A 116,326-nucleotide genomic window follows, 5' to 3' on the forward strand; every position below is an offset into this window, starting at 1 on the left:
ATAAATCCAGTCAGAGATGCCAGAACTGCTACAATAAATTTATGAAAGGAGATCCCAAATCCCTCTCATAAATTCATGACAATAGATCCCCAAGCCCCTCTAATGAATCCATGAAAGGTGATCCCCAAACCCCTGTTATAAATCCATGGTTGGAGATCCCAAAATCCCTTAATAAATTCATGGTAGGAGATCCCAAAGCCACCTAATATAGCCATGAAAATAGAACCCCAAACCCTTCTAACAAATCCCGAAAGAGATCACCAAACCCCTCTAACAAACGCATGAAAAGAGAGCCCCAAACCTCTCTAATAAATCCATGGCAGGAGATCCCAAAGCCTTTCTAATAAAAGCACGGCAGGATATCCCATATCTCTGTAATAAATGCACAACAGAAAACAACAGTTTGAAAGAGGCGGGTGGTCTTTGTAGAATGCCAGGGTGGTTTGTTTTGGAAGGGACCTTAAAACTCATCCTGTTCTACCCCGTGCCATGAGCAGGGACACCTTCCACTATCCCAGGTCGCTCCAAGCCCTCACCGAGTGTGTCCTGGAACACTTCCATGGATGGATGTCCCACAGATTGCCGTGACTCCCCCCTGCCCTCACGCGGGCGAAACTACAACTCCCGGCATGCCCCGCGCCGCCCCCGCCCTCCCCGCGGGCCGCCGGTCCCGGCGTGCTTTGCGCTGCGCCACACAACAAATATGGCGGCGGCCGCGGGCCCGTGGCCGTAGGGCCGGGCCGGGCCCGGTGAGTGGGGGGCTCTGAGGGGTCGGGGGGCGCCGGCCCGGGGAGACTGCCGGGCTCGGGGGGCTCCTGGCAGGGGTTCATTAGAGGGGTTCGGAGTCTCCTGGCGTGGGTTTATTAGGGGTATTTGGGGTCTTCCCTCGCAGATGTATTAGAGGGTTTGGCATCCCCTGCCATGGGTTTATAAGGGAGGTTTGGGGGTCTCTCCTTGGGTTTATTAGAGAGTTTTGGGAACTCCTGGCATGGTTTACTGAAAGGGTTTGGGAACTTTTGCAAAGGGTTTCTTGAAAGGGTTTGGGGTTTCCTGTCACAGATTTATTGGAGGGCTTGGGAACTCCTGTCATGGGTTTGTTAGAGGGATTTGGAATCTCCTGGCGTGGTTTATTAGGGGTAATTGGGGTCTCCCCTCACAGATGTATTAGAGGGTTTGGCATCCACTGCCATGGGTTTATTAGGGAGGTTTGGGGGTCTCTTGCCTTGGGTTTATTAGAGAGTTTTGGGAACTCCTGGCATGGTTTATTGAGAGGGTCTGGGAACTCTTGCCGTGGGTGTTTAAGGGGGATTTGGAATCTCCTGGCGTGGTTTATTAGGGGGATTCAGGGTCTCCTCTCACAGATGTGTTAGAGGGTTTGGCATCCCCTGCCATGGGTTTATTAGAGAGGTTTGGGGGTCTCTTGCCTTGGAGAGTTTTGGGTACTCCCAGCCTGGGTTTATTGAGAGGGTTTGGGAACTCTTGCTATGGGTTTATAAGGGGAATTTGGGATCTCCTGTCATATTTATTAGAGGGGTTTGGTATCTCTTGCTATGGGTGTATTAGAGGGGTTTGGAATCTCCTGCCCTGGGTTTATTAGAGAGTTTTAGGATGTGGCATAGGTTTATTGGAGAGGTTTGGGAACTCCTGTCATGCATGTATTAGGGTGATTTGGGATCTCCTGTCACAGATTTTTAGAAGGGCTTGGGATCTCTTGCCATGGGTTTATTGAAAGGGTTTGGGGTCTCCTGTCACAGAATTATTAGAGGGTTTGACAACCCCTGCCATGGGTTTATTAGGGAGGTTTGGCATCTCTTGCCTGGGTTTATTAGAGAGTTTTGGGAACTCCTGGCATGGATTTATTAGAAGGTTTTGGGAACTCCTGCTGTGGGTTTATAAGGGGATTTGGGATCTCCTCTCAGATTTATAAGAGAGGTTGGGATCTCTTGCCATGGGTTTATTGAAAGAGTTTGGCGTCTGCTGTCACAGATTTATTAGAGGGGTTTGGGATCTCCTGCCTTGGGTTTATTAGAAAGTTTTGGGAGCTCCTGCTGTGGGTTTATTAGAGGACTTTGGGAATCTTAGGGCTTTATTGGAAGGTTTTGGGAACTCCTGCTGTGGGTTTGTTTACAGGGGTTTGGAATCTCCTGCCATGGGTTTTTTGGAGGGGTTTGGGCTCTGCTCTCATAGATTTATTAGAGGGGTTTGGGAGCTCCTGCTGTGGATCCCAAACAGGGGTTTGGGATGGTTTGTCATGGATGTCTTAAAGGGGTTGGGGGATTTCCTGTCTCAGATTTATTAGAGGGTTTTGTGATCTCCTGCTATGGATTTATTGGAGGGGTTTGGGAATCTCATGGGTTTATTAGAGGGATTTGGGGGCTTCCTGTCATGGAAGTATTAGAGAATTTTGGGATCTCCTGTCATGCACTTATTTGAGAGCTTTGGGATCTCTTGCCATGGATTTATTCCAGGATTTTGGTTTCTCTTGGCCATGGTTTCATTGCAGCCTGAGGCCCTGTGTTCTGAGCTGTCCCTGGGCCATCCAGAATCCCTTCCAGCTGCTATTCCTGTGGGGCTTTTAAGGGAAGGAGGATCCAGAAATAAGGAGTGAGGGAGGATTTGGCACTCGAGTGCCTCTCCAGAGTGGTGGGTGGGTGGTGTCTCCTGGATATGGCCCTTTTTTGGGACAAACCATCCACTCAGGAGCTGCTGGGAGGAGAAGAATCTAAAGTGCAGCAGGCCTGACTGGAAACAGGAATGAGGGCTGGGAGACAGCTTGGATTGAGTGCCAAGCCCAGGAATTCCATCCAGCAGCTTGGGAGGAGGGGCCTTGACAGAGATTTTAAGGCAGTCAGGAGCTGCATTCAGAGGAGGAGAAGCTGATGCAAAGTGGTTTGGTTCCTATTTATGTTCATTAGGAAAGTGAAACTTTATCTTTCAGCTTTAATGTCTCAGATGAAGAAGTGCCAGGAGGTGGTGGATAAGGATAATCCAAGGTAAGGGATAGTTCACTTGCAGGAATAAATAACAGCTTTGTGCAAAATGGAATTGTAGTGAGTTTGATCATGGTGAAAGGACTGCTCAGACTTGTGGTAACAGAAATGCTTTTAATTCACCCTTTTTTGTTATATTAATGTACACTTTTACATGGGTTTATTTTTAAAATGATCAGATTAGGGTGGAAAAAAATATAAACAAATTCTTCAGTCAGGGCTTCCGGGTTTATCTTGGAGGATTTGAGGTGGCTGGGTTCAACTGCATAGTAAATACTTTATCTTTTTAAAGGACTCTTCTGCCTTCACAATGTTTGGGGACTTATTTGAAGAGGATTTTTCCTTTATTTCCAACAATCATTATGGGAAAGGGAAGAAATCAAAGCCCAGAGAGTCTGAGCCTCCAGCTCCCAGGGATTTCACCAACCTCAGTGGAATCAAAAATCAGGGTGGGACCTGCTACCTCAATTCCCTTCTGCAGACTCTGCTTTTCACACCTGAATTTCGAGGTGAGGTGCTCAAAACCTTCTTAAAATAATGTTGGGACTGATCTTTTAGTGGAGATTGTTGTTGGGATTGATCTTTGCACTTCTGGTTATTTATTTAAGAAACACAGTGATTTTGGGCACAGTTCACTTTAAATAAGTTATTGCAGAATAAAATCATAGTGTTTGACATTAAAATCCATTACATTTTTAAGTAGGGGATGTTGTCTTTTTAAATAATAATTTTTTACCAATTGCAGAGGCTTTGTTCTCCCTGGGACCTGAAGAACTTGGCACTCTGGATGACAGCAGGAAACCAGATGCAAAGGTGCTGGGAATTTTCCTTTTCATCGCTGTTGATTTGGAGGAATATGGCTGCAGTTCATGTGAAACCTTTGAAAATGAGTGAAAACCTAAATTTGACACTGAGAGGTGGTTTAGTCTGGCTGATACTGGATCTTTCACAGCATTCTAAGCTTTCCTTGCCATCAGGTTTTCCTTCAGAAATCAGACGTGGAGTCTGTTTCTGCTGAGGTGTTCTCCCTCCCACCTCATTCCACCCCACCACCAAGCCCTTCAGGAGAGCTGGAGGGGGACTGGGGACAAGGGGTGGAGGGACAGGACACAGGGAATGGCTCCCACTGCCAGAGGGCAGGGATGGATGGGATATTGGGAATTAGGAATTGTTCCCTGGGCGGGGCTGGGGTGGAATTCCCAGAACAGCTGTGGCTGCCTCTGGATCCTTGGCAGTGTCCAAGGCCAGGCTGGACATTGGGGCTTGGAGCAGCCTGGGACAGTGGGAGGTGTCCCTGCCCATGGCAGGGGGTGGAATGGGATGGACTTGAAGGTCCTTCCCACCCCAAACCATTCCCCTTGGCTGTGTAAGGTGAGGCACTGTAGATCTTTGTGAGCCGAATCTGACTGCTTGGTGTGAAGTGAGTTGTGTGTGTTTCGAAAGACCCAGGGGTGGTTTATCACCCAGGGGTGGTTTATCACCCAGGGGTGGTTTATCACCCGTGGAGAATTTATCAGCAGCTTCATGGTAAGCTGCCCCTGTTCTTGCTGGGGTGGCTGCTGTGAGGCTGTGTCTGACTCTGTTCCCTGCTGCCACGCCAGGTTCGGATCATCCCGCTGCAGCTGCAGCGCCTGTTTGCCCAGCTGCTGCTCCTGGACCAGCAGGCTGCATCCACCTCTGACCTCACCGAGAGCTTCGGCTGGAGCAGCCACGAGGTGCCCATCTGCATCCCCACACGCCTCTCCCTGCACACACAGAGCTTCTGGAAGTCTGGCATTTAGGAAACACCTTAAAATGCTTCTGGCTGCGGAGATGACATTGGGTTGGGTCAGCTCTTGGTGAATCCTGTTGGATCTCCACATGGAGCCCATGGCAGTTGTTTGCAGGGAGGAACAGAAGTTGGTGGTTCTATTAGATACAATTCCAGTTGCTTTTCATTTGTTCTTACAGCAGGCTCAGATACTTAGATTCTTACCCAAGTTGAAATGTGTCAGAGATTAATCTAAATCTAGGGAATGGCTTCAGATTGACAGAGAGCAGGTGTAAATGGAATATTGGGGAGGAATTGTTCTGGGAGGGTGCTGAGGCCCTGGCACAAGGTGCCCAGAGAAGCTGTGGCTGCCCCTGGATCCCTGGAAGGGATCCAAGGCCAGGTTGGATGCCGGGGCTTGGAGCACCCTGGGATAGTGGGAGGTGTTCCTGCCTGTCACTATAGGACACGAAAGACCACAAGCGCACACCGCTGTTCTCAAGGTGAAGAGAAAAAGGGAAGTTTATTTTCTGACTCCAACATTTATAGATTTCCAAAAGTGGAAGTGGATTGGAGGGCGACACTGCCACCTCTCCAATGACACAGTCCATCAAATTTCTCCTCCTCCATAAAAGAATGCAAAACAATGAGTTAATTATAGAAGGTGTGTGAGAAAGTTTGCTACAAAAATGTCAACATCAGAGCACTTAGAAAATCTAAAAAAATCAGGGTGACACCTGCCCATGGCAGGGGGTGGAACAAAATGATCTTTAAGGTCCTTCCAGCCCAAACCACTCTGGAATTCTATGATTCTACCCAAGTGAAAGTGTCTCAGATGGGTTGTTGCATAACCAAATTAACAATAATAGATGTAGTACTTTACTACTCAAGGAGTAAATGAATGAGTAGTCATAGAGACTCTGGGACACTCGATATGTTATTTTTAAGCCGCAGGCCAAGCGCAGCAGTGTTTCATTCCTTCCTGTTTGGGTTTCCCTCCTGCAGGAGATGAGGCAGCATGACGTGCAGGAATTGAACAGGATCCTCTTCAGTGCTTTGGAGACTTCCCTGGTGGGAACGTCGGGCCACGACCTCATCAACCGCCTGTACCACGGCATTGTCGTCAACCAGATTGTCTGTAAGGAGTGCAAGAATGTCAGTGAGAGACAGGTAAAGCTAGGGGTCTGCCACTGGGGGGTCCTCTTCAGGCTGCTGGCTTTAAATGTTCTTGTTTCTCAAGTCCAAAAGTAATGTCATCTTTATTGAGTGCCTTGTTGAATCCAGGTAGTGAGTGTTGGAATTTAGGTCTTTGGCTGCATTTTCTAAATGAGAGGTAAAACCCCAAATGTTTTGCATCTTCTGAGTTTAAAAGCCCTGCCTTTAGTAGATGTAGTTAGCACAGAGTGCAGTGAGGTAACAGCAAAACATACCTTGGCAGTCTTTTATGCTCTTTTTTGTAACGTAAAAAAATCAGTTTTTAAAAACTAATTTCTGTGCCTGTGTGAGGTGTTTTTGCCCATCGCTGTGATGAATAGGATGGGTATCTTTCTAATCACAAACTTACACCCCTCAGAACCTCGTTTCTTGTTGTCCTTTCTGCGCAGGAGGATTTCTTAGACCTCACAGTGGCAGTGAAAGGTGTGGCTGGCTTGGAGGAGGCCCTGTGGAACATGTATGTGGAGGAAGAATACTTTGAGAATGACAACTTGTATCGATGTGGAGCTTGTGATAAACTGGTTGAAGCTTCAAAGGTAACACCTGGGGGTGGGATGATGCAGGGTTAGTTAGTATTTTAGGAGAAAATTCTTCCCTGTGAGGGTGGGGAGGCCCTGGCACAGGGTGCCCTAAGAAGCTGTGCCTGCCCCTGGATCCCTGGAAGTGTCCAAGGCTGGGTTTGGAGCAGCCTGGGATAGTGGAAGGTGTCCCTGCCCATGGCAGGGGGTGGCACTGGATAGGCTTTAAGGTCCCTTCCAACCCAAACCATCCTGGGATTCTATGAAGCCTCAGCAGGGATGTGAAGAAAAGCTCCTGTGGCTCATTTCCCAAATGTTGCAGTTTTTTGTCCCTAACATGGAGTGTGGTATGACTTGGAAACTGTTGACTCCCTTCAACACCTCTGCTGCACCTTGCTCTGGGCACTCATTGGATTGGCTAAAAGATAAGTTAGAGCATAAAATAAAAATGTGCAATGAGAGAAATCATGGAAACTCACTTCTGGAGAACCCAAATGAGAGAGAAGAACAATGGGTGGCTGTTGTTCTGTTTTTGTGGAGGGAAGCAGACTCAGGCTGTTTGTGCCCTCTGCCCTTGTCACAGCAGCAGAGCCCCTTGGCCTCCTGCAGGATGGGTGAAATCCAAGCTCTGCAGCTCTCTGGATATGGAAGGAGTAGTTCAAAGGGAAGCTGTGGTCAGGCCAGGTTAATCAGTGACTTAGGAGTTCAGGAACTCTCAGCAGTGCCTCGTGTGTCTTATTGCAGTGGCTGGCTGGGGTTTAACTGGGCTGGGTTCAAGGCAGTACAGGGGAAGTTGTTTGCCTCTCACAAGTGCTCATCCCTGCAGGAGAGTGGGAACTCTGGATTTTGGTAGGAAATCACAGAGCTGGGAGTTGCCAGGCTATGGATGCAAATGGAATTCCTAATTCAAGTGATTTCTTAAACACTCTGTGTTCCTGTTATGGCTCTGGCAGTGGAGAGGAGGATGGAGACATTGGAAAGGCTCAGAAATGTGGCCATGGAGCCCACACCTGGTGGTACAAGGTGGTTGGTTTTACTTCTCGTGAAGGTTCTTGATGGGCTCACCCATCAAGTGGTCAGATCTAGATTAATCTGGAATTATTAAAACGGATTATCCTGGAGGGTGCTCCCCTGCAGAAAAGAGGGAGACTTTAGCTCCTGTGAGTGTCTGCATAGAGCCCATGGGCTATGGAAATGTCCTTTATTTACTGTGGCAGGATCAGGTGTGGGACTGATGATCACCAGTCAAGGAGGATGTGGGGCTCAAGAGGGGGAGAAGATCTGGGTCACTTCTAGGTTGTGTAGTTGGAATGGAAATTGAGAATTGGTGAAGACATTTAAAAAAGGAGGGCACTGATCTTGTCTCTGGTGGTTAAAAAAGCTTTAGGTAGAAAAGGATTTGACCACAGCAAGGTGGAAGCACAGTTTTTTTCTGGGTCTGTGCTTAAAGTGTTTTTTAAATCCCTTCCCAGTCTGCTAAACTACGCAAGCTGCCTCCCTTCCTCACCATCTCCCTCCTGAGGTTCAACTTTGACTTTGAGAAGTGTGAGAGGTACAAGGAAACAAGCTGCTACACATTCCCCATCCAGATCAACCTGAAGCCTTTCTGTGAGCAGGTGGGCACTGTTAGCATTTGATAAAATTTCCTGTATGCTCAGCAGAGAACCTACAGCTCAAGGTTATCTTTTATTTTGCATTTTGTCAGTATTTGAGTGACTTTGTGGTGTCTTCCTCCACTTTTGAACTGAATTACCGTGTAGCTATGAGGGGGAAGGGTAAAATAATTACCCAAAAGTTATCTACCCTTTCCTTGACAGGAAGATAATTATCTGGAAATGGAAATTGAAAATTATTTTTGTGTGGTTATTCTCTGATAGCATCATGCATAAATTGAACTATATGTGCTTTAGGAACCTCTGTTTGCATTCATAAATATGTTTCTGGTTATAAATGGAGCTATGTCATGGCTTGATGACAAATTTTGATTCTTAAACAACACAACAGAGGCACTCTTATGAAACAGACATGTTTCTTTTTCAAGTGTTTTGATGCAAGCTTGGAGATTTCTCAGTGTTGGAATCTGAGGAAGCTTTTTTCCCCCTCCCCAGTTTTAGGGTTTCTAAGTGTTGGTTCTTTTCTCTCTCCTCTTTTAAACAAAATAAGCTTGGTTGTGAACAAACACAGAAATTGAGAATACTTTGAGTTTCCATTATGGTTCAGAATCCTGCTTGTTTAGTAACACAGGGTGCCCAGGGAAGCTGCCCCATCCCTAGAAGTGTCCGAGGCCAGTTTGGACAGGACTCGGAGCCACCTTGGGCTAGTGGAAGTTGTCCCTTCCCCTGGCAGGAACCCAGATGAATTTTAAGGTCCTTCCAACCCAAACCATTCTGGGATTTTATTATTTATCAGCCTGTGCCTTGCTCCATGGCTTTGGCCAGTCCTTCCCTGTGTCCCCAGCCCTCAAAAGCCATTTCAGTCTCTGTATGTGCAAACACACACTGAGAAATCTCCGAAGTGATGCTAAAGGTATAAAGCTGTCCTTGTGTGAGAGACTGACCTCAGTTGTTGTTACAATTATTGTTTTTCTTTTTAAAGACTGAAATGGATGATTCAGAGTACATGTATGAGCTCTTCTCTGTTATTATACACAAAGGTGGCTGCTATGGAGGACACTATCATGTTTATATCAGAGATGTGGATGAATTAGGAAACTGGCAACTCCAAGTAAGTCTTAAAGACTTTTCTTCCTTGCTTTAGAAGTTGTACTTTGCAGAAAAGTATTAAGAGCTGGTGGATGAATGTGCATCCAAACTTAGTGAATATTTTAATGAGGTTTTATGTGTCTTGCCTCATGGAGAAGGGCAGTTTCACAGAATGTCCTTCACACTCCTAGATTGTGCATGATAATGTCAGCACAGAAGACACCAGTCCTCTACTTGTGTGTGAAACCACAATATTTGTGTCTTTCTCACCCAGGAAGAAGAGGATGGGCTGATTGAAGAGAAGGTTTTAAGAGACACTGAGAATGCCAAAGAAACAGAAAATCCACTGGCAGTCTTAAAAGGGATTTTATCAGAGGTATGGTATGTAAGGAGTTCATTGCTTTGGTTTGGGAGCTAGGGAGACCTGCAGGGTGTTGGTGTTTGTGAGAGTAGGCAGGCTGAAGTGTCCAGAGCTCTTGTGAGCTTGGCATGAAGCATTTAAAACCTGGCTTTAATATTAACAGTGGCTCTTGGTACAGACAAAAGTCCTTCTGGAATATTTCTAAAGCTGCTCACCAAAGCTGTTGCAAAAGGTATCAGAATATCCAGAACTGGAAGGGGACCCAAGGAGCATTGATCCAGCTCCTGGCCCTGCACAGACACCCCACCAATCCCAGTTTGTTAATCTCTGAGAGCATTCTCCTGGAGCTCCTGGAGCTCTGGCAGCCTTGGGAATGTGTCCATTCCCTGAGGAGCCTGGGCAGTGCCCAGCACCCTCTGGGGGAAGAACCTTTCTCTGACATCCAACCTAACCCCCCCTGACACAGCTCCATGTAATGTTACAGTAGCTTATTAAAAACCAGGAATGTTTAAAACACTTCCAAATTGGCTTCTTTGTGTTGACCCCTTGACTTTTGTAGCCTTTGTTACCTTGGTTCTTCGTTTCTCTGCAGGAAGAAGCTAAACAAATTCCCGTGGATCAATTAGGGCAGAAATTACTGGAGAAGAAAGGGGTGTCCTGGAATAAGAAATATAGAAAACAATATGGAGCATTACGAAAGGTAATCACAGGTTTGCTAGTTTTAGTTTTAAATAGCTTTTATAATCATTTATATTCTTATTGAATGGTCAGGAGGATGATAATTGAGAATATGGACCCTTGGATTTGCATGTGCAAGGAGAGGTTTGTAATGTGAATTAGCAGGCTGGGGAACATAAAATTCCCAAGGAATTGTCTACCTGAGATTTTATATAATTTTTTTTCTAGTGCAATTTTCCAATTGGTTGCTGTATTTTATGATGTCTTAAGGAAAATACTTCAGCATTTGTGTTGTAGATAGGAAAACTGCTATTTGCTTGTTTTTTGAAGGGAGCTACTAGAAGTTTCCACAAGAAATATTTAAATGTAGGTGTGAAGTGTAGATGTGAGGCTTTTACAGACGTGAACTGAAAATACATGAGGAAGCAGCATAAAATGAGGGTTGAGTTAATGGGGTTTGTGTTTCACAGTGAGGTGGAGCAGCTTAATGCAGGCCTGCTGCATTTAACACTTGACATCTTCTTCATCCTGTCCTTGCTTCCCTTTCAGTATTTGCAGAATCATCCTCAGATATTCCAGCTGAGTCCTGATGGAAATAAGGTCAACCTGAAGGAAACACACAAGCTTCTGTTCAAGCTGGATTCTCATGGACAGAATCTCCAGAGCCCTTCCCAGAAGAATGATGTCCAGTGGAACTGTGAGAAGAACCCCCCAAGGCCAAGGGCTGCTTCTGCTGGGTGCCACTGGTTTGATCTGAACGATTCCAAAGTCCAGCCCATCAAGGAGAAGGATATTGAGAAGCAATTCCAGGGTAAAGAGAGTGCCTACATGCTGTTCTACAGAAAAGCTCAGCTGAAGAGGCCCCCTGAAGGTACACAAAGCTCATCTGGAGATTCTGGGGGGGCTTCCTGCTTTGACATTTTCTCTGGAGCACTTTTTTGTCCTTTCCAAGCTTTATTTTCCCCAGTTTTCTTTATAGTGGTCATTTGAAAAAAATACTTGAATGAAGGTACAAGGAGGTGGTCATGTGTTGATTGGCTGTAGCTGATTAATTTTTTTTTAGCATGCTCCACAAATAATAGCAGAGCTGAAACAAATACAGGTTGTTGCTAATGGCATTTATGTGTTAATTTCCCTTAAAGAAAGGTTGATTGGAAGGAGTAAAAGCATTTGTTTGTTCTTTATGTCATCCTGCAGTTGAGTTTTCAGTGATTATTGTACTGTAATGTCTCCTCTTGATAACTTTTTTTGTTTTCCAAACTACATTTTAAACCTTTATTTTTTTGTTGCAGCGCATGGAAATCCAAGGTACCAAATTCCTGAGCACCTGCTGAATGAAATGAATGCTGCTAATACAGAGCTGCAAAAAAAGAGGTATATTGGTGTCACTGTACTCAGAACAGCTCTTATCTGCAGGACTCCCAAGGGATTCAAAAGGAAGGAAATTCCTTGAGCAGAGTCAGAAATGGTTCAATGTCAGAGTTTAATTGAAGAATATAATTTTTGTGTCCATATTCTGCTGTTTCCCTGCTTCCCTGTTAGCAGGCAGCCTGCAGAATTTCAAGGGAAAGATACAGTTTCAAATTGTACCATTTTCTGGTGAAAATCTCTGCAATTCTGGAAAGAGAGTGGAATGTGGTGTCTTTAAATGTGTTTATAGAGGGAGTTCTTCACTGGGAGAAGGGGGAAGGACTTGGTTTATGGGGAATTTACAGATAAGTGATATTCTCTGCCAGAAAAGTCAAGAGCTTGTGGTATTCAGGTTGGACAAAACTTTCCCTTGTGTTGAGGGACACAGGTGCTGCTACACCTGAATCACAGTTAAGATATGAAAATACAGACACAAGAGTTACAGTTTATAGGATATTTCACACAGGACTGTGGCTGCCCCATCCCTGGAGGTGTCCAAGGCCACTTGGATGGGGCTTGGAGCAGCCTGGGGTAGGGGCAGGTGTCCCTGCCCATGGCAGGGGTGGGACTGGATGAGCTCTAAGTCTCTCCCCACCCAAATCATCCTGGGATTCTGTTTCTGAGTGAATTCCACTCCTTTATTTTTTTTAAGTTTTTCTGCTACAGCTAGGAACAGGTGTAAAGGATGAGGGGATGTGACAGGGATTTTAGCCATGGGGGAATCAGTTCCAGGAGAGCTGACAGAAACATCTGTTTGGTGTTAAATTCACCACTTTGTTGTGTTGTTCTCCCAAAGAGCTGAATGTGACTCAGCAAACAATGGCATTGATTTACATCTCCACCTGAGCTCCTGCTATAAATTCCACAATGGGGCTTTGCATCCTTCACTTTCTTGGAAAGAGAGCGTGGTGGATTTGACAATTGACAGAAGGAAGACCCTGGGAGACCTCCGGCAGGCAGTGTTCCAGGTACCTGCTCTATCAAACTCAACTTCCTTTTCACTTGAGCCACTGCAGCCTTTACAAATGGATTTATGCTGCAGTTTTTGTGTCAAGGAGAAATTTTCAACAGTAAATGGAGCTTAGGAGGCTAAAAACTTAATATGAGTTTACATGGGAGGAAGGAGTGGTGTGGGCTCTGTTCTTGAAGCCATGAAATTGCTGCAATTTTAGCTGTGGAGACTTCAAAGTTCACATGAGCTCATTTATTATATTTGGGCAGCATGTGCATGGCCACGGATTGACACTGCAGAACTCCAGGCTTATTCTTAATATTTTCTTTTGTGGCAGAGTTGTCTTTGTCTTTTCAAGGAGTCACCAATTAAGTGCCACCAAGTGAGCTTGGGAGCCAGGCTGTGGCAGCTTTCAGCAGATTGTAATTATTGTGAGTGCTGGGAGTTACTGCTCACCGTTATTTGACATAATTTTTCTGGTTGTTTTTCCCAACTAGATGTTGGAGTCTTGGGAAGGGGACATGGTTCTCAGCATGGCCAAGCCTTTACCAGCAGGATTACACCTGTACCAGGTGCTTGATGGTAAGAGCACTGCCAGGCCTCCGTGCTATTGCTGTATTTTAATTCCTGCAGCCATCAAAGATTTCATCTGTGCACCATCCTGAGATGTGCATTACTGAACACTCTTCCAGCTCAAACTCATGTTTAAATATTTAAATTACTTATTTCGCTCTTATTAGTGGAATGAATGATTTTGAGACTTTGCTGTGAAATCTTTGTTGTGAAATGCAGATCTCAAGCAAGCTAACTACGTTTACTGACAAGAATGTATCAGTGTCTTGCCCTTGATTTGCTTGTGGATGTTTGCTTTCATAGGATTGGCCTAATAGGTGGAGGAGAGGATAGAAAAGAGGAGCCAGGGTGACATCAAAGGAAAATGTAGGTTAGACTTCAGCTGAAGTAGGAATTTTGTAGAGGGAAATGCTCACATTAAGAGTTCATTAATTTATTAAGGGTACATCATTTTTTCAGACTGTCATTTTTGTCTCCAGCTCTGCTTTGTTAGGCAATTCTAAGTGTCAGTCTTTAACAACTTGATTCAGTAACTTTCAAATGTTATGTTTTCTGTGGTCAGCTGCAGAAAATCACTGTTGAACCAGATCATAACCCAGCTCTCCATGGTGTTGACATCAAAATAGAGAAACACTCAGAGCTGCTCTGAGTATTCCTCCCCATGCTTGTACAGTTCTTTAAGTGCAGTGATTTTTAAAAACTTGCTGACCCTGTTTGTCAGTGTTTTGTGAGGAGCAAGAACTTGATGATTTTCTCCTATTTTTAGGAGATGAGCTGACCCTGGATGGCATCGGGCTGGCTGATGGAGCAGACATCTTTGTCTGGAATGGGAAAGAGGTAAAGGAACAAAGCACTTCTTCCTTGTCAGCTCTGAAGAGAGAAGACTGTGCAAGGTCTCCTAGAAATGCTGTGCTGCTTTTGTAGTTTTCCATCTTCCTTTTAATATTAAGGCTTCTGCTTAACCTGGAAGTGGTTGTGAAGCACAGCATTTTATTCTCTCTCTCTAGAGGAATAAAATGCTACTTTTAAGTTAGGTTAATTGTAAAAGTATCCATTTGATACTGACTTTCTCAAAAAAAAAAAAAAAAGACCCCAAACTAAACAAAACCACTCAAATATGTAGAAACGGAGTCAGTTTTGTCTTGGTTTTATTTTTGGTATAGTTTTTTCTATTCCAGCTTTTGTGTCTTTAAATATTCTTCAGCAAGGAGCTTAGGTTGAATTCAGGTTGAATATCAGAAAGATCAAGCTTTTAAAATGTAAAGTCACAATGTTCAGTCACATTTGGGTAATTCTTTAATGCCCTGAGGGGCTAAATTCCTGTGTCCTAGATTTTGCCAAGTGTCCACTGGCTTCCCAGCTGCTTACTGTGGAATGGTTTGGGAAGGGATTTAAGGATCTCATTACGCCCCCTGCCATGGACAGGGACACCTTCCATCCACTATCCCAGGCTGCTTCAAGCCCTGCCCAGCCTGGCCTTGGACACTTGCAGGGATCCAGGGGCAGCCACAGCTGCTCTGGATAACATTTTTCTTTCTCTTCCCAACACCCGAGGGTTGCTCTGGTTGTTTGTTCAGTACGAATTTGCTCCGAGGAGGTTTGTTTGAATGGGGAGAGTGCCACCTTTGGTCTCAGTTTTCTCCTGCCCAGTGTCTCCTGTATTTTCTGGATCAGCCCCCCCAAAGCTGTCGTTCCTTGCTGCTTTCCCTCAGGTTGGAGGCACCAAGGTGCTGACGGGCCCTGAGCACGAGCCCGTGGTGCTCAATGTGCTTCGCCTGGCTGAGCACAACGAGGGCGGCAAGGGGCAGCACTTCAGCGAGGCCCAGCACGTCTTCTCCTGCAGCACCAGCCTGGGGCAGCTGCACTCTGCCTTGGCTCCAGCCGGGGGCATCATCCTCAAAAACGGCTCAGGAGCAGACCCAGAAGCCAAGAACTGGGAAGTGTTCCACGAGGAAGACATGAAGGAAACAGTCCGAAGTGTCGGGCTCAGGGACGGGTGCTCTGTGCTGATCTTAGACAGCCATGACCAGAGGTAACGTTTTTGATTATGATTGTAATGAAACAAAAAAGCAATTTTGGTAAAACCTTTTAGTTCAAGTTATGCTAACAGCATGTATTCTTGCAACTAATTATCACTTTGAGCTTACAAATATAATTATTTTCATCTTAAGTTTTGGAGACCTGTTATTTATCAGCTGTTAGATTTTTCTTGCCCTCAAAATGTAGCACCAGTCACAACCTTTGATTTACCATTGTAAAGGGGGAAAAACCTGGTGGGAACAACTCATGCTCAGTGAATCCAAAGCTGCCAGGGGCAAATTTATGCTCTCATGACACTCTATGCTCCCTGAGGCTTCTGCTGTGTGAGATGCCATCACTTTGAACAACTTTTGCACCATTGGTTTATCTGGGAGCTGTGCTGGTGAATGATGTAGCCCTGCTAATGTTTAGTGTTCCTGTCTCTGACTGTCTTTGCACTGCTGATTCCCACAGCTTTGTCAACGTGGCAAGTGGGAATTTGACTGCCTTCACCTATGACATCAGCTGGCTCCAAGTGAAAAACTTCTGTGGGGGGGAAGAGGAGCAGAAACATGTTAAAATCACTGCCACTATTGAAACAGTAAGGACTCTGCTTTCCTGAACAACTTGGCCACTGCACTTGGCTCAGCTCATTCGATGTAGCCTCAGGGATGAAGCTTTTCCCTGCTGGAATTGGTGTTGAGCTCAGAGTTACAATCCCTGGGGTATTTGCAGGTAGCTTAAACCAGTGCAGTGTTTTGGTGTCAAACACCTTTCTCTTTGGGCCACCCTGTGAATGGAAGTTTGAGATGGTGTCAGTAACCAGAGCTGAAGGAGAGGGGAAGGATTATCTTTGTGCACTGGCACTTGAACAAGCAGGGGGGTTGGTGGCATTCCAGGCTGGAGGTGTTCATATCCTTTTTAATGTTCCTGTCTTTTAGGTGATGTCAGATATCAAAATGAAAGCCATCCGGGAGCTTCTGCTGCAGGAGGAGCTGGGTGAGTGTTCAGCTGCTTTATCAGTCTGCTAATGTTACAGTTTACTGGCTTTTGAGTGGGTTTAGTGGTAGAATTTTCCTTTCAGTGAAAGAATAAAAGCTGAGACTGTTGCTGGAGTCTCGAGGAGTCTCTGTCCACTTATTTTTGATATCACAGAGAGAGACCTCCAAGATAAACCTGTTGTAATTAATCTTAAAGCTGTTACTTGTCTGAAATTTTGAGCCAAATTCCCATTTTATTCCCATTTGAATTACTTACTACTTCTCTCTTTCCTGCCCTTTGTGCTGCAGCAAACGAGAGCTGTCTTAGACCTGTTAGTGGCAATGGGAAACTCCTGTCTCCAGGTAAATTGATTTATTGAATCACTGTTCTGTAGGAGACTCACTGGGGAGATTTTGAGCCTCTGTGTGTCCTTTCCTGGGAGAAGTTACTCACACATAACTCCACTGATTCCCAGGCTTAGCTGAACTATTTATGTGGGGTTTTTTGAAGTTAATTAACAGTACCAATACAAAGGTAGGGGTTAAGCTGAAATGTTCAGCTTGGTTTTATTGCTCACATCCTTAATCCACCTGTGCTCCTGATGGATTCTGGGAGATCTCCGTGCCTTTGTTCTCCTCATAGGACACTCACAGATCTGCTCTCAGGGCTGAGCAAGATCTCCAGAGAGCACTAAAGGGTTATAGCTGCTCTGAGGATGATAAAATTGATGTTTTTATTTATCTTCCCTGAAGTGCCTGAGGATTACACAGTCAAGGAAGCAGAACTGAAGATGGGAAGCTTGCTCGGGCTGTGCCGTGGGAAAGCTCCAACTTCCACCCAGGTACAGTGTGGGATGGGAGGAGCCTGGTGCAGGGACTTTCCTAAAGAGAAGAAAGAAAAAAAAGGGGGAATACTGCTCTTGGAACATGCAAGTTGTAAATATCACAAGATCCCAGAATGGTTTGGGCTGGAAGGGACCTTAAAACTCATCCAATGCCAGGGGCAGGGACACCTTCCACTGTCCCAGGATGCTCCAAGCCCTCTCCAACCCCACCTTGATGTGCAGGGGAAGGAGTGGTTGTGCATTTCTAGAGACCAGGGGTGGCTAATGAGGATCTGCTGGTGGCCATAACTCAATTATCTTTGCTTTTTCTGCCATTTTAGTGCTTTTTGATGGCATTCTTGCCACAGGAATTGTTCTTACAATTCCATATTTATTCTGATGGTTTGCTTTTGGATTTTCAGCTCTTCCTGTACTTCATGGTTGGGAGTGACCAAAGCTGCAGCCCTGAGATGGAGATTGTTGTGGAGGAGACTGCCTCTGTCAGAGAGGTAAGGCTGGCTGCTCCCAAGCTCCTGGACAACATTCCTTGCACAGACCTGGAGGCAAAGGAGTTGGGAAGAGCCATGCACAGAGTGAAGGGAGCTCTGGTGCTACCAGTCCAGTGTTGAATTTGCAGCTTTGATTTTTTTTTTTTTTTTGAAGGTGCATCTCCAAACTCTGAGGCAGAATTTTTTCAAGTAAAGGCACAAACTGACAGCACATGTTTAATTTTTTACCAGCTTGGGAAAGCTGGCTCAGCTGATGTGGTGAATTTTTTACCTAAAAACCATCTCATCATGAAGGGTTTAATATATAACCCAAATGCATCTTGTCTATCTAATTATATTGTTTTAATAATTGACCAGCAATCAATCATTCTTTATGTCAGAAAATTCTAACATGGGTTTACTGAAAAATTTATTTCCCAGCCTCAGCATTGACACAACTCTTACTCTGTGTTTCTTCTTTCAGTGTCTCAATTTAATGCTGGAGAAATCAGGATTATCAGGTTAGTTCTGTTATTTACATATTTTTTAAAAGGAATTTTTAATATTTTTAAGACAGGTTTTTCTACTCTAAATCTTGTAAGTTTTTTCAATGATCTGTGTCATTGTAATGGGAGGAGGGGAAGGAATTCTAAACGTGAATTCTTTTTAATATAGTTTTTATTTTAAAGAGCTTACCATAGATTCAAATGATAATTTGACACATGGGAATTCCTTCTCTCCTCTGAAACCAGGGAAAATAATTAGATAGGTGAGGAAGGGAGATCTGTGCAAATAAAAGATTATTTTCATACAGCAAAAGGTCTGGGGAAGATGAACGTGATAATTCATTTAGCCAGAGTTGTGTTTAGAAAGCAAATAAAAATAAAGAACAAAAGAAAAAGGACCCTTGACACTTGTTAAGAGTTGTGTGATATTTTCCCACACTGGTGTTATTGACTGATTAGTTTTCTGTGTGTATCTGTTTTGGTAGGTGACAGCTGGCATTTGAGAAGGCTTGACTGGTGCTACGAAGCAGGGGAAGCACTAAGTCAGGAAGTAAGAGGAGCCTGTTTTAATCCCTTGGCTCTTTGCTCCCTGGGGAGAAAGGCAGCTGTGGGCTGATGGGGATCCTGTGCTTTTTCTTCTGCAGAATGCCACCCTGAAGGAGCTCAACGTTTGCAGAGGAGACACTTTGGTTATAACTGAAGGAAAGCTTCCAGAAAAGGTAAAAGGAGGGTGGGCAGTGTCTGGAGACTTGGAATCCCACAGTGGTTTGGATTGGGAGGGTCCTTAAAGCCATGGCAGGGACACCTCCCACTATCCCAGTTTGCTCCAAGCCCTGTCCAGCCTGGCTCTGAACAGGCTGTCCCTCAAAATTGTAGCATGATTAATTTTGCACCACCACCATGTTCCCCACTAAATCACATCCACACGTTCTTGGGACACTTCCAGGAGTGCTGACTCCACCCTGGGCAGCCCATTCCAAAAGCTTAAGTTTTAAACAAATCTTTTCTCTCTTCCTGTGCTTAAGGTGAAATTTCACCTTGTCTGCACACAACTGGTGAGGAGCCACCTGGTATTTTCTGTTCCAGGGTTTCCTGAAAATCCCCATCTGGTGGCTGAAGCCTTCAAGCCATAAGAAACGTGGAGAGAATGCACAAGACCAGGTGAATGGGATCACCTGGAAGATGGAGGCTCTGCAGGTGTCTGCTGCAGCAGGTGAGCTTGGCCAGGCTTTGAAAGGAATCATCTGTGGTTTCTCTTTAAGTCAAACCCAAGTTTTAATCCAAAGCCTTAAAACCCTTCTGAAACCTAGGAAGGGCTGCATGAGTTGCATCAAGGTTATGGTGAAAGGACCACTCAGGAGACAGATGCAGTTTAGGGCATAAATGCTGGATAATCCTGCTGTGGGGATGTTCCTCAGATGGATTGGCTCAAAACACCACTAAATTTTGTAGCAGGGGCTCTTTGTCAGTCTCAGAAAATTCCAACGTAGATTCAGTCTCAGAAAATTCCAACGTAGATTCAGTCTCAGAAAATTCCAACATAGATTAGAATGTTAGGCAGTGGCAGCAGTGTAAAGCATCTCCTTCATGAGCCCAGACGTGATTGGTTTCAAATGCCAGACTCCTGAAGGCACAATGAATTCCCTTCAGGCTATGTTGCTTTATGGGAAGCTGTGAAAGGAAGGCTGGGTAAAGCTTGAATAGTATCAAAGACTTTAAATGCAGTGCTTTAACTTTGTTTGCTCTCATGAAGGTCAGATCCCAAACCAGCCATGGCAGCAAAATCAAGTGAGGGCTGAGAAGGGAGGAGAAAATTAAGTGGAAATTCAAAAATGGGGAACAAATTGATTTTTCATTATTTATTACAAGTAATATTCCTCTGGTGCTGAATTGTGCTGCAGTACAGGACCCCTCCCCTTGAAGAAGTTTTCTTGCCATTTTTCTCCTGCCTCAAACCTTTCCTGAGTTTCCCTTTCTCTCCTGTTGATCCCAGTAGTGGAGCTAAGAGCAACTTAGCTTTGCTTGCAGTAGGTTTGCCCAATAACTAACACTATTTATCAGTGGCAATAACTGCTCCTAGCTCTGAAATTTGCAGTATAGGAACTGTTTGGAAATTATTGGGATGTATTTTGTGTGCTGGATATGGCCATGGCAGGGGGTTGGAATGAGGTCACCTTTAAGGTCCCTTCCAACTCAAACCAGTCTGGGTTTCCTGGATATTCTAAGTGGACTCCAGGCTCCTTCTCTGAGTGAAATGTGACCATGAAGTGGCTGCTGTCTCTCAGGACTATACAAATCACATTGACTCTTCTTGTTATTTGTTTCTTCCTCCTCCCTCTCCCCTCTTCAAAGCTCCACCAGAAGCCATGCACCCAGGCCTGGATCTCTGTTATGCTGGCAGGATAGAGATAGCAGGAGAGGCCTCTCTGGAAGATCTGAAGATGCAGGTTAGATGTTCTCCTGTGTTGGACTGTGCAGCAGCGCTGTGGTGCCTCGAGCTCTATTAACAGCTCTTTTCTATTTCCTTTTCCCCTGTCTCCAGTCTGTTGTGCCATGGTGTTTATGCCATGGTCACTGGTAAGTACCAAGAGGCAGCTGGAGCACGTAGCTCAGACACTTCCTTAGTGTCCCTGCTGTCCCCATCCTCCCTGTCACCTGTCCTGGCCTGCAGGAGCCTCGTTGCACATCAGCTGAAGCTCTGCCTGGCAGCTTTTGTCTTTATTTCAGTGTAAAATCTCTCCATGGGAAGCTCACACATAACAAGCACCTCCCAAAAAGCCACTTTGCCATTTCCACATTGTTCCTCTATTAGTTTTCTGCTTTTTTTTTTTTTAATTTCTGTATGTGGAATCTGATGAATGAAGAATTGCTTTGGAGTGCACAGGTTTGTCAGCCGGGAAGGTCTGGCTCATTTTGTTTGGCCAGAAACTAAAATACCTTTGTATGGTTTAAATACACTAAAAATCAAACCAAGCAAAACACCCCAAAAGAAAAAAATAAACCCAAAACCCACAAAAATGTATAACCCAGTCCTACCAAAAGGCTCTGTGTGGTTTAAGCAAGGATTGTTCTACTTGAACTGCATGGGGAAGGATCTCTCACCTGATTCTGCTCCATTTTTTGGGTGTGACTTCATTTTTGGGCTCTGCCAGGCTACTGCTTTGGAGAACTGTTTGCAGCTTGATCAAGGAGAACTGGCTGAGCATGGGAAGTGTTGTGTCCTTGGGAAGGCCTTAGAGGAGCTCAGCACTTGGCTGGAGACTGGGGCAACGACTGCAACAGCCTCATTTCCTCCCAGTTGTTCAAATTCTGGTTAAAAAAAGAAATTGGGTACATTGGAAATGGAAGTTGAGTTGAGAATTGTTGAGAGGGAGGGAAATCCAACTCCCTTTGAGATTGAAAAGTGAGTGTTTTGCTGATAGCCACAAGCAACAGCTGGTGTGGAATAAATCTCAATACCTTGCCCTCTTGTTTGGGAGCTAATCCAGTGGTTTTCTGTTTTTCCAGGGAGACTGGCTGCTAAAATGATTCACCAAGTGTTTCTGTTTTTCAGGCTCTGACCTTGCCCTGCTGCCAGGAGCAGGTTGTGCCCCTGCCCTCGTTCCTCAGAGCTTGGACAGTGGACAGCAAAGGCCCCGGGAAGCTCCTACGGGACAACAAGAGGAGACTCAGGTGGGTTCCCTGGGGAATGTGCAACAGGCTGGATCTGGGGTGGACTGGGGGGAGATTCATCAGCTCAGTCTGGGTTGGAAAGGATCTTAAAGATCACCAGTGCCATGGGCAGGGACACTTTGCACAGTTCCAGGTTGCTCCAAGCTCCATCCAGCCTGGCCTTGGACATTTGCAGGGATCCAGGGGCAGCCACAGCTGCTCTGGGCACCCTGTGCCAGGGCCTCACTGCCTTCACAGGGAGGAATTTTCCCCAGTATCCCATCCATCCCTGCCCTCTGGCAGTGGGAACCATTCCCTGTGTCCTGTCCCTCCATCCCTTGTCCCAAGTCCCTCTGCAGCTCTCCTGGAGCCCCTTCAGGCCCTGGAAGGGGCTCTGAGCTCTCCTTTCAGGTGAGCACCCCCAGCTCTCCCAGCCCAGCTCCAGAGCCATGTAGACAATCTCTGCTCTGTTTTCAGTGACTACAGGCTGGGTGCCAGAGTGGAAATCTGCATAGAACCCCTGCAAGAAGAAGAGAATTTGGGGTAAGAGCTCAAGGTCTTTATTATTCTCGTTTCTTACAGCTCTGCATTTGAGGGAAACCTTCACGGAGCAGCTTTTGACTTCAGGGCCCTCAGGATGTGGGAAAACCTTGGAAGTTGTTTATTGTTTTCCACAAACAAAATGAGGGAGGGCAGGAGTGGGGGAGGGAAGCTGGGAATTCTCAAAGCATGGCTCACAAGAATTTCCATTCTCTCATCCTGCTGCCAGCCCCCACGAGCTGCTGCTGCGAGTCCAGATGGGAATACCAGGAGAGAGGGACTACTCCAACTCCCGGGATTTGGTGTGGGATATCTCCAAGGAATGCACAACCTGGGCTCTGAGGCAGAGAGTGGCTTCTCACTATTGTCTCCCTGTAGATAAAATTGAAATAGCCAAATACTTCCCTGAGAGATTTGAGTGGCTGCCAATATCTAGCTGGGTAAGATCTGGAATGACAGAATCCAACAGTTGTTGGAGAGGGCACACGTTGGTTTGGGCTGCAGTTCCTTAGGGATTGAATTTAAAGAGAATTCCAAACTCTTCTGCTTTGCTTTTGTTCAGACACAGCAAATCTCCAAGAGGAAAAGGAGGAAAAAGCAGGCGAGTTTGCAGTCAGCACCTTACCACCTGAAGGATGGAGACATCATTGGGGTGAAGGTAAATTTCCCTGGATTGAATTGTTGCATGAGGATCAGGTGCAGGCAATGTCTCCTTTGTAGTGTCTCCATTTCTTCCTGGTTTTCTCTCATCCAGCTGCATTTCTGGGAGTCCTGGGATGTGGGTTTGGACACTGCATTGTGTTAATAGGAAATTTTTTGCTGCTGCTTTTCCTTTTTTTCCTGGATCTTTTTTCTTGCCCTCATTTTTTGACTTGTTTTTTTTTTTTTTTCCCCAAATTCTCAGTAAAATCCAAGGAAGTGCCCTTTCAAAATCCCATTATAGACACAAACTGTTACATATTATGGATTACTGAACTATGACAGTTCTATTTCATGGTGTGAAAAGGAATTACCCAGCGTTGAGCTCTCAGCTAGCAATCAGTCTTAGTTAGAAGGAAAGAGCATTCTGGCTGGGTTTGAGAGCAGTAGGAGAAAAATGTGATGTCCTGTCCTGCTGTTTTAGCCTATTGGAAGAGATCTATCCCTGGAACTGTTCCTGGCCAGGTTGGATGGGGCTTGGAGCAACCTGGGACAGTGAAAGGTGTCCCTGCCCATGGCAGGGGTGGGATTGGATCATCCTTAAATCCCTTCCAACTCAAAACCATTGCAATTCTAATGAACTTGAAATTAATCAGTGTAAAACTAGTCAAAACAAACAATCTGGGCATTTATTGTGTCAGTTGGGAAATAGTTTTACCTTCTGACTTTGATCTCTCCAATCCTTTTTTATAACAGAACCTTCTCCTTGATGACACCAAGGACTTCAGCACTGTCAGGGATGACATTGGGAAAGAGAAACAAAGGCAGCTGGCTCTGGAAAAGAGGAAAAGGTAGTGAGCATTTAGTTTCATTTTTCTTTAGAAGTATGCAAAGGGTTTGCTGCTTTTCAGAGGAGCTGTGGCTGCCCTATCCTTGGAAGTGTCCACAGCCAGGTTGGATGGGGTTTGGAGCAACTGAGATAGTGGAAGGTGTCCCTGCCATGGCAGGGGGTGGCACTGGGTGCTCCTTAAGGTCCCTTGAAATCCAGACCATTCCATGGTTCAGGCTAATTGGATAATTATGGAGGCCAGTGGTAGCTGGGTGCTGTCAGAGCACACAGTTCCAGTAATCCTGCTGGGAGCACTTGGGTAATTCAAACTCCTGGCTGGTTTTCCCTCCTGGAACACACTGAGGAGATGAAAATGACCCCTTGGCTGGCCTGGCCTGGCCCAGGCTGTTTTCACAGCTCCCTGGAGCTCGGAGTTCAGGCCAGGCTCACCCTGGCCAGGCCCAGCACTGAGCACTGACCAGGTCATTTGTGTTTTGCAGCCGCCAGGAGCGTGCCCAGGATGCCCTGCTCCTCGAGGAGAAGCTCCCCAGCAAGCCCCGCAAACCTGAAGTGGCTCTTTCCATCAACGTGGGGGTTTTCAGATAGCACCAGGAGCTGCTCTGCCCACACCACCCTGTGCTAACCTGGCCTGCAGGGCCTCAGCTCCAGCAGCAAGAGGGGCTTCCCCAAAGTGGCTTCAAGGATCCCTGAGGCACAGACTGGCCGTAGGATTCAGGATAGCTCTTGATTTTCTTCTGCTCTCGCTTGGGGAAGTGCTTTAAGGTCCCTTTCTCAGTGTGGTACTTACTCTCAGGCTGAGTAAATGCACTTTATGGAGGAGGAAAAGGATTAATATATTGTATAACCCCTCAGTGACTATTTTTTAACCACCCAAAATGCTTTGTTGGGCCAGATCTGACCTCCTGTGCCATCACTACTGAGATCTAATGCAGTCGTAATCATCTCTTTTTAGAATTATTTCCCATCTCTGATCACTGAAGTTGCTGCTGTTACCAGAATTTGCTTTTCTCTCTTTATCTCTAAACCTAAGTCTGTAGGAGCTGGAGTCAGCCCTAAGAATGAAGGCAATGTGGCAATCTCTGAGCAAAAAGAGCAAGTCCAGGATATGTCAAGATGTAAAACCTGGAGATATCTTGTGATATGGAACAACAGGGACGTAATCTTAGATTTTTGAAGTTTCTAGGGTTTGTTTTGTTGCCCATAAACTTCATTTTGCAATTTCTAGGGCATTTTTGTTGTCCCTAAACTTCATTAACAGGCAGAACGGTTGGAAAAAATGGACAGGTCCAATGTTTGATCTTCAGTGGGTTTTACTGTACTCAGGAAAAAGGCTTGCAATTTATTTTCAGTGCTCCTCTTCAGAGGAATTTCCCTCACTGCCCATCCTCCCAGCTGTTCTGATACTCTGTTCCATTGGAGAACCTGTTTCTCTTGGTGTCCTGAGCTGACTTTGAGCAGCTCACTGAGCTCCAGGTCAAAGGCTCTGAAGTATCAACTCCAAAGTGAGCCTGATTATCCTGAATGAAATCTGTGATAATGACAGGACAAAACACAAGTTTGCTTTTGGGGGCTGCAGTAAATATTTGATCTATTTGCTCTTTGCAAGAGGAGCTGCCAGTGAGAAGATTTCTCAAATTTTGGGTAACGTGAGATTTTTCATGTACCTTTTATAGGTTAACACTGCTTCGGTATTTCAGAGAGCATAAAGATAAAAACTGACACTCTGCTAGCAGCAAAAGAAGTGAAAAGCACCATGAAACACACAATTATTATTTATTTCCGGGCATATCTTTAGAATTCAGCAGGTGCTCCTGTGCTTTTTGGGGCTGCTGCTCTGCAGAAGGGGCTGTTTAATGTCCTCACTGACTTGGATCCTGAAATCCCAGTTTCATGGATACATTTGCTGCTCGAGGGGAGGGCAGTGGATGTTTTCCCATCTTCATTTGTGTCGCCTTCTTTCCATATCAGGTGTTCTTGGGAGCCTGGCTTTACAGCAGGGATCAGAGGTGCTGATTCCAAAGGTTTGTATTCCCACATGGCTCCAGCTCATGTGATTTATTTGCTGTCCCTTCAGTTCCTCTGGTTCCTGCTGGATAGCTGGACTGAGCTCAGCCTTCCCCTCTTTGAATAACTCTGGCCTCTCCCTGAGAACACCAAGTTTGGAGAAATTGAAATGCAAATTCCAAGTGGGAATTTTGTGCCTTTGTTCAAGTGTAATGTAGCAGCACCTGCACTGAACCAATCTTGGATTATTTCTGATGTTGGCTCAAAAATGCATTTTTTTTTTCTTCCTTGAAACTCTTGTGGGCCATTCCACAGTGAGAGAGTTCATGGAAAACCGGGGCTGGGGAGAGGAAACACCTTTTGAAATCGGAGTCTTGGTGACTCTGTGGGTTCTGATGGTTATTTGCAAAGCCTGGAAGAGCTTTCATCTTTATTTTTCAAGTGTTCTTCACAAAATAAAATGTCATTTTTATCTGCCTAGTTGAGTTGTCTGTGGATGTCTCACTGCTTGGGAATGGCAGAAATGGGTTTCTGTTGTGAATATTAATTAGCTCTAATTTTCCAATATTCCTGAACCAACATTCCCATCTCTGGGGAAGGTTTCCCCATTCCTTGGGGCTGTTGTCTTTTCCTGAGGCTCCTGGCTCAGGGCTCTGAGTGCAGGAGCAGCTTTGCTTTGTCCCATGTTTCCAGTCCCTGGAGAAAGCACCAAGGATGGCAGGGAAGGTTCCTCCATTAGGACACAAATTAAAGCCACTCTGATGCCCTAGACTTAAACCTTGGAATTTTTTTTTATCCCAATTTTAATGTGTTGTTTGGACTGGTTATTTTGAGCAACGGGTTTTAACTGAAATTAGCAATTGGCTTCTAGAGACTACTAAGCCATTTTCTGGGAAATTAATTATTTTTAGGTTGGTTTGGGTTTTTTTTATCCCCTTTTTGGTCATCTGGCTCATCCCAGCTTGCTCAGACCTTTCTGGGATTCTGGACCTGATGACTGGGGGTTTCCAGGTACAGGGAAATCTCCCAGACTTGATTCCTACACTTTTCTCAGCATCCTTCCTGACAAGTGTGCTGTGGAGTTCATGCATTTCCAAGAGGTTTAGCAGGGTTAAGTGGGATATTGGGAAGAAATCCTTCCCTGTGAGGGTGATGAAGGCCTGGCCCTGGCTTTTGGTTCTTCAGTTAAATGGAGCTGTGCTTCCTTGGGGTGCCTCCGCAGGAAAATGAGCTAATGAGGCCAAATTTAAATTCCCCCCTGAGATTCCTCCTCAGGCATCTCAGATGCTTCCTAGAGAGTCAGTGGAAAAACCCAGATAAAGCACACAAACCCAAAATAAACATCCCTCTTCCCCAGAGCAGCTTCTTCCCAGTGTTCTTGCTTCCTCTGAGACTTGTTGCGATGCCCTGGGATGTGGAAGCTGTCAACACCTCCTGTTCTTCCCAGGATCACCAGGTGCTGGAGTCAGAGCCTCTCTGGGAGCCTCAGGGGGCTGGGGAGGAAGGTAAAATTCACTTCCCTTGAGCACCTGCCGGCAGGAGCCCAGGTGTAATCACCCACTTGGCATGGAAGTGTCTGTCTCCTTTTTGCTGGAAAAATTTCCTTGCCTGCCCTAAGCCCACATCCATTTGCTTTGTAATGTCTCTTGTCATTCCCAAATCTGATTCTTCCTTTTCAGAAGGGTGTGGGTTGGCATGGAGTGTGGGTGATCCAGTGCCACCCCCTGCCATGGGCAGGGACACCTTCCACTGTCCCAGGCTGCTCCAAGCCCCATCCAGCCTGGCCCTGGACACTCCCAAGGATCCAGGGGCAGCCACAGCTGCTCTAAAAACTCTGCCAGCACCTCCCAGGGAACATTTCCCAATTCCCAATATCCCATCCATCCCTGCCCTCTGGCAGTGGGAGCCATTCCCTGTGTCCTGTCCCTCCATCCCTTGTCCCCAGTCCCTCTCCAGCTCTCCTGGAGCCCCTTCAGGCCCTGCAAGGTGTAACAAATGAGAAGCTTGACTAGGCCAATATTCAAGCAGCAATCAATTTATTAATGAATATGGTAAAGTATGAGCAAAACAGCGCTGGGTACAGTGGGGGAAGTTTTCCCTCCGACTGCACACCGATGGTTGGGGCTTACAGGTATTTATAGGGGTACTCATAAGCCTTCTCAGCAGTTTCTGTTCCCAATTTTTACTCATCAGCAGTTTCTATTCCCAATTTTTACATCACAATTCTATACACTATTGTGATTTAGTTTTTCTCAGGATGTACATCCCCAAAGGAGTATCCCAGGTGGTGGTGCTTCGGTTTCCAAAAGAAGGAAGGAGTATTCCAGCTGGTGAAGTCCAGTTTCCAGGCGTGGGTCCACCTTTTGATTGCAGTAAATCTCATAACAGTGATGTCCAGCTTCCCTTGGTGCAAACTATTAGTCCTTGGGTTGATGTCCATCTTCCTTTCTCAAGCTGCATGTTTCCTTTTTATATATTCTAAAGCTACAGTTTCAAAAGATCCTTACTACAAGCAATATTCTAAAATCATACTTCAAAAGGTTATTATTGCAAAACTCTTTAAGGCTTAACTACAGGTAGAAAGTTCCTGTCAAAAAGCAGCTTTAATTCAAATGTTCCCACATTTATAACTTAAGAGTTATAAAGGTTAATTGCAAACACAGGCTAGGTTCAAAGTCCTTCTTCCATGCTTTACTTTTCTCAGTTATTATTAGAATTCACCTTTATAATGTCCCATGGTGGGTCTCCACACATATAATCACAAATACACACCTTGCCTGGATGTCCCTGACACGAAAAAACACAGCTTGGTATTTCACACAAGGGGCTCTGAGCTCTCCCTGGAGCCTTCTCCTCTCCAGGTGAGCACCCTCAGCTCTCCCAGCCTGGCTCCAGCCTTAGAGGATTTCCCTGCTCTCTGGATTTGCTCCATGCATTCCCTTTTTTTCTTGTGTTGGGTCCCACAGAGTCACTGTTTAGTGATGAAACAAAAAACCCCAACTTTTCCTGCTCTGATTCCCCTCCTGTTTCCAGGGGTTTGGAGACTGTTCCCAGGGGGTTCAAGGCTGCTTCTCAGGTTTTGGGGACTCTTTTTAGGGGTTTTGGAGCTGTTGCTGTGATTTTGGGGCTGTTTGCAGGTGTTTGAGGGCTGTTGCTGGGGTTTTGGAAGCTGTTTCCAGGGATTTGAGGGCTTTTTCTGGGGGTTTTGGGGCTGTTCTCAGGGGGCTTTGGGCTGTTTCTGGGGTTTTGGGGCTGTTTCCAGGGATTTGAGGACTGTTTCTGGGGTTTGGGGGCTGTTTTCAGGAAATTGAGGGCTTTTTCTGGGGTTTTTGGGGCCATTTCCAGGGATTTGAGGGCTTTTTCTGGGGGTTTTTCTGGGGTTTTGGGGCTGTTTCTGGGGTTTTGGGGCTGTTTCCAGGGATTTGAGGACTGTTTCTGGGGTTTGGGGGCTGTTTTCAGGAAATTGAGGGCTTTTTCTGGGGTTTTTGGGGCCATTTCCAGGGATTTGAGGGCTTTTTCTGGGGGTTTTTCTGGGGTTTTGGGGCTGTTTCTGGGGTTTTGGGGGCTCTTTATCCAGGGAGTTTGGGGGTTTTTGGGCTGTTTATGGGGGATTTTGGTGTTGTTTGTGAGATTTTTGGGGCTGATTATGGGGGATTTGGGGCTGTTTCCAGGGCTTTTGGCTATTTACAGTGGTTTTGGGGCTGTTTCCAGGGATTCTGGGGCCGTATCCAGGAATTTGTGGGCTGTTTCCAATGTTTTTGGGACTGTTTCCGTAGGCTTGGGGCTTTTTACAGTGTTTTTAGGGCTGTTTTTAGGGGGTGGTTGGGGCTGTTTCTGGGGGTTTTGGGGCTCTTTCTTGGGGCTGTTAGGGCTCTTTCTCGGGGTTTGGGTGCTCTTTTTAGGGGGTTTGGGGCTGTTTCCAGGGATTTTAGGACTGTTTCCAGGGGTTTTGGGGCTGTTTGTGGGTTTTGGGGGGCTCTTTTGGGGAGTTTTGGGGCCGTTTCTAGGGGTTTGGGGCTGTGTCTGGGGTTTTGGGGCTGTTTCCAGGGGGCTTTGGGCTGTTTCTGCGGGTTTTGGGACTGTTTTGGGGGGCTTTGGGGTTGTTTCTGGGTTTTTGGGGCTGTTTCCAGGGATTTGAGAGCTGTTCCCGGGTTTTGGGGGTAGTTTCCAGAGGTTTGGGGCTGTTTCCAGGGGGTTTGAGGCTGTTTCTGGGTTTTTTGGGGCTCTTTTTGGGAGTTTTGGTGCCGTTTCTAGGGGTTTGAGGACTATTTCTGGGGGCTTTGGGGCTGCTTCTGGGGTTTGGGGGCTGTTTCCAGGGGGCTTTGGGCTGTTTCCAGGGATTTTAGGACTGTTTCCAGGGGTTTTGGGGCTGTTTGTGGGTTTGGGGGCTCTTTTGGGGAGTTTTGGGGCTGTTTCTAGGGGTTTAGGGACTGTTTCTGGGGGCTTTGGGCTGTTTCTGGGGGTTTGGGGCTGTTTTGGGGGGCTTTGGGGTTGTTTCTGGGGTTTTGGGGTTGTTTCCAGGGATTTGAGAGCTGTTCCCGGGTTTTGGGGGTAGTTTCCAGAGGTTTGGGGCTGTTTCTAGGGATTTTAGGACTGTTTCCAGGGGGTTTGAGGCTGTTTCTGGGGTTTTTGGGGCTCTTTTGGGGAGTTTTGGGCCTGTTCCTAGGTGTTTGGGGACTGTTTCTGGGGGTTTGGGGGGTTTTTGAGAGCTGTTCCCGGGTTTAGGAGGCAGCTTCCGGAGATCCGGGACCGCGTACAGTGTTTTTAGGGCTGTTTCTGGGGGTTTTGGGGCTGCTTACAGCGTTTTTGGGGCGGTTCCCGGCGTTTTCCTCCCCTGAGGGCGGCGCGGGGCGGGCCCGTTGCTATGGCCGCGCTGCCCCTTAGCAACGGGCGGCGCGCGCGCCGCGCGGGGCACGCCGGGAGCGCCGCGGGGCCGGGGGCGGGCGGGTCCCGCCGCGATCCCGGTTCGAGCCCAGCCCAGCCCGGCCCGGCCCGGCCCGGCCCGGCCGCGATGAACGAGGCGGTGTCGCGGCAAACGCGGGAGACCCTGGGGCAGGTGATCCGCAAGCCGCCGCTCACCGACGCGCTGCTGAGCAAGCCGCCCTTCCGCTACCTGCACGACCTGATCAGTGAGGTGGGTGTGTGGGGCTGAGGCGGCCGGGGCGCCGCGGGCCTCCCCCGGTGTGTGGGGCGTGCCCGGAGCGCCGCGTAAATCACGGGGGTTTGGGGTGGGAAAGGCACCTGAAGCGGTAGGAAAAGGGTTAGGTGGGGTTTTGGGAAGGAATTGTTGCCTGTGAGGGTGGGGAGACCCTGGTACAGGGTGCCCGGAGAAGCTGTGGGTGCCCCTGGAAGTGTCCCAGGTTGGACACTGGGGCTTGGAGCAGCTTGGAATAGGGAAATATCACAGAATCCCGGAATGGCTGAGGTTGGGAAAGCCCCCGTGGTGTCTGAGTCCAGGCTGTGCCCGATGCCCACCGTGAGCACTGAGGGCCACGGCCAGGCCTTCCCTGGGCACCTCACTGAGCACCCGAGAAGAACACATCCTGCTGCCACACAAGGCTTACTGAGCTTTAAATGTGCTTCCCTTACCCCGTTTCTTCTGTTTTTTAGGTGATCAGAGTGACTGGTTTTCTGAGAGGACTTTACACAGATTTCGAGCTGAAGTCAGACAATGTCAAGGTGGGTGCGAGACTTCCTTATTTATTTCGTTTTCAGTGTTTTTTTGCAACTTGCCACAAGGTCCTTTTGGTCTTTTCTGTGTTTAGCGCTAAGGAGCTGTTGTTATTTTTGTGAAGAAGTTGTTAAAGTTTCTGCCTGTGGGTTATATTATGCTTTCCATGGGGTGAACACCCATAGATTTGTGTGCAGATTTTTGGTTTTAAAGAGTCTTGTGGTCTCTCAAGAGAATCCATGGCCCTAAACTTATTACTCTACATATTTGTGTGTATGTACAAACAGATACATATATGGTACATAGATATATACATTAAATATCTATATAATCAGATATTAAATATCTGTGTTTAATATCCCAGGACTTACCTGTCTAGGATATGCATTCCACAGGAGCTTTATTGCAGTATAAAACTGGCTGATTACTGAAAGAGGAGGTTAATACTATAACTGAAAACTCCTTTTCTTAAGTCCAAGGGTGACTTTATTCTCTGTTTGCTGCTTTCCCCTGGTTTTTGGCTGAGCTGATGCCGAGTTCCCCAACTCCCAGCCTGATCTGGGAGCTTTGGTTGCTGATTCCTGGCAAACAAAGCAGTTTTTGTGTGTTGCCATTTAGGCAGCTGATCCCATGGTGTTTGTTTAACATAGCAACTGAAGTGTGAGCTCTGACTTCTCATCCCTCCAGCCAGTTCTTGCACGTTTTAGTCACTGATTACTGCGTGTGTTTATTGCTGTGACTGCTCCTACTGCTGTCAGGATAACTAAAATTAAGTAATTTATAACTGACTTGTTGGTTTTTCTGATAGTGTCCTCGTTGGCCCAAAAAGCAGATTTCCCAGCAGCTCCTGAGCAGGTCTTTGCTGCATCTACCTGTGCTGCTACCTCTCTGAGAATTTCTTTCACAAATTTCTTTCACAGCCCATGAGTCCATGGGGTTTTCCAGAGCTCAGGCAGAGGAGAGCAAAATCCTGGAGTGTGGGGGAAAATGTCTCAACCTTGAGTTCCTCTTCCCAAAACTGGTCAGGAGGAAGACTTGGCTGCTTCCTTGCTGTGATCTCTTTTGGAGTTGTAGAAGATCAGGAGAATAATTTATGTCTGAGTAATCAATAGGAGCGAGCTGTAAGGACTGAAATCATGAAGATTCCTTAATTGTGAGAACTTCTGTGAAATTTCACTTGGCTTTGCTTTATTTGGTCTCTTATTTTTTATTTCTGAGTTTATGTAATCACTGGAAGACATCATCTTTATTGAAGGGCAGTTGGGGCAGGTTGTTTGTGAAGTATAATTGTGAAACTAAAACAAACATGACAATACTTGTGGAGATAAAAGTTTCTCTTAATTGTTCTTTTACCAGGATAAGGATTCCAAAATCAACTTCCTTCAGAAGGCCATCGATGCTGTTGTGATGGTGACAGGAGAGCCACTGTCAGTGAAACCAGCACGAGTTGTGGCTGGACACGAGCCTGAGAAAACCAATGAATTCCTGCAGGCAATTGGGAAGTGCTGCTTGAACAAGGTAGGACAAAATTATACAGATTTCATGCACACAGGGAACAGGGACAGGAGGAGAGGCTGGGCCAGGGCAGGCTCAGGGTGGACACCAGCAGGAATTTCTGCATGGAAAGGGTGCTCAGGGATTGAAGGGGCTGCCCAGGGCAGTCAGGAGTCCCCATCACTGGAGGTGTCCAAGGAACACCTGGATGTGGCACTCAGTGCTCTGGGCTGGGGACAAGGTGGGCATCAGGCACAGCTTGGACTCGATGACCTTGGAGGTCTTGTCCAACCCAAATGATTCTGTGCCTTAATTACCCCTCTGCTGGCATTAATTGCACAGCAGAAACATTTTGTCACCCCTGGGTAACAGCAGGTAGAGAGTTCATGATCTTTAGCAAGAGTTTGAGCCAGCTTCCCACACAAATGCATTCTGAATATTAAGGATTTTATCATTCACTGTTGTTCACTTTATTTGTTTGTCTTGTAATAGCATTTATTAGATTGGAAGCACAAAATGAAACTCCAGAACCTTTAAAATTTTGGGATACAGATGCATTACTTATACAACCAGTTGCTCACCTTTGGCTTTATCTCCTTTCAGTCAGATCTCTTAATTGTGCAATGAAAGTAATTTTCCACTGTGCTTTTTTTGGTTATGGAAATACAATAGTGGAGAAATTTGATAATTGGTTAAAAACAACTGCAGGGGCTACTCTTACACAGAAACATTGCATTCTTTCATGGAATTGTTATGTTTTTACACTGAATTGTTACATTCTTAAAATAATAGTTACTACATGAATTATTGAATGAAACAATTTACTCATTTCAGTGGTGTTTTTCTGTTCCTTGCAGCTGTCCAGTGATGCTGCTGTAAAAAGGGTCTTGGCTGGGGAAAAAGCTGATGCTAAAGGGAAACCTCCCCTCTCTAAACCTCGACATAAAGAAAGCAGAGAGCCCAAAGCAGAAGAACAAAAAAGCCATAAGGATAAAGAGGTAGCAATTGCATTTTTTGGGGGGTGCTGGGGTACCATGATATATTTGTTTGGGGTATTTTTAGCTTTTTTGTGTTTGTAGAGTCAGTGTGTGATTGAGTTGCCACGTGTTGGAGTTAATTTTTAGTGTTTGCTTTCGTTTTAGAGCAGGAGAGACACTGAAATTAAAGACAGAAGCCCCAGCAGAGACAGAAAACCTAAAGGAGATTTGAAAGAGAGCAGAGAAAGAGAAAAGGAGAGGGATAAACAGAAGAATAATGAAGAGAGGCCCAAAGAACCTGAAAGAGATACCTCAAAGGAAGGAGAAAAACAAGAGAAAGAAGGAGGCAAAAGCAGAATCACCAAGCAAGGAAGAGAAACAGAAAAATCCAGAGGAAAAGGAGACCCAGAGCGAGGAGAGGACCTCAGGCATGATAAAGGCCAGGAAAGAGAGAAAAGACATGAAGGAGGAAGAGAAAAGGACAGGCTGAAAGGAAGAGACAAAGACAAGGCCAGGGATAGAGAAGTAGAGAAAGACAGAGAGAGAAGAAGAGATCGGGACAGAGAAAAAGATGGGGAGCATCTCAAGGAACACGGGAAGGAGAAAGCAGAGAAAAAGGTAATTGAAATGTTATTTTGGGGAAGAACTTTCCCCATGGTGTGGTTGGGACTGTGTTTGTTCCAGTGGCCTTCCATGTTTGTATTCCTGCTCATCCAGCAGGAAGGGACCCTGTTCCAAACACCTCCCAGGCTGCTCCAAGCCTGATGTCCAGCCTGGCCTTGGGCACTTCCAGAGATCCCAGGGGCAGCCACAGCTGCTCTGGGCATCCTGTGCCAGGGCCTGCCCACCCTCCCAGGGCAGAATTTATTCCCAATATCCCATCCATCCCTGCCCTCTGGCAGTGGGAAGCCATTCCTCGTGTCCTGTCACTCCAGGCCCTTATCCAAGCCCCTCTCCACCTTTCTTGTTGGCTCCCTTCAGGTGCTGGAGTGCATTCTCAGAGTTGGGATTGAATGGTTTTTAAGGTCCCTTCCAGCCCAAATCAGTTTAGGATTCCTGGATATTCTAAGGATTATATAGGCCCTAAACTGCCCTGAGAGCCGCCTCTTCATTGCCTTTCTTTTTGTTACTCTTCTATTTCCTCATCCTCTAAATACTTTCTGTTCTGCCTTTCTGTTCTGTTGGTAGAAATTCAGGATCAATGGGCACCAATAATGCTTCTCCTGAATCTAAACCTGTTCATTTCTTTCCAGCCCTCAGATTCTGAAGAATCCCTGCACAGAAAACCACAGAGGCCAACTAAAGACAGCAAGTGCCAGCCAGACACTGAGGTTAGTAGTGGAGGAGATAGGAATAACCAAAGTGTTGCATTTTGATTTGGGAATCTGCTCAAAAACAATGTAGGGTTGAAAGGTGGGTAAATGGCAAGTTTTAGGGCTGGGAAATACATGAAATAGATGTTTCCCTGGGATTTTTTGTTGTTTATTTATTAAAAATTTCTCTGAGCCTGGACAAAAAAAAAAAAGTCTACTCAATTTATTTTATTTTGCAGATTTTTTTCTGTGTATTCATATTTTGAACACTTCTTAGGATCACAGACTGCTTTGGGTTGGGAGGAACCTCAGAGCTCATCCCTTCCAGCCCCCTGCCATGAGTTTTCTTTATTCCTCAGAATCTTTCCTGGAAAGCTGATAGGTTTTTTGTATTTGTTTTTGAGTTTTAGCAGAAGTGACTGTTGTGGAAGGAAAAGGAGTCCAGTGTTGTTTCAGGGTCCATGGTTTGCAGCTGGAAGAGCAGCTCAGTGCCTCTGCACAGGAGCTGCTGCTTGTGTCACCACTGTGCCTCCATCTGCTGCTTCCTGATGACCTGAGGCAATTTGGGGAATTATGGAGCCACGTGGCCAAATGTTTAAAGAGTTTAGAGAGACTTCAGTAAATGAACCTAAAGCAGCACAGGCTGAGGAAAAACCAGGCAGGATCCCAACTCTAGCAGGAGTCTCTGGGCCCACTGTCATTATTGTGTCTTCCCCCATGAGATGACAAATTTATGGCTCTTCCTTGACTCCAGTCCAACCAAACTCTTTAAGTTATTGGCACTGGGAGGGAGAGCTTATAAAAGAGGAGGTTTTTTGGTTTTTTTTTTTTTTTTAGCCTCCAGCAAATATTCATGGCCAAGCCAAACTTCCTGCAAATTTGGTCTCTAATGGAAATTCTGAGCCTCATCCCAAGCTCTCATCATGCTCTTGGGCACCACAATAATGCAGCGGGGCAGTAAAGTTTCATTTCCCCTCCTAAGTGCTTTTGGGAGGGATTCCAAGGCTTTGGAATGATTACCTGAAATCCAGAGGACATTCCTGCCTCTGCCTGCCTGCGTAACAGGGGAGGCTGCTCGTTTCTGGGATGATGAAAACACAAACCTGAGAGCAGAGCATGGCAAATGTCATCATTTTAAAGCTGGGGAAGGGAGAGGTGACATGAAAATCATGCCCAGTGAATTTTGGGAGCTGAGATAGCTGCACAAAGTGATTTAGAGGAAATTCCAGCAGGAAATCATTGGAAATTGCATCTCCTGGACTGGGGCTGATCTTCTGGTCCTCCCAGGAGTTTCCCAGCCTTTATTTTCAGGGATTTACCCCAATTTAACCACTGTGGCTCCACCTGAGTCATGTGGCAGGGAAACACATGGATTCAGAAGAAGGCAAACAACTTTCTGTGCACATGAAGGATTATGAATCCTATTTTGTGGTCTCTGCTGCAGAATTAACAAATCCTCAGCATCTCTCTTTAGCTTTTTATATATATTTTTTCTGTAGATAGTTACAGAATATACCTGTTCACTATAATGGAAGTGAAACAGTTTGAGGCAGTACCCAGCAAGTCAGCCACTGTTTTTCCCCCTCAGGATTAATCTCTTTACCTTTTTACTGCATTTACTTTAGAGAACAGATAATTTAGATTTTTTTTTTTTTTTTTTAGTATTCTACATGTACAGCAAAGCTGTCACTTAAAGTTTAGTCCCTGACTTTGCTTGCAAATCTCAGTTTTTCTTGCTGCTGATTATTGATGCCAGCTTTCAAATCTACTTAAGGCTGACTTTTTTTTGTAATTTAAATGTAATTTTTCTGTTGCTAAAGGAACTCTTTGTGTTACCCAGTGTGCAGTGGTCATCACATGGGTATCCATAATTTTCTGGAGCTAGAAGAAAGCAGGGATAAGTAGGAATTTAGAGACATTTGGCTACCACATGGCAATCAGAAGCTGCCTCAAGGCTGGCTCTTGCATCCTGCAGTTTGGGATCAGGGTTGAGTCATGTTCTGTTCACTCTCAGTCCATCTCAGGGAAAAATCAGATTTAAAATGGCCTTTTGGACCTTCTAAATAATGAAGATCATTTTTGTTTAGACTTGACAAGAGGTGGGGGAGGTCACAGAGCATCTGGTGCTGGAAGTGGCTGCAGAACAGGTAAATCATTTCCCCCTGAGGCCAAACACCTTGGAGAAGTCTCTTCCATGTTTCCCATGGCAGCTGGAGCTCTTGGCTAAAGCTTTCTGCAATATCCTGTCATTTCTGGCCACTTGCAGAATGGGTTTGAATTTGCCCTGAAAACCCTATTGCTCTGGAAGTAAGTGGTCACTTAAGCAGCCTCTAAGTCCTGCCTAATGAACTTCTGTTCCTCTTGGAACTTCGACAGGTTATGTAATGAACTGTGGAATTAAAAAAAGGACAGCAGAGAGAATCACTTCATGGAAATCTGCAGGACATGGCTAAAGCATTTCTGTTCTGGAGCTGGGAATGTCCCTCTCTCTTTGGTGCCACTGCATCAGAAACCATCCTTTAAACTGCTTTAAAACCAGAGATTTTCCTCATCTCTTTGTGTTTGAGCAGTTCTAATTTGCAGGATCTAATACCAACAGAACATCATCTTGTGAGATTTTAGGTGAGGACAAGAGAATTGATTGATATTTTCCTAATAAATCTTATCAGCACAGCGCTCAAACTGGCCTCAGCAAGTGGGAATCTTCCCTTGAACATGGTTTTACTTACATAAAATTACACCTGCACACTTTCTGTTGTAGAGATGGAAAGATACCTCCTGGCACTGTGGATTTAATTAGAAGAAAAGTACTGTGGAGGGTTGGTGGAATGAAATTGCTGTTCACAGACTTAATTCTTATTTATTATTAGAGAGCCATCAGTAGAGCTGATGAATTAGAGGGGGGAATCACGGTGGCTTATTTTGTAATGAGCTCTGAAACACCAGCAAACATTTTCTTCTGTCTTGAAGTGAAATTCAGCCTCTTTAAAGGTTAATAATGAGGACAAAGCAGCAGCCTGGATGGTTTGCAGAAGGCTCTGGATCCTCTCCACGTGGAAACATAATTACTCAGGACTGGGAAGCGTGCGTGCATCCATCAAGGATTCTGCTGTAATGTGTTTTTCCAGCATGGTGTGAGATGAAGTGCAAGATTTCCCTTTAATGGCTCTGGTGGCTGCTTTTCAAAGTCTTGAAGGGGAATAACCTCTTTTATCTCCCTTTGGAAAGCCCCCCCAATCATAAATATTGTGGGCTTTCTGTTTTGGTGTGCTGCCATAGTGAGTAAATGTCAGCTTTCACCCTGCACCTGCTGCCAGGCTGCACATGTGGCTCCACAAAAATTGTGTTTGTAGCCACATAAATAAATGACCAAATCCCCTCTTGCAGCAGCCTCAGCACCTATTGGCAGCCCCCTCCCCACCTGTGCTAATAATGACCTCACCCAGAGAGCTGCTGGGGCTGCAGTGTGCCAGATGTGCTCCTGATGGGGTAGGAGCTTTCTTTTCCCTCCTTCTGTAGTGTTGGGTTTGTGGAGGTTATTAGGGAGAATTAAAATTAAGATGAACCACTTCAAGATTGGAATTCTGTCTGGTTTTCCTTAGAACGCGCCAGAATTTGTAAAGGGGAAAACACTTCTGGTGGAAGGATTCCCTGCCCAGGCCAGGGGGTGGAAGGGGATGAGCTTTAAGGTCCCCTCTACTCAAACTGTTCTTTGATAACAAAAAAATGGCAGAATTTGTGATTTTCAGGTTATCACTGGAGGTGTTTTTCCAACCTTAATGATGATCAACAGGGCTGACAGAAAATCTTGTGTGAAAACTGGGGGAAAAAAAAGGCACAAAAGGAAGGAGATCTCAGGAGGTGTTAAATGTATTTCAGGATTTGGGATGTTAGGCAGGATTTTTATCCAGGGAAGTTGCCATTTAAGTAATGGACTGGGCAAACCTGGGAGCACAATTTTTTAAATCCTTGCTTCTCTTTTCTCTTTTTGTCTCTTTTGTCTTCTCTTACATCTAAAAGATTTTGCAGCAGGTTGAAGAGGAGCTGTGTGTCTGATGCAGCTGAAACACAGAGGTGATTGTAGGAATCATCCTCCTTTTTATAACTTTTTTATTCCACAAGGATATGGATACTCTTAGTTCCCATTTGGAAGTTGTTTTTCCATCAGATAAGTTCATGTGAAAGAAAACAGCTGGCATTTATCCAGGAAAAAATACCCACAGGCTGTGAGGGAAATAAACTCAATGTAAACGTGGGGATCAATTCTTGGGTCAATATTTGCTCTGTATAATACTTAGAAAAGCAACACAAGGAAGTAGATTTTAGATATAATGATATAATATTTAGATCTACTGTTATATAAATTTCTGGCCTTTTATTGTTTTGTTTTGTTTTTTTCCAGAATGAAACTCCTGCAAGGATATCAAAGCAGCCTTCAGTAAAAGCATCAAGGCATCCCTCCAAGCCTGGAGGAGAAGGTAACCACAGGGAGGATATTGTTATTTCTATCAGATATGCTGCAGGGTTATTGAGTAGGAATAGCAGAAATACTGAAATATCCCTGTTTATGATTGCCAGGGTTTGGTTTGTACTCCCAGCTTGCATTTGTGAATCCAAGAGGCAATTTTCCTGCCTGGATTTGGGATATAGGAAGTGAGATTCAGTTCAGTTTGCTCTCCTTCCCATGCACAGTTGCAGACAGAAATTCAGCCTGCCTTTGGTAATTTCTGTGTAATTACTCTCTAAACGAGCTTTTGGACTTGTCTGCAACTATTTCTGACAAGTAACATTTGTTAAATGTTTACAGCAGAGCACAGTGAAGGTTGAAATGGTTTTAATTTGGTTTAATAGACAGTTGGTCCAGGCTTTCCAAATAAATTATTTCTCTGTGGAGGTGCTTCCCTGCAATTATGATGTTGCACTTAATGTTAATTTCATTAAGCTGTTGTTAAATGGCTAATTCTGCTAACTCCCCACGTTTTCCTCAAGCTGGTTTTTCCCTAAGTTGTACCTTCCCTTAAAGCTGTCCCTTAAGCTTTTCCCCTCCCTTTGTTTTAGGCCCTTCCCTGCCTATCAAGGCAACTCTGCCTCTCTTTCCCTGCCTGTCAAAGTGATCCTGCCCTTGTTCCTTGCCTGTCAAGGCAACACTGCCCTTTTTCCTGAATGTTCCCTGCCAGGTGTTTCACCCCTGATTGAAACAGCCACGTGGAACTCCCCTAGTCCATGAGGCCCCATTGGCCCAGGTGTCTTTTCCCCTCTCCTGCCCCTATCCTGATTGATCCCATAGTGCTCCACCCTTTGAACCCCACTATTGGTTGGTTTTCTGCATCCACTCCCTGATTTCTAGCTGCATCTAACCCCTTGCAGTGAGCTATTTGGGGCTTTTCTGCCTTACCCCCTTCACCTGGAGCAAACTTTCCCCGTGGAACCTCGAGTCAAAGAGCCTCCTCCTTCCTCCTTTGCCTGCTCCCTGCTGTGGCTGTAGCAGCCTGCATTGCAGAGCTTGCAACTCTTCAGGTTCAGCTGGGGACCAACCCCAGTCCCCAGCTGTGGGCACACCCCAATCCCCAGCTGTTCCCCACTCCTGTCGTGTTCAGAGCTAGCCCAGGTTCTGGTGGCTCCAGCATTATGTCACCAACTTCTGTAGTTCAGCCTTTAAATCTTGTGTTTACATACTGACTGGAAAGTGGATTGTCTTCAGAATATCCCAAATATTGCACATCAGGATGAAGGAATCCTAGCTTAGCACTGCCATCCCTTTGTGTAGGAAAACAAGAGGAAGAACCTGGAGAAACCACTGGAAAAGGAACAAAAGTGGCTTGTACCAGAGCTCAGACAGCAGCAGTGGAACTGCCATTTCTGTTTGTATTTCAGTGCCTTTTCCCCCTCCTCTTATTTTGTGATTGATGCTTATTTCCTTTCAGTGCTTTGTGCCCCTGGTATTTTAATCCTAAGGAAGAAGAATAAAAGAATAAATCACTTTATGTTTCCATTCAGAAGATTCAGTGACACCTGTGAATTGATGCCTATTAAAAACAGCCAGTTTTGGTTAAAAATTGGTGCATGAAAATCTTCATGCACTTAATTTTCCAATCTCATTATTAATAATTTATATAAAGAGATCATGTGTTGCTGGATGTCTTCCCAAGTTCCCACTTTTTTTTTTTGGATTTCTGTTTTAGGTTTCCATGTGTCTGAGGCAAAATACTGGAGTTATATCAGTCCTGCTTTCAGGATAATGAGTAGCCTTGTTTGGGCACTTTAAATACGTTGGAAACCCCTGTGTGTCTGTTAATTTAGGAGCCTCATTCAAGTTGGTGCTAGAAAATTGAAATTTTTATGTCACATCTCCTGTGCTGTGAACTCTGAGTAATTTGGCAGCTGAAAAACCCCTGTCTGGATTCCATTAAAACTGCAGCCTTATTTTACTACTTAGTGATCCTTAGCTGATCCTATAACTTCTTTTATTTCTCAAAATTTCAGTATTTGTTTTATATGGCACTAAACTGTAAGGACCAGACACACTATATTTATGGGATTGTCCCTTTAACACCAGAATCCAGCTTTCCTGATAAGTTTAATACAGGGAATGACTTTAGGGTGAGTATTTTAAAATACTCCTTTTTCCCTGATGCTGCACTCAAACTGTAGTTTATTAGAGCCAGGAATATTTAGGGGCATTACTCCTCTTTCTTTTCTGACACAGTGGGCTTGCCACAGGACAATAATCCAGAGCGTTGGAAAACTTTCTGGAGCTGTGCTGATGCATGTTGTACACTGGGTGATGATGATCAGAGCTTTCTATTTTATCTTATATTAATTGGAAATAAATCAATGTACAACAGGAGGGAATGTCTCTTCTCTGTGGGCAGATAAATTATAGAGGTTTATACTGAATATTTCAGCTTCCAGTTCAGTCAGCATTCATTTAAAAACTCTTTGTGCAGCTTGAATGTGATTTATTGACACTGAAGAGGGTTTATTAAACTAGGGTAGCCCTTAAAGAAGTCCTAGCAGGTATTTAGCATGGCTTTTTATTTTGAATTTTTATTGGCTCTTTGGTTTCATTTGACTATAAACTGTTCTGTTACAGGAGCTGTGGACACGAGGAGCATGGCAGATGGGATTTCAGAGGATGGTGCTGCTGAGCTGCAGGAAAAAAATGAACCAGACCTTGCAGAAAAACAGAAGGGTAGGGAAAGTTAAAGTGTGGCTGCCATGGAAAGCCCAGCTGGAGTGTTTGGGTCAAATCCATGCAACTAAATGATGTGAGGAGGGTGATTTACACTTAATCCAAATGCTGCTGTGTGCTTTAATCACATCTCATTCATGAAAAATGTCCATCCCCTGATAAAGCAATTACTTTTATTTTCCTTTTCCTATTCTTCTGTTTTCCAAGAGGCAAATGCTGCACCTGAATCCCTTGGTGACTTGTTCTCTGTAAGAAGGGAATCTTTGCACGCTGCCTTTTTGTGCAACTATTTGGGAGTCTCAGTGTTTGCATTTTACAGGATTCCAGAGGAAAATTCCATTCCTGCATTTTTTCTTACTCCTCCATTCCCCACCCCCCCCCCCCCCCAGCTGGATATAGCTCCCGAGACATGGATGTGGATCCAGCTACAACACACACAGAGCCATGGAAGCAAAGTGCAGGAGGAGGAGCTGAAATTGCAGCAACAAGCTGCATTTTTGTTCTCTCCAGCTGCAGATGCTTGAGCTGGTTGGGAGGATGGATCCCATGGATGTGGGAGGTGTTCCCAGCCCACCTTTGGCCTCCAGGGCCTCATGGCTGTGGCAGCCTAATGAAATATGGATAGGTGGCCAAGACATTTGTGTGACCTTCCCCAGCTGGGAGAACTTCCATGCGAATTCCCTTTCATCTCTTGGAGCTGTCTTGTCCTTTGGAATGCATCTGGGGTGGAAAACAAATTTATGCTATAATTGGGATGGATGTAAGAGGAGTACCCCCAGGTTCATTATGGATTTGGGCCGGATCCCCTGGTGGTTTAAGAACCAAATATTCCAGATCAGAAGAATTATGAAGGTTGGAAAAGATCTCCAAAATCATCAAGTCCAACCTTTACCATCAAGCTCAACCTTTATTTTATTGGCTGATCTTGTTTTTCAGCTCGATTCACCAAGGCATTGTAAACCCCTCATTTTTTAGGTTCAGGACCTTTAAGATCCAAATCCAAGCCGTTCTGTGAGCCCAGGATTATAAAACATCATTTATTAGCTGAAGTGAACTGATTTTCCTGGATCTTTTAGAGCATTATTTCTGTCTGTTTCAGTTATATTTTGTTGCAGAGCAATGAGGCTCTGTATCCCAATTTTCCTGGCTCTGGGAGTAGTTCCCAGGTTTTGAATGTAATTCCTGTTGTGTAGCTCATACCTAACTTGATCAGATTGCAGAATAAATAGAACTTTTCTAAAAAATCAGCTTATGTGTTATTTACAGATTAATTTGCAAGAGACTCAATAACATTCCAGTGATGAAATACCAGCAGCAAACATAGTTGAAAATTTTTAACAGAAAAAAAAGTGGTTTTTTAATAAATCAGCCCTTCTCTAGTGCTTTTTGGGCATTTTATGATGTATTATGGAATTTTTGCACATAATTGGGCTGAGTTCAGATGCTTTGAGAAGACTTTACTCAAGGAGTGGCCACCACCTCAACCAAGAATCCCAGCAGGGGAAGATACGAGGTTAAGGGAAACAAAAGCATTGAGTGAGATGATGTAATTTTCACAGAGGGGGGAATTTCACAATATTAAGAAACTTATAAAAATGAACAAATTTTAGTGGTTTTTTTTCAGTGCAGTGCTAAGATTCCAAATACTGTCATAAAAAACTGAGGTTTTCCTGGCCCAGCTAAGCCCCAGTTTTATGGTGTTTTGTTTAATAGAAAGAGAAGTGGAGAACACAGCTCCTGACAAGACTGAAAATGAGGAAGCACCTCGTGATGTCCCACCTCGGCCTGCCCAAAGGTGTGTTTCCATCCTTTCTTCCCTTCTCAATCCAGAAACTGCTCCATGGAGGAAAATTTTTTAGCAAAATTTTTGAGGAGAACATTGCATTTCCTCTGTGCATTCCGTAAGGATGGCGTTATGGAGGAGGTGAACTTGCTTTTCAGTTTGAATGTTTGAGGTTCTTTTTTTCTTTGCTCAGCAAAGGCTTGTGTTGCTGTGTTATTGTATTTGCAGGCACCCCTGTGGCAGGGAGGAACGATGGATCTGACTCCATGTTCTAATTTATTACTTTATGATACTATATTATATTGAAGAATGCTATACTATACTAAAGAATGCAGAAAGGACACTTACTGGATGCTAAAAGATAACAATGAAAACTGGTGACTCTCTCCAGAGTCTCAACCCTGACTGCCAAAGAGCCAAAACAGCTCACAGCTGAATGCACTGAAACAATCACCTGTGGGTGAACAATCTCCAAACACATTCCACATGAGCACAGCACAGGAGAAGCAAATGAGAGAAGAATTGTTTTCCTTTTCTCTGAGGCTCCTCAGCTTCCCAGGAGAACAATCCTGGGTGAAGGGATTTTCAGGGCCTCTGAATGCCACACTGTGTCCCTTGTGAAGGTGATTTTTTCCCTGTTCCTGCTGTTCTTGCAGACGGATTCCCCGTCCTGGCAGCGCGAGGCCGGCGCCCCCGCGAGTGAAACATCAGGAGAGCACTGAGCTCTTAACCCCAGAAAGGTGAGGGATGAGGGAGATGCAGAGGGGGGTGTTCCTTGGAGCACACCCTTCCCAGCTCCTCTGGCATCACCAGTTTGGGATGGTCCCCTCATGGTGGAGTTTCCATCCCTGGAGTGTCCAAGGAAGGCCTGGGGTGGCGCTCAGTGCTCTGGGTGGGGATTGCTCACAGGTTGGATTTGAAGAGCTTTTCCAGCCTCAGTGATTCTGGGATTCTGTGATGTGTGATGGCTTTTAGCTGAGTTTAGTTTGTTCTGGTAGATCTCAGTCCTTCCATTCATTCCCCTGTTCCCTGTGTCCCTGACAGGAGCGGCAGCGCTAAAGCGGCCCCGAGCGTGCTCAGGGATCAGCAGGTTTCTGATGAGGAGGACGAGCAGTTCGTGGTGGAGACAGCAGGGCCCCTGCCAGAGATGCCAAAGGTCTGCTCCTGTTGCAGCTGACTTTTTCCATATTTTGTTTGGAATGTCCAGCCTAGAGAGGAGAAGGCTCCAGGGACACCTCAGAGCCCCTGGCAGGGCCTGAAGGGGCTCCAGGAGAGCTGGAGAGGGACTGGGGACAAGGGATGGAGGGACAGGGCACAGGGAATGGCTCCCACTGCCAGAGGGCAGGGATGGATGGGAGATTGGGAAGGGATTGGTCCCTATGAGGCTGGGCAGGCCCTGGCACAGGGTGCCCAGAGCAGCTGGGGCTGCCCCTGGATCCCTGGCAGTGCCCAAGGGCAGGTTGGATGGAGCACCCTGGGACAGTGGAAGTTGTCTCTGCCCACTGCAGGGGATGGAATGGGATGAGCATTAAGGTCCCTTCCCACCCAAACCATTCCATGATTCCCTGACTTGTTGAAATATCCTCCAGCTGAATATTTCTGAATAGTTCCATATTACAGCAATGTCAACTTTTTGCAACTAAAGCTCTCTTCCTGCATGTGTAGGAGCCAGAAGTGGAGCTGGTTGAGGATCAAAAGCATGGTACGTTTGCTTTTATGTGTATTTGTACAGATCTAGAATCAAGGCTTGGGTTAAACCAAGTGCTGAACACTCAAAGTGCTGAACAGAGCACTAAAAACCCTCCTGAGGGAAGGAGTTTGCAACGTTTGCAGGAAAACCAACTTATTTACCCAGGCTTGTTTTCCTGTGCAGCTGGATTTAAAACTGTGTTAAGGACACGTTTTCTATGCATCCTCAATGTCAGCAGGATTTAAAATTCTGCATAAAGCTCATAAATTAACATTTCTTCAAGTGTCAGGTACAGCTTGTCAGCTCTGAGATATGAGGTTGGATTTAAAGACAAATTCTAGAAAAGCTTGGGTATTTGACACACAAATGCCTTGTGTGTGTTTAAAATACAAAATGAAATGCTGTTTATGTTGCTCTAAAAATTGTCTGCATTAAAAAAACAAAACAGTTGGGTTTTATTTTATTGTCTGAATGTTTGAAACTGTTAAGTATCCATCAATGCTTAGAAAAATCCTGGTTTTTCAACAGGTGGGCTGGTGAAAAGAATCCTAGAAACAAAGAAAGATTATGAGGCGTCACAGAAATCATCACAGACCACAGACAGGGTGAGGTGGCAATGGCCTTCAAAGAACTGGGAGATGACATGTTGTAATTGCTTTTCCTTTGCTTTAAATGTGTTTTATTCCATCTGTGATCAAGCTTTTCTCTGTCATATCTTGCCTTGCTTATGTGATTTTTTTCCACAGTTGAGAAGGGGAAAGTAGGTTTTGTTTTTGCTGAGTTTTGTAGGGTTTTTTGTTGTTCTGCTCACTTAGAAAGTGTGTGGCAAGGATCTAGCAGTGATCACAAACCAGAAGCAAAAGTCTGATCCCCCATATTTGAGTGTCTTCCTGTTGAAACAGAGAGCTCTGGCTTTGTCTGCCTTGCAGAGCTCCTGGTATGAGAGGCAGCAAAGGCAGAACACTGAGATGGACTCTCTAATCCCATAGAAAGTTTCTAAATCCATTTTGATGTGCTGGGGAGAGGCACTGAGGCACTGCAGTGATAAAAGTCTCATAAAACTAGACAAGTGCATGATGTTTTGGGGAGGTGAATGCATTCCATGGGCTCTTACATCTTCCAATCACATTTATTTTAATCCTAATTCAGTATCTTAGGGTTTTCCTACATGTATGCTTTGCAAGAATGGTTTGTAGTGTTTGAGAGCAGCTGTTCACAGAGCTCTGGGAAATCGTGGTGACTCCTGAAGACTCTGGAAGCAGACTCCTGTCTGCCTCTTCTGGCTTTCCTTTCTTTTCCAGCACATTGAGGAAGTTGGGATGGCAGATCTGACTCTTGGGGGAGTGTCCTCCTTTCTGGAGTTTGGGATTGCCTGAGATCCGGGCCTGGAAGAAAATTCCTTTCATGTATTGCAAGGGCTGTGGTTGAGGAGCCCAGGTAGGGTTAGGTGGGATATTGGGAATTGGGAATTGTTCCCTGGCAGGGTGGGCAGGCCCTGGCACAGGGTGCCCAGAGCAGCTGTGGCTGCCCCTGGATCCCTGGCAGTGCCCAAGGCCAGGCTGGAGCAGCCTGGGACAGTGGGAGGTGTCCCTGCCATGGCAGGGGTGGCACTGGATGGGCTTTAAGGTTCCTTCCAGCCTGAACTTCTCTGGGATAATTCTAGAACTGAAGTAACTGAATCCTTCTAAAAAGAGGAAAACACCTTTAGATTGGTGCCCACAATCTGTTAGGAGTGGTTTTAGCTTTACCCAGCTTGCTGAATTCCATCCATTTGTTAGAAATGTGCTTCTTGTGGTGGCTGTGGTCTCTGAAACACCTCTGGCTGCTTGGCATGAGATTATCCAATGGGAAGATTTGCCTGCTTGGTGAAATTCTGCCTTTAGAGAATTGTTTGGAGACAAAGAAGGGTTCCAGGTTGATTCTGGAGTTTCTGCAGCAGCTCCAAAGCTCATTCCTGAGCTGGCACTTGAGCCCAAGCCATGTAGCTGTCCCTGTTCCCAGGTTTATAACTAGATGGTGCTGTTGGATCATCAGTTCCCAGCTCAGTTTGGGAAGAGCATTAGGAGTTCATTAGTGCTGGCTCTCAGCACTCCCTCACCCTGGGCTGCCCTCTTTGGTGGTGTGTCCTGTCCAGCACTGGGCATGGAACAGGATAATGGGGGAGGATTTACACAATCACATGGATTTCAAGCTCAGGAAGCTTCCTCTGGTGTCTGTGCTACATTTTCTGGTTGGGTTTTTTCCATGACTGAGAGTAACAAGCTGAAGCAGTCCCTTTTTAACCCCTTAAATATTCTTAAATGGCCAATTGTGACCCTCCACAATCACCATTGAGTCCCTTTGCTGGTTTTCAGCCCCTGAAACATTCATTCAGCACTTGTTTGGCTTTTGTTGCACTTTTGAAGCCCTGCTCTGCGTTAGCAGCGCCGAGAATAGAGCAACTAATTCTGGAAAAAAACCTGCTGACTTCCTAGTCCATCACATGGAAACCTGCCCCAGCTCCTGGAATACCATGGGACTGCCTGGCCAAGCAGCTGCTTGCTACTGCAGGAGGTTCCTCTGTGCTCCTGCTCTTCAGAGTGTGGTGTGGGAGTGCTTGGGATTCAGGCAGGAGTGAGGTTCTGCTGAAATTGTGATCCAGACAGGAGTGTGGTGGTTCTGAAATTGTGATCCAGAGAGAAATCTGGTTCTGAAATTGTGATCCAGACAGGAGTGTGGTGGTTCTGAAATTGTGATCCAGAGAGGAGTGTGGTTCTGAAACTGTGATCCAGACAGGAGTGTGGTTCTCCTGAAATTGGGATCCAGACAGGAGTGTGGTTCTCCTGAAATTGGGATCCAGACAGGAGTGTGGTTCTGAAATTGTGATCCAGAGGGGAATCTAGTTCTGAAATTGTGATCCACAGAGAAGTGTGGTTTTCCTGGAATTGGGATCCAGACAGGAGTGTGGTGGTTCTGAAATTGTGATCCAGAGAGGAGTGTGGTGGTTCTGAAATTGTGATCCAGAGAGGAGTGTGGTGGTTCTGAAATTGTGATCCAGAGAGGAGTGTGGTTCTCCTGAAATTGGGATCCAGACAGGAGTGTGGTTCTCCTGAAACTGTGATCCAGACAGGAGTGTGGTTCCCCTGAAATTGTGATCCAGAGAGGAATCTAGTTCTGAATATGTGATCCACAGAGAAGTGTGGTTTTCCTAAAATTGTGATCCAGAGGAGTCCAGTTCTGAAATTGTGATCCAGAGGGAAGTGTGATTTTCCTGAAATCCTGATCCAGACAGGACTCTAGTTCTGAAATTGTGTTCCAGAGGGAAGTGTGGTTCCCCTGAAATTGGGATCCAGACAGGAGTCTAGTTCTGAAATTGTGATCTAGAGGGAAGTGTGATGTTCTTGAAATCCTGATCCACAGAGAAGTGTGGTTCTCCTGAAATTGCGATCCACAGGTAAATGTGGTTTTCCTGAAATTGTGATCCAGAGGGAAGTGTGATTTTCCTGAAATCCTGATCCAGAAAAGTGTCATTTTCCTGAAATTGTGATCCAGAGAAGAGTCTAGTTCTGAAATTGTGATCCAGAGAGGGGTGGTGTTCTCCTCAGATAAGGGTGTGATCCACAGATAAGGGTGGTTTTCCTGAAATTGTGATCCAGAGAGAAGTGTAGCTTTCCTGACAGCAGAGTTGAACGGAAAAGATGATTAAAAATGCTTGGAGTGTGTGACAGGCACTTGACAGTTGAGCAACAAGAGCTGGAGACACAGCTGAATCCTGGGAGATGATTTTAGGGAATGGAGTTGCTGTGAAAGTAAAAGTTAAAAAAAAAAAAAAACAAACAAATTTTCAACATGGCCTTGCCTCTGGGAATGGTTCTCTGTCTATTTAATTTGTTTTCCATCAAACTCTCCAGAAATATCTTCTGCATCAGGATGCAACTGTATTCCAAACTCTGTTGTGCATCACAGAGGAAAATTAAGTGTACTGTTATATATTTGGAGTAAGGTATCCAAAAATCCAGGGAATACTTGAAAGAAAACTTGCTTTGGGAAATTCCATCTTCCCTCTATCTGTCACTAGAATGTTCATCTTCCCTCATTTTATTCAACTATTCAATACATCCAAAAGAAATGAAATATTTTCCCACTTCTATTCATTAAAGCCTTGATCTTCTGCCAGTTGGGAAAATGAAGAGGGAAAAAACAGCAGGCTGAGTGCTGGAACTTTTGGTTAATACATTATTAACTCCAGTATTCAGCAAAAAAAATGATCAATGGATCCACCTGATTTATTGGGGATTAATCAGCCAGAAATGAGGTGAAGTTGGTGGATTAATGCTTAATCCAAATGTAATGCTGGTGCCCTCTCAGGGATGTTTCACACCTTCCAGCTGCTGATGCCTGAGGAACATTTATTTACGTTAAAAACATTCCTCCAAAACCCTTTCTGTGCTGTGTTTCCCAAACATGCATTTGCTTTTTAAGGAGTTTTAATAAAGGAGAACAGGGGAGAAGGAAAGAAAACTGGGACTTTCATCATCTAGGTTTTGCATGTGCAGAAACTTAAAATAATATACACAATTTTGAGGTCAAACAAAGGGGTCATTCTGAAAATACACAAGATTTTTGCTGCCTTGATTAGCTGTGTTCAGCCTAACAAATTCCTAAAAAAACTTCCTAAATGTATTTGTTTAGAGTCTAAGCCTCTAATGTCAACCAGAGAAAGAAACAGATGTTCCATTTTGTATTCCACTTCATTTATTTGACGTGTGGAAAAACGTAGGCAGGTTATTAAATAGCTGAAGCAAGTGGGATAACAGAATTCCCATCTTTGCACTAGCAAAAGGGCTTCAGAAAAGCAGCAGCTTGGAGGCTTCTGGGAGGAACAAGTGCTATTGAATGGCTCAGCACCTGGGCAATATTAACTTGAATTACCAGTGTGGCACATGATGCACTTCAGAGCTCAGGCCAGATCTAATCAGTGCTGATTCTGGTTTTTTGAAGAGCTGCAGGTCACTGCTTTTTACATGAATCCATCAGCTGCACATCTGGGTGTGCCCTCCAGGCCCTGCAGGGAATGTGCTGTGTTCAGCAGCTGCAGTCAGAAATGCCAGCACTTAGGGATTTGGGGAGGCTCATCCTTCCCACCGCAGCATCCTGCCAGCTTGGTGTGTCCTCAGGAATGCAGACAGGGAAATGGAGGAGGAGTTAGCCATGGAAAGGTTTTCACCTCTGTCACATCTCTGTGCATGGTGATGTGATGCTAACTCAGTGGGACATCTCTGGTGCAAGCACACAGTTCCTCCAAAATCGGGTTTTTAAGCCAGCAGCTGAGCGGCACAGGATGGAGGGAGTGTGTGCTCCAGGGTCCTTACACTGCTCCCAGCTCTAGGGAACAAAAAATGTGCCCCAAAAATGTGCCCCCCGAGCAGTTGTGCTGCGAGCTGTGAACACAGGAACAGGGCTCTGGCCACTCTGGGGATAATCCGGGTGTCAGGGCTCCTTTGTGCCCCACACCATGGAATTCCTGTCCTGTGGGTGCACTGTGAATCCAAGTGAGACAGCAGAGGGATCTGTGGGCACAAAGGATGTGTAAAAGTGGTGAGGCAGCTGTGGCTGCCCCCAGGAGAGGTGCAGTGTGGAAAGGACCCAGCACAGGGCCTGTCACGTCTTTCAAGGTGCTGGGGCAGAGCCTGGGGGGAGGGAAGTTGTTTAATACAAGGAGCAGGTTTATTCCAGGTCCTTTTTCACCAGGAAAGGTGCTCTTTGAGCAGGAAGAGGTTCTGGACAGGGAGGGTGAGGAGGGAGGGAAGGCTGGGCAGAACTGGCACCAGTGTGGCATCGTGGGTGAATGAATGTGCTCTGCTGTCACTGATTTCAGCTGGAATCATCTCCTGCCTTGTCTTTGGCTCAGGATTCACAGGGCTGGAGCCCCTCTGCTCTGGGAGAGCTGGGGGGGCTCACCTGGAGAGGAGAAGGCTTCAGGCAGAGCTCAGAGCCCCTGGCAGGGCCTGAAGGGGCTCCAGGAGAGCTGGAGAGGGACTGGGGACAAGGATGGAGGGACAGGACACAGGGAATGGCTCCCACTGCCAGAGGGCAGGGATGGATGGGATATTGGGAATTGGGAATTGTTCCCTGGCAGGGTGGGCAGGCCCTGGCACAGGGTGCCCAGAGCAGCTGGGGCTGCCCCTGGATCCCTGGCAGTGCCCAAGGCCAGGTTGGACACTGGGGCTGGAGCAGCCTGGGACAGTGGGAGGTGTCCCTGCCAGGGCAGAGGTGGCCCTGGATGGGCTTTGAGGTCCCTTCCAAGCCAGACCATTCCATGAATCTATTATTTTGCTTTGTGTGCTGATTGCTGCCCCAAATACAGGAGATTTTGGGAACTGACTTGTCCCCAGGCAAGAGGAGTGGGTGTGTGGGCTGGAGTGGGTGTTGATCAACAGGTGAAAAGTCCAGCTCATTTTGGAAAGGTTGTGTATGAACTTCAGTTAATGTGGAAAGCCACCACCTTCAAAAAAAAAAAAAAAAAAAAAAAGAGGTTGAAAAAGCTCTCTTGAAAGAGCCATTCTTTTATTTTCTTGTGGAGCCTTCCAGCTCAGGAGCAGGTCAGGCTGACTCTGGGAAGTGCAGTGATAAAGAACATTGTGTCTCCAGCTCCTTGGCCTGTGCCTGAACCCCATACCTGGCATCAGCAGAAAAAGCATCCTGTTCATTTGAAATGCTTTAACATTTACTGTTTCCCCCCTGGTTCTGTGAAAGAGGTTCTTATGGGGATCCCTGGTGGATAGTTACAATATACTTAAAACACAGACTCTGTAAAAACCAGGAAAAGAAAACACCCTTTATGATCAAAAAATAGCTTTATACAATAAAAAAAGCACCCCACCTTGTTGGTTTTGCACTGGATATATCCCAGTTACTTGTCCAAAATGAAGTTTCTGCCCTGTCCTTGTAGAAAGAGGTGGGGGGAAGTGGTGGAGCTCAATAAAACTGTGATTACTTGGGTCTGTTTTCCTAGTGGGACATAATAGTGGTGTTAAAAGGGGCTGTAGAAACTATTGAAATGCTTGATGGATGCCTGTACTAATTTGATTGATATTTAAAAGCCTGTTGATTAAAAAAAAGAAACAAAGGGGAAGGTGTATAAAAGTAAGCAAATGCTGTTTCTTGAAATTCTGGTGGCTGCTGGAGCCTGGTTGATAATTTCCACCTTCTTGATTAAAAAAGAAAATTCCTGCTTTCAGATTTCTCAGGTGGCTGCCCCAGAGAACGTGAGTCCACGTTGTGCTCTGCTCCCATTGAGGTAATGGGAAAAGCAGCCTTTTTCCAGGAATCCAAAGCAAACATTTCTCTTGGTGGCTCATGAAAAACACGGAGGAAAGGAAACGTGTTGGGCCTACAGAAGTGATCCAGCCTTTTCCACGGGGATAATTTATTGATTCTGGGGCTGTTGGGAAAGGAGAGTTGCTTGGGGTGTAGGGCCTGATGAAAAAGCCTGGAAGAATTTGGGTTCTGGCTGAAAATCTCGCGTTCCACGTTTGTGCAGAGTGAGCAGAGGTGGCACTCGGGGCTCGTACCGCCCACGTCGCCGGCTGGGGGAAACCTCCTGCCATCCTTGCAGAGATTTTAACCCATAGCTGCAACTGTGGAGCTGGGAACAGCCTCTCATGCATTTCTCTCCCCCTAATTATTTACAGTCAGCGTGAGTTGGCAAAGCCTGAGAGTGTCACAGTGATAATTCTGAGCCTTGAGCTGCAGGACGTGGAATTGTGGCTGTCCCGTCCCTGGAATGTCCCAGGACAGCTTGGATGGGCCTGGAGCAACCTGCGATCGTGGAAGGTGTCCCTGCCCATGAATTGCCTTGGAACTGGATGGGCTTTGAGGTTCCTTCCCACCCAAACCACTCTGGGATTCTGGGATCATTAGCACAGGTGTTACTGAGCCAAAGAAAGAATGGATGGTGATTTTCACAGGTTGAGCTGCTGTGCCTTCTGGTTGGGAAATCTTCCTTGGGAGGAATTTTTTCTTGAAACTTGGGTGTTCTTACACCACTTCAGCATCATACGTGTTTCAAAGACACTAATTTTAATTTTTTTTTTTTTTAAGCAAGCCTATTGATGAACCTGTATGAATAGTATTTACTAAAATTTTCTTTCAAATCGTATTTTTTAGTGGTGTTACATTTCAGTTCCTGCAGTGCCAGTTGGCCTTGATGATCCTAAAGGTCTTCTCCAACCGTGATAATCCTGTAATTCCATGACTGACTTTGGATGGGATATTTTCTCCTTGGAATCTTACTATTGAAGTATTCAACTGCACAGAGGACATGCTGGAGTTACAGGGACACTGGAATTAATTTTCAGTGTTTACTAATGCCCCTTAAGGAACTGATTAATGAAAAATATTCCAATTTTTTTTTGGTTTTACTTGAGCTTTTCAAGCAGCTGTGCATTTTAGCCTGGAATATTTCAAATTGTGAGCTGGACCTGTGCAGATCTGTATATAGATATATTCTGTATCTAAAGCATACAATTCTGGCTTGCTTCTTTACTGAGTTGTGGGATTTTAATTTTGATTTCATTTTTTATTTTGATCCTACACTTCCCTGGGGAGGCAAGTGTGGCTGCTTGGTCTGCCTAGGTATCAGAGAGGTCATGCCAGCATTACAAGGATGAGAAAGAGAATCACAGAATCATTTGGCTTGGAAAGGGTCTCCAAGACCTTTGAATCCAGCCTGTTCCTGCTGCCCACCTTGTCACCAGCCCAGGGCACCGAGTGCCATGTCCAAGTTTTCCTTGGACACCTCCTGGGATGGGGATTCCACACCACCCTGGGCAGCTCATTCCAATCCCTGAGCACCCTTTCCATGCAGAAATTCCTCATGTCCAACCTGATCCTCCCCTGGCCCAGCCTGAGGCCGTTCCCTCTCCTCCTGTCCCTGTTCCCTGGAGCAGAGCCTGACCCCCCAGCTGTCCCCTCCTGGCAGGAGCTGTGCAGAGCCACAAGGGCCCCCTGAGCCTCCTTTGCTCCAGGCTGAGCCCCTTCCCAGCTCCCTCAGCCCCTTCCCTGGACACTCTCCAGCCCCTCAGTGTCCCTCTGGCTGTGAGTGCCCAGAACTGGCCCCAGCCCTGCAGGGGCCTCAGCAGTGCCAGCCCTGGGGACAGTCCCTGCCCTGGGGGTGTCACAGCCCTGTCACCAACACTGCCAGGGCCTTTTCCAGCTTCCCAGCTGCCCTTCCCTGAGCCTGCAGTGTCCCATGGGGTCGCAAGGAGCTGGCCCTTGGCCTCTCTGCCCATGGATCCCTCTGCAGCAGATCCACATCCCACCAGCTCTGTGTCTGCAGCTCCCTGAGGCTGCCCTCCATCCCCTCAGCCAGATCCCTGATAAAGATAAAATACCAAACAGAGCTGGGCCCAGTACTGAGCCCTGGGGAGCCCCACTGGTGACCAGTCCCAGCTGGACATGGCCACATTCCCCAGCCCTGTCTGGGCCAGGCCATCAGCCAGGTTTATCCCTTGAAGAGTGCACTTACCCAAAGCATGGACTGCCAGCTTTTCCTGCAGAATGCCTTGGGAAACATTCCAAAACTTGGCATTTGTTTGGAAAATAGAAATGAAGCAGGTTTTCACGCACCAACCCTCAGATAATGGACTGGCTGAGTCTTCTCCCTTCTGAGAGAGCTGGATGTGAAATAAATTCCTTATTTTTTGGCTGAGCCTTTGGATAATGGATGGCAGGGAGGAGAGTGGTGAGGGTTTGGAGGAGTGGTGAGGGTTAGGAAAAACAAGGGAATGGGATGTCTTCCTGGGAAGCTGCTGGAGCTGGTACAACTCTGCTGATGGACTGGAGGTGCTTGTCTGCATAGCTCACTTGCCAGCCCCACGTGGAAAATGCAGTGCTGTGGGCTGAGCCTTCCCTCTGGAAAGGAAAGAGGAGGAAAAGAGTCAGGATAGAGAGAGAAGGGTTTGAGATCACAGCCCTTCCATCCCAGAGGACAGCAGAGGCATGGATGGCTCCAGAAAAGCCCTGAATCCTGTGGTTGGTGTGGTGCAGTGAACACCTGCTGCTGGAGGGAGCCATGGCCTGGACAGGAGGGCTGTGATATTCCTAACAGCTCAGCCAGCTCTCCTGAGGTGACCTGGGCAGCCAAGGGCTCAGCTTCAGCAGCATTTGTCCCCTGAGCCCAGCTCCTGATGGAACCCCACAAACAGGAACCCCAGTACAGTCAGAAATGCAGCATTTCCTGCACCACGTGTGTGGCAGAGTGCGGGCAGCAGCCCCCAGCGAGGCTCAGCCTTCCCCTCAGACACATCCCTGCGTGTCCCCAGCCCTGCAGCCAGCCCAGGGCTGCTGAAGTGTGCTTGGCAGGAGGCCCTGCAGCCTCCAGAGCCAGCTGAGCAAACAGCCCAGCTCGCACAGGAAGGCAGGCAGTCAGGAGGGGGCAGGGGACAATTCCCTGTCCCAGCACTGCCACCTCTGTGTTCAGCAGGAATGGTGCCAGGCATGGGCTCGCCCTCTGGTTGGGGTGGCAGGGAAAGGCCTTTCTAGTTGTTTGGCATATAATAAATGAACAGAATTACTTCAAATAAACTCTACTTCAAGCTCTGTGTGTCTGGGTTTGGGAATTTGACCTGCAGGAGTGTTGGGAGGAAAGAAAAACGAGGTTGTTTTTTCTTCATGGGGGAGAAAATCCCAGCGGGCTTTTCCTTAATGGCTTTGCTGGAATAAGATTATTCCAGTGTATTAGCAGCGTGGCACCACTCTGCTCTTTTTACAGCATCCTTGTGCTCCTGCTGGCTTTGCCACTGGGGCAAACTCTGGATTTGACTTGCAGTGAGCTGAGAGGCCTCAGGAGCTGCACCACAGAGACTCTACTGGCTGCACATGAGGGAAGTAGCACAAGCCCAAATTCCTCTGGAGTAGTGGGGTTTATGGAGGCCACACCTGCAGGCTGTATGGTTTTACAGCCATGAACAGGAGTGCAGGGCAGGGAGTAACTATGGCTGTTACAGCCCTGAAGTGCTGCTGTCAGGAGCAGCATTAGGAGCTGGAGATCCAGATATGGACAGTGGAGGGAGAGAAGCATCTTGGAGGGGCTGATGCAGGGAACTCAGAGGAGGCTGTGCCCTGGAGCTCCCACACAGCAGCAGAACTTGATGCTGCTTTCAAAGCTTGTCCAGAAAGGGGTGGCTGCCCCATCCCTGAAAGTGTCCCAGGCCAGGCTGGACAGGACTTGGAGCAACCTGGGATAGCTGAAGGTGTCCCCGTCCATGGCAGGGGATGGGATGGGATAGGCTCTAAGATCCCTCCCAACCCAAACCATTCTGTGATTCCATGATTCTTCTCTTTCATTTCAAACTGGCATGAACACTTCTGCAGCTCATTCCTGTTTGCAGTCTCCAAACACCCTTCATTCAGCCTGCAGCCACATTTTTTCCTCATTCTGATGTTCCCCCTGTTTGTCCCTCCTGTTAGGAGAAGCCAATTGTCTCAGAAGCCTCCAGGAAGAGGGAGAGAGACTTGGTAGCCAAAGAGATCGAGAAGTTCCAGGGCTCCATTCAGACTGTGTGCCAGCACGTGCTCAGGCTGGGCAGGATGGTGGATTACATCCAGGAGGACATGGATGCCATGAGGAACGAGCTGCTGCTGTGGCGCCAGGAGAACCGGGAGCACGCCGAGGCTTTGCGCAGGGAGCAGAGGTGAGCGCGGCCAGGGGCAGCCGGGCTCCTCTCCTGGGACAGATTTTAGGGGCCCTTCAAACTTAGGAACAATGGAAATATTGAACCCAGAGCAGGACAGTTGTTGTGGTGGGAAGGAGAGTTGGTGAAACAGCTTTGGCTGTCTCACACCAGAACACGATGAATCCATCAGAGCACCCTGGCGTAGTGGAAGGTGTCCCTGCCCATGGCAGGGGCTGGGACTGGGTGGGCTTTAAGGTCCCAAATTTTGTGATTCCATGGAATACTTTGCAGCCTTTCAGGTATTGAAATGTATTTTCTCGGAGTGTTAAATAAGCTGAAGCAGCTTGAAAGCTTCCAACAACATGACGTTCCTTGTGTCTCTTCCAGCATCACAGACAGCACTCTGGAGCCACTGAAGGCTGAGCTGGCTGAGCTGGAGCAGCTGATGAAGGACCAGCAAGACAAGATCTGTGCTGCAAAAGCAAATAATCTAAGGAACGACGAAAAAATCCAGAGGATGATTCTTAGCATAAACCTGTCTTCAAGAAGGTGAAGAAGAGGGAAAAGAAATGAAAGGGCCTTAGGACTCACTGACTGACATTGCTACCAAAAAACCAAAACCCAAATAGCAGATATGCCTTGTTCAGATATAGAATGTTTAGGGACCAGAACCCTAAAAATGTTATGAAAAACTCTGTTACTGCATTGATTTTTAGATGTTGATATTATGCAGGATAAAATGATATTCACTTGAATGCTAAAGTTGCAGAGCTATTAAAAGAACTTTATTTGTTTAACTCTGAGCTGCTGTTTCTCACTTCCAGAGCCCCCTTTCCGTCCCTGGCCACGTCTGCTTTCCTGTCCTTATCTCCCCTGAAATTCCCTCTGAACACACTGTCCTGATAAGTGGGTATTAAAGAATTCTTTTCCCCCCTTCAACGTTCCAAACTCCTGCAGGTCAGAAGTTTCCTGAATCCTGTTCAGAGCTATCAGGAATCTGATTAGGACCAAGAGAAAATGCAATTCGAGCATCACCACATAAGGGAGCTGAAGTGTTTTATCTGCACAGGTGTTAATTCCATTTTTATTGCATATGTTCATTTGGAAAGGATTAATTTAAGTACCTGTTTCCTCCCCAATGCACGTCCTTGTAGCTTTTTCTACGGGAATAACTCCACTGGTTTTTCCTTAGTGAACTGCAGATGTCTGGAGCCTTTTCCTAATGACCCCTGGAGTGTTCTGCCCATGAGAGTGCAGCGTTAGTGATTCCTAAATCTGCAAAGAGTATTAGTGCAGACACAACTCTGTGACTGTGCTGGGTGCAGAGGCTTTAGTCCCCTGCAAGGCTGTTGCCAAGGATTTTATGGTGTTGTTTGGGCCGTGGATGAAGTGTTAGTGGCCTTGTTTTTCCTTCTTTGGTTGGTGTATCTATGTTTTTTCGGGTTGTTTGCTTTTTTTTTTTCCTTTCTGGTTTCTTTATCTGGGGTCTGGACCTAAAAAATCTACCAAATGATCATCATCACAATGTGATTGTTTAGGGTGTTAAATACAGACATTTGGAAGGGTGGGAGGCTTTGCTCTGTGGGGTTTTGGAGGGGGTGGAAAAGCATTTGGGGGCTCGGGAAGGAAGAGGAGAAATTTTCTGATCTCTTGTAACGACCGCCTGCGACACTGAGCTCTTTGTGCTTGCATGGCCCTTTTCCAATACCCCAGCTGCACCCTGGGTCTCAGCACATGAAGGAAAAGGGGTTCAGGGTGTCCAGCAGCACCCCCAGAACCGTGGGGGAAGCGTGTGGGGTCACTGCTCCCTTCAAATGCTATGGCCTTTGCTGGGATTGCTCAGACTCCTGCCCCTGAGCTTCCCGCTGCTCTAAGCCACCCCTAAAGGGCATTTGTCACCTGTCCCCAGCCTTTGTCACCCTCTGCATCCACAAAATCCAGCGTGGTGCTGCTGGAGCCTGGCACAGGCAGGCAGGCAGTGGGAGCAGCAGCGGGTGTTCTCCAGAGACCTGCAGGGATTTCTGGCTCCCACAGGATTTCAGTCATGGCTTTTCCTTTCCCTCAGCTGCCCCACGAAGTTCCCTTCAGCCTCCCCTCATCGTGTCCCTTCTGGTGGGCTCTGGGTGGCCTTCGCCTGGTGACATGGCCCTTGCATCCATCTGTCCTTCTGTCCATCTGTCCTTGTGTTAGAAGGGGTTGGGCTCAGAGGCCTGGGAGAGCTCAGGGGTGACTTTTTGCACCTTCACGCGTCCATTTTCTTGCGCTTGCTGACCAAACATCGCTTCAAACGCCGGTTGGTGTTAAGGTTTAACAGCATTTTAAGATCACACATGTTATGAATAAGAAGCTTGACTGGGCCAATATTCAAGCAACAATCAATTTATTAATTAATTATGGTAAAGTATGAGCAAAACAGCGCTGGGTACAGTGGAGGCAGTTTTCCCTCTGACTGCACACCGATATTTGGGCTTACAGGTATTTATAGGGGTACTCAGAAGCTTTCTCAGCAGTTTCTATTTCTACTTGTTTTTATCACAATTCTATACACCATTGTGATCTAGTTTTTCTCAGGATGTGTCCCCCCAAAAAAAGGAGATCCCCAGATGTGGTGGCTGCCTCCGAGATGTTGGTCCAGTTTGCGCAAGAACAATGACAAATCCCATCTGGTGAAGTCCAGCTCCCCAGATGTGGGTCCCCCCCTTGTTATTACAAGGACTATCCGTGATGTCCAGCTTCCCTTGAAGTGGCACATTCTTCAGAGGATGTCCCTCTTCCTTTCTCAAGCTGTTTTTCTCAGTTTTGTTAAGGAATGAGATAAGCACATTGCCCTTCTATACATTCCAAAGCTATAGTTTCAAGGATACAATCAATATTCCAAAGTTATACCTAAAAAGGTTACTGTTACAGCACTCTTTAAGGCCTGACTACAAGCAAAGAGCAACATCCCGAATGCTGTCATTCAAATACTCCTAAATTAATCCAGCTTAATTGCAAACACAGGCTAGGTTCAGAGGCCTTCTTCCATGCTTTACTTTCCTCAGTTATTATTAGAATTTGTAGTCATCCCATGGTTGGTATCCACACATATCTCAACCACAACTACACACATTTCCTTTTAGTGCCAGACACGAAACACAGCTCTGTATTTCACACACAGCCTCAGCTCTCTGGATCTGTTGTGTGTCCCAGGCATGGAACACAGGTTGAGGAGGCAGCCCCAAAAAAGCCCCGGGAGCAGCTGTGCCTGGAGGAGAGGCTGGGGATGTGTGTGTGTGTGTGCACAGCCAGCGCCCGGGAGTTGCGTTTCAGCCTGTGGGTGGTTCATTAGCAAAGGAAACTTTGCCGGAGCGGTGGTTTGGGATGGAAAGCCCTTCTCATTGTCAGCCCCGGCGGCGCTAATGGAGCCTGACAGTTCTGGGAAGCAGGATTTGTGTTTCACGACGTGCCTGACATTCCTGTGCCGCCCCAAGGCCACGGGAATGTTTCTCAGCTGCAAAGGTGCAGCCGGTGGCAGGATCCCAAAATGCTGTGGCTTTGGGGCAGGGAGGGACACGGGGGTGACAGGACCTCCCCAGGCCAGGAGCACTCGGGGACAGAGGAGGCTGGAAGGAAGGAAGGGCGTGAAAAACGCCAATCACTTTGCTTTTGAAATTTCACATGTTTAATAGTAATAAAGTGGTTATAAAAATAGTAATATGATGAGAGTAATAAAAATTGGAACAATTGAGATTAGGACAATACGAGACAATAGAAACAAAGAGTTATGGCTGGTCTGGGTACTTTTTCTGGGCAGCACAAGCCCGAAAAAGGACCCTGTTAACAGAGGATTAACCCTTAAAAGCAACAGCCTGTTGCATATTCATACACCTCATCCATGGTGCATCAATTCCATTCAAACACATGATTCTGTCTGGGCAGTGTCAGCTTCTTCCTCTGAATCCTCTTCAGGGTTGAGTGAGGTGGGAAGAAGTTTGTTTGTTCTGATAATGGAGCAATAAATTCTCTTTCTCTGAAAGATTCAGGTGTCCTGTGGCTGCTGTCTCACTGCACATCCTTTCTTTAACAAAAGTATCTTACACAGCATAGTTTCTATTTTAACATTATGTTACAACCCAAAACTATATTTAACACACTACTTAAGAAAATTAACACAGCACAACTTTCTAACATAACACATATAATATTCATTTGAATATTTGCAAAAAGCCAATCATAAAATGCTCATTTTTCACAGGGGATGTGGGGCGAGCTCAGGGGTCTCCACTGGAACTCAGAAATCCATGAGTGCTCTGGGTGTGGGAGGCTGTTCCCAAGGTGGGAATGGCAGAGCTTTCATTTTGTGCTCAGCTCAAGGGAAGGGAAGGCTGGAGGGCTGAGGGGTGTGCCGTGGGATTTGGTGGAATTTAGGTACAAGAGGGTCCAGCTGGGGTTGTGAGGGACCCTCTGCTCACCAGAGACACCAGTGCCTGCTGCCCCTGGCCCAGCCACCCTGCTCATCTGAGCTGCTTCCATATCATGATTTCTTGAGCACCAGGACCTGAGGAGCTGTGTCAGGGCAGGGTCAGTGGGATATTAGGAGAAGGTTTGTAATATATATTCTAAAATAATTTATGCTGAGGGAAATTAAAACTCACAGCATTTTGTGTACTAAAGCCAAAGTTGGGCAACAAGCAGTAACAGGCAAGGTGATAAGGATGGCGATTCAAACACCATGAGGACACTGCCTCCAGAGATGGATATTTCAAGGGATGTTTTTCATCTGACAAGACCCCAGCAAGAGGCATTTGATAGGCATCATCAGAAGTTCATCCCAGAAAGTTTTCACCTGACAAGATTCCAGCAATTATCCACCAGCTCTGGGAAACGCAGCAGCAAGAAAGAAAAAGCTACGAGAATATGCTAAAATATGCTAAAGAAGGGCCTCTTCCAGAGCCCCAAAGACTGTATTAAACAAACCCCTTAGAAATGACATTTGGAGAGCCACGGGGACTTTGGTGCAATAGAGGCCAAACCCTGGGCTCCCCTGACCCTGATCGCCTGGCTCAGAGTCGAATCACTTGTGGCTTTTTCCAAACTTCTACTTTGATTATTTAAAAAATTTCTTTAATTGTTAAATTGGAGTATTCATTTATAACAGGTTTTTCTCCCGTGCATTGGCTGCCAGAAGCTGGGCTGGCTCTTAGAACTCCAGGAGTGGGGAACTGCCTCGGGATGGGAATTAACCAGAGGCAGAACCTTTAGAGCCACTTGCTCTGAGGTGCCAGAGACAGGGAGCAGGCAGAGGAGGAAGGAGGACGCTCCCAATTGTGAGGTTCCTGTCTTGGTTTGGAAAGACAGGTGCCTGCTAAAGGAGACAGGAGCCTCCCCTGAAATGGAGAATGCAAACCCTCCCTACCCTTCCTGAATTGTTATGAATTTTAAATAAGGGGCTCTCAGGCAAAAAGTATGGGAGCAGGAAATAACAGTTCTTTAATAGGGAAGAAAAAATTTTTAAAAAGGATAAAATAAAACGATGCAATACACCAGAACAAAACTGTCAGAGTCAGAACACGACCTGACACCCTGTGGGTCAGAGTGTTGGTATCAGTCCAGTTGGAAAAGGGGCTGCAGTCCTCCTGGAGTGTCAGGCGTGGTTCTGTTGGAGCAAGGGAGTCCTGTAGGAAAGGGGTGAATTCTTCCTCCACAGATCTGTGGAAGTAGAAGCAGCTGCTGTTCCTCTGGGCAGTCCAGAGGAGAAGAGCCGTGCTGGTGTGTCAGAATCTCCAGATTATATCTGGGTAGGAATGCTTGGCTCCTCCCTCTGGGCGGAGCATCTCACAATGGGATGCTATAGTTCTTATCAGTCATGTGGTGACATTCAATAGCCCCTTATCAGCAGATGTCCCCCTGTTGATTATGATCACTCAGGGAGAGAGATAAGGAGCATTGCCCACTTGACACCAGACAACTGCCATACAGATGGCAATGGAATACATCTTGCCTTGCAATCTGGAACAGTTCCACAGGCAAAGGTTTATCCCAAGGGAAGCATTCAGAAGCAAAGAGCCGCGAGCACTTCTGTACACAGGATTTTATAGGGGTCCAACTCAGGGGGTGGATACAAACGATTGACCAATAAGGAGTCTGCAAGGGAGGAGTGAGGGGCTTACATCAGTTGCTTGGGGCTAATTAGGACAGATGGGAGGAGAGGATAGGTCACATGGGCCAGTGCGGCTTCCAGGAATAGGGGAATTCCAAAGGGGTGGTGCACTCAGGGATTGGTCCAAGACAAAACTGACAGGGAAGGTTCAAGAATAAAGAGCTGGGTTATCTTGAAGGCAGGGAAGGAGCTGGAATCACACAGAATCACAGAGTAATGAGGTTGGAAGAGACCTCTACGATTATCGAGTCCAACCTGTGCCCTAACACCTCAACCAGACTACAGCACCAAGTGCCATGTCCAGTCTTTTTTTAAACACATCCAGAGATGGTGATTCTGCCACCTCCCTGGGAAGGGCATTTCAGTATTTGATTAATCTTTTGGTGAAAAAATTTTTCCTAATATCCAACCTATGCCTTCCCTGACATAGCTGGAGGCTGTGTCCTCTGGTTCTGTCAGTGCTGCCCGGTGGGCAGCAAAGAACAAAGAGTGGGGAATGGCATGAGGGACAGCTTTGAGGGAGGGCAAAACCCAGGGGTAAACCAACTTGGGGAAAACACAGGGGCACGACAGGACAAACCACTTAACAAGGAATCAATAAAATAAATCCAAACCACAGCAAATTTACGGCACTGCCCAGGCTCCCCCAGGGAATGGGCACAGCCCTGAGGCTGCCAGAGCCCAAGGAGCTCTTGGGGATGCACAGGGTGGGATTGCTGGAGTGTCTGTGCAGGGGTTGGATCAATGATCCTTGGGGGTCCTTTGGACACCCTGACCCCCAAATTCCCCTCCCCTGGTGCCCTGCAGTGTCCCCAGCAGGGACAGAGCTCTGGTTGGGACACGGCCCTGCTGGGCAATGAACACGTCTGGGTGCTGTGGAAGTGCTGTGGAAGCTCTGGCCTCAGGTGGATCCTGGGGCTTTGTGTTGTGCCAGGCTGTGGCTCCAGGCTGTCTGCTGCCCTGGGAAAAGAGTTCCACCTCTGCTCCTGCCTCGTTATCCTCTTGTTATCCTTGCCTGGAGATCAGGAATTTCCGATGTGTGGAACATCCCAGCTCCAACTCAGCCATGATGTCCCCGAGACCAGGCTGGGTTCCTCACTCCCTTGAGCTGGTGTCTGCTCTTGATGGTCTTGCTCCAGCAGTTTTTCTTGAAATACCAAATATTACAGTGATTTTTTTTTTAATCTTTTTTTTTTTCCCCAAAGTACCTTGGAGCTGTTAAGAGAATTAACCCACAAACAGCAGAGGTTTGTGTCCAAAAAGGAGACAGAGGAGTCCTGTAATTTTATTAAAATAAAGGGAGAGGCCATGGGGCATTTTCCATGGGGTCTCTCAAATTTTTGGAGGATGCAGCCTCCTTTTTATCCCAAATTCCCAGCCTCATTTCCCTTCTCTCTTTCCCCATTGGCTGAGGGACTTGACAGGTACAGACTTCCCAAAACACCCGATACCAAAGATTTCCTTCTAATGTACAACCCTCCCTTTTAATTCTTAATTCTTATGGAATTTAGGGGTTTCCCCCATTGTTTCTTTCATCTTTCAATGTCCCATTACATTTATCAGCAAACCTAAAGTTTATTTATAAAACCAAATCTCTTTTTCCACTCATCAATCAGTGGAATCCTTCCCGTTGATTCTTTTATCTCCCAGTGCTGGTTTTATCCACCAGCAGACCCACAGCTGCTTTGGAAAGACAAATCCCTCATTCCTCTCAGGTCCATCCACTGGGGAAGCAGCCACCACAGACTGATGGTGTAGAAGAGAAAGGCAGCACTGTGGCTCTGTAGAGGTGTTCCAAGGATTTTTGGGAGTGTGTCCTTCTCCAGCAGGACAATCCAAAGGGATGGGTTGGCACTGAGACTTCACTTCCTTAAAATGGCTGGACTCTGCCTCAGGTGAATTCGTGCTCTTCCCTCCTCCCAGATTTACCCCCGTGGAGGTGAGCCAGTCTAGCACAAGGGATGGATTTGAGACCTCCCAGCCATGGAGTCCCCTTCAGCTCTTGGAGAGCCCCAGGCACCCCCCACAACTCCCTGGAAAACTCCCTGCAGCACCAAGGGTTCCATCTCTTCCGTGCCCTGTTTTGTGAAAAAACACGGCAAAATAACATTTCCGTTTTCCAGGGAGAAGTTTAATTAAAAGGAATTAAGAGGTATGGTTCATAGTTTCATTTAACACGATGAAAAAAGGATTAGCTCCCACCTCCTCCTACCCAGATCCAGGAGCTGATGGCAGCCACAGGAGGGAAACACTTCCCAGGAGGAAAGGGAGAGGAATTCCCCCCCAGATTTATGAGTTGTGAGGCAGAGCTTGCTCGGCTTGGCCTCCTTTCATGCCCTGCTGGCTCCCACAGCCTTGGCTTTGTTGTGTGCCCAGGAGTGGGCAGGGAGGGGATGGCTTTGGCTGCTCTTCCCAGGTCACTCCTGCTCAGGTGCTGCTGGGTCACTGAGGCTCCAGCTCTGTGGGGAACGGGCAAGGGGGGCTGAGAAGAAGGAGAAACTGTTAAAATACCTGAAATGACAGATCCAGCCCAAACTCAGACACAAACAGAAGGAATTTCCTTTCCCTGGGAAGGACAGCAGATCCTGCACGGCCAGGGCACGGCAGGACCTGTCCCCTCCCTGGAGAAGGGTGGCTCCTTTTGCTTCCTTTGAACTGAAAATGTTTTCTTGCATCCAGGACAAAACTGTGGCACCCCACTTCCATCCCACTCTCCCAAAGCAACCTCAAAGGTCAGCAGAGAGCTTGGATAACAAACAGGGGAGTGGGTGGGTCTAGAAGGGAAGGGATGGGAAGTGAGACAGGAGCTGCCCAGTGTCTCCTCATTCCCAGGCTCTGGGATTTGCTCCCTGGCCAGCAGCTTTCCCTGGGATTAGCTCAGTGGCAAGAAGTGCTTCATTTCTCCTGTGCTTTCTGATTTTCTCTGCTTTTTGGAGCCCAAGTGCTGGCTGAGCTTGGGAGGAGCTGGGGACCCACGTCTGGGAAGGAGAAGCTGTTTGGATTAGCAGCAGTTGCTCCGAGCTGGAGGTTCCAAGCTGCTCTGGCTTTAACCTCGGGAGGGAGAAAGGAAGTTTTCCTGTCCAATTCAAATAAATCTGGGCAGAACTTCCAGTGCACGTTACAGGGCTGGAAACTGGAGTGAACCTGAGCTGGGGCCTGGGTCAGTATCGGGGGCTGGAGGCAGGAGGGGACAGAAACAACCACGAGTGACACTGATGGCCAGAGCACAGAGACCTGGGCTTCCATGGAATCCCAGAGGGATTTGGGCTGGAAGGGACCTTAAAGCCCATCCCATTCCACCCCCTGCCATGGCAGGGACAGCTCCCATTGTCCCAGGCTGCTCCAACCCCATCCAGCCTGGCCTTGGACACTTCCAGGGATCCAGGGGCAGCCACAGCTGCTCTGGGCACCCTGTGCCAGCAGCTTTGTCTCCTCACATTCTGCTAAAGGCAGACAAACAGCCCTTAACCGTTTGCACAATGCTGTTTAATTTTATTTTACTGTCTTTAACTTTAACTGGAGAGGTGGCAGTGGGAAGAGAAAGAGCCCCAGATGCTCCTCTCCACAATACCCCAGTTACTCCCCTGACCATCCTGTGGTGGGTTAACCCTGGCTGCCCAGAATTCCAGGTGCCCACCAAAGCTGCTTGATCCTTCCCCTCCTCAACCAGACAGGAAAGAAAAAATTAAGGAAAGCCTCAGGAGTTGGGATGAGGGCTGGGAGACATCACTCACCAATCACTGCCATGGGAAAAACAGATTCCACTTGGGGAAAATAGATTTATCTATTATCAGTCCCATCAGGCAAGAAATAAACACAAACCATAAACACACCTTCTGCACACCCTCCCTTCTTCCAGCCTAAACTTCACTCCTGGTTTTCTCTGCTCCCCTCCAATGGCACAGGGGGACAGGGAATGGGGACTGGGGTCAGCTCATCCCTTGTGGGCTGGGATGCTGCTTCCTCCTCAGAGGAAGACTCCTCACTCTTCCCTGCTCCAGTGTGGGTCCCTTTATCCCTGGGGTCAGTCCTGTAGGAACTGACCAGTGTGGGTCCCTTTATCCCTGGGGTCAGTCCTGTAGGAACTGACCAGTGTGGGTCCCTTTATCCATGGGGTCAGTCCTGTAGGAAGTGCTCCAGTGTGGGTCCCTTTATCCCTGGGGTCAGTCCTGTAGGAACTGACCAGTGTGGGTCCCTTTATCCATGGGGTCAGTCCTGTAGGAACTGCTCCAGGGTGGATCCCTTTATCCATGGGTCAGTTCTGTAGGAACTGCTCCAGTGTGGTCTCCTCTCTCCATGGGTCCTGCCAGGACGAGTTTCCCATGGGGACAGAGGTTCCTTTGGGCATCCCCCTGCTCTGGTTTGGGGTTTTCTTCCCTGGCAGTGGCAGGTGGAGGACAGGCCTGCAAGGAGAGGCAGCTTTATTTAGGTTGGACAAAGATGCAGAGCCTTTTGTGGGAGGTGCAGCTTGCTGTGCAGGAAGGTTTATTTGTTCTAGTCTCACTAAGAGCTTTATTCCTGCTCCCTCTTGCCCCTGGGAGGGCAGCAGCTCAATAAAGGTCCCAACAGTTTGGATCCAAACACAAATGTCCTGAGAGGAGAGCAAGGGGATATCACTTCTCCAAGAGACCTGGATTTAAAGTGAGCACAGAACCCCACAGTGGTTTGGGTTGGGATTATCTTTAAAGATTATCTTTAATCTTTAAAGATTATCTTGTGCCATGGGCAGGGACACCTTCCACTGGACCAGGACCCCATCCAGCCATGATCCTGAGCCCTTGGATGGTGGAAGCTGCTGACCAGAAGAGCCAGTGGAGTCTCCAAGGGGTGAGGGGTTTTCAGTGCGAGCGCTGTGCCTGTCCCCACACACGGGATGGGGAGAGGAGAGCAAAGGAAAAGGTCTCAGCATTCCTGCAGGGGACCAGCCCCGCAGCCAGGAGGAATTGCAGGCCACCCACCAGAGCTTTGTGCTGCTCAGGTAGCCTGGCAGGAAGGGAAGGTGTTCTCCTCCAGTTTCAGCGCTCCCGAGCTCCGGCATTCCGCTGGAGTGTGGAGAAAGGGCTGGCTTTGTGTTTAACCCCTCTGGGCTGGGAACTGGGAGCTCCCATTAATGGGATCCTTGTCTTTGGAGCGAGGTGGGAGCCCCAGGCCTCTCACACCCAAATACTGCTCCATTGTGCTGGCTCCTGAGCTGCTGCTGGAGCCACCGGCAGGGAATGCGCTGAGGAGGTGGGATTTGGTTCCAGTGTCACTTTCTCAGGTGTCAGGACTGTGTTTGCTCTCTGGGTGGGACTGTGGGAGCACGGGACCACCCACAGGCTGTGCAAACCCAGGGCACTGGGAATATTCCTCTGCCTGCTCTGGGGTGCCCTGAGCCCCAGGGGAGCTCTGACTGTGACCCTCATCCATGGAGAAAGTTTCCTAGAGTTCAAGATAGATTGGAATCCACCAAAGTGTGCAATAGATTCTAGAGAGCAGTGTGGGTGTGCCACTGGGTGAGAAATTGAGGTTTGGGGATTTTTAGTATTTTGTGGATGGAAGCAAGATGGAGGGCACAGGATGTCATCCTGGGTTTCTTCTTCATGCTTCTTCTTCCTCCTTCTCCGTGGGTTTGGGTGGCATTTTGTAATTGGGCAGAAAAATCTGCACTGTGGACTCTTTGGGATCAGTTATTGGGTTAAAAGGGAAAATAATCTGGGTGTCAGCTCTTAATTGGATGGTTTAGTCTTAAAAGACCTTGTAACAGGAGGTTGTTGGCCATTTTGTGCCTTCTAATGAAAAGCTGCCCAACTCACAGCAGTGAGACTGTTTTACTGATAAGGAATAACAAACACCTGAGTCCCAACATGAATTACTGCCTCAAGTGCCTTCAACCCAGACCCAGAGAAACCCACAACTGGGACCCCCACACAAGGCTTCCAGCTGCTTCCAGAGGTGGGAAATGTGTCAGAGCTCCCACTGCTGCCCTGAGCATCGGGCTGGGCTATGTGGGGAGCCATCCCATGGTGTAAAGTGTGCTTGGAGCCCCTCCAGGAGGCAGGAAGCTCTTCCCAAATCCGTGGAGGGATGGCCATGCAGACCCTGCAGGGAAGGAGCTGGTGGGCAGGAGGTTCTGTTGCACTTTTGGGGCAGTGTTGGTTCACCAAGGGCAGATTTTGGTGCCCAGGTAACCCTGAAGTTTGCCAAGGGTTTGTGTGAAGTGTCTGATGCCCACTGGGTTTCACTTCCAGCTCATTCCCAGCGCCTGGCCAGAAAATTTATCCTTATTTTGTGCACGTGCAAAGTTCCCTTTGTTAAATCAAGTAGTAAAGTGTGGGCCTGGCACAGCTTTGCCCTCTCCTGGGTGACCTCCACACCTTCCCACACTCCCAGTGCTCCCAGCAGGGATTAATCACCGTGGGCATGCGCTCAGCTCCCACTCCTTTTGATGGGATATTGGGAAAAGTGTCCAGCCTGGGCTGAAATGTGTTTCTGCACTCCAGGAATCACAGAATCCCAGACTTGGATTCTGGATTCCCAGGGGTTGGAAGGGACCTTAAAGCCCATCCAGTCCCACCCCCTGCCATGGGCAGGGACACCTTCCACCATCCCAGACTGCTCCAAGCCCTTTTAAAAACCATTTCCTGATTACTTTGACTGCTTGATCTCACAGCCCGCTGTTGTTTCTTTGTGTCCCGTTTCCCAAGGTGCCCTGAAGAGCAGGGAGTGACAAATCCAAGGAAAACCTGGGATATATTTTACAACCTGTGCTGGCATCTTCCCCAGCAGCCCCTTGAGCCTGCCCAGTGTCACTGGGAAGCTCCTCCTGACCCCAGGGCACTCTGAGCCCTCCCATAATTAATGATGGACTTGCCAGCATGATTAAAAACAATCCATTTTTATGGAAAAGCTCCCACTGGCTCCAGGAGAGGTTGGGGCAGAGCCTGGCCAGGGTGCCAGAGGAGCCACAGGCTCTGTACCACCCACAGCCTGACAGCAGGCGAGGAGAAGCACCTCATTTTCAAGTCTTTGGGGTGGATCAGGGTTTTCAGCCCATGGCTGGGCTCCAATCCTTTTCCTACAGCGTTTGTGGCCGCTCCGGAGCAAAATTTTTGAAAGTTTCTTGCCTGGGGCCAAGTGCAGAAATGTGGGATGGATTTGGATCAAACTTACTTTTTCTTTTGGAATTTTATTTAAAGTCAAAAAAACAACCCAACACACTAGCACCTCGGGCAAGAGCTGAAGCATGGAAAATTTTATCCCAAAAGGTGGATGCTTTGTGAAATTATGAGCGTGTGAAAACAGGTGGTTGAACTGAAATGGTTTCGCAGATTGAAGTGCAGAGGGTGCTACCAAGAACCTGCTATAAATCCTGCAGTGAACCCTTCCTGAAAGGCAGAGGGAGGAGAAGAGGCCACCAGCGAGTAACCTGAGCCACCACGGAGCCCGCAGGCGGCTCAGGAGAGGCCAAGCAAAAAAAAAAAAACCAACAAAAAAACCTAAAAAACCAACCAACCAAACAAAAATGCCCCACCAAAAAAAAAAAAAAAAAACAACAAAAAAAACCCCCAAAAACCCCAAAACAACAACAACACAAAAAAAAAAAAAAAACCAACCCAAAAGGAGAGGTTTGTGGAGAGCTCAGAGAGGAGCCAAGCCCGGGATGAAAACCCAGGCTCCCAAAGGACACCACGAGCCCACCATGGGATCTGCCTGGGATGGGTTTCACTCCAGGCACCTGATCCAAAACCTGCTCCAGGCACTGGGAAGCTCCTCGGAGGGTTGGATGGGGGCCTGGAAAGTGCAGCCAGGAGGGAAAATGTGTAAGGACAGGGCTGCAGCACGGTGCAGGGCAGAGGAAGGGAATGATCAGTGAGAAGACGAGGGGGAATGGCTTTAGAATGGAAGAGATGAGGTTTAGTCTGGATATGGGGAAGAAATCCTTCCCTGGGAGGGTGGGGAAGGGTCTGGGAAGGTGGCACAGGGTGCCCAGAGCAGTTGTGGCTGCCCCTGGATCCCTGGAAGTGTCCAAGGCCAGGCTGGATGGGGCTTGGAGCAGCCTGGGACAGTGGAAGGTGTGGCACTGGATGATCCCTGCCAGCCCAAACCATTCCAAGATTTCATGACCTGTGTGTGTGTGTGCTCCCAAGGATTCATGACTCCATTTTCTGCACTGGCAGGCTTTTGTCTTCACACACAGATTGTTTTCCTGCTTCCCTTCACGCACAGGTCGCTTTCCTGGACACAAATAATTCTTGTTTTTCCCCTTCTGTCTTACCCCTCTCCACAGAAATGCAGGACCCTCCACAAGGAGCCTCAGCTCATCCCAGTGGTTGCCACAGAGCCCTGCCAAGAAAACCTGCAGTGGGAAGCATCCAGCAAGGAAGGGGATGCTGCTCCCAGTCCCCCTGGATCCCCAGGAACGAGCTGATTCCTGCCAGGTTACTCCAGCCTGAGCGTGATTATGAAGTGTTAGGACACGAGGTCTGCGGGGTTTTACTGCTGGGTCTTAAAGGGATCAGAACAAGGGGGAAAAAAACGAAAGGGGGGCTTAACCTGGAAGCCAGGAGTGTGGTCAAATTAAGGAGTGCAATGGCAGGGCTAATTAAAACCCCTGAAGAGAAGGAAGGAGGAAATGACCCAAATCCCACTGCTCTCACCGGGTGGTTCATACCTAGGGACAAGCCTGGGAGATGGGACATAAAAGCTCCTCTGTCCCCTGCCACAGAGCAGCCGGGTGTCCTTGCCTTGCCAGGAGAGCCAGCAGGGAAGGATCAGCCATGGAAAAAGCTGTTGGAGCCCTTTGGCGCATGGGAGCCTTCAAAGAAGGCCTCAGGCAAGGGGCAGAGCTGCAGCCTGCTGTGCTTCCTCCGGGTTTCCATGATTTCTTCTCACATTAGGCACTGAACCTTTTCACTGTCTGCAGGGAGAGCTGGTTAAAAGCACAAACCTGAGGTGTTGTGGGATTTGCAGGGTCCCCGGGACGAAGGATGAGTTGAGAATCTGACTCCGTGCTCTTAGAAGAGCTGATTTATTATTTTATGTTACTATAGTAAAGAAAAGAATGCTATACTAAACTATGCTAAAGAAAGAGAAAGGACACAGACAGAAGGCTCAACAAGATACTGATGAAAAACCTGTGACTAGCCAGAGCCTCGACACAGCTAGCTGGGATTGGTCGTTAGGTAAAAACAATTCACACGTTGGATAAACAATCTCCAACCACATTCCAAAGCAGCAAAACACAGGAGAGAAAAATGAGATAATATTGTTTTTCCTTTTCCTCTGAGGCTTCTCAGCTTCCCAGGAGAAGAAATCCTGGCAAAGGGATTTTCCAGAAAATGTGACAGTGACAAGGTGCCCTGGATTTTCTTTCAGTGTTTTGCCTTTTTCCTGAAATGGGCTTTTACTCATGGACTTAAAGGCTGTGTAGGTGTGGCACTGGGGGATGTCAGTGGTGGGCTTGGTGGTGCTGGGAGGTGGCTGAGCTGGGTGGGCTGAGAGGGCCTTTCCAGCCCAAGCACTTCCATGCACAAAGCTGGTTTTCCAGCCCTGGCTGGTTTTCCAGCCCTGCAGCCTGGGAAGGGCAGCCTGGTCACTCACACGTGTTCCCCCACCAGCCACGCTGCACACTCTGAAGTGCCCAGTTCCTCGTTGTTAACCCAGAGGGAAAGCTGCTTTTGCCTCCCTTTGGAAGGCAGGCCCTTTTCCTCAGGTGAGGGAAGCTGCTCCTGGTGCAGCTCCAGGGGATCAGGATGGAATTGGAAGGTGGAACAACAGCAGGACCCAGAAAGGAGGAGTTTAAGGGTTGGAATTTCCAGCTTTGTCACTTCCTAAGGGAAAGAAATAAACACTGAAACCTAAGCACAGCCCCTCCTGGAGGATACATTTCCTGGGAACTCTCACTTTGATGGCTGGAAAATCCATACAGTTTTTCTCCTTGGAGCAGGGAGACACCAACCAAGCCCTCGGTCAAACAAATGACACTAAAAATAACTCACAAGTACAACACCCACACCTGGAGCAGCCCTGAAGGTGAGGTGCCCCTTTTGGAGGGGGTGCCTGTGACCCATCCTGAGAGGGAAATCCAGTCAAAGGGGAGGAGGTCCTACCAAGATACAGCTCCCAAATCCATCAGGAATTTCATTTCAGGAGGAGATACCAGGATTTTCCCGTGGCTGTCAGCAGCATTCTCCAGGTCACGCTGCTGCATGAAAAAGAGTGTTAGAACCTGGGACTTAAACTAAACAGATTTCCTATAGGAAACACACACAAAATTACTTTGCTTCTAAAGTTACTTTTATAGACGTTTTCCCTGAGAAATATTTCTCCCTGGAAAAATAAATTCACAGGATGTAATTAAAACAGTTCTGTGCGTGCACTGGGCTGGCCCCCTTTAAGTGCTTCACCAAATGCAGCAGCGAGCAGAGGAATGAAAGGCAGCTTTGTTGGGACCTATTAATGACAATCTGCATTAATTAGAAAATGAGACATTGTTCTCTTGGTTTATGGCTATGAAAATGGCTGCTAATAAGGCTGAGGGCTGGAGTGCTCAGCTTTTGGCTTGTCTGAGCTGTTGTGAGGCCCTGAAGAATCTAAATAATCTTTGATTTGTCAAATCCTAAGCTGATGAAGGCAATGGGAGTCAGATTCCATACCCTTGGATTCTGGCAATAACCAGGTGCTGGTGACTGTTTGGGGGGGTTTTTTGTTCCTTTTTTTTTTTTTTCTTGCCATTTTCTTTAGGTTCAACTTTTAATTAAACAAACAAAAGTAAGAGTGAACCGCGCTGTATTAGAGCTTAACTTTCACTCCTTGAAGAACAAAGCCTTAATAGGTTTGTATGGATTCCTAATTAGGGATATTAATTATCTCTGCTCCTCTGCCCCAGCCCAGCCATGTGTAGTCAAAACACTCACCTCCCTTTGCAAATCTTTTTGAGTGCAGGAATAAAACATTCTGTGATTCTGAAAGCTAAAATCAGAGCTTTCTAGCAGCATTTAAAGTTTTTATTGCTGTATTGCTGTCCTGATCACAAGTAAAACATTTTTATGTCCTTCAGGCACGGCTGGCTGTGTTTTCTGTGTCTCTCGAGCACAGCAGGGTGACATTTCCAAAGTATCTCCACTGCATGACCTCTTTCTGAGTGGAGAAACAGGAACTTGGGGTCATTTGATAAAAGAAATGTTGCATCACCGGCGGGAGAGCTGCTGCAAAAAGGATCATCAGCGTTGTTTTTTCCACAGTATCATGTGATTTGGGTTGGGAGGACCTTAAAGCTCCTTTCATTCCATGGGCAGGGACACCTTCCACTATCCCAGATTGCTCCAAGGCCTGTCCAAGCTGGCTTTGAACACTTCCAGGGATCCAGGGGCGGCCACAGCCTCTCTGAGCAGCAAGACTGGAAGCTGAGTTTTGGTAGTGGAAACATTTTAAGCAGCATCCCTGGGGCCACTTCCAATTAAAAAAAGAGACAACACAAGCAGGGAAAAATGACCTGGAATACCTTTAAGAGAAATCCCTTCCCTGGGAGGAACTTGTGTAGCTGAGGGTTCATTTTAATTTCTTAATTAGCGAGCGGCAGCCAGGCCGGGATGGGAGCGGGGCAAACAAGGGGGGAAACGTTTTGTGTTCACAGCCCACCTCGGAGCTGGGCCAGCATCCAGGGCCTGCTGGAAAACAGGCAGGAATGCTGCTTGGAATTCCTGACCCCTCCTTCCCAAAGACACCTTGCTTTCCTTCCTCAGGGAACGGTTCGGAGCCCGCAGCGCGCTCTCGGAAATCGCGGCTAAAAATGACTTTGGGGGTTCTTTTTTTAGCACTGGGCTCCGAGCAGGGCGGAGGTGGCTCTTGCTTGGTTGGGTTTCATTAAATCCCCCCTCAGCAGAGCAGCCCAGGGCCTTCTTTTCCCCCTTTTTGTTTCCCCCTTCAATAAACACACATCTGCTGCAGAGCCTGGCTTAATGAAATTGTGTGAGGCGCTTCCAGCAGAAGGATGTTTATTTTTCTCTGCCGGTTCACCCAGGCTGCTCCGGGTGCTGTGTGCCTGGAGAGCCCCTCCATAAAGAGACCCTTGTGCCTGGGGCAGCCCTGAGTGCCTGCACTCACTCAGCGCTGGGTATTGTGTGTGCAGGAACCCCCGTGGCAGGGAGGAATGATGGATCTGACTCCCTGTTCTCAGAAGGTTAATTGATTATTTTATTATACTATATTATGTTAAAGAATGCTATACTATACTAAAGAATGCAGAAAGGACACTTATTGAATGCTAAAAGATAACAATGAAAACTGGTGACTCTCTCCAGAGTCTCAACCCTGACTGGCCAAAGAGCCAAAACAACTCCCAGCAGAATGCACTGAAACAATCACCTGTGGGTGAACAATCTCCAAACACATTCCACGTGAGCACAGCACAGGAGAAGCAAATGAGATGAGAATTGTTTTCCTTTTCTCTGAGGCTCCTCAGCTTCCCAGGAGAACAATCCTGGGTGAAGGGATTTTTCCAGAGAATGTGAATGCCACAGCTGGGATTCTCTAGCTGTGGAGCAGGCGGGTGGGCAGCACTATTTCCAGGGAATTTCGGGGGAAACAGTGTGCTGAGAGCACGGTGTTAAGGTGGGAAAGTCAAGCACTGGCAAGGCCAGAGCTCCCTGGAGAGCTGGCCTAATTCATCTGTTTATGTCTCTTATTTTTGCACAGTCCCCTGCTTGCAGAATTTTCTCTTTTTTGACAAAATCGGTCACCTTTGTGCTTTTCCAGCGCCATGGAGATGCCTGTTCCTAGCTGGATGCCCCTCCCAAACCATCTCCTCTGAGGGAATGCAGAGGTGTAGATGCTGCTGCAGGGTTCTTGATGAGCCTTTTGTCACTAATGCAGGTTTCTGGCAGGGCTGATCACACCACATTTTGCAGCAGACCTCGTTTAAAACCTCACTCCCAAGGAAGGCACTGGGATCTGCATCCCTGGACATGGATCTGGGCTGCCTGGAATGCCTTCATGGATTGGACTGGGTGATCTTTAAAGGTCCCTTCCAGCCCAAATCACTCTGTAATTTCTATGGAATATTCACTGTTTGATGGGTTGGGCTAGATGATCTTTAAAGGTCCTTCCAGCCCAAATTGTTGTGTAATTTTATGAAATATTCACTGTTTGGTGGGTTGGACTGGAGGATCTTCAGAAGTTCCTTCCTGCCCAAATTGTTGTGTAATTTTATGAAATATTCACTGTTTGACGAGTTAGACTGGAGGATCTTTGAAGGTCCCCTCCAACCCGAACCATTCAATAATTTCTATGAAATATTCAGTGTCTGACCTCTCTGTGTGTCAGAAACGCTGGTTTGGGATGAGGAGGACAATGGGCAGACTCAGGGGAAGAGGGAGGGACGTGGAATCACAGAATCACTGAGTTGGAAGGGACCCACAGGATCATCAAGGTCCAACTCCTGTGCATTTTGAAAATTAGCTTTTCTCCTTCCCAGCTCTTTCCCCCCTCCTCCCCATTCTTGCTTTTCCTTGAGCTATTTCTTCTGACAATTCCACACAAGTGCTGAAAGAAGTTGTTCAGGTGGCAAAAATGGGGTGGGGGGAGGTGGGGAGTGTGAAAAAAACCCTTTCCATCTTTATTTTCCCAACAAAATCTGGATATTTTTGAAGAGTTAAAAAAAAAAAAAAAGCTAAAAATATAAATAAATCCCTTTTGTCTGCAAATCCCTGGTGGGAGTTGGGCTGAAACGTTCCTGAGTGACTCATTCCTGGGCAGCCCTTTGCCTTTTTGGATGGAAACTTGTCCTCAGCAGATTTTCTGGTATTTTCTAACCTGCCTGTGAGGAGGTGTTTCCTTTGTGGACTGAGGTAAAGGAGGTGCCTGCTTCTCCTGTGAAATTCCCACATCTGCCATCAAAGGATGGCTGTTTCTCCTGGAAAATGGTGATAAAACCTGCACTGGTGTTTTCCTTCCCTGCCTCAAACTTGTTCATGATGATGGCCCTGGAGAAAAAAAAAAAAAAGTCTGCAATTGTGCTTGATCCATGAGCTGGGAACCTTTGGCTGGAGCCTGCTGGAGATACCAGGCTGATGGATTTGGGTTCTTCGTGTTCCTGAGGTGTCCACAAGGATTTCCAGAGCCTTTATATGCCCCTAATGGAAATAAATGATAGGAAAAGAATGAGGGAAAAGCAGGGAATCCCATAATTTAATTGGGAGAAATGGCAGGGATGTGTAGGACAATCACTGCCCTGTTTCCTTATCAACAGGCACCCTCTGGACAAGGCTGAAAATCCTAACCAAAATTCCAGCCATCAGAGGTGCTGTGACCCACACCCCTGTGGGCACAGCCAGTAGGGAATACTCCCTTTTTTGGGGCTATTTTCCCTTAATTGTGTTAATCCTGATGGCTCTTTAATCAATTTTAGCCCTTTTCCCTCACTGTCAGGACAGATTGTCCATTTCCCTGGGAGCAGCGGGGTGACTCTTCAGCTCTGTCCTGCGATGATGATTGATGATGATGATGGATGATGATGATGGGTGGGATTTTCTAGTCCCTGCCTTTCTGTGGTGCTGCAGTAGAAGCTGCACTCCACACCCTCGGCTTTCTCCCGGTCAGGATGGAAGGAGGAAAGTGCTGGACACCTGATGGAAGGTTAGAGCTCGGCTGGCTGACGATCAGTGAGGTATTTAAGGCCATTTGCAGCAGGATTGACTTCCTGGACTCCAAGCAACCTTTCTGTTGTCGTCTTTGTGCTTCCAGCCCCAGTCCTAATGACATCCTGGATGCTGGAATTCAGTCCTCCTCCCATCTCTCATTCCTGTTTTCTGTTGTTAATGCACGCCTTCATGTCCACTTCAGGAACCACACCAATTCCCCAGAAGAACATCGGGCTCTGCTAAGAACAGGGGGATGAGGGATTTTTTTCCCCCCACCTCTTTCCCCACAGATGCATTTATCACTAGGGCAACCTCACTTGAGAGTTCACTACAAATCCAGGCCGATGGCTTGGATCCAGGCAGGGAGAAGTTTTATGGACTGAGCTAAGCGTGAATTACACTTCTGGTCACGGCATTTTCTTTCTTTCTTTTCCTTCGCTGTGACCCTGGCATCGAAGCAGTTACAATTGCAAAGTATTTCATAATGCAACTTTTTTGCCTGCTGCTTGGAAGGTCTGGGAGGAACCTAGGTGGATTTAAAAGGTGTGGTGCCCCTGGAAAAGGGTGGTGGTGGTGGGACTGACCACTGTTTTTAGCACCAGGTGTAAATCATTGTCCTTTTCAGGCAAGGCTCCCAAGATGTCCATGTTTAATCCAGGAATGAGAGGGAGGTGCATTTTCTTCTCAGTCTGGCACTAAATGCAACCACTGGCTTCATTCCAGGGAGTAAAAGCAGTGGATTAACAGGAGTTCACCCCTGCCCCCTCTTCTCCCCTCAGCCATGATCAGGTGGGGTGGGAAGGGAAGGGGAAGGGAAGACTCCAGGAAGGAAGGACTCCAGGAGCAGGTGGATGGGCTGATTCCTTTCTGGTCCTCTCTAGGGATCCTGTTTCCAGGAGCAGGATGGCTGAACTGGTTTCATTTGGAGCATGAGGAGCACAGCGGGGAGAGGATGGGGAGTGAGGGGATGTGCCTGCTCAGGAGGGGCAGTGGGAAATCTTAGTGAATGTGGAGGGGGTGGTTGAAGGATCCTCTGGAGCAGCAGGATTTATTTATGTATTTATTTATTAAATTTGAGGGGTGTTTTTTTTTTCATTACTTCAGGGTTAGGAGCTGGAGAACAGGTCTTGCCTAACGGGTGAGCCAGCATGTGTTGCTGTGTTGGATAAGTGACTATTTTTAGACGCTGGGAGTCTCCTCCTGGAGGCTCCAGTTTCAGTGTGGATTGCCAACAGCCTGTGCCCTCAGATTGGCACAGCTGGTAGGAGCTGTCAGGATGTGCTGGACAAAAGGATTTCTCCAGACATGGAAAAAGTGTTTCCTGGGTCTTCACCGAACCGTGAACTCTTTGCAAATTTCCACCCCCCCGCACTTCAGCCACTTGGAGTGATATAAATTGGCAGAGTTTGGTGCTTTTCTCCATGGGATTTCTCTTAAACACCCATGGATTCCCAGAGCTGGGGGCTGAGTCTGCACAGTCACTCCCTCTCACTGTACAAGAACTCGTCAGGACAACTTGGGATGGGCTGCTCTTCACGTGCATTGAAGGAAAAGTTAAAAAGGAAAAAAAAAAAGAAAAAATGAGAGAATCAAAGCTTGGTTCAGGAGACAAACTGCTGGAAAATCTCCTGGGATATGGTCTGTAAGAACTTTCTGCCTTCGTTGCAGCAAGAACTGAATGAACCTCAAACCATGAGCAGCTCCAGCTTTGTCTGTCCTGTTTACCCATCCCTTTATTCCCCTCTAGGGCTCTGCTTTCCCACACGGATATATTGCTAATAAACAGTGTTGCGTCCTCTGCTCCCCTTTCTCACCTGTCCACACTTTCCCTGCAGGAGAAGAGAACAAGCAGCTCCAAATTTAAAAAAAAAAAATTAAAAAAAAAAAAAGCCCATGGACCAACCTGGTTTTTCCTCTGGAGCTGAGGGAGCTCATTAAATGTATTCCCATTAAATGGGTGAGGGATGCAGCAGGAAGCTGTGCTTGCAGCCAGAACCTGGATGGAGGGAGGGATGGAGGGATGGATGGCCACCATTCCCTGCTGCCACTGGAGACTCGAAAATGTGCATTTAGAAGCTGAGGGTGTGTTTTAAATGCTTGTAGAGCAATTATAAGGATATAAAGACACTGTTGGAGAGTGTTCAAAGAAATGGTACAAAGATGGTGAAGGGAACAGAGAGAATGAAGATGGTGAAGGGATGAGGAACAAGCTGGGGGCACTTGGCTTCTTCAGGCGGAGAAGAGGAGGAGATCTCAGCATGGCTGGCAGCTTCCTCCCGAGGGACAGCTCCACTCTGCTCTCTGTGACAGGGACAGCACCTGAGGGAATGGCTGGAGCTGTGTCAGGGCAGGGGCAGGTGGGAGATCAGGAAAAGGTTCTTCCCCAGAGGGTGCTGGGGCATTGCCCAGGCTCCCCAGGGAATGGGCACAGCCCCAGGCTGACAGAGCCCAAGGAGCATTTGGAGAATGCTCCAGAGATGCCCAGGCTGGGATTTTTGGGCTGCCCTGAGCAGGCTTGCACTGGAGGATGCTTGCGGATCCCGTCCAAGTGAAGATGCCGGAAGCTGCGCTGCAGAAAAGCCGAGATGAGCTCGGTGAAATGACCAGAAGCGGGGAGAAGAGGAGCCCACAAAAGCTGCGGGAAGCCGCCCGGCCCGTACCCGCGCTGTCCCTGAGGGAACCTGAGGGGACCGAGCGGCCGGGCCGGGCCGGCTGAGGGAGGCAAGGCCGCGGGGAGGATCCACCTTAAGGGGAGCAGGAAGCGAAGCGGGGCCAATCAGGCCGGGCAGGGCGGCCGGGAAGGAGGGGCCGAGGGAGGGACCGGGGGAGGGCGAGAGAGCGGGGCCGGCGGGGCGCGATGGCGGAGGGCGGGGACCCGCCCGCCCCGGGCAGGTACCGTGGGCAGGGGGGTGCCGGGGCGGCCGTGGCGGCGGACGGCGGGGTGAGCGCCCGGGCCGGCCTCTCTGACCCCGCCGTGTGCCTCTCTCCAGCGCAGGTCGCAACCTGAAGGAGTGGCTGCGGGAGCAGTTCTGCGACCACCCGCTGGAGCACTGCGAGGACACCCGGCTGCACGACGCGGCCTTCGTGGGGGACCTGCCCACGCTGCGCAGCCTGCTGCAGGACGAGAGCTTCCAGAGGTGGGCATGCCTGCCCCGCGCCCCGCCACCTTAAAGAGCATCCAGTCCCACCCCTGCCACAGGCAGGGACACCTTCCACTGTGCCAGGTTGCTCCAAGCCCCGTCCTGCCTGGCCTGGGACACTTGCAGGGATGGGGGTTTTGTGGGAGCGGTGTCAGGGAGGATGCTGCGCTGGCCGTACTCACAGCTGCGCCTTTTGGGGGCTCCCATCTCAGCCTTTTTCTTGTGAGAGGTGTCAGGGTGTTCTTCCCGCTGTTCCCGCAGCCTACACCTTTTGGGGACTCCCCTCCTGCCCGCTGTTTTTGGGGAGAGGTGTTTCCTAGGATGTTCTTGCTGTCCCCACAGCCTGCTCCTTTTGGTAACTCCCATCTCATCTGTTTTTTTCATTGCATGGTTTGGGTAGGAAGGGACTTAAAGCTCATCTTATCCCACCCTCTGCCACGGGCAGGGACACCTTCCACTATTCCAGGTTGCTCCAAGCCCTGTCCAGCCTGGACTTGGACAATTCCAGAGACAGGGGGTTTTATGGGAGAGGTGTCAGGGTGGGAGGATGCTCCCCTTTCCCCCAGATCATTCCCCTGGTTTCCCAGGAGGCAGATCTCACAGCTGCTCATGAGGCTATGGCAGCTGTGCATGAACTCTTTTCAGATCGGGATAGGAATGTGATACCAGGAAAACGGGAGCCTACGGATAATGGGGAAAACATACAAAAGGGATTATAATCAACTATAAACCCTGAAACACCCCATGTTACAAAATCTGCCCAGTGCTAACCCTGTGACTGTGGGGATAGTTAATTAATTTTCCTGCATCATGGAGAAATCTGCTTAGAGTGCTAAATGTTTCCCAGCCTTAAAAAAAAAAAAAAAAAAAGGTTTATTTCAGCAAAAAATGAGAATGAGCCAGCCCTTCTTTTCTCTCTGTTACCTGGGCAGCTGGGGCTCTTGGGACCCTTGGGCTGAGGGTTTTTTGTGGGAAGAAGCAGAGATTGACAGGAAGAGGAGGGTGGGGCCCACAGCTCCATTCAACAGGTGATGGAGTGAGCAGAGAAGTGATGTCTTTGAATTTGGAGGTAGATATGGACTTGAAAGCTCATCCTAATGCTAACCCTTCCACTGGACCAGGTATCTCCAAGCCCTGTCCAGCCTGGACTTGGACACATCCAGGAATGGGGCGGGCACAGCTTCTCTGGGCTACCAGTTTGGGACATCTCCCTTTAAACAGGGACAGAAGGGAGAGGTTGTTTTGGGTTTTTTTTACAGGTGATTTTTGAGGTGGGGTTTGTGCAGGTGGGCACAATTGAAGCCCACCGTCCAAGCGCTGCTCTGCTTCACCTGTCCAGGCAGCATCTGCCAGGTGATTGGCACGAGCTTTTTGGGGCCAGAAATCAGAGAATCATATCCTGAGTGGAAGGGACCCACAGGGATCATGGAGTCCAACCCCCACCCCAACATTCCCGCATCCCTGAGAGCACCGTCCAAACCCTCCTGGAGCTCTGGCAGCCTTGGGGCTGCACCCATTCCCCGGAGAGCCCGGGCAGTGCCCAATCTCCCGGGGAGCACCCTCCTGGAGGGGATGGGGCCGCCCTAACCGCGTGTCCCCCCACGGCAGCCGCATCAACGAGAAGTCGGTGTGGTGCTGCGGCTGGCTGCCCTGCACCCCGCTGCGCATCGCCGCCACCGCCGGCCACGGCCCCTGCGTCGACTTTCTGCTGCGCAAGGGCGCCGAGATCGACCTGGTGGACGTCAAGGGGCAGACGGCTCTCTACGTGGCCGTGGTCAACGGGCACCTGGAGTGCGCCAAGATCCTGCTGAAGGCCGGCGCTGACCCCAACGGGAGCCGGCACCACCGCAGCACGCCGGTGTACCACGCGGCGCGGGTGGGGCGCGCCGACATCCTGCAGGAGCTCATCAGGTCAGAGCTCGGGGCTGCCTCTACCTTCCCCTGCTCCCTTGGGGTGCCCTTCCTCCTCAGCTGGCTGCAGCCTCCGTGCCTCTTGGGCTGGAGAGGTGCCCAAAGGGGCATCCGTGCATTTCCCACCTGTTCCAATCCGAGCCCAAGAGAGGAGTCTCCGATTCTGAGCTTGCCATCCAGTCACATCCAAACCTTGCCATCCCCCCACCTTCCACGATTCCCGTGACTGCAGTTAGGAGGGAGGTGGATTCCCCCAGAAAACTTCCCTCAGGGGTGTTGGGTTTTCCCTCAGGCGACTCCCTTGGCAGCACCAGCCGGGCTCAAGTTGTAGCAGGAGGCTGTGGGAACTTGGATTGCTCCTTCTGTGGCGTGCCCTGGTTATTCCTTCTTTTTAAATGGGAATATTTCTGTCCAAGGGATTGTTCTGGACAACTATGTGGGCCATGGATGCCAAATAATAAGGGATCATAATGGGAAAGCATAGGTTGTAGGGAGAAATACTGAAAGAGAAGAAAATTGAAGGAATCCCTTTGATGACCTCAAATGCTAGAAAATAACAAAAGGATTTGAATAGGAAAATATTCAAAATCCTTGGGGATTTTCTTCCTTTTTTGAATTTTCATACAAGTTGAGCTTGGAGGAAGAAGGGGAGATAATCCCCCTCCCTCCTTGCTCCTTTCCCAACAAGCTGAGAGGAGGATGTTCCCATCAGCACAGGCTTGTTGATACAGGGTTCAGCTCTCTGCATTCCCAAAAATCTCCCCTGCTCTCTCCACCCAGGCAGGGTGAAATGTAGCAAATGATATTTCAGCAGCACAGGGAGAGCTGATGCCTTGATTTATGTGTCTGCTCCTTGGGATAGCTCACCAGCAATATTAAAAGCAAGATTTTGGACAACTTTCAGGATTAAAAATTAACTGGAGTTTTTCCAATCTCTTTTTATTAGGCAATGTCTCTCCCAAGGCTGCTAAGCTAATACCAAATTGTCAGATTGCCCAAAATTTCAAATATCTCAGAGTAGGGATTTCAGAGATCTGTGCAGAGTTACTTAGTGAAAAATGCAGCCTTTATGTTACAGGGATTTTCAGAATGTTAGATCTACAGGATTTGGCAGGGAGAGTGCAACAAGGAAGACACTTTTCCTGAGATAGGAGGGGATTTATTTTGAGAGGACCTGAACCCAGTCAGGTGTGCTGCAGGTGTGTAAACATCACCTGGTTTGAAAATCCTGTTGGGATCCCTGAGCATTCCTACAAGTGCTGAAGCAAGCAAGAGGTGAAATCCCATCCATGAACAGTAAATCCACACTATGGAGTGGGGATCCATTTTACTGGGAGGCTGCTGGAAATATTTAGGGTTCTAATGCCAGGTATAAATGACATTCCTCACAATTTGGGATCATGCTGTGGTGGGATCCACTGCTACCTGCAGTGGAACTGAGGGTAGCAAGGATGAGAGGATCCTTTTGCCAGGCTAAAACTGGGGAAAAGAGAGCTGCCAGATCACCCTCATCCCTCAGGTGCATGCCTGACCCTGCTAAAAGCAGGATTTGGGGGTTTGCTTTGAATTGAGGGCTTCCACTGAGAATTTTGATGGTAATAATGGGGGAAGAAAGGACTGAAATGGAGGGAGATCTGCTGTCTGCTCAGGAGGCAGCAGCCTTTAATCAGCCCTGTGGAAGTCCCAGAGCAGCACAGATAACTCTGTCCAAATGCTTGTGTAATCTGATTTTAAGGGGAAAAATACACTTGGTGCCATTTGCAGCTCTTAGAGGAGTCTCTCAGCCCTTGTTCTGGGTGTGCTTAGTTGGAATGAGACTCTTGCCATGCTCAGAACTGCAGGATTTGGTTAAATATTGGCTGGATAGGGAGCAGTCCCTGCTGGTTTCAGTGACAACTGTGCCTGCTTTGAGGTAGGATTTGTCCCCAGGTATTTTCCTCAGTTTTATGACTCCTGAAAGGAATATCACACTATCTAGGAAAAACCTGGTTCTCTGAGTGCTCAGTTTGCAATCTGGGGAGAGACTGCTGGGTGAAGGAACCTTTTCTCCCTCTGTGGGTAGAACAGACAGGGCTTTGTGATTAAAACCAGCTACTCCTTAGGGATTGTGTTGTCTTCTTCCTCCTTCCCATTCAAGCTGCATGAGAGGTACATGGAATTACTGTCCCCACTGCCTGAGGGAATCCCCAGTGGATTCCAGCCCCTCCAGCTCCTTCGGGAGCAGGGGTTTGTCCCGATGTTTCACTGTGGAGTGCAGGTTCCTTTTTCCATTTCCCTGCTGTTTGAGATCGAGTGCCTGTGTTGCTTTTTTGGCCCGTTTTATCCTGGTAGGGAAGTTATTTCAGCATCCCTCTACAGTGGAGTCATCTGGAAACATCCCTGCTCCCCAGGCAGCTCATTAGCATCCAGCATTACATGGTGTTGGCTCGGGGCTGAGCCATCCCTGGTGCCAAGGCACGAGAGGAGAGAAAACACAGCTAAAAGTTCCGGGGTCAAGATAAGGAATGGGAGAGATAAGAAGTAGGGGAGATAAGGAAGGGGAGAGATCACTCACTAAATACCATCACGAGCAGGGTATCAGTTTAATTTATCCCTAATAAAATCAGAGAAGGGTAATGAGAAGTGGAATCAATCTTAAAAAACCCTTCCCTCCTTCTCAACGGGGAAGCAACATGGGGGAAGCTTCTGAAAATACCACCCCTGTACCTTCCCCCCACCCTGCAAACCCAATCCACCAGGAGGGCAAGGATGTTGCTGTTCCTCCTCTCTCCAAATCCCAGGTTGTTGTGGGCAGGGAAATATCTTTGCTTCTGGGAGATCACACTGTGTTGTCCCCACTCAGAAGCGCTGCCAGGCCCATCTGGGGGTAGGGATCACAGAACCACAGAACAATGAGGTTGGAAGAGACCTCTACGATCATCGAGTCCAACCTGTGCCCTAACACCTCAGCCAGATTATAGCACCAAGTGCCATGTCCAGTCTTTTTGTAAACACATCCAGAGATGGGGATTCTGCCACCTCCCTGGGAAGGGCATTCCAGTGCTTTATTATTCTTTTGGTGAAAAATTTTTTTCCTAATATCCAACGTATGCCTTCCCTGACGTAGCTGGAGGCTGTGTCCTCTGCTTCTGTCAGAGCTGCCTGGTGGAAGAGACCAACCCCCCCTGTCACAACCTCCCTTCAGGAAGGTGTAGAGAGCAACAAGGTCACCTCTAAGCCTCCTCTTCTCCAGGCTAAACAACCCCAGCTCCTTCAAACATTCCTCACAGGGTTTGTGTTCCCAGCCCCTCACCAGCCTTGTTGCCCCCTCTGGATGAGCTCAAGCATCTCAACATCCTTCCCAAACTGAGAGGCCCAGAACTGGACACAGCACTCCAGGTGTGCCCTCGCCAGTGCCGGGTACAGGGGCAGAATGACCTCCCTGCTCCTGCTGGCCACACAAAATCAGCGCAGGGTAATGAGAAGTGGAATCAATCTTAAAAAACACCTTCCCCCACCCTTCCCTCCTTCTCAAGGGGGAAGCTTCTGAAAATACCACCCCTCTACCCTCCCACGACCAAAACTTGGCCGTGCAAACCCAATCCACCAGGAGGGCAAGCCAGAGCAGGCAGGAGCCATTGGCCTTCTCGGCCACCTGGGCACGTTTCTGGCTCCTAGTGAACTGGCTGTTGACCAGCACCCCCAGGTCCCTTTCCAAAGGGGTGGGTGTGTCCCAGAGGTTCTCTCCTGCACGTGTCCTTCAGCCTCATCCCTTGCCATTCCCAACCTTCCCTCCCTCTCCCTGGAGCAGGTACGGCGCGGACGTGGACGTGAACCCGCAGCCGGCGTCGCGCGGGCCGGGGCAGGCGCTGCGGCCGCTGACCACGCTGGTGGTGTGTCCCCTGTACATCAGCGCTGCCTACCACAACCTGCCCTGCTTCCGCCTGCTGCTCCAGGCGGGAGCCAACCCGGATTTCAACTGCTGCGGGCCCATCAACCTGCAGGGCTTCTCGCGGGGCTCGCCCGTGTGCGTGCTGGACGCCGTGCTGCGGCACGGCTGCGAGCCCGCCTTCGTCCGCCTCCTCGTCGACTTCGGGGCGGATCTCAACCTCGTCAAGGTGGAGGCCTTGGGGGTCGAGGCCACGGGGAGGGTCAAGGTGAACGCCGAGGCGCTGGAGGTGTTCAAAGAAGCCAGGGGTGAGTGGGGTTGGCTCCCTGGAGGGCTGCTGGGGGTGCGGGAGAGCGCTTTGGAGGGGTTGTTTGGAAGTGGAGGTGATGCTGAGCTGGTGGGGTGGGTGTTGCTGTCCTCACTTCAAGGTCTGTCAGCAATTAGATAGCAGGGTCTAACGAGCTGGCAAAGCATTAACAACTTCTCTGCTCGCTGCTTTTCCCTTGTTCCCTTGTTTTCCCCTCTTGAGTCCTTCAGCAGCCCAACACCTGTCTGTTACTCCACCTTTTTCATCTCTCCCAGCTCTTTTCCATTGCCTTTTTCAAGGCCTAGGGGTCCTGTCTGAACTGGGCTTTGGAGCTGTGGATCACCAGTTCTCCAGAGCCACACAGGTGTGTCCCAGCTGTTCCCTGTGTGACCCTAGGCTCTGGATCCAACAGGGAGTTTAGTCTGGACAGACTGGTTGGGAAGGAAAGCCACAAACGGTGGTAAAAAGGGGCAGGAGGAAGCTCAGATGGAGATGAAAAAAGGTGGGGGAAAAGTGCAGCAACTCGGAAACCTACCTGGTGAAGGCCACAGCTTGGCACCAGGGGTGGAAGTGGGGTTTCCCTCTTGAACTCCAGAGAATTTTCAAAGGGATTCAGGCTGTGGAATACAACTCACATCCCCAAGTTACTCAGCTTTGCATGGGCCTGGTTTTCAAACCTGCCAGGGATTCTGAGAGGGAGGCTCACATAAGCTGGAGTTCCATTAGACCTGGGTTTAGGAGGCAAATGGGACTCCTCAGGTGGAGCAACTGGGATGATGGAGTGATGCCATGGAGGTCCAATTCCTGAATCAACCATCCTCTTGTCCCTGTGCTTGAAGAGCTCTCCGTGGACTCAAAGGAAGCCCTCAAATGGAAGCTGGGATAAGGCCTGAGCTGGCCATCAGTGCTGTTGACATAATTTTAAAATGATCCAAATAGAACCGTGGAGTTGGAAGGGATCCACAGGGATCATCCAGTCCAAGCCCTGGCCCTGCACAGACCCCCCAGCAATCCCACCCTGTGCATCCCTGGCAGTGTTGTCCAAACACTCCCGCAGCTCTGGCAGCCTTGAGGCTGTGCCCATTCCCTGGGGAGCCTGGGCAGTGCCCAGCACCCTCTGGGGGAGAACCTTTTCCTAAAATCCAACCTAAACCCCCTCTGGCACAGCTCCAGCGCTCCCTCAGGGCTTGGCAGTGATGGCCTCCGTGGTCCCCAGCCCTTCCAGCCTGCCCATGCGCTTGCAAATCTGCTCCAAGCCCAGGAGGTCTGACCTCCTGACGAGGCAGGATTTGTGCTCTCCCTCCCTGCCTCCGTGTTGCTGTTCTCCCTCTGTGTTTCCCCAGTAATGCTTCCCTGTGTTTTTCCTTGCAGGCCGCGCCCGGAGCCTCTTGTCTCTGTGCCGCATAGCTGTGCGGAGAATCCTTGGCAAATCCCGCCTGGATCTGATCCACAGCCTTCCCATCCCAGACCCCATTAAACAGTTTTTACTCCATGAACACAGTTAGAGGGCAGCTGGCTGCTTTTGGGGACAGTTTGACTTGGTAAATGAGTGCCCTGACGGAGCCAGGTGTCAATCCTGCCTCTTTTTCCCTCATGGAGTGCACATAATTCCCTGCTCCTGTGGATTTTTTTTCTCCTCCAGATTGAGGGTGCAGTGATTCAGTGTCTTATCTCCTTGGGGAGAGGCTGCTAAACGTGTGTGGGTGTTGCTGGAGCAAATACAATATATCCTGTGGCTGTTGGCAAATGTGTAACCTCTGTTACTGATCTGTATCACCTGGAGTCTCTGTGGCATTTCTGTCTGGGGAAAGTGTCCCTACTTTACTATTTGTCCCATCACAGCACATAAAACCCGAAGTTCCTACCTACATTTTACTCCATATCTCGTGGTAAGACCAGAGGAAACTCACCCAGATCCACGCAACGGGCCTGCTTTGTTTGCATCGTGGAAAAGGGAGAAAAAAGGGTTTTTTTTGGAGGAGTTGGGAGATTTTGTGCTTCTAATCACAGTGTTGCATCCAGCAGCCTGGGCTCCTTTGACTTCCAGTGCCTCTTCATGCCACAGACTCCCAGAAGAGTCATTCTGCAGGGAGTCAGCAGCCTTTTGTTGGGATCTCAGGGTCTGCCAGTGATGCGCTCATTGCAGAGGAATTGTTGTCAAAACAGCAACTTTAGAAGGATAGAGATGATGGTGCCTCAGGATCTTGGGAAAAATCTCAGGTGATAGTTGGTACGTGCTTGAACTTTTCTGATTTAAGTCACTGTGTTATAAGTTAATTTTTTTTTTTTTTGATGATTTTTCTCTGCTAGCTCTTCTTCCCATGCTCATCCAACTGGCACAGGTAATTTTCCAGATGTGACCTTCAGACCAGAGAATCCCAGCTTGGTTTGGGTTGGAAGGGACCTTGAAGCTCACCTAGGTCATGGGCAGGGACACCTTCCACCATCCTGGCTTGCTCCAAACCCTGTTCCTGGACCCTATGGGGCCTTAACGTTGGTTCCAAAAGGTTCTTTCCCCAGAGGCATAAATAAATGCAAAAGCCAACCAAAGCAGAGGATATTTCCAGACCTTCTCCAGGTGAGGTGCAGTGGAGTGGAGCTGTGGGCAGGTGAGGAGGGGCAGTTCTGCACCATTCCCTTCCCAGGCCTGCAGCTGGTTTTGGTTTTCCCGGCGCTGGCAGCGAGTTGTGCACTGGCTTTATAGAGGTGTGAACATGCCTGGGAGATGCAAACAGGTTGTAAAGCCTCTTGGCACCTGGCTGGGGGATCCATAATGGTTTGCAGGAGCTCACTGTGCTCTGAGCTCCAGCATGGGGAGGCAGAAATTGAGATGGGCTGGCTTGAGAAAGTGCCACGGGAGCAGCTTTTGGGGTGGGTTTTTCCCTGAGGATTTTTAGTTGGTTTGTAAACAGGACCCCCAGTTGGGGTGAAGGTGGTAGGATGGATGTGGGGAGAGCTGGAAGGACCCACAAGGATCATCCAGTGCAGCTCCTGGCCCTGCACAGACAGCCCAGCAATCCCACCCTGTGCTCCCTTGAGAGCATTGTCCAAATGCTCCTGGAGCTCTGGCAGCCTTGGGGCTGGGACCATTCCCTGTTCCTGTGCCCAGGCCCCCTCTGGGTGGTGGTTCCACCTGGAATGAGCTGATGTTCCTCAGTGGGAATGCCAGAGGGTGGCCCAAAGAAATTGAGAGAATGGACTCAACTCAGTGCTTGATGTAGGTCTGGTCTGTAATTAAAGCTGAGCCTGTTACAATGTTAATTAGAGAGCCCATCCAAAGGATTCCCCTGAGCATGGATCTCTCCAGGTCTAAGGATGGTTCTCCCAGCCCAGCAGCAAACCAGCCTGAGGTTCATCAGTGGCTTGGAGACGTGCAGAATCAAGGCTTTGGAGTGCCTGCATCATCCATCCATCTTCCACCTTCACTGAGGGACTTTGCCTCTGGAAATGGCCAAACCTTTGGCTTGAGGGCTTGAAATGAGTCAAACCTGGGGACAACTCACATGAGATTGAGCTGTAGGTGCACAGGATTCTGTTGGAATGGAGTCCCTGTGGAGATTGGTTGCTGTGTCTGCTTAAACCCAGCTTTGCTGGGCTGGTTTAATATACAGAGAATTTGAAATTTTCACTGTAGAGAGATAATAATCTTGAAATTGGTTCAGGATATTCATAGACTTCATTGTCCTGTCCTAGGGGGCAAAAGCCCTGCGTCCTGTGCCTTACCCTGTGTCCTTTTAAACCCAGGAAGCAATAGTCTTCCAGTATGAAATCTCAATAATTGATGCCTTTAAACAGTATTTCTTTTTGCCTTAGCTTGGACTTCACCATTCCCTCCTATGCAGCAAAGCAATCCATTTTGTACAGGTGTTTTTTCCCATGTTGTCTGTGGGGCATGCTCAGATAATGTGAGTAAAAATTGAGTTTTGTGAAGCTGTGGGGTGGGAAATTAAACATTCCTGCAGTGTACATCCCATCCATTGAGAAATGCCCATAATATTTGTGAAGTATATAGCAAGTGTGCATGGCCTGGCCTTGCTGGAAGCTTGAATGGGCCAGGATAAGAAGATTTGGCAAATGCTTGAAGAACCAAACCAGGTCTGGAATCAGCCACGCAGCTCCAAAGCTTTCTTTTCACATTGGCTTTCTTGTCTTCGTTGCTAGGGGAGGATTTTCAGGGCATGGGATGCTGGTAGCTGGGATCCAAATATAATTTCATGCTCATTTTGCAAAGCGTGAGGGAAAGGCATCTGTTGGGTTGAAGTGGTTTTGGGCTTGGTTTTGGAGGTTGGTTTGTTTGTTTCTTGTTTTTCAATCCCTGGAGTCAAGTAAAGCCCTTTTTACCCCAGCTTGAGTTACAGTACCTCTTTAGCCCTTCCTCTTCCAGTGAAGAAAACTGTGGCAGGACACAACAGAGGGGACACAATGCCACTTCCAGAAGTGCCCAGCAGTGCCTGTTGCCTTTTTCCAGGCTCAGAATGGTTTGGGACAGCAGCAGGATCAGACCCGAGGGCGGGTAGATCCGCCTGCAGCCCAATGAAGAGCAGGATGGCTCTGGATTTGGGAATGCCTGCATCCTGCCGGCCTCTCCCTGTGCTGTAGCCACTGGAGGGGGCCGGAGAACCGCGGTCCCTGCCTGGGGGTTACAGGGACAGCGCCGCTGCCACCTCCTGCCTTGCCTCTCCTGGGCGATGTCCAGGGCATCCTGAATTTCTTCCACCTTCACACCGGGCTGAAGAGGGCTCTTTAAACCTCTCATTTCTGCTCCTACTCCCTTGGTCGCTCTGGAAAGGCAGCTCCTCAGTTTGTCTTGGCATGCAAGTAGATGTAATTCCTCAAAATATTTTTTAGCTTTTTTATTTTGTGGCATTTTCACTGGAAAACTCCCTACAGGCTTGAGCAGCAAGCGTTTCTGCTGGTTGCTCTGTTTTTCCTGAGGATTAGAGTGTGTACCTGAGGATTTAGTCCACGCAGCTGCCTCCAGGCAAGGGCACAGTCCCATTTTAGGATTCCTGCTATTTTCACTCGGGAGATGTTTGTCTGATCTGCTGCCAGTGTTTCCTCTGAAGACAAAACCAGAGTTTTTCCTGAATTGGAAGAAAAGGATCAAATGGTCTGGAATTATGGTGATGAGAAACAAAGCCAAACAAGCCCTAATATTAAATTTTAACACTTCCAGCCTCGATATTATTCTAATTTGGAGTGTCTCCCTCCTGTCTCTTCATACATCTCCCCCCAGTCCACCCCAATTTGGTACCCACAAGTCGGTGACATCATCTCTGTGCTGCAGCTTGGAACTGGAGATTTATCCTCAAACAGGAAGATCTGTGTGTCTGAGCTGCAAGACTGGGGACAATAAATGCGGAATTGTTTGAAGGAGTTGAGGAGTTGCCTGTTATTTACCTGTGCCCTCCAGGACAGACAGGCTGGGATTTCTGGTCCCCTCTCACTGAATTTCCTGTGTGACAGACTCACCTGAGACCCCATCCTTGCTTTTATAACAGCATTGCAACATGCTCCTTATTACTCACGCTGGTTAATCTCATTCTAAGATCTGCAGCAGCAAGGAAAATATTTCTTCTTGCACTGTGTGATGCCCAAATGTTCACTCTGGGCTATGAGAGCTGACCAAATCTCTGGCAGTCTCAAAGCATTTCCTCTAGGATCTGTTGTTCCCACTCCCCAGGCACTGCTGGGGAAGCCCCAAGTTATTTAACTTTTTATTGTTTTTGTTCTCCATCAGCTCCTCCAGCCTTGTCTTCCTTCCCAGAAGAGCTCTTTGTGACCCCTGCAACTTGCAACCGTGAAGAAAAAGAAAGAAAAGGGTTGTGAAAGAAAAAGAAGGAAAAGGTTCTTGTTGCCCCATCCCTGGAAGTGTTCCAGGCCGGGTTGGACAGGGCTTGGAGCAGCCTGGGATAGTTGAAGGTGTCCCTGGAATGGCAGGGGATGGAATGGGATGGGTTTTAATGTCCCTTCCCACCCAAACTCTCTGGGATTTCATGGAGAGGCCAGTGGCTGCCCAAGCCCTCCCCAGCCCTGCACAGTGACAGGAGGCTGCAGCCCCCACAGAGCTCATTCCCTTACCTGCATCCAGCACCTTTCCCATTCCCCCACCTGCATCCAGCACCTTTCCCATTCTTCCCTCTGCATCCTGCACTTCTCCCCCCCAGCCCACGTGCACTGCTCTGTTTTCCACCTCTTTCCACGTGTTTTGCTGTTCCCATTGTTAGTGCCTGGGAGAGGGCTGCAGTGTGCTGTTGTTTACAGGAAAGTGCTCTTTGTTTCCCCGGCCTGGAGCATCTGGTGTTTGTGAGAGGCACGGCGCAGCTTTCCAACAGAAACTCAGCCAGCTCCAGCGTGCCTGGCCAGGAGTCCACGTGTGCCACCGCAGCCTTGCTCCTAAAAAGGCTCTGAAAACTCCAAAGTGAGGCAAGCCAGGCTGGACAGGGCTTGGAGCAGGCTCGTGGAAGGTGTCCCTGCTCACGGCAGGGCACGGAGCAGGACGGGTTTTAAGACCTTTTCCAACCCAAAGCGCCCTGTGATTCCGCGATCCAGCACGGAGAGATAAATGAAGGCAGGATGGGTAGGATGGAGCTTTGCTGATTTATGGCTCCAGCCATCCCCCCCAAGGCATCAGGATGATGGACGACCCGTGCACGCTCCCCTCCCCGTGGCACAGGCTGTCCATGAGCTTTCCAAACATACCAGGGTGAGGTGATGCTTGCAGACACGGCATTCCCGCTGATGGCGCCTTTCCACAATCAGCTGAAAGCTGCTCGGGGAATTTGGGAAGCTGGGCTCCAGCCATGATCTGCTTGGCCAACCCTGCACTTGCCTTTCATTTTAATAATTTGGCGACATCCATTTATTTTAACGTTTCGCAAAGCGGGGCCTGCGTTTCCTCAGAGAAAATGAGAGTTGAAGGATGGTAAAATGCCTCCATAAATTGGAAGTTAAATTATGGAGCAGCTTTTAGAGCACTGAGTGCTGTTAGCCCCACGTTGTGGTGTCACTCATGGCATTGTGAGCCTGTGGTACTCGTTGGAGGCACGGGAGATTTAGGAGGCGCATGGAGTGGGATGGATTGTTTGGTGAGTGTTTCTGAGCTCTCTTTTGTTTGCAGTTGGAATGTATTCGTGGGTTCACCCCTTGCTTCACTTCCCACAAGATGCAGTTTTTACCAAAAATTTCTTTTTGGGGGGATAATTTTAGCAATTGAGCATTTTGTGTCACTGTGGGAACGGCTTCTGGAATTTTTATCCTTTTGATCTTATCTTTACACATGGACTGTTTACAGGGACCTGGAGCGCCAGGACAGGGGGGATGGCTTCCCACTGCCAGAGGACAGGGATAGATGGGATATTGGCAAGGAATTCTTCCCTGTGAGGCTGGGGAGGCCCTGAGGTTGCACAGAGAAGCTGTGGCTGCCTCATCCCTGAAGTGTCCAAGGGCAGGCTGGACAGGGCTTGGAGCACCCTGGGACAGTGGAAGGTGCCCATGGCTCCTGGACATTCACCTCCAGGTCCATCTTACAGAGCTGGAAAGGAATTTGGCTTTGTAATAAATTGATAGTACGACTGTTGTCTGAAGGTGTTCAAGGCTTTACCTTCATCCAAGCAACCAATAAATCCTCTAAATACCATTAGGCAAGCAGAAATTCCCAGTTGTCCCAAGTTCCATTTAGTATCAGGTCCTTTAATCACCAACGTCCATTAGTGCAAACTTCCTCCAAGCTGAAGCATTCTGGAATCCCAGAGGGATTTGATGGGCTGGAAGGGACCTTTGAGCCCATCTCACCCCACCCCTTGCCGTGGACCATCGCTCCAGCCGAGCGGGGGCCAGCTGTGGGATCTGACAATTGAGAGCTATTTTTAACCCAGCAGCCCGAGACAGTGTCTGGTCCCTCTTGCTGGGAGTTGTTCTCGCTGGGTGTTCAGCAAACTTTGGGCTGGATCCATCAACTTTCAGCTCAGCGATAACCCGAGATATTTCACGCATGGTGGACCGTGAAGGATGCAGGGATGTCAGCAGAAGCCGTTGTGCCAACGCAAACAAGGCCAGGAAGTTTTACTGTTCCCGTTGCTGGGAACCTTGTTCCTCTTCCCTCTGTGGATGTGTCTGTGCATCAAGAGAGGCCAAAAGGTGCAGGTAAACATAAAGGCCATATTTCTGTGCTTTCCAAAGACAAAAAAATGGGAGATTTAGAGATAATTTGTACATTCAGACTTCTGGAACTCTGAGCTTTGTGCTGCTGTGAACAGCTGCAGGTTTGTGCTTGCTTCCCACAAGAGAGCATTGAAAATGCCAAAGAGTCATGGTGAAAGTGCATCATGTCCACTTTGAACCAGCACAGAATTCACTGGGAAGCCTTGGCTGGACTCCCACTTTAGTTCACAGCTATGGTGTCCATCCAGCTAAAGGAAAAACTCTTCCCCCAGAGGGTGCTGGGCACTGACCCCAGGGAATGGTCACAGCTCCAAGGCTGCCAGAACTCCAAGAGCATTTGGACACTGCTCTTAGGGATGCACAGGGTGGGATTGTTGGGGTGTCTGTGCAGGGCCAGGAGCTGGACTTGGTGATCCTGGTGGGTCCCTTCCAGCTCTGGAGATTCCATGGTTCTTTTCCTGGGCACTAAAAACGCTCACCCAGCTTTGAAGTGCCCGATCCGGTTAGCAGGGGTCAGATGTTGGAACGTACCTGAGGCTATTGCATGGGCTGATCAAATCAAGGCATCTGGCATGGATGTCCTACTGCAGATAGCTTTCCATGGAAAACAGTTCCCATGCCATGAATGTCACCCGAGGATTAGATTACAAATAAGATAGATCTCGTGTGCTTCCTGAGACCACCATTCCTCCCAGATGGAGCTGCTTCCACAGCCCAGAGTACTGCTCAGGGGTCAGGCCCACAGCTCCCTCCTCCTGATGGGATTCCCCATGTCCCTGTGCAGGTGACTCCATCACCACTTTGCCTTCCCAGCATCCAAAGCTGCCTCTTGGCCTCCTCTGCATCCCACACGGGGGACGGAGCAATGAGCTCTCCGGCTCGGCGTGCCTCGGATCCCATGGGAACATCCAAGCTTGGGCACAGCCAGGCCCATTTTCTCCTTGGACTCAGGGTTTTTCCATCACATCTCTGTGCCCAGACTCCAAAGTGAGTCCAGGCTGGTTGCCGTGGATGAGTGCCACGTCTGGTGGCTGTGATTCACCCCGGCGTGCGGGAAGTCCAACCCAGCGATTCATTTCCCTGCAGCTGCCGAGCACTGACGTTGGTTTAGCCCCACTGGGGACAGGGAGAGAGGATTTTTCACCAAATGGCCCCGAATGCTGAAGTCCCCACGTGTTTCAGCTCTTACTCACCCTCTCCTAGCAGCAGAAGTGGCTGCTCAAAGGATGGGTCAGAGCCTCCCTTCGTGCAAGGTGACGTCGCCCGCTGGAGAAGCTAAACCAGTTTGTACCAGAAGATTTTAATTGGTTCAGGACTTCCAAAGCCGGGTGAGAAACTGGACCTGGGCAAACTTTATTGCTGCACCTTTCACTCTTGAGTTTTGCCCGTCTGTTCACCTGCAAAGTTGACAAGGAGCTGTGGATTGTGGGCACTTCTAGTTCTGAGTGGCCCGAGCACAGCAGGTGCCCAAGCAGCGCTGAGAGCCCCACTCTGCAGCACAGAACCAGGGCACAGAGGGGCTCTGGGCTTTTTGGGTTTCCAGGCAGATGAGGGACGGGCAGAACTTGATTTTTGGGGTATGTTGTGGCTCATGGGACTTGCGTCAGGCTGCAATTCAGCAGGAGCTGGTCTCTTGCCGGTGCTGCCAAGATCCAGGAGTTAATTCTTATTCCATGAGAAGGCCAGAGCTTGCATCCAGCCAGTTCCCTGGGGTGCAGGGAAAGAAACGCTCTGAGAAATAAACACAGACACAAACAAACACCAGACTTGGCGTGCGGCTTCGCAGGCAATGGGAATATCTTTTAGATTCCTGCCGAGGTAATTGGCCTGCAAGGAAGCTTCCCTGCTCTGCCCTTTGGCTCCTGGGGAGGCTCTGCTTGCCAAAATGCTTTGTGGTCCCTTGAGCTGTGCCTGGGCTGGACTCTGTTCCTCTGCCCAGCCCAGCCCAGCCCAGCTCTCCCGTGTGCTCGCCCTGTTCCTGGTCTAACCCATTTCCAGGGATGTGCACTGAGCCTCTTTCCCAGGAGCCCCACCCTCTTCTCCTGCATTTTATTCCCATTCTTGGTGCTCCTCACTAAAAAAGCTGATGAGGTTGTCCTTTCTGTGGGGTCTTTCCCATGTTGCTGGGGCAGGATCTGATCCCACAATCCCACCTGGCTCTTCTCTCCCGAGCCTTTGTTTGCATCGCTCCACACCTTCCTGGACATCCAGGCCCAAATCCCTGATCATACCTGCACCAGAGCCTGGATACTTTACCCCCCTCTGCAAGGCAAACATGCCAGTGTTTTCCAGGCTTTCAGAATTCATGGGAATGTGGAGAATCCCACACCTGACAAACCCCATCTTTCTGAGCTGCTGTGCTTCCCACCACCCACCTTCCTTTGGGTTCCTGCAGCTTTGCAACCGTTTTTGGAGATCTAAAATGCTGCCACATTTTCTCCTGGATCAGGAGGGAGAGGAACTTTGCTCCACAGCCCCCAAACTCAGGATGGAAGCAGGTGGAGCTCAGCAGGGCTCTCTCATTCCATGTGGGAATGACAGAGGAAGCCTCCCTGGTGTGTGGTGGGCTGGGTGCTATTGAGGAAGCTCGTTCCAAAATCCCATTTCCAGTGTAAATGGAAGCTTGACCAAGAAAAATAGATTTTTAAGTGGGAATAAAAAGCATTGAGCTGTGCAGGGTCTAATAAATACTCACTTTGGGAAACCAATGGCTGGTTTGCAGCTTAGGCTGGAGATGCTTTTTAAAAAGCCATCATTCACCCACACTGAAAGGCAGTTTAATTCTCAGGGATTCTCCTTCAGGCAGGGACAGTTTTCCTCAGGATCCCCTCTACACCCCCAAAGCTTGACCTTGCTTCATGCCAAGCCGGGAAAGTGACACCCTGTGGTTTTTGAATCACAAATGGAAAATCCATACTGTTTTGGAATAAACAGTGCTGGCCATTAGAGAGTCTATTTGGTTACCAGTTGGTTACAACTGCATAAGGAACAGCTCCAGTGGAAAAAAAAAAGAAAAAAAAAAAGAGGCAGCAGTAACAGTCAATCGTCACTTTTTTTTTTCCCCCTGCCTGGAAAACTTGGAATTTTATGGCCTATGAGCCACAAATTAGAATTGCAGGCAACAGATAAAGCTTGGCTATAAATCCAGCTAATGCCAGTGCCTGCTGGCAGCTGCAAGGTGGGGTTTGTTAAAGTGCTCCTGTCAAAATGGGCCTGAAGGGGATCCTTGCCACCAGCCAGGATCACCAGGTGGGTCTGGATCCCTCTGGAAGAACGGAGCATCCCTGGTGCAGCAGAAGAGGCGGCTGCTGCTCCTGTGGTCAGCACTGCCAGCCCAGGAGGCTCCTTCAGCCTTTCCTTTTCCTCAGGAAAGAGGATTTCTTGGCCATCTCTCCAGAAGATGAATCCCTGTACCTGTTTATCCTTCCTCAGAGGGAATTGTCCCTTCTCCCTGGCACTCCCAGCTCTCCCTCAGGCCACGCTGCAGGAGCAGGACGCTGCCCTATCCCAGTTCAATCTGCAGGGGCCGGGATGAGCCCTCGGGATGGAAAAAATGCTCCACTCATCCCAGACTGGAGTGAATTGCTCGAAGATGTCGCCACTTTAGGGCTGCTGAGCTGGGCTACCAAGTCTGCCAGCGCTGCTCCTGCCAGGGGGCAGGGATGGATGGGATATTGGGAATTGGGAATTGTTCCCTGGCAGGGTGGGCAGGCCCTGGCACTGCCCAAAGCAGCTGTGGCTGCCCCTGGATCCCTGGCAGTGCCCAAGGCCAGGCTGGATAGGGTTGGAGCAGCCTGGGACAGTGGAAGGTGTCCCTGCCATGGCAGGGGGTTGGAATGGGATGAGCTTTAAAGTCCCTCCCATCCCAAAACCACTCTGGGGTTCTGAGATTGGTGTGTGCAGTCCTGCTGGTTTGTCCTGAAGGGCAGCAGCATATTTGCCCAGCTGGGGAGTCTGCAGAATAATTTGCCTTGGATCTTTTCACAGACAGCAGACAAGGATGCCAGGGAGTGTGCGGGGAACCCTGAGTCCTCACATCCTGCCTTGGGCTTGTCAAGCCACCAGTTCTGTTGCTCACCAGCACTCCTGGGCTCCTGAGATCCCTTTCAGATTGAAGGCAGAACTTCCAAGGGGCACGGAGCCATTTCAGAGCAGCCCAGAATCCTCTTTAAATCGATTTACTTACAGAAAATGAGAAAGAAATGGGCTTTTTTCCCTTGTTTTCCATGCCAGCATCATTGATGGAGTATGGTGTACAGGGAAATGCATTTCCTAAACCTCCAGGATATCTTTTAAATTTTTTTTTTTATTAGGGTAATTCCTGGACAGCACCCAGGATTTGAAAGACAGATTCAGGAATAAAATCCACACAGGGCCCACAGTGATAAGACCGGTTTTGCTGGTTGACTTGGGAACTAATGCACTGCATGCCAATTATACACATTTCTTCCTTTTAATTTTTTTTCTTTATTCCCATTAACCATCACCATTAGCATTTGGACTCAAACAAACAAACAAATAAGCCCATTTAAATCCTGGATTTTTTTCCCGTCCCTCCAACCATGAATAATTACAAAATAATCACCAAAATCTGGTTTCGTTCGGCGAACGTTTCCAGGTTTTGTTTTCCTTTTCAATAATCCTGGGTTCCAGCAGTCCCACCACCCCCTTGCTTTTATTTTTTGGGAGGCAATTTCAGCTGGTCACATTCCCTGATGCCTGGCACAGCACGATCAGGGAGCATGTGAGCTTTTTTTAATGTATTTCATCTTGACAGGGAACCTTTTCCCTGCCTTTCCTCACGGCCTGAGCACGCAACTTTTCCGAGAACACGGCCCCAAACTCCAGCCCTGCTGCAAAAAGTGGCAACATCTGCTGGCAAAGCAAGTTTGCTCCCACTTAAAATGCTGGCAGGACCTAAGAAGGCCTTAAAAAAATTCCTTTAATTGGGCTAATTGCATGTGGTTGGAGCCACGTTGAAGCTCAGCTCTGAGTTCAGTGTTTGGTTTTTGTGGTTTGGGGTGACGTGAGTTCAGGAAAAAACCCACCCTGCTTACCTGGTTTCCTTTTTGTTTTGCCCCCCAAGTTTTTCTTTGTTCTTTCACCCCAAAGAGAAGGCAAAATTTGCTTCGTTTCGAGCTCAAATGGGAAAGAACCTGAGTTCCATCTTGTTTTCACTCGGTGAGATAAATCCCCATGGATTGTTTAATTGATGTCCTGTGTAACAGCACTTGCTGTGCAGTGCAGGCCTGTGGAGGGCCAGGAGAGCTTCTGGCAGAGCAGGCAGGAATGTCAAACTCCAACAAATAAAGGAATTTTCACCCAGTTGCACTCTGCTGCCTTTATCTGGAGGCAGGAGTCTGCCTTGTGTCAGAGCCCAGGTGCCCAAAATGAAGGTTTTCCTTGGATTATTATTGGAAAACCCAGTGGTGCCTGAAGATATCATCATGGTGCTCGATCCAGGGAAGGTGGGAGGGGGTCCCAAAACCCAAAACAGGCTGTGTTATTTCATTGCTGAAAGCACTTCCCTGCCTCTGGGAAGCCTGTTGGGAATAACATCACTTGGCTCGTGCTCCTTTGGCAAGGACCTTCTTTTCCCATCAATCCCTTCAAAATGGTTTTAGGATTTTTCCCCAAGATGCTGCTTGCTAATTTTTTGTAAGGACACACACACACAGAGGCAGGAGAAGAGGTGGAGGTTTGGGAGGAGGGAAGGTGGGGAGTTCTGGAGGTGGGTTGGGAATGTTGCAGTCTCAGTGTTGAAGGAGAGGAGACAGAGTGCCAGTGCCACAGAGGAGAAGGAACATTTGTCAGGCTCAGCAATACCTATTGCTTCTTCCAGACTCTTTTTGCTGTTTCTTTCCCTTGTCCCTTCCTTTTTTTTTTTCATTCCTGGGACCTCAGGTCTTCCCTTGGTTCCTGGGACTCCAAAAGGGAACTCTGGGCTGGTCCCAAATGGGGGCTGCCTTGTTCAGGAGATCCCTTTTGCTCTCCCCTGGATGTCCCACTCTAGAGGCTGCAAAATCCCAGCTTTTCAGGGAGTAAAAATTGTGTTTCAGCCCTTCTGAGATGCTGGGGATCTCCCTGTGTTGTATGACGTCTCCTCCTGTTTCCTTGGAACCTCTCTTGGTTCCTGGGGCTCCAAAGGTGAACCTTGGCTGGTCCCAAATGTGGGAGGTGTGATCCAGCCACGAGATCCCTGGTGTTCAGACATGGATACCCCACTGCAGGAGGCTGCCAGATCCCAGCTTTTGAGGGAGAAAGGTTGCATTTTAACCCTTCTGAGTCCGTAGGGAATTCCCTGTGTCCTACCAGGCGCATGGAAGAGGGAGAGGAGGCATTTATGGGACAGAACATACCCAGGGACACACTTCAAGGTGCTTTCCCAGCCCCTGGCTACACAAGTTTTTATTTTCCATGGATTTAGCTCATTAACAGTGCTGTGAGAAGGTGCTCCTGGAATGAGAGGAAGGCTGAATTAAATGACTATTGAAGCCTTGCAGCCAACGTGGGAACGAGGCCAGTGTCTGGAAGGAAAAATATTATTAATAATTATAGGAAGAAGATGGCCAAAGTCAGAAAAGTGTTCTGAACTCCTCCAGAAATAGTACAAAGGAGGTGCCAAACCCAACAAGTGAAGTAAAGTTTTGAGGGCAGGGCAAAGTGCTGAGGGAAATTTAAAGGGTGAGAGGAGTCTCAGGCAGTGACGCTGTGGCCTCGCGAGCTGAGCTGCTCAGGAGGATCAGAAGGTGACTCTGCCCTTCAGCAAGGTGAGCAGGCAGTGTGAGATGTTTGTCCTGGGATGGCAGCCCCAGCCCTGCCTGCCAGAGGTGACAAACGGGGGGACAAACCCTTCACTTCTGTGGAATGATGGCTCCTCTCTCCTCTCTCCTGCTTTTGCTGCCCTGGAGTGAGCTGCGGGCATCTGGGGTGCTCTGGTTGCCTTTTCAGCTTCAGAAAGATGAAGACTTTTGGGACAGGCTTTGAACACAGCTACATCCCTAATTTCTGCTTTAAAAATTAAAATAAACCCTGTTGATTGATTCTGCTGCCCCGGGCAGCCGCAGTGCCGAACTCCCAGCTCCCATTTCTCTTCCTTCTGCAGCACTTCGAGTTCCTCAGCTGTGCTCTGTTCAATCCCTGGCTCTGGGAGGGAAGGAAGGAGCCCTGACCACACACAGGAGCCCCAGGAGCTTCCCAGCCACCAGCACTGACCCCTCGGGGCAGGGACAGCTGTCCAAACATTGGGACACCTGTGCAGGGAAGGCCAGGGCAGCCAGAGACATCCCTGGCTCCAGAGCTGGCTCCCTGAACCTTGCCCTTCTCCTTTGATCTTCACCTGAGCAGCCTCTGCTGCTCTGCTTCACCCCGTGTTTGTTCTTTCCCAAGCCTGATCTCCCTCGTCTTTCCTGAGCCTGATCTCTGTTCCACCTTGGAATTACTGCATGGAGCTTTCAAAGGCATCTGAGTGTGTGTCTTTCCTCCAGACACTCAGCATTCCCCAAGAGGCTTTTCTTTTCCCCATCCCCCTGGGGACCAAACTAGGAGGCAGAGCCACGACTTTTTCTGTGTTTTCCTGCATTTTCTTGCATTTTGCCTGTTTCCAGCTATATTTTCTCACCCATGGTTTACCCTTCCCTACAGGAGTGGTTGTGTTCTGAGAATCCCTCCTTTGTGTGGACACTCCCATTTTCCATCTAAAAAGCAGCTCCCTCAAATGATAAAATGTTTTGGTTTTTTTAATTTTTTAAAAAGAGTCAGGGGCTCTTTCTTGCCTTAATCAGACATCCTGGATCAGGGTACACATTCATTCATCCCATTTATACATTTGTTTCTGGTTTAGATCTAGCTAAAGTAAGTCACAGTGTGGACATCTGCCTTATTATCCAACAGCAGGTTAAATAAAATAAACCCCCCATGCTCCCTGGAAGGGACACTGGGATAAAGGGATTCTTCAGGCTGGAAAAGACCTCCAAGGTCACCAAATCCAATCTGTCGGCATTGACATAATTTCCTTTTTTCCTCCCTTTTCTCACACATTCATTCAGCATAAAACTGATGTATTCCTGAAATCTCCCTTGGGTTTGACACCTGGAATGTCCCTCCCTTGGATTTTGGGATGACCAGGCCCAGCAGCTTTTCCAGAGCTTCTCTAGGCATTGGCTGGGAAGAGAAATCCAGCATGGAATATGGAATGGATTGGTTCCTCGGATTTTTGAGGAGAATCCTCCCCCTTTGGCCGAGTTTTGTGTGTGCTCTGCTCCCCTTCAGTGCTGAGAGAGGGAGGCTGTGGGAGCCTGGGGTGGGGATGGAGGGAGAAGGGGACAGTGGGAGTGCAGCCCAGGTTTTGATGTGCTGATGGAGCTGAGGGATTTCTTACCCTCCTCTCTTCTTCTCTCCTTTCATCCAGCATTTCTGTCTGCTACACGTGCAGACAGAGGTTCCCCTCTGCCCCGTGCCAGAACCCTGACAGAAGGAAAGGGCAGGGAAGGGTGGGGGAGGGAAAAAAAAAATCTCTGTAAAATCTCTGTTCTGGAGAGAAAACAGGACTTTATCAAAATATTAGCAGAGCACCAGCTGGTGGCGATTAGCAAAGCCCTGGGTGAGAGTTTTCCATTTACCTTGTACTGTTTTTCTTTCCCTGAGCTCCACATGCTCTTTCCCAAAGCTCCAAGGTTTTGTCCACCGAGGTTCATCCAGCCTGGACACGTTTCAGTTCTCAAAAATGCAGAGTCCACCCAAGCTGCCTCCAGAAATTGCAACACCCATTTACCTGTCCAAGCCTGGTTGGATGGTGGGGGATGAAGTCCCATCCCTGCAGGCTGGTTGGATGGTGAGGGATGAAATCCCATCCCTGCAGGCTGGTTGGATGCTGAGGGATGAAGTCCCATCCCTGCAGGCTGGATGGATGGTGAGGGATGAAGTCCCATCCCTACAGGCTGGTTGGATGGTGGGGGATGAAGTCCCATCCCTGCAGGCTGGTTGGATGCTGAGGGATGAAGTCCCATCCCTACAGGCTGGATGGATGGTGAGGGATGAAATCCCATCCCTGCAGGTGGATGGATGGTGAGGGATGAAGGGTCACAGGGACTGAAAATGTCCTCACACAACCACTGACAGCATCGCACTGATGCTCATTAACCAAACATTTTGGCTGGGTGTTTTTCCCCATGCCCAGCTTGCAAAGGAGCCAGGGCCAGGCTGGATCTGATCCCCAAGGCACGTGAGGGGTCTGGCCACCACCACTCAGCACCTTTTTTTGCAGGAGATGCTGCTGCTGCATCCTGGACTCCGGCCCGGTGCCGGGTTTGTGCGGAGGTGAGGAAAGTATTGCTCATTCATAAAGGCCTGTTTTAAGGGATATTATTCCCCAATATTAAAGTAGAACCAGCTTTTAGGAGCAGAGGATAAAGATTTGGCTGGGAACCCCTGAGCTGGAGGACCAATAACTTGGGAATTGCTCTGAAGTGTTTGATCTGTCTCGGGCCAGCAAACGCTGAGCCAGCGCCTGCCGTTAAGTGGAAGTTATTTTCTGCATCCACCAGAGTCCCATAAAACCATTTCCTCTGGGATCCACAGGGACAGCCAGGGCTGCTTGTTTGGTTGGTTTTTTTTTTTCCCTTTTCTCCCCCAACAATATCAATATGTAAGTGCTGAGGGAAGGAGCACGTGCTGTGTGACAGATTTAGGAGTAGCCTTAGGGCTCCATCACCTCTCTCCAAGCAGCTTTGCCAGAGTGCTGGAATTGCCTCCTATTCATCAGGAGGGAAGGCTGGTTTGGGGATTAACAGGCAGAGCTGGTCCTGCTGGAGTCTGGGCTCTACACCCACCTCTGCTGCAGGCCCCTGTGTCAGCTCCAGGGAATGAGGAAGTCTTGAAAGGTGGGGAAAAAGGGCTTTCTCCTGGGCTGTGGGGGAGCAAAGAGCCCATCCGTGCAGGAATGGCTCCTCACACCTGATTTTGGGAAACCTTCATCTGCATTTTGAAGCATAACTGCACCTACTCAGCGCCCTTTGGTTCCTCTGGGGCTCCTGAGCCTGTTTGGAGCACACTCAACTCCAAAACATGCAGGATGTGTTGTGAAGCTGTCTCTCAGATAATAATCCAGGAGTACACAGAAATCCCAGAATGGTTTGGGTTGGAAGAGAGAGTTAAAGCTCATCCCATTCCACCCCTGCCACAGGCAGGGACACCTTCCACCTTCCAGGGTGCTTCCACCTGGCCTGGGGCACTGCCAGGGATCCAGGGGCAGCCCCAGCTTCTCTGGGCACCCTCCCAGGGGACAATTCCTGACCAATCTCCCATCCATCCCTGCCCTCTGGCAGTGGGAGCCATTCCCTGTGTCCTGCCCCTCCATCCCTTGTCCCCAGTCCCTCTCCATCTTCCATTCAGCATTTCACCATTCCCTTCAGGAGGGAGCTGCTTTGGCAACAAAAAACCGAAGGAGTGATGGGAGAAGCGACACCTCCACCTGCCAAGAGATGCCTCTCACCTCCTGCTGAGCCTGAGCCAAATCCTTTTTTTTTTTTTTTTGGAGGATCTGGAAGTCCATTTGCAAAGGCTGAAGGGAAGGAAAAACAACCTTCTCCCCCCGCTGTCCCTGCACCTAAGTGCTAAAGCAGACCCCAGAGGTGTGAGCAGCAGAGGAGCTGGCAGGAGATCCCGTGCTCCGGTTGTGCCTGGGGGCTTTTCCCCTCGGAGCCCCTGGAAGGGCAGCAGGGAAATGATTCCAATCCCAGGCTTTCCACGCTAATTTAACCCAAACTGTTTCCTAGTCTCTGACAGGGGAGCAGGGATGAGGTTTGCAGATTGGGAATGGGGCGGGGGAGGAGGGGCTGCAAATGATCTCAGCAGTTTTACAGCCATCCCTTTTCCTGGCAGGACATGAGGGAGAGCATCTCCCCGCCCCTGGGCTGGGAGGTGGAGGAATGGGAATGCTGGAACACTTCTCAGTGTTTGCCCTGATTGTCTTTCCTCCCCCAGCACTCTTGGTGGTGTCCGTGAATTCAGAGCAAATATTCCCACGTGCCTTTCCACCCTCATCCCGAGGGATTGCTGGGTGTCCCAGGGAAGCCACCCCTCCATGCTGGCTCCAAAGGCCGTGGCAAGCAACCCCTGGGTGTCACCTCCACCTGGAGAGAAGAGAAATCTCCGGGGGAAAAAGTGTGTTTGGGGTGAATGTTTACATGGATTCTCCTTTTTTTTGGGCACCTGTGCAAACACCTTGAGCAGAGGGTGCTGCAGGGGGTGCTCAGCAATCCTTTCCCACTGGAGACTTCCACCCCATCCACCAGCAGCAGGGATGCTGCCTTTTAGGCTCAGATCTTCCTTCCCAACAAAAATGCGTGCCTCCAGTTCCCCCTTCTCCCAGACCTGTTGCCCATGGCTCATTATTTGCTTTAAAACCTCTGTGTGACACATCAGACCCTCAGGTCACAGGTGCCACCAAGCTGGAGCCAGTTTTCCAGCAAGAGGGAAAAAAAAATGCCCTCCTGCTGCCCTTGCTGGGATGTCTCCTTTCACATCCTCAGCCCTTGCAGAGAGCCACTGAGGGAATAACAACCTCTTGGGGGCAAGAGCTTTTTCTTTGTGGCAAATAAAAATACATCCCATAACACAGGAGGGTCCCGCCAAGGGCAGCGTGGTGGGAGCCTGTTAATTAATTAAATTTATGCACATTAATGAATTTTTTGTAGCTGGCCTGATTCCACCGTCTCCATGGCAAAATTTTAGGGTTTTTTTTTTTTTTGAGCTGCCATGATGTTTTTCATTGAATTCCTGCTCCAGATCTGTCTCCCCATGGAGGGGATCATCAGCCTCTCCCTGAGGATGAGGGCTCAGAGCATCTCTCCATCTCCTCACCTGAGATTTGCTGAGCCATTTGCAGTGTGGGGTCACTGCCCTGGCTGTCCCTCTGGTGCTCCCAAGGCAGTGGGAGCTGGTGATTCAATTGAGAAATCGATGATTCAGAGCAAAAGAGGGGAAATTGGGACTGAGAGAGGGGAAATTCAGACTGAAAGAGGGGAAGTTTAAGTGAGGTATCAGGAAAATGTTCTTTCCTGTGAGGGTGAGCCCTGGCACAGGGTGCCCAGAGCAACTGTGCCCCTGGATCCCTGGAAGTGCCCAAGGCCAGGCTGGAGAGGGTTGGGAGCCACCTGGGACAGTGGAAGGTGAGCTTTGAGGTCCCTAAACCAGTCTGGAATTCTGTGATTTGTAAAGCAGGAAAAGTCCTGTGTGAACCTGCCCCACAGGGACAGAACGAGCTTGGACATGGAGGCAGCAGAAGCATTTGATGTTTTTTTTCCTCCTTGCTGATTTGCTGCAGGGAAGCCAGGGAAGTGCAGTGACAAGCTGCGTTGCTTTGGAACCAAATATTTACATTTTCTCCACCTTTCCCAGAAGGGATCAGAGCTTTTCCTGACACAGGGGCACGGGAGAAACAAATGCTCTGTGCTCTGTGGATCTCATGTCTGCCTAAGCACTGTGACATATGTGCCTGTGTGCCTCCACACACACACACACAGAGGAGATATTTTAGTTCTGCTGTTTAAATGGAGGGTGGGATACCCTTCAGCACTGCCTTTCTCGGCATATGTGTTCTTAGACTCGCTCACTCTTCGTTTCTGCCAATGCCTAAATTGGGAATACTAACCAGCCACAGCTATGCAGCTGGTGGGGATGCAGGAATTCCTTTGGAGGCGGCCAGTTCTGATCCCTGTGCAAGGGACAGAGGCACTGCAGATGCAGGAGAGGAGGTTTCTGCCTGTAACATCACCATGGCTTTGCTTTTGTGAGCACCTCGGGGGAGAAGTGAAGCTTTTGAACAGCAGGTTCAGTGCCAGGCTGGGCACTGTTTGTTCTTGTGTGCACAGAGAGGAAACAGCTGCTTGCCTGGTGGTGACACTGGGTTTGGGTTTTCAGGCTCAAAAACACCCAGGAGAAGGTGGGTGGTGGCTGGCAGCATTCCCAAGGGGTGGCACTGTGCTCTCCAGGTGGAGCTGAGCTCCTCTGGGGACCAGGAGGTGGCAGAGGGGCTCTGTGCCTGTCCAGGCTCTGCTGTGAGCAGCCAGGTGACCGTGGCTGGGAGCCAGCTGGGGCTGGGGAGCAGAGGGAAGGGAAATTCAGCCCAAACTCAAGTGGTTTTCCCTGTAAAGCATCCCTGCACTGGGGTGTCCATCACAAGGCACCCCCTTGATCAAATCCCAGAGTCGCTGAGGTTGGAAAAGCCCTGCAAGGCCATTGAGCCCAAGCTGTGACTGACCTTGGTCACCAGCCTGAGCTCTGAGTGCCATGTCCAGGCATTCCTTGGAACACAGGCAGCTCCCCACCCCAAGCTCTCATCCAGGATGCAGAATTTGTGCCAATACCTGATGGGATTTGTTTTGCTTTGGTCGCAGACGTCAATTTCCCCCTCCTGTCCCCACAGTTTTTTAAACCCATCAATTTTTCCTTCAGTTTTCTGCCTGCGTTTTGGGCGTTTTGTTTTGGGTTTTATTATTTTTTTTGGCAATAAAAGCATCAAGCCACATGATCCTCTGGGCAATATTTTGCCAGCCTGCAGTTGCTGAGTGAGAGCTGAGCTGTGCTGTGAGAGCTCCCTGATATTACCCATCACAACAATAAAACTTTGGCCGGGAAGCAAAAAGAACATATTCACAACTCTCCAACTGGACATTGCCTCTCTGGCTGTAAGATTTCTTTGCTCCAGGGATGAGTCCCACTGGCAGCATAATTTCATTTTTTCTGGTGTGTGATGGCACAGAAAAGATTTATTCATTCATCTTTATGGAAGAGAGTTGCAAAGTGTTAGTGGGGCTAAGGCAGCACAGGGTGATGCAGCCCATTGATCAGGCAGGGAATTCAAACAGAGATGGTGCTCTGGGCGTGACTCAGCTGCCTTTGGAAGGGAATTCCATGTTTTTTAGGGGTGCCTGAGGCAGGTGAGGTGGATTGGGGCAGGCAGTGGCAGAGGGCTGTTGCCTTCTGCACCTCCAGCTCCCCGTGGCTCAAGGCCAGGTTGCCATCAAGCCCTGCATCCCATTTTGGCCCAAAATAATGGATCAAACTCCTTCCCACCCCTCACAGGACCCATCCCCACTCATCCCTCAGCACTGAGCCCCCCAGGCAGGTTTTGCTGTTTTGTTTTGGATTTTTTTGGCAATTCAAATAAGGCCCTCCTGCCCAGCCGTGCCCACCCACATCCTCCTCTGCCCATCGCTGCGCCCTTCCCTCCCTTTTTCCACCCTGCTTTTTTTGGGGTGGATTTCCCTCTGGGAGGCAAAGGGAAGAGAGGGGGTGAAGCCTCAGAGGGGGCACAGCAGCACCCCCAGCCCCAAACCCCCAGTGCCTCCCCCCCTTCCCGGGGCAGCCGTGGCTAAAGATCAAAGCGTGAGGCAAAAATAGCAAAAAAAGGGGAAGAGCTGGTGGGTTTTGACATCTGGAGGCCAGAAGCAGGTCCTGCTTCAGAGTAGGCAGGAGGTGAAGGAGGAAGAAGAAAAGTGGGTTTACAGCCTCTTTTTTTTCTTTTTTTTTTTTTTTACAGGGATGAAAATCTTTTTCATAAATTTGTACAGGTCGCTGCTGCTTGAGGGAGCGGTGTCTGTCTGCAGTCCCCTGCAAGGCCCTAATTTCAGAGTTAGGGGTGCTAAAAGCACTCACAAATAAAGGGGTGGGTGTTTTCTGGCAGGCAAAACGCTGATTTTTCTGTGATGCATCACCTGACAGCCTCATTTTTATTCCAGGGAGTGCAAGGAGCCACCTGGGAAATGTCTGCGCTGCTTGGCTGGATGAAGCAGGTGCTGTTTCTTTTGGGGCTGGAGATTTTCAGCCATAAGGGTTCAAAAGCCACCCCCAAATCCAAAGGGACATCCAAGTCAGAGCCCTGTTTTTCAAAGGTTTTCACTTCTACACTGTCTGTCTCCAATCCTTTTAGAAATCCAGCGCTGGAGGCAGAGCAGGATGACATTTCCCACAGGAAAATCTGCAGTGGATGAATTGCACCCAGTGTGATGAGTGATTCTGGCCACGGGGCAAAAAAAAATGTTGGTGGAGGAGAAGGTGAGAAGGGAAATTGACAGTTGTAATTGTCTTCCTTTTAACGGGAAAAGCTCATGGAAGAAATAGAAAATGTCATTTTTGATGGGACAAACTGCTGTCTGACCCCAGGCAGGTTGAGTATCCTTTTATTTCGTTTTTTAATTTTATTTTTTATTAGCTGCTCGCTCTGTTGAAGAGTTGGAACTGTCAGGGGGTGTTTTGTGGGGACCCTCTGTGGTCCTTTCTGAGCTCCACCACCACAGAATAAGAAAATCCCAGAATGTTTTGGGTTGCAAGGCACCTTACAGCCCTTAAAGTTTCATTCCAGCCCCCCTGCCCTGGGCAGGGACACCTTCCACCAGTCCAGGTGCTGAAATGATCCCTTGCCTGGGTGGATTGCCTTCATGTGGGGTCAGTGACCATCTCCTACTCCTTGATTTGGTGCTAAAAGAGCTTTTCCCCTCTTCCCTTCACACCTCCCAGCCAGGATCTCCCATTTGCAGTGGCCTGGGGTGCTTTCCCATGGTTTTCCCCAGCTGGGAGGTTGGTGCTCCCAGCCCCATGGCTGGTGGGAATGCCCAACCCTTCCAGGCTGCACTGTGCCACTTGCCCTCTCCTCGTGGTCCCCAAGTGAATTCCACTTGCTCATTTAGCAGGAAATCGCAGAATCGGGCAACGCTCACCAGAAAACTTGAGAAAAGGAAGGGAAAAAAAATATATAAAATTGAGTGTGCAAATGCTGGGTGGTTGGATTGGGCAGGGATGGGAGAAGAAGAAATGCAAAAGTGGGTTTATTGCTTTTTTTCCTCTGGTTGGGGCTGCCTTGGTGTGAAACTGGAGCTGCATCCAGCAAGGGCATCGACATGCACGGATGTAGCCTTCAATCAGGATGATGTAAACACCGCTGCAGCATTTTTGGAGCGGGCTGTTTGGGAAATGTGATGGATTAAATATGACAAACAAGATTCCTGGACGTTTATTTATCCTCCCTTTGGCTAGTGCCAGCTTCATGTTAGGCAAGGCTCTGGCTACCAGACCAATCTGAGGCCTCAGGGGCAGGCGAGGCAAGGGGGGAGGCAGCCACGGGCAGAGCCTTTTCCAAGCCCCATCTAATTTAAAGCATCTTTTGCTGAGTGGTGCAGCGAAGAGGATGTGGCTAACACAAATAAAAAAATCATAAAAGGGATCAAAGTGTGTGTGCAAATTCATTCCTTGTGGCAGGAGCTCTGCCAGTTCGCTCGCTCGCTCGCCTGCTTTCCTCGGGAAAGAAAAAAAACCCAAAGCGACCCCCAAATCTCCCAGCCCCCCGTGACAGAGCGGGAAAATCGCATGTCAGGATCTCTTCTGGATCTCATAAGGGCCCGAGCAGTGATGGATGGCAGGGGTGACACCACAGCCCGTGCCAGGGGTGCACATGGAGCTCGAGCTATTTATAACCAGTTCAAAGGCACCGCGGGCTGGGCTGGGAGCTCCAAGCCACCGGGAGCATCTCAGGAACCTGACATTTCCCTGGAGCCCCAGCGCTTCCTGGAGGGGGGGAAAGATGAGGAGGACTTGCCTTAAAAGCCCCAAAGCCCCAAGATAATGAGGGAAAAATCCACATCAGGTGGTAGCGGCTGGAATGTTTGGGTTGGCCTCACCCCACACATGGAGCTGCCTTCAAGGCAGCCACTTCAGCCCTGGAGTTGGATGGATGCAGAAATGACTCCAAGGAAGTCCATGTTTTCCAGAGCAAATCCCAGTGCTGCTCTGTGCCGTGGTCACGAAATCCCAACTTTGATTTAAATCCGTAAATCGCATTCTGGGTGTCGCTTCTTTAAATGTTAGTTTGTCTGCTGCCTCATCCCAAGGCAGTTCTCCCAGCTCCACCACCTCATCCTGCTGTGGAAACCACATGAGACAGGCAGGCCGTGGCCGTGTTTCCGACGGGAATGACATCCCTGGAGAACAAAAGCCGAGAGCCCTGGGCCGGAAAAGGAGCCGGCCCGAAAAGCGAAGGGAACGCGCCTTCAAAAATCCTGCAGCAATGCTAATGAAAAATAAACATCCATTTCTGCATCTGCAGAGAAAGGGGGGAGGAAAAAAAAGGAAATTCAATCAAAGCGTGAGGCCTTGTTCTTATATTCCAGGAATTTGCTCCATTGAAGATTGTCAAATACTGCGTGCCAACACTTGGGAGAATGACAACAGCGTCTTTAAGTGCAATGAATCAAAGCACAAGAGCAAATTTGTGCAGAACCCAAAGTGCTATTCTTAGAAACCATCCAGAATCAGAAAATAAACAATTCATCAGGAGGAGAAATGTTGGAAGTCACAGGGGAGATTAACTCTGGTCTGAGTGGAAACAAAACCTCAAATGAGCCGCGTCGTCATTCCCACACTCGGGTAATTGCAGCGTTGTTCAAGGGCAGGACCAAGGGAGCTGGATGGAGTGGAGGGTGTCTGAAGAGGGGAAAAAAAGGCAGAAAATCTCAGTTTCCCCCTCGTGGCTGCTCCAAGAGAGGTTGCTTTGCCGGGGTCTGGGATGGGAGTGTTGAGGAGGGATGAAGGGTGGCTCGGGAAAGGCAGAAGTGCAAAGAAGGGATGGGCACGACCTGAGTAAGCGTTTTCCACAGTGCCCAAGGTCAGGGACGCTTCTGACCACACTCAGCTTTGGCTGAGGCATGAAGGGCTTGAGGCCAACTAATCCAGGCTGCAGGTGAAATTCCAGGAGGCAGGGAAGACCTCTGCCAGCCTGGATGCAGCTCCCGTGCCTTCCCCAACACGGGACATCCACAAAGGGAGAGCTGACGTTTTCTCCCCGAAATTCTTCTTTTGCCAGATAAGATTTGCATGCCAGAGCTACTGAGTGAAAACACACCACCTGTACCAAGCCAGAACAGTGCTTTTAATGAAGAGCAGCTGCCCCTGCGCTTCCCCAGCCTGGGAAAACACAAAGCAGATTGTCCCTAGCCTTGGAGCACCCCGGATCCCAGTTTCTCTGGATCCCAGTTTTCGCGTGTCGGAGAGGGGCAGGCGGGGTTCACATTGCACACACACCTTCCTTGGCTTGCTCTTTCCTTTGGGAATCCTGGGATGATCCCACCACCCAAGCCTGGCCTTGCAGTGATCTTTTCCACCAGAATTCTGGAGTGAGGAAAAAGGCTGAAAGATGGAAGCGCTCATTAGCGTCGCCGCGCGCTGCCTGGAGCCGCTCCAAACCCTGAGTGTTCGTGGGACAGATTTCCCTGCAGAGATTTGCTGTGGAAAATCCTCATTTCACACAGGATATCCCCAGAGGAAAGAGAGCAGGAGTCAGATGAATTTGTGTTCTTTGAGAATAAAACCAAGCAAAGCTTCTCAGATGACTCCACAAAAATTTGAAAAAAAAAAGTGGGGGAAAAAAACAAAGCATGGAAAAAGAATAAGCACTAAGGGGCCTCTGGTACTTGCAGGTATATTTCCAGTGATTCCTTTTTGGATCACACAAACACCAACAAAGTCATTATAAGTCAGTTCTTTCCTTTTATTAGCAAGAGCCAGGGCTTGGTGATTCAAACCACATTCAGTTCTCAGAAGGGAGATTTTGATCAAAGCATTTTTAAAAATCAGATGAAAGAAGCATTGTAAAAAAATGCTCATTCAATATGAGCCAGGAAGGGGAAATGGCTGCCCAGGAGAAGAGCTGGGAATATACCCGGAAAAAAGAATTCCCCCAAAACCTGATGCTGATACTATAAATAGGCACATAAAGTGTTACAAGTCAAAGAGTGATTTACAGAGCCTGTGGTCCTTAATTCCTAGAATGAAATAAAACCTTTAAAACATGGCTGATTCAGACAAATTATCCTTCAAAGCAAGGATCTTCTCCTTCTCCTTCTCCTTATGTCCTTGTCCTTGTCCTTGTCCTTGTCCTTCTCCATTTCTCCTTCTCCTTCTCCTTCTCCTTCTCCTTCTCCTTCTCCTTCTCCTTCTCCATTTCTTCTTCTCCTTCTTTGGAGGAGGACAAGGAGCACGAGGAGAGGGACAAAGAAAATGGATTGTGGAATTATTAAGGTTGGAAAAGATCTCCAGGATCATCAAGTCCAACCCTTAACTCAGCACTGCCAAGGCGACCCCTACCCATGTCCCCAGGTGCCACATCCACAGGTTTTTTGGACACTTCCAGGGATTTTGGACACTTCCACTGGTCCAATGCCTGACCAACCCTCCTGTGGAGAAACCTTTCCCAATATCCAACATAAATCTCAGGGATGTGCAGAAATGCCTCCAAGGAAGTCCATGTTCTCTGGAGCAAATCCCAGTGCTGCTCTGTGCCCTGGTCATGGCTATGAAATCCCAACTTTGATTTAAATCTGTAAATCACATTCTGGGTGTTGCTTCTTTAAACGTTAGTTTGTTACAGCCCAATTAAAAGTTTTTTTAAAATCTATTCAGGAAACCTGATGATGAGGGAATTTGGTTTATAAGTCAGTGTTTTCCCTGTACTGGAAATATGGGAATGGGAGGTTTTGACTTGTCCAGGAGAAGTTTAATTTAATTTTTTGGTCCCCCCCTTCATTTTAGGTGCTTTTAATCAACAGTACAGTAATACCCAAAAGTAAAGCTAAAGCCTGAGCAGCCATGATCTGGTTTAGGGATGAAAACTGCTCTGAAAACATTCAGGATTTCTTACTGAAGTGAAAAAGTGTGGTATTTGATTATTATCATTAAATGTTAATAGTGAAGTTTTTCCTGAGCCCTCAAACCCTGTTTTAATACATTTCACATGAGATTTTTTTTTTTCAGTGAGGTGCAGATTTCAGTGGGTTTAAGACAAATCAGCTCCTCCTCTATTCTCCAAGCATCATCCAGGCCAGGAGCTCTTCAGGGAAGTTCCACCCTTTTTTTTTGAAGCAACAGGAGTGCTCAGCAGATGTTCTCATCTGCTCTCCCATGCCCTGTCCCCTGCACTGCACCTCGGCAGATTCCTCCAAATTAATGATCCCTGATCCATTAATGATCCCAAACGTCATCAATTCAAGTCATAGCAGATTGATTTTCATTTTTTTCCCCATCAAACCAACAAAATGATGGCAATTCCAGGGAGAGGGAACTATTTTGGATAAGCTCAGGAGAGGAGCATTGCCTTGAAGTTCTGAGCAAGTGGAAATCGTGCTCCAAACCCAAAGCAAAGCAAAGTAAGGATTGAAACAGCAAAGGTGGTTTTGTATGGGAAACCCACAATGTTTTGTTTCAGAGCATGGATCAGGAGAAATCCCCACTGTCAGACTTTTAAGAAACATTTTTCAGCTGAATTGCTCAGGATAAATTTCGCAAAACTTTTGCAAAATGCTCTGAAGTATCCAGAACTGAGTAATTTTATTGTAAAGAAAAAAAAAAATTAAAAAAAAATCAAGCAAACCTTTCATTGGACATAAAACATAAAATCCTTGGCAAAACTTCTGTGGCCTGGATCTGATGCAGAAGGAGAGGGACCATGCTGCAGACCCTGCCCAAGGGACACATTTCAATCCTCTGGAGGGGCTGCCCCCAGCTAAATATTCCCCACAAGAGGGAAGGGTGATCATCCAGCAGGGATACAGCACATTCCTGGGAACTCAGGGAATTTGTGGGAGAACAGGATGTGACCTGCTGATCTTCCTGGGTCTGAACATAAACCCATCCTTTCTTTTTCACTAATCTTCCAAAAACTGAAAAACATCCTTGACAAAATGCAATTTTTAAAATGATGG

General features: G+C 48.3%; 3 protein-coding genes across 5 annotated transcripts; all 3 read left to right on the forward strand.

The window, feature by feature from the left end:
- Positions 1–698: 698 nt before the first annotated feature.
- USP40 (ubiquitin specific peptidase 40) lies at positions 699–26,122 on the forward strand. 2 transcript variants are annotated; one of them, XM_084209836.1, is made up of 33 exons: positions 699–749; positions 2,939–2,993; positions 3,283–3,499; positions 3,736–3,803; positions 4,592–4,705; positions 5,746–5,910; positions 6,345–6,491; positions 7,946–8,089; positions 9,069–9,197; positions 9,450–9,551; positions 10,129–10,236; positions 10,764–11,085; positions 11,507–11,588; positions 12,421–12,592; positions 13,074–13,158; positions 13,916–13,986; positions 14,862–15,181; positions 15,643–15,769; positions 16,110–16,167; positions 16,458–16,511; positions 16,902–16,990; positions 17,395–17,481; positions 17,945–17,981; positions 18,452–18,516; positions 18,611–18,685; positions 19,053–19,179; positions 20,319–20,413; positions 21,520–21,638; positions 22,095–22,160; positions 22,387–22,597; positions 22,720–22,815; positions 23,553–23,647; positions 24,126–26,122. In XM_084209836.1, exons 3-33 carry the CDS (start codon positions 3,301–3,303, stop codon positions 24,229–24,231), a joined length of 3,735 nt encoding a protein of 1,244 aa, XP_084065962.1. In that variant the 5' UTR covers positions 699–749; positions 2,939–2,993; positions 3,283–3,300; the 3' UTR covers positions 24,232–26,122. The 2 variants fall into 2 exon arrangements, 1 of the variants encoding a protein (XP_084065962.1); XR_014616330.1 differs by lacking the exon at positions 22,387–22,597 and having other exon boundaries at positions 24,126–24,169.
- A 4,465-nt stretch (positions 26,123–30,587) lies between these two features.
- TRAF3IP1 (TRAF3 interacting protein 1) lies at positions 30,588–58,188 on the forward strand. Its single transcript, XM_084209410.1, has 15 exons — positions 30,588–30,784; positions 31,261–31,329; positions 32,678–32,839; positions 33,673–33,813; positions 33,958–34,410; positions 35,046–35,123; positions 39,508–39,583; positions 42,199–42,297; positions 44,011–44,092; positions 44,737–44,820; positions 45,125–45,236; positions 45,746–45,782; positions 46,299–46,375; positions 57,222–57,445; positions 57,815–58,188. The coding sequence occupies exons 1-15, from the start codon at positions 30,662–30,664 to the stop codon at positions 57,978–57,980; spliced, it is 1,983 nt and encodes a 660-aa protein (XP_084065536.1). The 5' UTR covers positions 30,588–30,661; the 3' UTR covers positions 57,981–58,188.
- A 22,829-nt stretch (positions 58,189–81,017) lies between these two features.
- Positions 81,018–90,170, forward strand: ASB1 (ankyrin repeat and SOCS box containing 1). 2 transcript variants are annotated; one of them, XM_084209392.1, is made up of 5 exons: positions 81,018–81,079; positions 81,178–81,324; positions 82,936–83,238; positions 87,029–87,414; positions 88,785–90,170. In XM_084209392.1, the coding sequence occupies exons 1-5, from the start codon at positions 81,045–81,047 to the stop codon at positions 88,916–88,918; spliced, it is 1,005 nt and encodes a 334-aa protein (XP_084065518.1). In that variant the 5' UTR covers positions 81,018–81,044; the 3' UTR covers positions 88,919–90,170. The 2 variants fall into 2 exon arrangements, with proteins under 2 accessions (XP_084065518.1, XP_084065519.1); XM_084209393.1 differs by lacking the exon at positions 82,936–83,238.
- Positions 90,171–116,326: the final 26,156 nt, after the last annotated feature.

This window comes from Fringilla coelebs, assembly GCF_963513975.1.
Source record: "Fringilla coelebs genome assembly, chromosome: 7".
Lineage (NCBI taxonomy): Eukaryota > Metazoa > Chordata > Aves > Passeriformes > Fringillidae > Fringilla > Fringilla coelebs.

What these genes read in the sequence shown, in the direction of transcription:
- USP40 (XM_084209836.1), top strand. Translation starts at nt 3,301, where the DNA reads ATGTTTGGGGACTTATTTGAAGAGGATTTTTCCTTTATTTCCAACAAT. An exon ending in ACAGAGCTGCAAAAAAAGAG is followed by an intron (nt 11,589 to 12,420) that starts GTATATTGGTGT and finishes GTTCTCCCAAAG; the next exon opens with AGCTGAATGTGACTCAGCAA. An exon ending in CAAGAAGAAGAGAATTTGGG is followed by an intron (nt 22,161 to 22,386) that starts GTAAGAGCTCAA and finishes TCCTGCTGCCAG; the next exon opens with CCCCCACGAGCTGCTGCTGC.
- TRAF3IP1 (XM_084209410.1), top strand. Translation starts at nt 30,662, where the DNA reads ATGAACGAGGCGGTGTCGCGGCAAACGCGGGAGACCCTGGGGCAGGTG. An exon ending in CCACCTCGGCCTGCCCAAAG is followed by an intron (nt 44,093 to 44,736) that starts GTGTGTTTCCAT and finishes CTGTTCTTGCAG; the next exon opens with ACGGATTCCCCGTCCTGGCA. An exon ending in GCTTTGCGCAGGGAGCAGAG is followed by an intron (nt 57,446 to 57,814) that starts GTGAGCGCGGCC and finishes TGTCTCTTCCAG; the next exon opens with CATCACAGACAGCACTCTGG.
- ASB1 (XM_084209392.1), top strand. Translation starts at nt 81,045, where the DNA reads ATGGCGGAGGGCGGGGACCCGCCCGCCCCGGGCAG. An exon ending in GACCCGCCCGCCCCGGGCAG is followed by an intron (nt 81,080 to 81,177) that starts GTACCGTGGGCA and finishes GCCTCTCTCCAG; the next exon opens with CGCAGGTCGCAACCTGAAGG. An exon ending in CAGGACGAGAGCTTCCAGAG is followed by an intron (nt 81,325 to 82,935) that starts GTGGGCATGCCT and finishes CCCCCACGGCAG; the next exon opens with CCGCATCAACGAGAAGTCGG.